This window comes from Camelus dromedarius, chromosome 6 (genome assembly GCF_036321535.1).
Source record: "Camelus dromedarius isolate mCamDro1 chromosome 6, mCamDro1.pat, whole genome shotgun sequence".
In the NCBI taxonomy this organism is placed as follows: Eukaryota; Metazoa; Chordata; class Mammalia; order Artiodactyla; family Camelidae; genus Camelus; species Camelus dromedarius.
Window position 1 is genome coordinate 13283888 of NC_087441.1, and position 121896 is coordinate 13405783.

The following is a 121896-nucleotide window of genomic DNA, read 5'->3' on the forward strand; positions in this document are numbered from 1 at the left end:
ACATTCTTTATAGACATTGACTTCCTGTTTCTTCCATTACATTTGCTTCACGTATTCTTCATTACTTTTTTTTTTACAGTTTTGCCAGGTTGGACAGTACCACTGAAGAGAATGTGTGAATGTTTTCATTAGTGAAAAATAATAACTCCCGGGCAGCAGTTCCAAGGTCTAAAAAATAAAGCTAAAACAATACTATATTCCAAATTTATATCAAGCCTTCCTCCCTTTGGGACTCTGCTGCAGAAATTACACTGCATGTCCCGTTCCCAGGGTAATTCTCTTATTGACAATGTGGGTAAAGAAGTAAACAAAAAGAGCCATGCTCATTTCAAGCCACTGAGAAACACAGGCCAAAAGAAAACTAAAATCAATCAAACTTTGCCAAGTGGAAAAGAACAAACCAGCAGGGACTGAAGTTCTATATTCAGCTTTTAAAAGAGCATTGCGAACAATAGAGAACAAACACCGGGTAATCACTCAAAAGATTTACAAACAACGCTACAGAATAATGCAAACCGAGTGGATTCTACGGGGCGTATGTTTACTCTTGAAGGAGAAGCTGGACGCCCAGAACTTCATTAATGAAATGCTGTGTGTGCGCGCTCATTCGCAGCCGACTCTCACCCAGAGAGCCATCGGGTCGTCAGTAATAGTCTCTGATCTTCCCTGTAAAACCTTTTCAAAACACTGTCAGCAAGCACTTTGATTCCCATTTAACAGAAAGGGAGGTAAAGGCAGAAAGAGGTCAATTCCTCGGATCAACAAAGTGGCCGTTACGCTGCCGCAGGCACAGCTAAGAGGAGGAGGCACCAATGTCTGGTTGTTTCTTGGGGTCATCAGGCACCGAAAAATTTCCATCTATATTCCCCAGAAAATCGGTGGCTATCATTTCATGTTCTAACCCAAATTTTCCTTGTTTCTCAAGAACTCTTTCCTGTACTCTCTCCTTGTCTTTCTCCGTACTCTGTCTCCATTTCCAAACTGCCTTCCATGGTTCAAATTATTAGGATTAGCTCTAGGGGACTATCCAAAAGGCTTTTCTTCTGCTGGGATTTTGGTGAATACGCAAGTCTTGAGATAAGCAACCATCTGCTAGAACTCAGTAATGTTCTTTATGGAATAGCGGTTTCCCTGGTGAGGCAGCTTACAGAAGTGGGGAGAGGGTGCAGAGAAGGGATCTCCAGAATGCCTTCCCACGAGGGGTGCTAAAAGTGGTTTGTGAGGGTGCCAAGTCAGGGGAAGGAACGGTGCTCATGTGTTGGTTCTGTTAATTAGCACCATTTGAAGATAATTATGACGAGACCACACAGGGAGAGTGTGATGTTTCAAGTGGAGTAGACCATTAAGTAAACAGGAGTTCTGAACTGTATTTTCTGGGTGGTTGTGAAAATTTTTTCCAAAAGATGGACAGAAGGATGCTGACGGCGGTAGTTCTTTGGAGTAACCAAAAGGAAAAGCTCAAGCAACACTACAGCACCACACCCTGATCACTCCCAAATCGTCCCAAGTGCACTCGACTGATTGCAATATTTGTTAATGAAACAAGAACTTTAATTACCGTCTCCGCTCAAGAGAGATACGTGGCTGGTACCTCCCAAATCTCAGTCCATTGGGAGCCACTGCCCTTGGAAGACCAAGCAGGACCCAGCAGAGACCTGGCCACTGTGTTGGGATGGTCCCTCCCGTCTCTCCACCCACACTCACCTTCTTGTTTCTCTTGCTCCCTGTGTTTTCGTCACCAGCTCTTGACTTACATCAGTCCTATTTCAATCCTTGTTTCCTCCGAATTCTGACCTTTGTGGTATTTCTAATTCTCTTGCTTTCCTCCCTTCCTCTCAGTTGCAGACAAAACCTTGACTCTATTTCCTAACTCCTTGCCACCTCCACCTGGGACCTGGGATCCTAGGTGACGCGCAGACCCTGCCTTAGATGGACCTCAGCCAGCTCTCTGCTGCCCCCACCTGGTCCACAGCAGCATAGCAGATGATAATCTGACAAACTGGCCCTTAAATTCAAGGCCACTGCACCTGTTTTCTGACACCCACTCGAATATTGCTAATTTTGTTTCACCATAGCCTGACTTAATATATGGGTTCCAAGCAATTCTTAATCTTTAATTACCAAGTTATGTGAGTGAGTAAATGAGCCACTTTAGGGGAAGCGTTTTATTTTTTTAAGGTAAGTGCAGCACGGTAGTAGCATGATGAACATTCTGAGAAGTCCAACCTAAAGTGATGACTTTTAACAAATCACTAGGACACACTATATAAATGTAGTTATTTTTTAAATGACCATAGAATATGAAAATGAATATATGTATGTATATGCATGACTGGGACATTTTGCTGTACACCAGAAATTGACACATTGTAACTGACTGTACTTCAATTTAGAAAAAAATGGCCATTTATGTAACATTAATTTTTTCTTTCCTTCTATTTCAAATTTCAAACAACTGGATTCAAAATGGGCAGAAGACGACCTGAATAGACATTTTTCCAAAGAGGAAATGCAGAAGTCCAACAGGCACATGAAAATACGCTCAGCATCACTAACCAGCAGAGAAATGCAAATCAAAACCACAGTAAGATATCACCTCACACCTCTCAGGATGACAATCATCAAAAAGGAACACAAATAACAAATGCTGGTGAGGATGTGGAGAAAAGGGAACCCTCATAAACTACTGGTGGGAATGTAAATTGGTGTAGCCACTGTGGAAAACAGTATGGAGGTTTCTCAAAAAACTACAATTGACACATCAACAGATGACTGGATAAAGAAGATGTAGTAAAAATATATATGATGGAATACTACTCAGCCATGAAAAGAATGAAATCTTGCCATTTGCAGCAACATGGATGGACCTGAAAGGCATTACGCTAAGTGAAATAAGCCAGATAGAGAAAGACAAATAGTGTTTAACACCACTTATATGTCGAATCTAAAAAATACAAAACTAGTGAATATAACAAAAAAGCAGCAGATTCACAGATATAAAGAACAAAGTGTTGGTTACCAGTAGGGAGCAGGAAGAGGGGAGGGGAAATATAGGAGTAGGGGAATAATAGGTACAAACTACTATGTGTAAAATAAATAAGACAAAAGAATATATTGTGGAATAGAGCAAATATTTTATAACTATAAATGGAGTATAACCTTTAAAAATTGTTAATCACTACATTGTACACCTGTAACTTATATAATATTATACATTAATGCTAATTCAATTTTTTTTAATGGGACTAGCAGTGGGAAAATGATTTATTTTTTATACATCACCAAAGCACTTTAAAGCCTGGCTCAGAGGATAGTGATCTAAAAATACATCAATCCATTTTTTCTTCTTTAGAAAACACAGGATTTCTTAACGGAAATCTAATGCAGTCTTACTAGTGTTCTCTTGTACGCGAGCTTGCAGTAACGTCTGAAAAGTACATAGTGGGACTGGTAAGGCTGATGATCCTAGGTAGGTTGGAACTGCAACTTAGGTCCAACAGAAAATCATGTATTATCTTTTATAATAGACAAAAACCATGTGGTTATAATTAATGTCCAAATTAAATACGTTGGAGATAGATAGGTTTTAAAATGGCAAAAAGTAACATGGAATGTTTATGGTTTATTCTGACAGACTCAAGGTTGAGATACACAGTGTTAGAGAGAGAACCCAGCGGCCCAGCACTGCATGATGGGAGCAGAGCTGCCTAAGCTACTTTGAAAAAGAGTAACATTAATACCATGCATTTTAATTAGTTGTGGGAAAACTGAACAAACAGATAAAGAGAAATGTGCAATATAAAAGGTATGCTTTTAAAAACAAAGTCTAACAGTCAGCAGGCTGAAGGGCTCAAACAATGTAGCAGCTAAATATATAAAGCAAAAGCTATTCAGGAGTGCGAGAATTTAATTAAAAGGCAATTGTAGTGGAAGGTGTCAATATATCTCTTTTAGAAGTGAATGGATATTACACTCCATTGTCTACATTTGATAGTGATGTAGAGCTTCTGACAATTCAACTACATAATATTTTTTGTCTACCCATCAACCATTTATAAAATCTTAGCCCAAAGAATTTGCTAAGAAACTTTCTGAAAAAGTATAGGTTTACAGGACAAATAATCTGATAATAATCCAATAAAATTGGAATAAAAAGATAAAATCTTTACTTGAAAATTAGGATTTTATATATATATCTATCTAACTAACCTTTAGAACTGAAGAAATAAAAGGTGATAACCAAACTATTTTGGAGGCAATGAAAAAGATGCTTCAGACCAAAACCTATGGATCACAAAAAAAACTGACTTAAATGAAGTTTTGTTTTTATATATCACCTATACAATGATACATTTTACATATTATAAATTTATGTAATTATAATGCTATCTATATAATTATCTAGATGTAGATAATTATACCTTTATAATTATATGAATAATACCTACTTTACATAGATCTAATTATAGTTATATATATGATTTATATAATACATAATTATACATATTATAAAACAATAAATATATCATTATAGTATACATATATAGTACATACAATATAATATTATCATATATTATGTATACATATATTATATATATAATTTAATACTCATTTTAAGAAATCAGAAATGACCAAAATAAATCCAAAAAAATTAAGAGAAATTAGAACCTGCTGCTAAAGACAGACCAAAAAAATAAAAAATAAAAAGAATAAGTAAATCTGAAGTTGTTTCTTTGAAAAGACCAAAAAAATAGATAAACTTATAAATCTGATACAAAAAAAAAAGAAGAAAGAATTAAAATATGCAACACTAAGAATGAGAAAACAGTGTTTGAGAGAATTTCACATGCAAACAATATGAAAAGATGAGTAGGTGAAGTGTCACAGTGTGGGAAAGGTTTAGGGAGCCGCCTTTGAGAAGAAGTCTACCATCTAACGGGATCACAGCTGAGTCCTATTTGACACTTAAAGGAATAACTAATTACGAGAAAACCTTCATTCCCTCAGCACCCTGGTAGGCTCCCCCCTCCTCCTGGGCCGGAGGCATGGAGCTGGGGTCTGGCGGGACCAGAGCCAGCAACGCCCTTCCTACATTCGCACCTTTACCTAGTGAGGCCAAAGCAACAGCTAAACCTGAAGCCAGGCCCATGTGAGGAGAAGCCCAGAAACCTGCCCTGACTGGTTTCTGGAAAGTCCAGCGAGTTGGTGGAGGAGAGCGGTTAAGACAGCAGGTGCTGGAGCCAGGCCTGCGACCGGCTCCCTGCTCCCGGCTCCCAGCGCTGAGGAGTTAGTCAGCCACTCTAAGCCTCCATTTTCTCAGCTATAAAATGGGACTAGGAGCCGCACCTCCTCCAGGGCTTACCGGGTAGAGATGAGCAGTAGGTGCCTGGGAAGGCTCACCACCAGACCAAGCACAGGGAGACGCTCAGACAGTGTTACCCATTGTTGTTATTTCAATTAGGCCAAGAAAACTACAAGAAGGATCAAAGAGAACAAAAAAACAAACAGAGAACAAAGGGCAAAAAGAGCTGCCATCAAATGCAAGGACCCCCAACTCTGCTCACCCACTTGTTCTGGGAATTCCCAGGCCTCCTCTTCAAGAACTTTCTTCTGCACTCCCTGAGGGCGCAGCTGCACCATAGCTTCCCCTCCTCTCTACTCCACTTCCTCTGATTCCTTAACACATTCCTCTGAGGTCTATTCTGAGACCCTCTGGATCCCCAATCCAATTCACTTGCTACATACTATCTTACTACATTTTTTTCTGTGAAAAAGGAAAAAAAGAAGGCCCATTTCCTCAACTCCTTCCTCTCCACTTCAGGACATACCTTCTTCACCCAGACTTGCCTCCTGTTTTTCTCACCTGTTAGAGAAAGATACATTCATTCATTCAACAAACATTTCATCAAGCTCCTACTGTGTGCCAGGAACAAGGGAAATCGTGGTGACTGAGCAGAAGAGGCCTCTTCCCCAAAGAAGCTGGTACACTAGTGAAGAGAGGCAGGCAATGAACCGATAAAAAAAAAAAAAAAAACAAGGAAACATCAGGTGGTGATAAATACAACGGAGACACGGAGATGTAGGTATCGGAATGGACACCAGCCACTTTGGATTAGGTGGTCAGGGAAGACCTCCATGAATTTAAAGTGAGATCTGAGTGATGCAAAGGAGCCAGCCCAGTAAGTGTCTGAGTAAAGTGCTCTGCGGGAAGATGGAACGGCTGGAGCAAAGGCCCAAGCAGGAACACCCTTTGGCAGAGCTGAGAAAATGCAAGAAATACACTGTCAACCCTTAGTACCTGTGAGGGATTGGTACCAGGATCCCCGTGGATACCAAAATCCTCAGATGCTCAAGTCCCTTGTATATGATGGTGCAGTGTTTGCACACAACCTACGCACATCCTCCCTGCTATGTAAATAGTTGCAAGTGGAAGGCATATTCAAGCTTTGCTCTTTGGAATTTTCCAAAATTTAAAATATATATACATATATATATATACATAAATATTTTTGATATGCAGTTGGTTGAATCCACAAGTGCAGAACACTTGGTTATGGAGAACTGATTGTAAAAGGCAGCGGGGAAAACGGGAGGAATTATAGCTAGAGAGGCAGACAGGAGCCAGTTCATGGGGGGCTTTGGAGGTCCAGGGAAAGAGCCTAGATTTTATTCCAAGTGCAAAGCGAGGCCATTTTCCCTCCCTCTAAGGCTAAGTTTCCCCCATGCACTGATTGCATAGCCTGGATCTAAGGTACCTCCAACAAGCCCTCTTTTATATCTGCCATTTCTTCCCTCTCTCATGTGCCCCTCCCCTCAACTTTGAACATGCTTGAAGATCTCCCATTAATTAAAAGAAATAAACTTCCCTCGATTCTACTTCTCACTCCAACCGGTCCCAGTTATATCTGTTTTCACTAAACTTTTTAAAAAGCATCCTAATGATGGCAAACACATACACTGCTTATGACATGCCCAGCTGTGTTCTGAGAGCCTTCTTTATTAACCCATTTAATCCTCACAGCCACCTTATCAGGTGGTTATATCACTACCCCCATTTTACAGATGAAGAAACTGAGGCACGGGTAGTTAATAACTTGCCCAAGTTCACCCAGCTAACAAGTAGCCATCACAAGATTCCAGCTTAAGCATTCAAGTGCCAGAGTCTTCACTCTTAGTCTGGACTTGGTGCTCCTGGGGCTTCCTCTTTGGAATCAGACTTTTGTCTCCTCAGGTTCCTCAAGTAATTTTTTCAAGGGTGTCATTGTCCCTTCTTCCTCCACCTTCCTAAATTTCTCAGTCAATTTCATATTGTTGAATCCCTTCTCCATGGTGGGAGGGGCTCACTCCTCCCATGGTACCTCTGCAGCTCACCTTTAACCCTCCTCTTCCCTTCCCAAGACACTAGCTCATTTCCAGCAATCTGCACCCGTACCCAGATCTCAGTACAAGAGCTTCCTTGCTGGTCCTCCAGGTTTCCCAGCTCCCAAACAGCCTCCCCACCACTGCTGTGAATGTCTCTGAAGCCCAGCTGTCGCCAACACCGTGCTCAGATATCTGCTCTGGTTCCACATTTCGAAGTGCCAGACCAAGGAGAAGACTGCACTGGGCCAGGTCAGTGGAGATTGGATGGAGGGACAAGTGGCCTAGGGACTGTGGGCCCTTTGGTCATACTCATCTGTTGGGAACCCAATTGCTACTTCTACAGGAGGAGGGGAATATGCAGCTTTCTTCATAGAAGTAGTTGAGATTATTAATCAATAAATTCTCTTTAAAGTATGACTTTGGCCAAAGGGAGCATTTGTCTCTCCCTCCAGACCAGCTATGCAACTTCTTTTCCTCACTTCTAACAGCTGAACAAGAGGGACAGTATTTTGGATCCCCAGGGAATGGGAATTTATTTTTCCCCTGCTATCTCTAAATCTAAGATTTAATTTTTTTTCAATGTAGTTTTTCTTCCCACGACAGCTTTAAATCAATTTCAGAATGCCAGTTACTTATGGCAGACACATTTCAACAATTTTCTATGAAGAGCCCAAAGAAAGACACTGAAATTAGCCAATTTCTTCTGATTACTATAGTTGTACTAATGGAATTTTTTTCCCAATAATTTCTTAGTTTTTCAGTGCCATTCTTTAGACCCTGACAAAGTACAATGTAATTTTTAAGTGATACAAGAAAATATAGAAGGAAATAACTGTCCAGGAGATTTAGGGGAATTGAAATAAAATAACTTAAATGATTTGAGAAGCAGAATGCTGCAAAATCCTTGTCTCTGTCTCTTTGGAGTAATCTTTTGGGATAATGTCTCTATGTCCCTAAAAGATGATATGGCTAAGAATGAAATTATTTCTGAATATGCCATTCTGTTTTTGGAAAATGTGATAAAACACTTTATGTTAGTAGTCTGAGGTGATTTAGAAATCATTTTATTTTCGAAGTATTTGAAACCTTTTAAGTCTTGGCACAGGAAAAGGGAGGGAAGAACTATTTTTAAAAAGGAGAAAAAGAAGGCTGCATGGAATGGTGGGAAGAGTGGTGCTGGCCTTGGGAGATGACCGTGGGACCGCTCATCCCCCTCTCTGGGACCAGCCGGCCGTGACCTCCCCCGCCCCCTCACCTTCAGTTAGGACATCAAGGCACAGGATTTGTATCCGCCCAAATCAAAGTTCACCCTGAAAATAAAAGAAACTGTCAACGTTTCCTGCCACTACTAAGCTCAAAGTGGCCCAAGAGAGGAGGAGGGAGAGGAGAGGAGAAAGGAGAGGGGAGAGGAGCGCGCAGAAGAGAGGGGAGGCCACGTGGACGGCAGTCAAAACCCGCTGCCCCGACCACGGAAGAGCTGCGCATGCTCCGTGGGGTCCGGCAGCTTCCAAGTTCAGAGCTCAATTCTCTAACCGCATTGTCTCTTTAAAACAAAATCTCTCTGAGGCCAAGTTTAATGATGAAATTAATAATGATTTATGTGTCATGACAGACACTTCTAAAAAACAAACCACTTAAAAAATCAGTGGACTGGAAGGCGCTTGGTTTCAAGTCCAATTCCCTGTTACCCTGCTATTTCTCTGACCCAACCCACCTCATTTTCTTGTTTAATGGAGGAGGCTCCCAGCCAGGAAAATAAGAGCATGAAAGCGACCATGCAGGACACAGCTGGGAGCAAAGAAGAATATTAATTCTGCTAATTCTAAACTACACCCCCCGCCCCGAAACACACACACACACAAAGAGAATTTGGGGTGTTAACAAAACTTGCTCTGATTTTTATCATTGCTATTTCTGTTCATAATAATAATAATGGTATCACAACAAAAACATATTTTAAGGACTACAAGTTTTTGGCAGTTCGATTTGGCATGTTTTCTACCTATTCTACAACTGAAGGCGGTAATTTGGAAAATACTTACTACTTTGTAGATTCAAAATCATTTATAAAATGATTATGAATGTTATCTCTTTTCCTCCTAAGACCATTTTAAAGACAACTCTTCGTCTTTCTTTCCTATTTCGTTCTCCATTTCAAAGAGGGAGTTTTGTTAGACGTGCTGAAGAAAAGAAAGGGTCGAAGGCAGGAAAAACCAGGCATCAGTGTTCTCTTAACTTTCAGCAACACCACCAACTGGTCCCCCGTGTGAAAAGGCGAAAATAAAACTTTACACACAGGATAGGGAGATTTGGCTGATTGTTTTTCAGACTTTCAGAAAACGGTGCAGTTTGGGTTAAGAAAAAAATTTTACTGTTTTTGTCAGGCAGGTGCTGTGTGTATGAACTTGTTTGGGTGCTCAGTTGTTGACCTTTATCAGATGGGCTGGAGAGCTGGGATTTTGGCAGGTCACGCCATCAAAGATAAATCTGTGCCTGGTATTTTTCTGCCTAAGGAAAAATTACCTTCTTGTGTTATCTAAGGCGTCATTCTCATCATAACCTGATATATTTTTAATAGTTATTGCTTTGGTCATAGTTTTTAATATGCTATTGGGTTTAATAGTAGATCACTTAGCAACTTAGTCAATATCAGTGTTGCATAAGTTCTCAAAGTTAATTAACTTGAAACTATGGTAATGGCATCCTTGTTTATTTGCTCCCCCAGAAGGCTGACCTTCTCTTAGTAATCCATAAAAGCAGTGTTCACTTCCATCTGGTGGTAATACAAGTTTTCAGCATGTCCTACAATCCAAATGTGGTTTTCTCCACGGGTTCTGTATTTCCTCACTTCTAAGTCACCATTTCAATCTTTTTTTCTTTACTTCAAATTATGGTTACCTTTATGCACCAGTCAAGAGTGTGATGTAACTGGCATGGCATCAAACCAGAGGGCAGAGGGGAAGCTGCTAAAACACATCCAGGATCCTTCCTAGAAGGACATCCTTGGAGAACAAGGTCTGAGGCAGACAGAGCCAAAGCAACCACCACAAAGAGAAGCCCACAGCAAGCAACAGGGCTTCAGTGAAACACTAACGTGCTCCAGGTTCTCTTTTGAGTTAATTCCCTTCACTTTTAGGTTGCTTATTCTTTCATAGTCTAGTTTTGTCACACTCTGGAAGAATCAATGCTTTATTTTACACCAGAGCCAATATAATATGTGTAATCAGCATTTCCACTGTGCGTTGCTCTCCTGTGGTTCTCTGATTGTCCCCTGTGTAAGGCTTTTTTCTCCAACAAGATTGTCATCTCCTCAAATAGAAGACTGTACTTTTTTGAGCCACTGTAGCACCTCTCACATTTTGGGGGACATGGCGAAAGCCCTAACAGGAAATGAATGGAACTGAACAAAGGAGAACAAACTAATTGTCATGACAGTGCTTAATAACCCAAAGAAACAGCATTAATGCTTCAACTGTTACAGGCAATTAATCTGAAAAAAACAATTGAAACCAAGGGCACCAACCGTTTGGAGGAAACTAAGTCTGAGTCTGTGCTAGTCAGTTCTTACTAAAGGTATTGAGCCGAGTGCTGACGTTGACACTATGGCCCAGAAATCTCATGTCGTCACCGCAGAAGAAAAGACCTTGGGAAAAAAAAAAGTGGTGCGTAGAGAAATATGAAAGAGATGCTGAAGTATCCGACCCACACGAAGATCTACAGGCCCTTGTTAACTAATTAACTAGTTAATTTCTAAACTAGCTCCTTCTTGTAGTGGAGACACAATTTCAGACACCTTATGTCCCAGGCACTCTACAAAACGCTCAACTTCCATTGCCACATGTGATTAAATAATCACCAAAAAGGAAACTGAGATCAAGTAAGTGAGAGAATGTCTCCAAGAGCATCCAGCCAAATCCCACCTTACTAGTAGAATCACCCAAACCATCTATTTAATAATGAGACTCATGACACTCAGGTAGTTTAAGAGACTTGTCCAAGATTACAGCAGGTTTGGGGCTGACCCATTCCTAGAACCACGTCTCCTGAGTCATACTTTAGGCATGATTTCCATTATAGAATAAACAATGACTTAATTTACTAGCTGCACGAAAGTTTAACAAGAATTTTCCAGAGAAGCATGGAACACTCCACATTTTTTTCTTATAAACAAAATCCTTCGTTTTCCAAATAACATGCTAAAAACTTTTAAAACTATTTTTTGCAACTAATTTTGAGAAGAAACTGAGAAGTGGTAGAGTTGGTACTCATTTCTCTCTGCTTCCTGGACCCAGGGGTTGAGGGCTCCTTCATGGAAGAGGAAGCAGAATCTCCAAGCATTTCCTTATGGTCCATCTCCTCTGGTTGTTACCGCTCACTCACCTGTGGTCTTCTCTGCTTTTCATGTCATGACCCATGGATTTGCTGATGCAGAAGTGAAAGGTGAGGCGGTAGAGAGAACTGGCAGCAGGAATCCTGGCCAATATGGCACAGACGTCAGGCTTGGATCAAGACCCAGAGAGACCTGGGTTTGAAGCTTGGTTCTTTCATTTCTCAACTGTTGATTGACAGCAAGTTATTTAACCACTGTTTCCTCCCTGTTTACAACGGTCCTTATTCCCCAAGGTTGGTATGAAGATGGAATGAAAATCGGTTCTCAATAAGTATTAACCACAGTTATCATTTCTCAGAACTGGAAGTAAAGCTGTGTCATTGCCCATTAACTGTATGCTGGCACCTAAAGAAGTGGAGAAAGACATGGTGAAATTTGGGTTCTGTGGTAGGTGGAAGACAAAGTTGATAATTACCCTGTACACACCAGTATGGCCACACTGGTTGTTCCAATAACAAAATAACTCCACGCCAATTGTTTATGAGCCACTAACTTGAGTCCCTGGAGTGCCCTTTGTGCCACCTCAGCTTCCTTGGCCCCTCCCCTAGGAATGCCTCCTCCCATCTCATTTCACCCAACAACTAAAGGGTTAGCACCTGGCAGGCTGGGAGGTGGGTGGTAGGGGAGAAACCCAGGACCTGCTCACGTGCTCCTGGGCAGCATCCCTTCTGATTGATTGATGCCCATCATTATTTTGAATATTTGTTTGCATTTGAATAAATATTTGGTTGTATTCAGTTTTTTTTTTAATTGAAGTATAGTCAGTTACAGTGTGTTAATTTCTGGTATACAGCCTAATGTTTCAATCATACATATACACATACATATATTCATTTTCACTTTTTTTTGTTTAGGTTACTACAAGATATTGAATGTAGTTCCCTGTGCTATACAGAAGAAATTTGTTTTTATGCATTTTTATATATAGTAGTTAATATTTGCAAATCTCCAACTCCCAATTTATCCCTTCCCACCCCCTTTCCCCTGGTAACCATAAGATTGTTTACTATGTCTGTGAGTCTGTTTTGTAGATGAGTTCATTTTTATTTTCTCTTTTTTTAGATTCCACACACATATGAGTGATATTGTATGGTATTTTTCTTTCTCTTTCTGGCTAATTCACTTAGGATAACGTTCTTCGGGTCCATCCATGTTGCTGCAAATGGCATCATTTCATTCTTCTTTATGGCTGAGTAGTACTCCATTGTATAAATATACCACATCTTCTTTATCCAGTCATCTGTCCATGGACATTTAGGTTGTTTCCATGTCTTGGCTATTGTATATAGTGCTGCTAGGTGGCATTCAGTCTTAAGCACCTAAATGAAAGCCATTCCTATGGGACTGAGGTAAGCATGTTTCAACCTTTGTGCTAATTAGAAAAAAGCATTTCTTCCTCCCATTGGAGGCAACCCCTCACCAGGAGACCCACTTGAGGAGCAGGCTGGACTTGAGCTTTTCATCTGGACACCCTGCTGAAGGCATGGTCTTATTATACAGCTGCTCTCCACTTTCCACCTTAATCCCCTGAATACATACTTCAAAATTGAAACACTATGTTGCAAAATCTTGTCAGGAAGTCCAACAAAGTTGTGGTCTTTCCCATGATAGCTATATGGGTGCTTTATAACAATATCAATTATCCCACTAGTTTAATTATTTTATTACTTTTTACTCTTCCCACCCCGTCCATTTTACTTAGTGCCTACTGCTCTAGCTCTTATAAAGTCATCCTAGAATTGGCCAATTTGGGCTTTACTTAGAATCAAATGGGTGGCTTTTATACAAAATACTGATTTCTGGGCCCAAACCCAAATCAATTAAACCAGACTGTCAGGGGTAGAGCCTGAGCATCAGGATATATTTTAAAGCTTCTCAGGATTTTCTGATGCACAGCCAAGAATTAAAACCACTGTCCTGGGAGTGGGTTATAACTCAAGTGGTAAAGCACATGCTTAGCATACACAAGGTCCTGGGTTCAATCCCCAGTACCGCCTCTAAAAATAAATAAATAAATAAACCTAATTACCTCCCTCTAAACAATAAATAAATAAGTAAAAAAAAAAAAACCACTGTCCTACAAACACTAGAGAGATAGAAATGAAGCCAAGTACTGGGGCTTGCCTATGTGTGTGTGAGATCCCTTTCAGTTGTACCGACACTTACTATGAGTGAAACATACACATACGCATGTTTTTAAAATTACAACAGGAAAAAGAACATCCAGCATACAGGCCATTTAACCAAAGAACTGGAACATTTCCGAAATATGTAAAGACTATTTTTTGTTCCCCATTTTAGCCCCTTTTCTTCTCCCAGGCCAAGTAATCAGATTTTTGCTTCTGTGTTTCCTTTCTTTTTCACTACCTTTTTCCCATCAGGCATATGTACTTCTAAATGAAATATTGCTTGCTTCTGCCTATTTTCAAATGCCTATGACAGGATTCCTACTGAGTACATCCCTTTGAGACTTCCTCCTTTTAGCTCAAATTTGTGTTTTGATCACCTTTACATATTGTTTCATTTAATCCTCACAACAATCCCATAAATGAGGTTTTTGAAGATGAGGAAACGGAGGCTTGAAAGGGCAAATAGCTTGACCAGAACCACATTCTAACAGCAGCAGAAAACAGATTCAGAACATAGATCTGTTCATCTCAAAGCTTAGCCACTGAACCACACTGACTAACCATTGTCCTGAACTTGCCACAAAACCAAAAGGATTATGAGAAATAAAGTCACTGGATAACAAAGTTGAAAGTTTAAGAACAACACTGTCTCATCATGCCCAAGCTAGGCTGTGTTCACAGACGTTGCCCGAGCAAGTCATCAAGGCCCAGGCAGAGTTACTGGGAATTACACGGTGTGCAGAACTGATGTTCATTCTGATTTCTTTGAAACTATTGAACTCCCAAGTGCTAAACTTATGACTGTACAGACACATCTATCATAAAATGGACACACTGCATATGGAGAAATGCTTGTAATTCTCTTATTCTTTGTACCATTGTAAATAAAGATGTCTTTCCCACAAGAAAGTGTTAATGGTAATGTGTTATTTTCAAGACAAATTATGCTTAATAGTTCCTTATGTTTCTATACCTGTTGCCACCTTAACTTGGCTTAAACGATCAGTCACAATCTGCTGTGAATTTTAGGGGTAAACATTATGAGCTGATGTGTATATCACACACATTCTTTTCCCATTCTTTCTCTTTTTTAACTTAGTTGAGATTCACACTACAAACCTTCAGACTGTTCTTTTGAGTAGAAAGAGCTTGGTAAGGTTGGAGTGCTGGCAAGGAAGACATGTGCCTTGATGACTTACTCCTATCAAGGGTGCAATCCACAGACCTTTCCACCAACTAGAGAGCGGACCCTGCTTTCAGAGGCTGGCTCACAGAGTCCTGTAAACCAACTCGAATACCAGTTTACTCCTCAGTCATGAGAACTCAATGGTAAAAAGGGCTGAAACACTTGCATCATCGGGCAAACCAAATGGGAAACCATTTTATGAGTGGAAGTTTGCGGGGTAAGCAATGGACTCAGAAAAGGGGAGAGCTGTTGACTGATTCTATGTAGGAAAGACTTTCCTCTGGGACTGAATGGGTCTGGGGTTCTAGTCACCCTCTCTGCAGGTCAATGCATTGCCATTGCCTTGGCATTTCTTGGTGCAGGCTTCTGGGGTTTCCCTTTAGCCAGCCCCAGGCTGGTTGTCTTCAGGAACACCTTTTCTAGTAGACCCATGCACATACGTACTATAGTGTTTAATACCTGGATTTCGATCCGGACTTGGCTGCTTTCCTAGCTCTGTGATCTTAGTTAGACAAATGCTCTAAGGCTGGGTTTCCTTATCTGTAAATTGAGGATAATATTCCTGCTTCTCAGGATTGTGTGAGGATTAAATGAGATAATAACGTTAATGTACTTAGAACAGTGCCCACCACATAGTAGGTGCTTAATATATGATATCTACTATTATTTAAATAAAAATGTGAAGAGCACATATTATTTATAAATATATTTAATACTGGCAACTGAATTTTGCATAGAAGGGCGAACAATGGAAGGGCATTGACACATTGAAATGAACAGTCCTTCAAATAGTGCTTTGCTCATACTTGGGATCAGCTATTCTTATTAAATAGGAAGTATTAATAAGCACAATTTTAATAAAATTAGCAAACAACAGCATTGATTATGCTTGTGTATAAGTGAGGGTTATGAAATATTTCTTAAATTCAGAGTTCAGAAATACAGAAGGTAAAAAGGATTTCAGAATCAATGAGACCTTTTGTGGGTCATTTCATCTGCATAAAAGGAAATATTTAGAGAAACCAAAACGGTCAAACTAACCTGAAGCCCAATTTTATTGACAACAGTTTAAGTTACCTTTAGCATATTTCATTACACTGGAATCAGGACCATCAGCAAATATGTACGGAGTGCCTACCACACTCAAGCCACTGCAGTGTGGGCTGCATTCATGGTTAACTGATATGGAAAGTTACTAAGTATACAATAAGGGTACCTGTATTGGATGATTAAAATCTAACTGGGGAGACAGAATGTAGCATAAAAATAAATCAGTAAAACAAAAAAAAGAGACCAAAAATTAGCCTCCAAAATTTTCCAATGGTTTTGGGAATGTGCCTAGATTACTCTAATATTGAAAAATATTTTAAAACATAAAGCTTAAGATTAGGGGGGAAAGTAAGTAATTCTCTAATCATCATAAATTTTTTGTCAATAATCTCACAAAAGAAAGATCTTAGATTGGTATGGAAACATCAGTATTCAACCATTTTTCCATGCATAACCAGAACTTTTATCTGGTTTAATTTCAGTGAGCCATTCTTTAAAGTCACATACATATTGGCCTATGTGTAACACATGTTTTATTCACTCTAAATTCCTGCTTATTTTTTCTGGGGCTTTTTCAGGTTCGAGGTAAATTTGGAAAGAAAAAAATTACATGATGTTTAAACTCAGGGATTGAAAAACTAGTACAAAAATTTGATTAGTGATGCAGGAAATTTCACCCAACACATTTCATAAAGAATAAAACTTTAAATGCATGTGGTAGAACCACTCTAGTAAACCATGTCAGTGCAGTGATACTATCTAACAATCAAACTTAAAAATCATTTCCCACCAAAAAGGATTAGTTTTGCTTAAAAGATTACACAGATTGTAAACATCTGTGGGACATAATTGCTATTGCTAACCAAAATATTTAACTTCACAACAGATTGCTAAGTGGTTTCAATGTAATATAATGGATAAAATTCTATTTTTAAAGGGTCGTATCTCCAGAAGTTGTCCAATTTGACTACTATCCCTTTTTCCATGCTACAGTGGATCGTAAAATTTCAAATTCATCTATTTTTTACTATGTATTTTCAAAATAATTTTCAATTCCCATATAACATGAAACTTATTTACAGTCATAAATCTAAAATCTGAGTTTTTAAGAAGAAAGATATATGGTAACCTTACCTGAATAGACAAAGAAAAATTAAAACAAATAACCAAAATGTGCTCCCTTTAAATAAAAAATAGACTAATTTAATATAGTAGAAGAGATCGTTTGGCTACCATTTCTAGATCATTTAAAAACCCTCCTAACGTGAAGGAGTGTCATCATAATCTAGGAGATCTGACAATCCAGGAACCATGTATCAAGTCCTTGAAGACAACAATCATTGTGTCCACATATAGCTCCCATCCATATCTTGACATCACTTTATAAGAAACACATGCTTTCTACTTTATATGACTGTAACCCATTATGTGGGACCTTGGTCTGATTACATCTTTTCCTAGCATGTATAATATTAGATTATCTGAAGTAAATTTAATCAAGTGGAAAAATTAAAACTTACCTTCTTTGAGAGCTAGAGAATATAATTCCTAATTAAATGGATTGGTATCAGATTCTGAAGATACTGGAAGCTACACATTCATTTACCTGACTGATCAGAACCTTAGACCCACCAAAATGAGATCTACTAACCAAATATTTTTTTGAATGAAGCTAACAAATACAGCTTGTTTAGACTTTGACAGTATGTCTGCGAGAGTCATTTTTGCTTTCAGATAAATCTGTTTAATGAAAGAAGCACAGAACAACTGTCTCAAAAACTATCAGTAATTCTTCCAAAAGATGACAAATATTCACAGTACAGGGAAATGCTGAGCACCGCTGGTGTTCGTGGTAGATACATCACAAGTTACTGAAAAAGTGATGTAGCAAGTAACAAGCTTGCATTCCAAGACTTAGAGCTAAAAATCTGTATTTAGAAAAGAGATTCTGCAAAATACTAATTATAATAAATAACGGGTTAATATATATAACATATAAAGATCTCTCAAAAATCTAAATGGAACATGTGAACAGAAAAACTAGCAAAAGATTTATAAAAGACAAAATACTAAAGGCCAACGAACACAATTTTTTTGAAGTTCAACCCCACAGGTAATCAGAGAATTGCAAATTTTTAAAACTGTGTACGACCAGTTTTGAAATAATATATATGGTGTGATGATGTGGGAAACAGGTACTCTGGGACAGAGCTGGAGGCAGAATCAGCTGTTACAGTCTTCCCAGAGAGCAATTTGACTTCAGTTCAAAATCTCAAAACGTTTAAGAAAAAGAAAAGCTTTTCTATTGTCTCATCTATAGTTCAGAATAAAATAACTGAAAAAAAAATCCCACTCATAAAAAAATCATATATATATATATTTTATATATTTTTATATATATATAAAGAACCTTAAAGGATTCAATATGTTATAGACTCAGAAACTTAATACTATAAATGTAATCCAAAATTAGTCACTACTTTAAGGCTTTCTAGAAGAATAAACACAAAAGAACAGCCTAGACGGAATAGAAAGAATTACGGAGAAGAGACGTTAACCTGCAAGTTATTGTTAAGCATTATGATAAAAACTAAGATTGATTCAGTAATAAATAGTTCATTAATATAACCAAATCACAAGTTTAAAACAGCACTGTTACGAGATGAACTGGTTCCCTCCCACCCAAATTCATATCTACTCAGTACCTCAGAATGTGACTGTATTTGGAGATAAGGTCGTTAAATAAGTAATGAGATTAAAATGAATTAATTGGGGGGGACCCTAATCTGAGATGACTGATAATCCTTGTAGGAAGAGGAAATTTGGACACAGACACACAGGGAAGATGATACAAGACTCAGGGAAGCCAAGGAGAGAGGCCTCAGTGGAGATTAAATTTGTTGACGAAGTGGTCTGGAACTACTAGCCTCCAAAATTGTGAGAAAAATTAATTTCTGTTGTTTAAGCCACCCAGTCTGTGATATTTGTCACAGCAGCCCTAGTAAACTAGAATATAAGACCCAAGTATATTGAATAATTTAGTATATGGTGAAGATGGTATTTCAACTCAGTGGGGAAAAGGTCAATTCAATAAATTATTTTGGAATGATATATTTGGAAAAATGAATTATTTTGAGTTAATCATTTGTATCTAACTATAAAGTTTAAACCAAAAAAACCCAGGTTGGTCTTAATTTTTAATGAAAAAAATTATTCTAGCAATAGAAGAAAAATAAGTATAACCTTGAAGGATGGGAGAGCTCTTCTAAGCAGAATCCATGTAAGAAAATATTGATAAGTTTGATCTATCATACCACCTCTCTCATATACCAAACTCCAGTTCACGTATGGGTCTGTTTATTGGTTTTCTAATTTGTTAAATTCTAGATAGCAAAGATACAGTAAGTACCCTAAACTTAAAAGTATAAATGAAGGAAAATAATCACTACATATACAGTAGACAAAGAGTTTTTTAAATATAAAAATTTCTTGCTAATCAACGAGAAACAAATATCACAGTCAAAAAATTAATCAATTGACAAAAGAAGAAATAAAAGTGGCCAAAGGAAGTGAAAAAAAGATTCAATTTCACAGTACTAACAAAACTACAACTTAATGAATGAGATATAATTTGTACTCATCAAACTAGCAAAGACTTTTTAAAAATAACGAGAATCTTTCCTTTTCTATTTAGCACTTAAAAAAAAAAAGATATTGTCCCCTACCCAAAGTTCAATATACAGTCACCAAATTTTCTGCAAAAAAAATTAAAGTTTGATTTTGACATTTAAGTCCTTGCGATATCTGGCGTTGAATTTTGTATATGGTATGATGCAGGAATCTAGTTTGCAATTTCATCTTTCCCCATTATATTTTACCATTTTTATCCAGTAAAATAATCCCTCCTTGCCCCAATAATCTAGCATGTCACTTTGATTATTTGCCAAACTTCAGCTTATAGGCTCTCAAACACATTCTGCTGGTCAATTTGTTTATTTCTATGTCAAGACCACACTGCCTTTTTATGATAGGTTCAAAATAAGTCCTAATGTCTGATAGAGCAGGACCCTCTCTTTACTTTTCTTCTTTAAAACATTCTAGCCACTCTTAGCTCTTTACTTTTCCACAAAAAATTTAGTAATTAATTTATTAAGTATCATGAAAAAACGTGTTTGGATTCTTATTGGACTTTCATTGAAATAATAGGTCAATTTGAGAATTGACATCCTCAAAATATTGGCTTCTAATGGTTGAATATGATATAACTCTACTTACTTAAATCTTCTTTAATATCTCTTGATAATGTTTTATGATTCTTCCTCCAAGAAGCCTTTCAACATTTTATACTAGTCTCAGGTTCTCGATATCTCTAACGTTAGAACCGTTTTTTCTGTAATTTTTGCTAGCACATAGAAGTGATACTGACTTTTGTATATAATTTTATATCTAGCCATCTTGCTGACCTCTCCTATTATTTTTAATAATTTTTCTGAAGGTTAAGATTTTCTGTGTAAATAAGAATATAATTTGAAAATGATAGATTTATTTCTTTTTTCCAATCCTTATGCCTGAATTTAGTTCTCACAATGTTTGCTTCATGTATTTTGAGGCAGTTTAATTGGGTGTACACATATTTAGAATTTACTGTATTGTCTTGGTGAGTTCTAATTTTATGTATTCTTTCTATATTACTGATAATGATTTACCTAAAAGCAAGTTTTATCTGATGTTAATACAGCAATAGCAGCTTTCCTTTGGTTAATATTTGACTTACTCCATCCTTTTATTTTCTGGTTTTTGTGTCTTTATGCTTCAGGTATGGTCATAGGAAAAACTAAGTCTGGATATTTATAATCTAACTTGATAGCTCCTTTGAGTGGCAAATTTAATCCATTTGTAGTTATTGCAACTAGTGATAAATTTGTATACCTATCATATTATTTTACTTTCAGTCTGATTCTGCTTTCTGTTTCTTTTAAATTCTTTCTTATTCCCCTCCCGCAACAATTTAAGAATTGAGCATAATCTCACATCCCTTATCTTTCTCCTACATCCTCAACAACTCCCTTAAGCCTGGATAATTATGAATAAAGTTTCCCTTTTTGTATTCTTTGGTATTGGTTATATCTTTAAGTCAACCAACCTTACCAAGGTGTTTGATCGTCTTTATCTCACACATCTCTTGTCTGTGTGTAGGTGAAGATTCTTGGGTACCAGAAAATAACAATCATTTCTTGCCCCACCAAACACCCCCTCATGTCAGTGTTTTATCCTCAGCCCCCTACAGACAGGCAGCAATAAGACAAGGCAGTCCTTAGATTACAGCCCACCACCTCCTCTTTCCCTTGACTGCTCCCTCACAGCCTGGACTTTACTTCTGAGGATATACACCCCAGGAGGCTGAGCCACAGCCGTGGAGCAGGCACTGAATGTTCCAGACAAAAGCAGAAGTCTGAAATCTCATCTTTTATTTTCTCATCCCACAGCCACACCTGTCTCAGCCACCTCCTCTAACAAACACACACATGCACACACCAGTTCAAATCAATCCTCACAGTTTTTTTCCTGAATCCTAATGTTTTCCTTTTGTAATTTCTCCAGATGCAAAAGATGAGAACCAGTGGTCTCTGCTAATTCAGCATCTTATACGAATTCAAATTTTAGAAAATTTTATGTACAGAAATGTCCACCACAGGATCTTTATAACATTGAAACAGGTTTTTTTTTAATCCATAGTAAAGTTTTAAATAAATAGATTTGATGTATCCATAAGGTAGAACACAATGTAGCCATTAAATTATTTTGTAGAAAAAACATCATGTGGGAAAACAATCTTAATAGCTGATAAATGAAAAAAATTCATTTATAAAACAAGCTTGCAATGTGATTTGATGTCTCTTTTTACAAACACACACACACACACACACACACACACACACACATATTCACATACAAACAGATATTGTAGAGTGCATGTAAATACTGGCAAACCAGAAAAGATCTGTAGTTCAGTTGATAGGATTTTACCAATGTCAATTTCCTTATTTTAATAATGGTTATATGAGATGTTATCGTTGGGGAAAACTAGGTGAAGTTTACATGAGGACGCTCTGTATTTCTGTAACTTCTTGTGAGTGTAAACTTATTTTAAAATTGGAAGTTTTTTAAAGCATGCCCTGTAACAGACCGGGGGGTGGGGGTGGGGGGGGCAGGGTTCCTGCTTAGCAGCCATTTCTCCTTCCTGAGAGCACTTGATTTTCCTTTAGAAAATAAAAGTGTAAATATTCCCCCACTGTGCACAGTCTTGATGGAGCTTAATCCAAGAGGCTTTCAAATTGCCAAGCCAAATGCCTCCCCAGGATCCATCACAGATGACTTCAGCAAGAAAATTCCTCTCGTAGCCAAGGCCTAGAGACACAGTCTGAGCTGGTCTGATCAGACTCTCACTCCAGAGATTTTTCATCTTGACCAGAGTGATGCGACTGAGGAAAGTGTTTGGAGGTTCTTCGTTCCCAAGTGCCCAAATAGCTCTTGCTGCCCTGGTCTTCCAAGGGCTTGTTGCTCTCTGATCTACGTGGCACCCATCCAATATAATCTCTTTTTGTTTGAGTTTACTGAAGCCAGTAAACAAAGAGCTATAACTAAGTAAATGGTGTCTTATCTATGCCCATTTTAAATAGAGTTAAGTAAACTTGTCCTCCTGTGAACTCCCTTCAAATTAGGGACAATTGGTCACAGATTCTCATTTCTTCAAATAAAAGCTCTAATTAAAATCTTTCCCAGCTTTGCCAAAATTTAACAGCAGATCCTCCCCATTTGTGTCTCTCAGGTCTCCAGATTGATATTTTCACTGAGCACTTTTGTCTACCAGATCAATTTTTTGGCTAGACAGTCTTAAGATCATTGGCTTCACCTCAGGAAAATTCTCTGTTGAAACTAAAAGACTTGTGCTCACAATCCTCTGGAACATTGTTTAGAGAAGGGAAATCAATAAATTCATCACAGGTAAGACTAGAGACTTTGGAATCAAATCAAGCTGACTGAAAGGAAGCTTGCCTTCCCTGTGTGCTGGTGTTCTCGGCTTGTACAGCCCACATGACCTCTTTGAACTTCTATTTTTCTCCTTTGAAATTGAAAGATAATATCATTATTCTGCGGATTATTCGGAGTATTAAGTAAGAGTTTCTGAAATGTGCCCAAAAGTGTATCATACTGGAAGCAGACACTCATTAAACTTTTGGCTGCTCATCAAACAACTCAAGAAAGAAGAAGAAAAAGAACAAGAGAAAAAGGAAAAGGAAGAATGAAAAGGGGAGGAAATGGTGCTCCTTCCTCGTCCATGAAGACAAAAGACTTTAGAATGCTTGACTTAAGTTTTCATATGACTTTATACATCTTCTCTTTGTATCTTCACAACAGACTCATGAAGAAGACTCAGCAGACGACTTTCCTGCTGAGGAAGAAATACAATGGAGCAAGACAACCTTGGCCTTTCAGAAATTCGTTTTTTACAGTATCTGCCAAGGAGAAAGAGGCATTGTGCTGAGTTAAGGGCAGAGCCAGGCCCACAACCAATGTTCTGACCCAGCCTCTATGATTTCCTCTGCTTGGTCCACATTTCCTAGAACATTTACAGGTGACGCCTACAACTCTCTTGTTCAGAAATATTTCGCTCCCATGCCAAAAATCAAGATATGACTATCACTGGTATTATAACCTGAACCATGTCTTTGGCTACGTGCGCAAAAGGAAAAGTTTTATATGTGCCTAAAAGTAATAGATCTGACATTTTTCCCTAGACGAATCATAATATTAAGACAGCTCTCTGCAAAACAGCTCAGATTGTGTTACTTAATGGACCGCAGTGTTGTTCAACAGACACTTGATTGTGGGACAGTGTCGGGCCAGGACAAAACAGTGTGCATACTGTGTGATGTATCCTCAAGCACTGCACCAGCGACAGAATCAACACAGGCTTTTAACAGTACAGCAGTATCGGATCAGGACCAAAATCTGACTTCTTAGTTCCCTGTTAGAAAAGAGATGGCCTCATAAAAGCTTCTCTCTCCGTGTTTTGTATTTTGTGATTTCAATAATATCCCACTTAGAAAAAAAATAATAATAATAATATCCCACTTAGGGCAGAGAAAGCAAAAACTTCTGGCAAACGCATCATCGCAATAAATTATAACAGTGAAAGGAGAGGTTTACATTCTACCATGGAATAAAAGCTGGCTCTCATCGCAATTTCAATCATACAATTAAGAGCCTGCAGTGAACTTATCAAAATGCTTAATTTGTAGATGGAAGTACAGTTCAAGGTAGATCCATAAAATGTTGGGCTTGAAAAAAACGTTAGAAATTATTACCTCAACCACCAGCCTCTTCCTCCATTTTTAGATCATGAATCTGAAGATCAGAGAGGTTAAGTAACTTTCCACACTACCAAAGACACACCAAGTAAGACGGTGGAAAGATGTCAAGATTTGGAATCTGGAATATGAATTGTGTGTCTCCACATCAGGCCACTTCTAACACCTTCCTTGTGTCATTCAATAATCTATATATAAGCTGGAATCATTAATATTTTGGTACTTTGGGGGAAAACAGTCCAACTGTTTTCTCATAGTAAAGTGATATAATGATAAAAATAACAAAAATAATACCTATATCTTAGGTTGTAATAAGAATTAGCCAAAATGCCATTTGTATTAAAAAGCATTTTGTGAACAGTGCAAATGGAATGAAGGTAAGCATACCAGTGACCACAGAATACATTAGAAAAGTTAGTCAAAGTCTTTCTCCCATGAAAAGCACTGGATCCAAATTTTTTACAGGCAAATTTTATAAAACTCTCAAGGAACAGATCTATAAATATAAACAGGCATCTCCTAGACCAGAAGTCAGGATACTACAGCACAGTTTTCTCTGTCACCTGCTTTTGTAAATAAAGTTTTATTAAAACAGACACCCAATCATTAGCACATAGGCGCTGGTTGCTTTACAGCTGCAAAGGCAGAGTTGTGGAGTTGTGAGAGGTCTGAAATACTTACTCTGTGACCCTTTACAAGAAAATTTTCCTACAGGAAGGAAATCCAAACAGCCAATGAGCATATGTGGTGGCCATAAAAATGCACCCCTCAGATCTTCTGGGGAGCATAACTGACAGGCTTCCTGGCTGCTGTGTTCACACCAAGGCCGTGATCCCCACAGGCTGCCGCAAGGCAGGGACCAAGCAGGGCAGGGCTGCTTGGCACAGGACTCCTGCAAGGCACAGGCAGAGGACTCCTGTGACAGGTGACTTTGGCTCAAGGGCTCCACAGAGGCCAGGGGGAAGCGTCCTTAGAACCACACTGTGGTCTGAGTCTGCCTCCCCGGCCCTTCTCCTCCCCTGCTCTCCTCTGGACCTGCATGGTGCTCTGACAGCTTCCACCACCCTCTCTGCTCTCTACCCTTTTCCCTTCACAGGCATCTTCCCTCATAAACCTCTTGCACATCTAATCTAGTCTTGGTTTCTGCCTCTCAGAGGACAGAAACTGGCCTAATGTAAAAACTGCTACCTTCCTTCTTATGGGTGAGTTGTATTTTATTACATACAAATGCTGCATCTCTTTATCCATTCATCTATTGATGTGCACTTACGATGCTTCCATATCTTGGCGATTGTAAGTAATATTGCTGATAATAGCGGGGTGTGTGTGTATCTTTTTTAATTAATTCTTATTTTGTGGTTGGTTTTATTCCTTTGATAACTATGTAAGTTTAAAAAGCTAAAGCTCTAAACATTCTTAGAAACAATGAACAGTACATATACGTGAAGTTTAAAAATATGTGCAGTATATTGTGTATATGTATTTACATGCAACACATTGATATGTGCAGTCAAACTGTAACAATTCTACCTAATAAAACTGAAAAATGAAAAAAAAATTTAGAAATTGCTACCTTGCCTATTCTTGCATTAGGGATATGCAAAATAAAATGACCACATATCATTTTCACTCAATCAGTTTCTAAATTTGACACTATCAGTTGTTGGTGACTAAGGAGAAACTGATTTTCTCATAATCTACTGAAAGTAAACTGGTTCAGCCATGTACAAAGGCAATTTGGGAAGAAAGTGCACATTTTAACCCAGCAATACTGCATCCTCCATAATCATCCTAGAGAAATATGTGAAATATGTCCAATGACACGTCTATAGGTGTTTCATTGCAACACTGTTCATAATTGTGAAAAACTGAGACTCTCCAACAGTACGATTAAATTAAGTTATGGAGTATCTATGTTCTGAAATCTCATGCAGGATATCATGGGTGAGAGATAGATCCGTATGTATTGAAAGATCTCTAACACATCCTGTTAGTGCTAAAAGCAAGATATAAAGTAATAGATACCATGTAACACCATTTATATTTAAAACACATCCCCAAACCTCTCTCTCCATCTCTCTCTCCCCATCCCCCATTCACATACATATATTTATAAATTGAGCATCTGTGATTGGGTAGAGGAATGAAATTAGGAGTGGCGAAGGAAATTTTAGCTTCACCTGATTTTTTGTTAATATTCACAAGGAGAACTTAATCATATATTATTTTCATAGGAAAAATATATACATATTTTCAACTCAAGTCATAACAATTCTTCTTCTTTTCTTTCTCCCTATAGGCTGCCAGACAAAATCTGAGGCCCTTTAAATTCTGCACATAACAGCATGTATTACATAGGTAGGATCTAGAAACTTCTCCAAAGGTCAAGGTTGCAAAGAAATCACATTATCTGAGGGTTCTGTTTCAACAGAAAAGCACTGCATGGTTATCAGGGAAGAATCCACAAAACACTACTTCCAGTGAACTTTCTAATAGATAAGAGAGAACTCACAATAGATGGATAGATTGATAGGTAGACGGATGGACAGACAAGAAGAAAGACACACACACACTCAATAATTATCTAGATGTATCAAAATACACATCATACTATTGCTTGTAATTTGCAGCCAATGTGACCCAGACTAAGCACCAGAAAGAAAAAGCTGCTGCGTTTTCGGAGCTGGTTTTACAAAGGGAGCTGACAGGTCACAAAGAGCCGTAAGAACCAAGCTGTCTTCCATGAATGTGGTAAATACTTCTCTCCTCGAGACTCCTAACTAGATAAAGCATTCTGCGAAGACCAAGCCTGGACCCAGAGAACCTCACCCAGGCCAAATGCCAGTTCTTTTTCCACTCAAACAGCCTGACTTTCATAGGACTCATTTACCGAAAATGAGATAATTTATTTATCTGCCCATTGTTATCCATCTGCTCTTAACATCTCTCCAGTGAAACCTTTTAATGCTCCATGAGCTGGACATCAACTCCTAATCGCAGCCAGAGAGCCAGAGCGCAGCTTTTGGCTTCCTCTTTGAAAACAACAATAACTCTTAATAGCTAAGTTCTTGTCACCCTTCTTCCATATTAGACCATGGAGAAAACGGTGGAGCGGGCTTTAGTAATCATGTAAACAACAGTGTTTTCTTAGCACTTAGGGTCTTATGGCTGTCGATAGCAAACTAAGAGACCACTGGTTGTTATAACTGATTCCAGGAGTTGGGGACTTGGGGTTCTGTAGGAGCCTTGTGGAGGGTCTCTAAGGACCAGCGGGTTACTGGCCATCTAGAAGTGAAGCTGGCCCACCGTCTTGTCCCTTTACCCACTCCTGCCCTGTCTACAGTCAGAAAATGGCTGCATGGATCCTTAAGTGTAAGTGTCCTTGGCCTAAGGCCAATCACAATATAGAGAAAGAACACCAGCAGGAAGACATTATAGCCCAGGCCTGGCACCTCATACCAAAGCAAGGCTCACACCTGCCTCCAGCACCATAGGCTTAATCTAACTGTGCCTCTGGATTCCAGGGGTTCACCTGTCTCTACCAGCAGGACTTGGCATCCCTCCCTTTGCTGTGCAGACACAATCTTCTTTGTGCATCACTTTGTTTATTTAACATAATAATGACTAACATCTCCTGAGTCCCTATTCTATGCCAGGCTCTTTCCACCCCTGTTCTTATTTAATCCTCACAATCACCCCATGAGACAGGCATTACTTTTTGTCCCGTTTTACTGCTGAGGACAAGAGTGATACCTTGCCCAAGGTCATACCGCTTAGCAGTGGTGAATCAGGACTCAGGGCCGGATCTCTCTGGTTGCAAAGCCCAAGCTCTCGGTCACTAAGTAGTGAGGTCCCCAATGTCTTAGTGCCACAAGCTGGTCATCAAATGACATTTAAGACTGTTTTTAACAAGCCCAATTACACGGAAACCTAAGCATATTTTTAAGTCAGTTTATGTTCGTTCATACATTTATTCATCCAAGAAACATTTACTAAAGTTCTGCTATGTCTCATCTCAGCTGCAACAAAGATTCAAGTATCAGGAAGATACTGTATCTCAGGAGCTCGTAGTCTAGCAGAGGAGACAAACAAACAAATAACCAAAATACAGAGAGATAGAAGCAAAACAATGGAAAAACACCAACAATTCCCCTCTTCCCCACAAAATTTCCCGATTTCTCACCCTTAATTAGATTACCTATTCTTTGATAATTTTCAGAACTACATATTTGCAGCACACAAAGAATTTTTAATTATAATATCTCCTTCACATAAAATTATCAGATTTGTTAAAGAACCAACAACTTACCAATTCTTTGCCCAAAATGTGATTCTGATAGCTAATGTGTTTCTATTTGTTCTTAATTTTTTATAATTTTTGTTTACACAATACTAGTATGAATTTAAATCTCCCAAAGAGTATTATTACCTTCAAAAATTGTTACAGAAAAAATATTTGCAAAAGACATATCTGATAAAGTACTGTTATACAAAGAACTCTTAAAAAATCAATAATAAGACAACAAATAAACCAATTAAAAATGGGCAAAAGGTCTGAACAAACACCTCACCAAAGAAGGTATACAGATGGCCAATAAGCATATAAAAAGATGCTCAACATCATATGTCATTAGGAGATTGTAAATTCAGACAACAGTGAGACACCACTACATACTTATTAGAATGGCCAAAATCTGGAACACTGATACCACCAAATGCTGACAAGGATTTGGAGCAACAAGAAATCTCATTCATTGCTGATGGGAATGCAAAATGATACGACCCCTTTGGAAGACAGTTTGGCAGTTTCTTACAAAACTGAACATAATTTCACCATATGATCTGACAATCATGCTTCTTGGTATTTAGCCAGATGAGTTGAAAACATATGTCCACACAAAAACTTAGACATGGATGTTGACAGTATAACTGCCAAAACTTGGAAGCCACTAAGATGTCCTACAAGTAGGCGAATCGATAAATAAACTGTGGTACATCCAGACAATGGCATCCAGAACTAAAAAGAAATGAGCTGTCAAGCCACCAAAAGACATGGAAGAAACTTAAATGCATATTACTAAGTGAAAGAAGCCAATCTGAAAAGGCTGCATACTGTATGGTTCCCACCATATGACATTCTGGAAAAAGCAAAACTATGGAGACAGTAAAAATTATCAGTGGTTTTCAGATGTTGAGGAGAGGAAGGGGAGGGATAAATAAGCTGACATAGAGGATTTTTAGGGCAGTGAAACTACCCTGTATGATCCTATACTGATGGATTAATGTTATTACACATTTGTCAAAACCCATAAGATGGACAACGCCAAGAGTTGTAAAGCTATGGACTCTGGGTGGTGCGTAAATGCTGGTTCATCAGTTGTAACAAATGTACCTCTCTGGTGTAGGATTTTGATAGCAGTGAGCCATGGATGTGGCGAGGAGAGGGTACGTGGGAAATCTCTGTTACCTTTCATTTAGGTTTGCTATAAACCTAAAACTGCTCTTAAAAATAAATTATTTTTTTAATGTTCATTCAAAATTGATTTTATTTTATTTATTCCATTCCTAGTCATGGATTAAATATATCTTCCCCGAAGATTTATAATCCTCTCCAATGTCCAGATCACTCAAATCATTTCCTCTAAATGCAATGCATAAAAAGGGGGTCGGGAAGGGAAACTGAGTCACTGAGACACAGCAGGGTTCAGGACACGTACCGAAAGTGGCCATGTAGAAAGAGTAAGTCACACGTCACATCTACTCGGCAGCCACAGTGCAGACAGGCTCTCACCCATTCAAACACAATAACATTCAATACTGTTAGTCAACTTCTTAGAGGTCTCTTAAAATAACCCGAGTCCTTCCTCCACTCTTCTTACTAACCACATGTTTTGGAAAAACACCATTAGGGTGCAACTGGCACTGACATTTTCCAAATAAAACATTTATTTCTGAAAATATAAATTGTCTTATTTTTCTGTTGTAAATATTGGTTTTGTTGGCAAATGGAAATGTGAGTAGCAATTATTGTGGTGAGGCAGTTGGAGTGCCTGTGGGGCTTTTTTCGTATTTTCAGAGGCCCAAGGCCACAGTGATGGCTTTCCCATCAGGCTGGAGTCCTGGCAACTCCCTGGGTGCCTTCTGATGGACTTCTTGGCAACAGGACATGAGCCCATGATGCAGATGTGCTGCTTTGAGCTCTCTGAAAACTCTTCTCTTTCCCTACAACTGTCCATTTGCCACTGGGATTATAAAATCAGTGCCATGTATTTATAACGACAGGTTTCTTATAAGGTTATGTTTCACAGTATTATGCAGACATTACAGGGGATGTTTCAATCATCTATTGCTGCAGAGCAAACCACCACCCAAAAATATTACAACAGTGGCTTAAGTGGCTTAAAACAATACTAATTTATTATTTCTCATGATCCTGTGGGTTCTGTTCACAACTGGAGTCCCCCAGTTGGTCGCATTTGGCTGAAAAACTGGCTCAGGGTTAAGTTTAACCAAAACACTTGGTTGGCTGGGCCTCTCCATGTGGTCTTAGGATCTTCCTCCAAGACTAGCTGGGTCTGGTCTTTCTTGCAGGGAATCTGGGTTCCAAGAGGGCAAGCCCCAATATGCAAGTGCTTATCGAACCTCTGCTTACATCACACCTGCTAATGTCTCATTGTTCAAAGCAAGTCACACAGCCAAGCCCAGAGGCATTGTGGACTGGGGAATGATTGCTCAGGGCATCAATACCAGGAGGCGTGATTCATTGGCGGCCATCCATGTACCAGTCTGCCCAGAGGGAGGGAAAAACATCAGTCTTTGATTATAGTGATTTAATCTAGGAGCAAAGGCATTAAATATGAAAATTGAGCATAGTAAAGGTTTAATATTAATAATAATATAACTAATATGTATGTTGACAGTTATGATAAATTAGGCATTGGACTAAGCATTTCATGTCTACTACTTAATTTTACCCTCCTAGCAACTGTAGAAGATTGGCACCATTGTGAATCCTAATTTTATAGAGGAGAGAACCAATGCCCAGGTGTGGAAGCCAAGAGTAAAAGGCAGGGTTCAGATGAGAGTCCAGTGAGTAACAACTCCAAAGTCCATGCTCTTAATCCCTATGCTATCAGACGTCTAAACAAACGGTATAGAGGTCCCCACTACAGCAACAGTAGCATGGCTTTAAAAATTAACCTTTAACATTAAATCGAAGTCAACCATCCTAATTTTCCTAACCAGTGAGTTGGAGTGAGCTCCTGCCGACACAAAGATCTCTGCTGAGCAGACATCTTTCTTCCTTGTCCACTCACCTAGACTTCAAGTCACTGGCTAATTCATAAGGGCAGATAAAATTGCCACTCTCACTTAGGACAGGGTACAGTCTGGCCAGGCACCCACCTTCAGGGCCTGGCAATGGGTTCGTCCGTGGAGGAGACAGAAAAGTACCAGAGGAACAGCACTGGTCAGACCACCCAGTGCCTGTTGGCGTGATCTGACTCTAATCACGTAACCTCCCTTAGCTTGTTTCTTCAGCTTTAAAGTGAAGCTAATATCGGTGCCTGCCTCAGATAGTTTAGGGGAAGATTGAATTAGATAAAGCTTACAAAGAGTTTAACTGTGGTCTCTGGTACATAAATAAAAGGTAACTGTTATTAATAAGATTAAGTGTGTTTCAGAACTTCTTTGGAAGCTGCTCTTTCCTTGCAACACATCACATATTCTGAGAGAGACATCCGAGGGGCTTTATTATCTCTGGGAAGGACCTTCTAAGGACTATCAGCAGCACCATGCAGATTATACGTTAGCTTGCTTATAAGAAATTATCAAAGAAAAGTTTTAAATAAGCTACTTGACTAAGCTGGGAGAAAAAAAAAAGCAACGTGATTCTCAATAGTATGTGAATCATGTCCCCCGAAGTCATATGTTACATAGCCTGCTGGTTTAGATGTCGGCTCAACCTCTGTCCTGAGAGTAATAAAAATCACATTGCATGGGTGAAGAATCACATTGAAATATGCTCTTTTTAATCTAATATTTTACTTAATTTTATGAATTTTTTGCTAAAAGAGGAAAAATTCAAAAACAAATACTGGATTAAAGAGTTAAATGTTTAAAGAGGCATAAACACTTTTTTCATGTTTCAGAAGCTTAGCATCCCTCACACTGATACAGCTACAGACAACCCAAGTCCCATATATGTGACCAGCTGTTGTGTTAAGTTTACAAAATGGAGGTGCCTAGGGAAGGCTTTTATGTTACATAGCATCGCTTCCACTTAAACAGTGCCACAAGCAAAAGGAAACCAGGAACGCTATAGATATGACATTACAATAATGCCTTGCAAATAATCTTCACAATTCCCAATTGCTTTGCAGATATCAACACCCTGTAAAGAGCAAAGTGTGTCCCAGAAAGCCTTCGGATGAAATGGGCAGTTTAAGTGCCCATTAGAAAGTCTCTTTCTAAAAGATGAAAATTTCAGCCTTCCAAATAACGTCTGTTTTGAGTACTTTTTCACTTAGACTCACCTTGAACAAATGAAAGCAACGGAGACATTCTGGCACAGTAAGAGAAGCAAGAGCTATAAGTTGGCCAGAACTGAATGCAAATTCCCCATTCGTCCACTGGCTGCTTTAAGGACCTTGGGCGAACCCCTCCGAATCACTTTAACACTTTCTCCCTCATCTGTAAAAAAAAGAGAATCATATTCCTCCTTCAAGGATTGTTGTGAGGATTATAAGAATTACTGTAGATGAAAATGCTTGCCACACTATTTGGCACAGAAAAGGCGTTTATTAAGTGTTTATTTGTTCTGTCTTCTCAATAGGCTTTTTTTTTTTAACCAGTGACCTTCAAACCTACACTGCATTAGAAAAAAAGTCCTTATTGAAAGCCTCAGTCATTGGCAAATGTAAGCTTTTACCTAAAAGCTCTACATTAAGGGATTAAATTCTTTACAAATCTTAACAGTGAAATTAGCAATCACCTTCCAAACATGGGGCAGGTGCACTAATCATACACTTCACCTTCAATACATATCATAATGCTCTCAGAATGAATCATTAGGTTCTACACCTACGTGCATAACCAGGAACTTAATTAAAACCAACTACTATTTTTTAGGAGTACAACAGTTGATCCACAAGTGCATTTGCCATCAAGACTGCCTTGTGAGCTTAATCCATCCTCCACCAAAAATTACAATCACTTTCTTTCTCCTTTTTTTTCAGGTAAGTGTCGACTGGGTCATTAGTACACAGAGCTATCGCAATACACTCATTTACAAAAGGAAAATTGTTGCCTAAGGACTAGAACCCGCTCCCCTGAATCTCTATCCACTGGACACTGTGTCGTATTAGTAAGTCCCTCCTGTGAGCAGCCTTAAATCCTTTTTGTGACTTCAGGAACACGGGTGAGAAAGGTATAGAGTAGATATTGCGGATTGGCACATGACACCCATTTTCCCCTTCCTGTAGTGTGGTTTTTTTTAAACTGTCAGTTGCCATCCATTAGTTGGTCATGAAATCAACTTAGTGGGTCAAGACCAGCATCTCTTAGTAGAGTGGAATAGCTTAGACTAGCTTAGAATTGCACAGCCTAGAATAGACGCCTTCAGGGGTCACCATGCTGCCACGTGAATCTTTCATTTCACTTAGACAGGAGTCTGACAGCGTGTATGTGTGAGTCAAATGAATTTTATCATAGATTATGTCCAAAAGTTTGTAAAACACTGTTCTGGTATGCCTTTCTATTCCTCTGACATTGGGAAGCTCAGTACTCTGTTTTCTGGAATCTCTCCAGAAAAGATTCCAGGTATGATTTGGGTTTGGCTAGTCAGATGCCCCAGTGCAAGATTTGGAAGATGGCAGTGGTCACACCTCTACTGCCACAGCTATTTCTGCTAGCAAGCATGTCACGGACACTTTGGGTCTCCTGTGGCATCATTAGCAGCGACCCCAGCATGCAGTCACATCACCTAAGGCTCAAGGCATCCACTTCCTGGCCCAAATGGCAGCAGCGGACATGAGGTTCTGAGTTAGCAGCAGCAGCGGAGGCACCCTGAAAGGGTGGCTTCCAGAGCTTGGTCGTATCGAAGAGATTCTGAAACCACTGGCTTTCGGGCTGTAGCAGTAGCAGCAGCCTTCTTGGTGGCTTAGTTCTGTGATGGGCCTTTGGGAATTGCCACGGAAATTTCAACCTCAAGTCTATTATTTCTTCAGCCTTCGCATGATTCTGTAAGCCACTCACTACCTTACAACAAATCCCTTCTTGCTTCAGCTACTTGGAATCACATCTATTCTGTACCCTGTTGAAACTGACAGGAAATGGAAAAAATTAATATATATTTTTTTAATATTCAACATTATAGTGGAATCAAGTTGTGAATCCCCATAGAGGATCCTGGAAAGAAGGAGAAAATCAAGGGTCCTCTATTACCAAGTGATCAATACACCAAGAGTGAGTGATTGATAAAAATCACGATAGAAATACCAAAACGGCTTGGTATCTTTGTAACTAATTGCAAAGAGAATGAATACATCTGTCTTAGGTCAGGTTTGCTAGAAAGACCCTGAGATGGGAATTGGGAATTGCACATTTAGAACAAAACCTGTAAGAAAAGAAGAAAGCAGGACTGGGCAGAGGAAGCAGTCGCTTTGTGACACAGTTGCAACAAAGACCTTAGCTGATCTTGCTGGGAGGGCAGGGGGTAGTTCAAATCTGTGATGACCCTACATAACAGTCCTGCCTGAGGGAAGAAGACGAGGTGCAGTCCCACACTGACCAGTCACTGGATTCAAGCTGCCCTTGGAAAGGGTCTGTGACCCAGGATGGAGTAGCTCCCTTCAGCCAAGGGCAAGTCCTGGCAAGGGACTCAGTTGTAGGTTGTCAGGAGCCAACAGTTCTGGGCAACTGGAGAATGCCTGCTTCAGTCCTGAAGATGGGACCTGGGTGGTGAACCCCAGCATCTGCTCAGAACCCAGGAAATTTTAGCATGTCCTGCAGTTTCCCAAATGTCTTGTGAAGACATTCAGCCCAGTCCATACAGAAAAATAGGAAAGGTGGGTTCTCGGTATATAAATGACTTTCAGCATGACTGTAACAATAAAAATCTATTTTTCTCTTAGCAATACGTCCAGCTAAGCATGTTTTACAAATAGAACTTTGTGAGCCAGAGAGCACGAGTGTAAGCTTTGTCCCCTACCTTCTGTTTCCAGAACCAACGGTGGATACCATTGCTCCACTTTTGTTTATAGGCCACCTTGAGTAGTAGCATTTTTAATGCCATCCTCCACCCTGCTTTCTGCTAGGTCAAGAAGTAACCACAAGGCACTTTTATGAAAAGGAAAACTCATGGGACCAGGGCTCGGGAAACGTAAGGCCTAGTCGCATCGCTCTCTCCCTCCCATTTCCATAAGTTTGCTTTCTATGTCCATGAGTCTATAAGCTCTTAACATTATTAGTCATCTGCCTGCTTTAAAATTACTCATACAAATCATCATGCATTGGGAACCCATCCAATCTGCATACAGTTTATGTTTGGGTGCATAAAGAGAGGAAGAGCCAGCCCACTTCAATATTCAAACTCTATTCCATTAGCTGATTCACTCAGACGTTTAACGAATGTTCACTGAGCATCAGCTATGGGCCAAACACCAGGCACACAACAAACAAGCCTGCAGGAGGCCGCACGGCTGAAAGTGAATACGGTGGACTTGGAAGTAAGAACAGCCTCGCTTCCAATTCCAGCTTAGGTGGCTGTAACCTTCATTTCGTTGAGTCTTGTGTTTCTTTGTCCATAAAAGGAGATATAACCACAAGGGATTGTAATAAATAAGTGCTGGTAGAGTTACGCACAAGACACCAGGGAAACCCATAGGTGGGTGGCCAACCCAGCCTCCGGATATCGGGGAGAACTTTCTGGTGGGGGTAACATCCAAACATCTCGAGACCCTAAGAATAAGCAGGAATCAGTCAAGCGAGGGAAGAAAAGACAGACAGTCCAAAAAGTCAGCAGTTGCAAAGCCCTGGAGGAGAGAGAGAACTGGAGAAACTGCAAACATTGTTTTCTAGACAGTCTGGTGTTCATAGAGACAAAGGGGAGGAAGAGAGCCTGTGTGCCACGCCAGCAAGGCTGGCCTCTAGCCACAGAGCAGTGGGAAGCATTGACGGCCCAAGGCACAGAGTCATGGGATCGTATTTGTATTTTTAAGGGATCACTTTGACTACAATGGAGAAGGGAGGGGTCAATCTCTAGTACCAGGAACACTAAAGCAGAGACTGAGGGAGTTAGAGATAATGGGGTGTAAATGACTGCGGGGATAATGAGGAAGGAGAGACTGGGAGAGGTGAGGGAGGAGGTGGGGGGTGGAACAGACAGGACATAACCGCATTCACTGAGCTCTTATGACACCCGTATTCCAAGCTATGCCCCTTATACACGTCAGCTCATTGAATCGTTGCAAGGACTCTATGAGGAAAATACTCTTGTTATTCCTATTACAGTCTTGAAGCACTTTAGGGTTCCAAGAAGTTAATCAAGCAGCCCAAGCCACTCAGGAGAGCCTGTATTTGAAGCCCAGCCTATTCTGTTCAAATCCTATGTGTGTCCACACCACACCCTACTGCATACATTGGTGTGGAGATCAGGACAAAGTTCCTATGTAGAGAGATGAAAGCTGGCATCATCATCACACAGAAGACACCTAAAGCCATGAGACTAGGTGGAACTGGTTAGCGATATTTACAAAAATGATATTAACTAACATGCATTGAGTATCCCCTCTGCAGGATATTTTCTAACACCTTTCCATTGTTTAATCCTTACAGCAATTTTCAGGCAGTGTTACTAGTTCCCTAGGGCTGCACTAACAAAGTTCCACAAACTGAGTGGCTGAAACAAGAGAAATTCACCGTCTCACAGTTCTGGAGGCCAGAAGTGTGAAATCAAGGTGTTGGCAGGGTTGGTTCCTTCTGAGGGTTGGGAGGAAGAACCTGTTCCATGCCTCCCTCCTAGCTTCTGGTGTTTTGCTGGCAATCTTTGGCATTCCTCAGCTTGCAGCTACATCACCCAATCTTTGCCTTCATCTTCACATGGTGTTCTCCTTGTATGTGTCTTTCTCTGTGTCCAGATTTACCCATTTTATAAGCACACCAGTCCTGTTGGAATAAGGCCCACCCTGATAACTTCCTCATAACTTGATCCACTGCAAAGACTCTATTTCCAGATGAGATCACATTCACAGCTACTGAGAGTTAGGACTTTAACATCTTTGGTGGGGGGGGGCACAAGTCAACCCATAACAGGTAGATATTTTACAGATGAGGAAACTGAGGCACAGAGAGATAAGTAACTTGTCTAAGGTCAAAGGCTAATGCACTGGAGAGTGGATAAAGTGTGGGAAAAGGAGACTAGGGCAGACCCCAATGGAACACTTACAGCCAAGAGACAGACACGAGACCTCACTTCTATGACCCCAGCAGACAACCAGAAAAGGGAGCCTGATCCAAGGGAAGCCAATGCGCAGGCTTGTCACTGGCCTACAGTGTGCAAAAGTGCTGCCCCAAGGGGCACCTCGCACTGAAGACCGACTGACTGAATCAATCAAGTTCTCCCTCCGCAAGGGAAACACAGAGCGAGAGCAGTTCATGGTGGGAGCAGAAATGAAGAGATGTACAGAAAACACAGACAGAGGGAAGCCCAGAATAAGCAGAAGTAGCTGCTAAAGGTGGAGAGAAGAGTGGAGGAATGATGACCGTCTTGGCAGAAGCAGAAGCAGAGGCAGGGAGCTGAGTCATCATGCCGTCAAAGGACACCAGCATCCGTGAGACAGGCAGGAGGACCCAGCCATGACAGCCACGTGGTGCTCTGAAGTTGGCACTCCAGTTCTTGGACTCTCAACTTGTTCCAATTTATGGGATATGTGGCTGTTCTTCATTGAGTTCCAACTGTGAGGTCAAGACTCCCACCCACACTTATCCTAACATAATCTTTTCGTTTCAATTTTCTTTCTTATAACCTTAAAACAATCTAACTCAACCACCCAGAGAGGCAGGAGAAAAAGGAGTAGAATGTCACAGGATGGGAGTTAATGCAAGAGGACATTTCGAGAAGGAAGTGGTCAATTGTATTAAATGTTACAGAAAGATCAAGTAAGACAAGGACTTTAAAAGGAACAGAGATTTGCTAACAAAGATGTGAGAGCTGGGTGAGTGGAGACAGAAGCCATGTTGCCATGGATGATGGCATGGATGGGACATAAGACCAGAAAGACAGCAATGTAAGCCACACTTTCTAGTGGTTCAACTGTGACAAAAGAGAGAGAAATAAGGCTGTAAGTTGTGGAGCAGAAGGAGTGATATTTTTTAAGATGAAAGAGATTTGGACATATTTAAATGTTGATGGAAATAAGCCATGAATGAAGGTGAAGTTGAAAACATATGAGAGAGGAAAACAACTAACAGGACTAAGTTGCTGTGGATGCCAGTGGCAAGGCAGAGGGAATAACCTGAGACAGGAGGAGGGAAGGAGGGAAGGAGGGAAGGAAGGGTGTGCACACACATCGGGCTATGTCAGGATCTGATATTAAAGGTGTTTCCTGTAATGGCTTCTATTTTCTGGGTGAAATAGGAGACGAGATTATCTGCTGACAGTGAAGAAGGAAGAGACGAGGCAAAAGCCTTGAGGGAAAGAATAATATCTGCAACCATCATTTCAGAAAATGGCAACGAGCTCTAACCAGGAAGATGGCATGAGATTACCAGTTAGTAAAAGAGCTCAAGTGAGATCAAAGGCCATGGATTTGGCATACCACTTAGCTGTGCTTTTATGTGATTTCCTCCAGTCTCATTCAGTGGGGCAGGAAAAACAGCAAAAACACTGGTAGTTGAGATTAATTCCAAGTCGAGGACAGAAGGGCAAGGGAACAAGGAGTTCAAGGTATTTGGAAAAGAATGATTGAGGAAATGCACCATAATATCTAGGCTGGCTCCAGATAGAGTGAAGACTGGCAAGTCTAGGAGGGAGGAAATATGAGGACCAAGGGATCTCAAAGAACAGCTATTTGGGAGCAAGAGATAGAGTTCTGGGATGGTAAGAGGGTATGGAGAATTTAAGATTTCAGAGATGGAGAAGTTCTAGGTGATTCTGGTCCTGCATTTGACCATATGTAATAGATGTATGTTGTGTCTGTCCAACTTCTCTTTCTTTGGGGAACTTTTCCTCTGTTGTTACATGTGGTTCTGGTTGAACAGATTATCCTGGAGCTTCACCCTACTCCATCCTCACTGCAGGGGTTGGCATGGGATGCAAGCCACTGAATTCGTCCTTCTGGCTACAGCGATTGGCCCAGGGTGGGTATATGACCAAGAAGAGATGATCAGATTCTTCTCTGAGATTTCTTCCATGGATGTCAGAGGCAGAGAATCTCTCTTTTTCTCATCTCAGTCTCTCAGCTGTGAAGACCTTGTATCTGCGTGTGACTGTCTTTCTTGGCAGCACAGAAAAACCCTCCTCCAAAAGCAGAAAGTGAGTCCAACAGACAAAGACAGCAAATCAAGCAGAGACAAAAGCTAGGTAAAAGCGAACAGAATCCAGATGACAATGCTGACTCCCTGCATCCAGCCATGCTGTGAAGTTAAGTCTCCCCCTGAATCGTTCAACTGAGCTGCCCCAAATCTCTTTGCTTAAGGCAGTCTACACTGGATTACTGGAAATTTCAATCTAGGGTGTGAGTGGCCAAAACAAAGAGAGGTAAAGGTATGAGAGCTGAAAAGGCCAAGAAACTAAAGATAAAATGTTGCACGGGTTTGCTTTACGGGCATTAAAGTCATGTAAGATAAAGGCAGTACTTGATGGGAGTGGAGAAGACATCTTTGAGCCATTTCAACAGTCTTAAGTAGGAAGAATAGACAGGATGTTAGCAGGTAACTGCAATGAGGACCAGAAGAAAGTTATGTATCAGTTAGCAGGAGCCTCAAAAGAACGATGGCTTTTACACAAAGGCGAAGCAACAACAGTATGGAGGCTGCAGAGGGGAAAGAGAAGCACACAGACCCCACTTGATGAGAAGACACTGAGTGGGGTGCGCAATAATACAGATAAGACCGCTCCTGCATAAACTGGGCAGAGCCTTCCCCATCAAAGGTTTTGTGACCATGCAGTGCTTCCCCAGTGAAAATGACAACTTCAGCCCACGACCCTTGACCTTGAATCACTCACTGTTCATCTGTAAGACAGACTATAAGGTAAGATAGACTATAAGGTAAGACAGACTATAAGGTAAAACTGGAAATTTAGATGGATCAGGTTTCGATTTGTTTTCCTAACTGAGACACTTTAGGCATACATTTAAGTATCTCGGACAATGACCAGAATAATAACCTCAGTAGCAATGATCACTCAAGTGATTTGGTAGAAGAGTTTATGTTAAATATTTTAGAACTCTATCTAGAAAAATCACATTAAGTGAATGCATTTTATTGGCCAACATAAAATATACATGGATACAATAGAACAAAATCTCACACAAAAATGTGAAGCTGGCCTGCCAACTCTGGAAGGAAGGCCACAGAAGGGAAACTGACAGCCAACCGGCACTTCAACAAGGAGGGAAATGGCTTTATGAAGGGATTTTCAATTTGTCCAAATGACTAATGATTAATGAGCACAGGGACACATACACATAGACAGAATTTATTTTTCATATCCCAATCTTTCCACCAGAAACTCCTAAAGATTATATTCAAACATTTTAAATATTTCAACATGTATTAAAGATGGTTGTATACATGCTTGAGTCATAGATTAGAAACATTATATAAATATATATTTGGATAAGTGGAATGTAATTTTGTATAATAAAGAGAAAGTACAGGACTAATCACTATGGACCATTTTAATCTCTTACATGAGTCTGGAAATATTCATGATAAGTCAAAATGGAAAAATAATATGACAGTTTATGTTTTTAAAGTGATGCTGTCATTAAGTACCTTTGAAGAGTGTCGAAAACAAATTCACAGAGAAAATTAAGTGAAATTCATCAAAGATTGTATTTGGAAAATGAAAACAGAGAGTGTATCCAAAATCAATCTGCCCCACCCCTGGGCCCGCCCTCCCATCAATGACTGCTTTCTGTGGCCTGGGGGGAGCAGTCACTCAGCAACTCTATCCCCCAGAGACCCAAACAATGATGTCGCCTCCCTCACTCCAGGTGAACATAGGTCCAGAGCAGCAGCCACTGCATCTTTGGAGCATGTGGAGGGATCTCCAGAGACCACCGACCTTCCCTTGGGAGAACACACGGCTGCCTCCCCTGCCTGTTGCAGATCCAGTTCACGTCTTCAGTCAGGCCTGTGCAGTAGCAAAATGTTCCTTCGCATCAACCCTGCGCGCGATGGAGAAAGCCAGGCAGAGATGACCACCCCCAGCAGAGAGGCTTGGTCACATTTCTTCCGTGTTGTCTGCCATTCAAACTGTAAATGTCAAACTCACTTCCATTCTTCTAGAGTTTTCGTTTTCTCTTAATGTAATCTATTTTTCCTTCTCCTTTAATCAGACACTGCTGCTTTTTTAAGGGGCTATAAGAAATTTTCATATGGTAGAAATAAGACAATCACCCAAAAGAGAAACATGTTTTTCTTGGGAATTTAAGAATATGGTTTCCTGAAAAATATTTGTGAAATAGAAATTTAAAAGGAAGGAAGAAAATGATAGAAATTCATTATAAAATCACGATCCTGAAAAGATATCCCTGCTGTCAGTACATTTGACATATTGGTGAAAAAACGGTAGGATTTCTTCATCTTATGGGTATTTCACATGAAAGTTACATTTTTAAAGTACTGAGCTCAGCTCTGTGCACACATTGAAGATCACCACCAAATACGATCTGGTAACAACATTTAAAACGGGTACTTTTTTTTCAACAGGACCTCAGACCTATGTATGTTTCATCCAGATAATTAGGTGTATTGCTTTCTAACGTCATGCAGGTCACGCTCATGAATCTCAGTCACTTTTGACTTCAATTCTTGCTTGTACAGATGTTTTCCTTCCTTTGTGATGCAGGCAATTTCCACCAGAATCACCGGACTTCAGGAGAGAAGGGAGGTCTGTGAAGGAGCAGAGAAGGCCTAGCCTTTGATACAGAGCCAACATGCTGCTCACTCTGGTTCTGTCACTAACTGACTGCAATTGTAGGCAGGGAACCAAGACCACCTCTCTGAGCCCCAGGGAGACTGCAAGATGAAACCATTCAAGTTTCTCCACACTGTTATTGCGAGAATTAAATTGGGTAGTCGAGCCCCTGACTCATAATGGATACCCCACAATGTTAATTCCCTACCATCATTTCCCATTCTGGGTATGCAATCTGGTGGAATTCACCTGGGTCCCAAAGTGCTAGCAAATAAAATAATTGGTGTTTTTAATGCCAAACATTTACCTAAGTTTGGCATCTCTGAGATCCTTACTCTGTCATCAAAGTATACAATATTCACACACTGATGAGATTTCAAAGGTTTGGGGAATTTATGAAATTGAGGATTGTGTCCTATCTCATAGCTCCATCTCCCTCAAGAGACACGGTGTTCAATGAAGAAGTTGTAAGTGGCCTTGTGGGTGCCTGTCTTGCCTTGAAGTCACATCTTTGAGGCAGGCACAGGAGACAAAGTGATGCTGATGTGAGTGGATCAGTCTTTCAAGACATTTGATGACTTCATAGTCAGGAAGAGCGAGACCCGTCATGTTCAAGCCCAGCATCTGAGAAACCACCTCCCTGAAGTCCATCAGCTGCAAGATCAAACAGAACCACAGTAACTGAGACAACAAATGTTCCAGTGCCGCTAGACCAGACACAACCTCAAAGCCTGTGGAAAACAGGTTTGCCTGAACTAGGCAAGTTACTTACTTTCATTACTCTCGGATTAATTCCCTCATTTATTTAAAAAAAAAAAAGACGGCTATAAAAGAGAATGAAATAATGCCATTTGCAGCAACAGGAATGAACCTAGAGATTATCATACTAAGTGAAGTAAGCCAGAAAGAGAAAGACAAACACCATATGATATCACTTATATGTGGAATCCAAAAAAAAGACACAAAAGAACTTATTTATAAAACAAACTCAGACATGGAAAACAAACTTACAGTTACCAAAGGGGAAAGGGGTCGGGAGAGGGATAAATTTAGGAGTTTGGGATTAAAGATACAAACCACTATATACAAAATAGATAAACCACAACATCCTACTGTATAGTACAGGCAACTATATTAAATAGGTTGTTATCACCTATAATGAAAAAGAATATATATACATACATATATATATAAAACTGAATCACTATGCTGTATACCAGAAACTAATACAACACTAAATCTTAAATAAAAAATAAAATAAATAACATGTATTTGAAAATAAAAAAAGGTTACCCTACTAAATTACCTCTAAAATCCTTGCAGACACCAACCGTCATTAATTCCATAACCACTTTTCTGATAAGCCAGTTAATGTGGTATCAGCTACGGAGTCAAGAAGCCCAGTTAAGCAACTATGAATGAGACTCCGACCTTGGTAAGACTCCATTTTCTCACTTCCAGGGTGAATAACTGACCACATACCTACCTCCCAGGGCTGTTCTGAAATTTGGATCAAATGAAACGGTGACCATGTGTGTTCCGCATACTAGGAAATGCTTTACAAACCGTGTGGTTGTGTCTGTTGGGCGACAGTGCTTACGCGCTGGAATGTTAACTGGTCAATTAACCTCTCAAACTAAAGGAAGAACAGATGGCAGAAAAGTATGAGCCAATGAAAACGGAGGACTTCTAAATGATCAAATCACATCACACAGACTGCCACCTCACAACCCGTAACACTGGACGCTCTGGGACAATTATTTGTCCATAACAAAGGGGAAAGTGGGAATTCTGGGGCTCAAGAAAATGGTTGAAATGTGCCTTGCTCCCCTTCAGATTCTTCTAGAGTTGCTGTGATTCTAAACAAAAGCAGAAGCTGATCAATGAGAGACAGCTGGGCAACCCCTGCTAGAGGTACCTTCCATTTTAGAAAAGGTGTGATCCAATCCGAAGACAGAGGTTTCATCCATTCCAAACATTCCCACCATGTGCTGATTCACTCCCTGACCTCCTTCCTAGGCTGAGTCCAATTCAGGAAACACAACACTCTCTGAAGCCCAGCCTCCCTGATGAAAAAGCTTTCCTCAAACTTTTCCACCCTTTTGAATGTGGGCAAAGCTCTTAACTGCTCAGAGGTTCCCTCTGAGACCACTCACTCTGAGAGCTTGGCCTTCCTCAGCTCTGCCTGACACATGAGCCAAAGCAGAGGCAGCCAAAGAGAAAAAAATATCCTAGGATCAGAGTCCACTCTATGCCCTCGTGAGCTTCAGAAAGAGAAGGAGATGAAAGCCAAAAGCAGAGGTCAGGCTGCCCAGCACATGTTTCTTTCTGCCTGACCTCCTGATGGGCTCACCAGATAAAACTCCTCCTTGCAACCAGCGGGCGCATGAGGACTGTTTTATGGTTTACATCTGGGCTTGGTTGGCCATCAGGTCTGGGTGCCACTGTTTAGGCTCTGGGACTGTTTCCTGCAACTGATCTCTGCTAGAGATAAAATCTCCCCCCCTGAGGCTGAAGCCCTGGACAATGTTAGAAGATCTGGGATAACACAAACTTCAGAGGCCATCGGCGAACGTAATAAAAAACCTCTCCACAACCAGAACCTGGCTTCTCACAGACTTTCTGTGGCTTTGACAAGAAAGTGTTTTTCTTTGCTATAGTTGGTGCCATGAAAATGTGAATTTTTTTCTTAGTAGAGTAAATCATAACGGTTCTTTTAATGCCAAAAAGATGCTAGAGGGCAGAGACATGCTGAATTGATACGGAAAGCTTTATAAAATACTTATGAAGAAATGTATGGATAATTCTCAAGTTTTGAATCATCCTCTTTTCTAAATAGAAAGGTTTCACCACCAGATTTCTACCCACCTGCTTTTCTCTCTTTTCTGCTTCTTCCAGAGACTTTTTTAGTGTCTTCATTTCACTGGTTACCACTTCCAGCATGTTCCTGGACCTCTCGTTACTCTCCTTAGCCTCATGCTCTGTCGTATCCAATTCCGATTGGACAGTTAGAAGCTTCTTCTCAGCTTTCTCCTTCATCTTTTCCAGTTTGTCTCTGGACTTACTTAGGTCTTCAATGGCTTTGGTCTGTTCCAAAGTTTTAATCTAACAAGTCAAAGAGAAGGCTGATAATTTCTTCTGCATGTGTTGAGGAAAGTTGTATAAACAAGACAAATCAGAAGTCAGTGAGATTCATTTAACAACTTTTCTATGAATAAAGAATGGAGTCCAACCCAGTTATACAGACTCTGCGAAGGATATATGCTGGATGAACGTGTCTGAAGACAGTTATAGTTTATAAACGACATATGAGAGTACCATTGTTTGGAAAATCAATGAGATGAAACGGTAGATAGCGTGATTCAGGGGTAAAATATTAAAATAAAGTCCCTTGCTACTCACACACAGACTCTTAATGAGTGCCATAGGTCAAGCAATTTGTACTTTTTACCCCTGCCAAGGGGTCATTCCTGGTACTAGAAACATTAGAAAGAGCAAAACGTCTCCCCTTTTGGTGATTTACCACAGGGAAGCCCCACCTAAAATCTCCTCAGCAAGTCATCACTGCTGTGCGAGAAATCAGCAACTTTTCAGAAGAAACATCTTCTGCCTTTAACACTGAGTATGGGAGGTGGGAGGTGGGAGGTGGCCACAGCATTCACTGCAGACAAGAGAGAAGGGTGGTAGCTATATCTAAGAAGCTGCCCCAGGATCTTAAGGCCAAAACAGCATCCTGAAGTATGAGGCACATTTTCTTTATTAGCTTAATATTTTAAATTGCATCAGATCCACTTACAAAAAGCATTTGAGTAAAAGGAATGAAATTTTGATACTATAACACAGATGCACCTTGACGACATCATAAGTGAATAGGCCAGACAAGAGGACAAATATTGTATAATTCCATTTATGTGAGGTATCTATTGGCTAATTCACAGAGAGAGAATACAGAGCAGAGGGTACCAGGCACTGAGGGGTGGGGAGTTCTTGTTTAATGGGCACAGAGTCTCAGTTTAGGATGATGAAAAAGTTCTGGAAATGGATAGTGATAATGGTTGCACACCACTGTGAATGTACTCAATGCTGCTGAATTGCACACTTAAAAGTGGTTAAAATGGTAAAAATTTTATGTTGTCTATATTAGCCACAATTAAAAACAAAGAATTTGAGGTCATTTTGCATAATTAGACACAAAATTTTTAAACTGACCATTAAAAGTAAACGTGAATGAGCTACCACTTAACCACTGGGATGTCTAGAATCAAAAAGACAGGTGATAACAAGTCTTGGTGAGGATGTGGAGAAATTGGAGCCCTCAAATACTGCTGGTGAGAATGAAAAATGGAGTAACTGCTGTGAAAAACAATTTTCCAGTTTTCAAATTGTTTAACACAGAGTTAACATACGATCCAGCAATTCCACTCCTAGGCACATACAGCCAAGAAGACTAAAAACTTACGCCCACACAAAACCTACACACACATGTACACAGCAGAACTATTCATAATCATCAAAAGGTGAAAACAATCTATGTATCCATCAACTGATGAGGAGATAAACAAAATGTGGTACATCCATTCAATGGAGTATTATTCAGCAACAAAAAGGAATGAAGTACTGATACATGTTACAACATGGATGCACCTTGAAAACATTATGCTAAGGAAAAGAGGTCAGTCACAAAAGATCACTTATTGCCTAATTCCATTTATAAGAAAGGTCCAGAAAAGGCCACAGGCTGATGGGACCAAAGAGTGGGAAGTAACTGCTAAGGGGTACAGGGTTTCTTTTTCAGGTGATGAAAATGTTCTGAAATTAGATAGTGGTAATGTTCATACAACTCTGTGAATATACTATAAAACCACTGAACTGTACATTTTTAAAAGGGTGAGTTTTATGGGGTGTGAATTATATCTTGCTAAAGCTGTTCTTGGAAAGTACATTTACAAAGAAGACTTTAAAATGCATCCAAAGAAATTACTTTGAAATAAATAAAGAAGTACACATGGGATGTACAAAGAACAAAGACCAGAAGAGTTCTGAATTTAGTTCTGAGCGTCCTAACGGTTCAGACAAGCCCACAGGCATATTCTCAAAGAGAAAGCATAATTCTGTGTTTTAATTTTGTTGAAAATCACTTAAAGGTCACATATGAAAGTAATAAAAATAAAAGATGCCAAATAATAATGAGTGTTTGCTATCTTCTCCCTTCCCCTTTCATCACATCCCCTCTTTCCTAAGAAGGAAGGATTCTTTCTTGCTGCATCTACTCCCATCCTGTGGTCCCCAGGACAGAATCTGGGTGATGGGGAGAGTGTTGGGAAGAAGCATGATAGACTAAATTGACCTACAGGATAAAGAGCTGAGAGAGAAGTGGGAAGAAAGAATGTAGGTTAACTAGGCTGCAGGAAGTACTTTTCCAAGAAACTTGGGATGGTGAAAGGACTAGTGAGGAGATATAGGTGTCCTGTAGTAAGGAAATAAGAGAGAAAGAGAAATGGAAAAAGATGTCTTAAAATATTGCCACTCCTGATGAATGAAATCCTTCTTTCTTTCTTTCTTTCTTTCTTTCTTTCTTTCTTTCTTTCTTTCTTTCTTTCTTTCTTTCTTTTCTTTCTTTTCTTTCTTTTCTTTCTTTTCTTTCTTTTCTTTCTTTCGTAACAATAATAAACCAACAATTATCATTTAGTTGCTAGGCTGCTGATTATTTATTGATGAAGGATTTTGAGATTGTTGTGATTTACCTAGACTACATTTGGAGGCTACCGTCAGAGATTAAAATCTTGACCGCATCTCAGGGTTAGAGTGCATCTTCACAGAGCCAGACTTCCAGAATTATGGTGCAAGGAGCACAAGCTGACCTGACCTAAACTCTAAAGGACCCTCCAACACTGCCGGAAAGTCAGAGGAATGCTAGGAACTATTCTAAGACTGGAATTATGACATGACGTGGAGGAAAAGGGGACTGCTGGGGATATGGACGTCCAGCTGGAAAATCAGATTTATGCTGTCTGTGTGACTTCACTCAACCGGGGAAGCTTGAGTCAAGTACTACCAAAACTAGAAACATGTTTTTACCTACTATCACCCACACAGCTTCTTAACAAACGAAATTCCTGTCCAGGCAGAGAGGAAGTTGATGGCAGACACACTGGGACAAGTTCAAAACTTCTGAACTGGTTCCACTCAGGAGAGAGGAAATCCCATGGGGAACTGACAGCTGCTGTGGGACATGCAATCGAGAAGATGTAAGAACAACTGCTGTAACTTAGGAAACGGGCAGGAAGTAAAATGCCAGCTGGGGGAAGGGACTCTTAGTCAGCTTTTCAGTCAATGAACTGAACATCTACTGCACTAGCAGAACACTAGAGACAAGGAAGTGGGACCCACGAAGAACAGGTCTGCCGGGGCTGACCTTGGAGATCATTCACGGATTCCAAGTTATCACAACCCATATTTGAATATGGACTGTATACTACACACCAGTATGTTAGAGTATTCTCTCAACGTTGATTCCTGAGTGTAACAACTGTACTGTGGTCACACAGAATTCTCTTGTTCTTAAGAGATAACTGGTAAGTGTTTAGGGGTGGAGTGTCATGATATCTGCAACTTACTCTCAAACAGTTCCTCCCTCTGTCTCTCTTCTCTCTCTCATTAGGCAAAATATAGCAGTCAGTAAAATGTTCACAATCTACATGAAAAATAAAAGGATGCCTGTTACACTATTCTTGCAACTGTCCTATAGATTTGAAATTTTTCAACATAAGAAGTTGGGAAGGGGGCTTTCCCATGCATGATCAATATATGTATAATGTATCCTATCAGTAAAAAAAAATGTGGACTATATATGTACATCCATTTGTAAATTATATGGACAACAGCTCCAAACAATATATTCTGTAGATTATCAAACATTCTACAAATAGGGGACATTAAATGGGCAAAATCAGTATCAACTTTAAAACAAAGTTGCCTCCCTTTAAAACATAAAGATCCCCTTCACATGCCAACCACCTCAGTGCTGCAGAGAAAATATGGGGCAAAGTGAGAAGCTTCTGGGATTGCTATGTTGAATTAAAAACCTCATTAACAGGAGAAGATACAACCAGACTTTCTGCTCAGATTGGAAAAACACTTACAGTGGGCCATCTACCAAAGGAGATGGAACACAGCTTGGAGAGTTAGAAGCACATAAATCAAGTTCTAATGAGAGGAATTTACAGCCAAGAATTTCTGAAAAATATGAGACCTAATCACAATCCTGAGGGCTGCCCGAATTCTTGCTGTCAGGGAAGAAGTGATCGACTCCAAGCCAAGCCACCAGAAGAGAACTGGGAGCCAGCAGTGGGAAGAAGGGCTCAGCCTCTAAGTCAAACACAGAAAGCAAGATGATTGGGGCAGGCGGTGGGGAGAAGGGGGGTGGGTAGGACTAATCTGTTTGTTCATCCAACTAAGGGAGCTTCTCAAATCAAGCCCAGAGTTCACCAGAGAACTGTGCCCCTGATTTTTTTCCAATGGGACAGAGATGGTCATAAACAAGACCAATGTGCCGCCCAGACCCCAGTAAGGACACATAAGGTTCCGCGTGTACTTTATTTCTGGTGAACACCGTATCTAGCGTCCTTGAGGGAAAGAATTTCAAATCTTGTGAACAGTTCTCTCTCTGGTTATAAAGACCAAAGGCCCCGAAAGAGAAGATAATTAAATTTAAAATCTGATGTGTTGAATCCACCAGAGGATCGAAACTCTCCAGCTGGAGGGTTTTCAGGAGACTGCATTGAAAATACGACCCTGCAGGAGCCAGGCACTGGCTCTCAAAAGTGGGTGGGACAGCAGAGAGGGAGAGTGACCCAATGGCCTGCAAAGATGCTACACCCCTCCTCAAGGAGCCACAAAGATTGAACCAGAGGAAACCGCAGCAGAAATCAAAGGAAGATGTTCAGCTCTGCAGTCTGAGCACACCTCTGCCACTCCACACCCCAGGAGCTTCTTTCCTACAGGTTCTGCTTGATGCTTACATTCAGCGTAGGGAGACTTCAGGGCAATTCAAGGTCAATGGATCTACATAGTCAGAGCTGAGTTCAAGATGGTAGATTGGGAGAAAAAATATAAAGAAGGGCTTCACTGGCTGGATTGGAGAAAGTTCTGGAGTGTGGGAGGAGCACGGGCAGCAGCTATCTTGTGTGGGAGATCAAGAGAATTAGAAAGCAAAAGAGATCTTTGCTGCTGGCTAAAGAATGCTACCTCCTTTTGGTGTTTCCTTGAGAGACTACAATGAAGATAACCATGGCTTCCTACTAGTTTTTGGTGGTCTGGCTACTGATTTTTGACCACAGCTCCCTACTTAGATTGGGCCATGTGGTGCAGGATGAAAGCTCTCCACCAAATATCTATTATTCCTTTCTTTAACATGTCCCAGAATAAAGACCTATTTCTCAGGCTGACTTCATCTAAGTGAGATCCAGGGACTAAGTTCCGGCCAATGGAGACATAAGAAGTGTTGTATTGTTCCTGGAAAATGACATACAGGGTGTCCTTCCACCTTGCCTCCTGCCTGGCAGCTGGAATGAATCCAGAGCCCCAGCAGCTAGCGTGCACCAAGAGGCGGCTCTGAGGAGGAAAGTTAGTGCTAGGACGGGAAAGCAGAAGGACCGAACGAGCCAGGATCGGTGATGACCTGGAGCCATCCTGCTAAACACGGAACATCTACTTCCATGCTTCTTTACAGTGAGAAAGAAAGAAACATCTCTCCTGACCAAGCCACTGTTATCACGGTGTGTTTCAATCCATTTAGCAGCAACTCATCATAACCAATGCTGGCTATGAAGCAACACAAAGAACTGGAATTCTGCCACCATGATTTCAGTGCCTGCATTTGCATTTGTGCATAAGGCTATGGTTGTGCCAATTAGTAGTATGATTTTAATGATCTTAGGTTAATGAGGAAAGAGCAAAGGTAGAGTTAATACATAATGTGTTCATGCCAAGTGGAGGCCAAATTATGTCACGGTGTACGTACTAAGTATCTGGAATAGCAAAATAAAGCGCATGGTAGAATAATTGCTCTGTCCTTGGACAACATAAACTGTAGGCATGCCAAACTCAAAAGGACATGTACCATGAGGGATCAGTACTGCACATTCTTATTAATGGTGGTTTTAGTAAAATAGCAAAATCTTGCATATTGAATTAATATTGCTAATTTTTTAATTCTATTTTTATACTTTGTTTTGAGTTCTAAATTGGTATGGATTTTATAATGGTAAAGATATAGTGAGATCAAGAAATTTCTATACAGTGTTAAGTTTGTACATATATATAAGCAATATTATAATAAAATAATTTTGACTCAACAGAGGGAAGGGAAATCTATGAAAGAATATTTTTCTTTCAGAAAGAAAAATGCCATATGACATCATTTATATGAAGAACCTAAAAGATAATAACAATAATAATAAGGACACAAATGAACTAATTGTTATTTTGATTTCTTGAATATGTGTAAGCACATTTGACTGTTCTTTATGATTGGATTACCACATTCTGCTGATTCTTATTTTGTAGTTGACTTTATTCCTTTGATAACTATGTAAGTTTAAAAGTTAAAGATCTAATCTGTTCTTAGAAACAATAATCAGTACACATATGAGTATACTGTGTATATGTATTTACATGCCATATAATGTGTATGTGCAGTCAAACTACAATTCTACATAATAAAACTGGAAAAACAAAAAACAAAAAAGAAAGGAATGGAGTTTTCGTCATCTTAAAAACCATTTTAAGATGCATTCTTCCCATTATGCCATGGATAAGAGGTAATCAATAAACATTTATAAAGGGAAAAAAAAGAATATTTTTCTTTCAAAAAGGGATTTCCACAGTACTTATGTTTGCCTGCCAAATTAAAATTTAATAGTTCATCTGGATCTATTTTTCCCTGGTTTAGAATTCAGGGGAAATTTACTACATGGATCTTAAAGAGGAAGACGTGTATAACCTGGTAGTCCAGTTCTTCAGCCACATTTTGCAACAAACATAAAAATGCACACAAAAACTCACACACAAATGTTCATAACAGCCTTATTCACCATAGACAAAAAAGCATAAACAATCCAAATGCCCATTAAATATTGAATAGATAAATGAAATGTGGTATATCCATACAATGAAATATTATTCAACCATTAAAAAAGAACTGTGTTGGTTTACTTTATGTGTCAACTTGGCTGGGCCACAGTGACCAGATATTTGGTCAAACATGATTATGAATTTTCTGCAAGGGCATTGGCAAGAGATTAACATTTAAATTAGTGGATTTTGAGTAAAGCAGACTGCCCTTCTATCATGTGGGTGAGCTTAAGCCAATCAGTTGAAGACTTGAATAGAACAAAAGAATGACATCCCCTGAGCTGGAGAGAACTCTGCCGGCAGACAGCCTCTGGACCTGAATGGCAACATTGGCTCTTTCTGGGTCTCCAGCCTGCTGACCCATCCTGCAGGTTTTGAACTTGCCAGCTTCCATAATTATGTGGGTCAAGTCCTTAAAAGTGTGTATGTGTGTATTCACATCCAATTAGTTCTGTTTCTCTGGAGGACTCTAACTAATATAGGAATGAAGTACTGATCACAAAATGAGTGGATCTTGAAAACACAGCAATTGAAAAGAAGCCAGAGGCAAAAGACCACATATGGTATGATTCCATTTATATGAAATGTCCAGAATGGGCAAATCCATCAAGACAGGAAGTAGGTGAGTGGTTTACAGAGGTTGGGGAAAGAATTAATATGGAAAATTTGTGGGGGAGGGTGGGTAGAAATAATGGACATGTTCTAGAATTCAGGAATGGGGATAGCCATCCAACCTTGTCAATATACTAAAAACTATTGAGCTGTGTATTTTAAAATTATTTTATGGCATGTGAATTGTATCTCAATTTTTTAATTAAAAAACATAGAAATGTAGTCCAGATTATTATTTTGTACTGACCCTCTATAAATGGTGAAATTAATTCTTAACTTAGTAGACGAAGGAGGTTGAACTATGCCCCTGCCCTTAAAAAATATGCCCACCCAGAACCTCAGAATGTGATCTTATTTGGAGTAAGAGCCTTTGCAGGTATAATTAAGGTAAGAATCTTAAGATGTGATCAACATGGATTAGGGTGGACCCTAGATCCAATGATGGGCATTTGGATAAGACACAGAAAAAGAGAGATATACAGAAGGGGAAGTCCCATCAAAATGGATACAGAGATCAGAATTATGCAGCTGCAAACCAAGGAGTGCAGGCAGAAACCGAAGCCAGGAAGAAGCATGGAATGGTTCTCCCTCAGATACTCCAGAAAGAACCAGCCCTATCAACACCTTGATTTCAGACTTCCAGCTTCCAGAATTGTGAGAGAATAGATTTCTGCTGTAGTAAGCCACTTCATTTGTGGTAATTAGTTACAGCAGCCCTAGGAAACTAATACAAGAAGGCCATTTCTGCTAATGTTCAGAAATGTTGCTTTATGAATAGCAAAATTAATTCAGGGACAAGCATAGGTAGTGTACAAAGATGGAGAGCTGATACCATCAGTCTGCCTCGTACATTAATATCCTATAACTCAAATAAAGCAAGACAAAGATATTTTGGAGGTAAAATCTTAATAAATCCATGAAGTGAGCATTTACTGTATTAGTAAGTTAGAGAGCTCTCTATTCCCTACCAGAAGGCAGACTTCGCATTCTATTTAAATGTTTAGAGGCCTGGGGGGGAGGGTATAGCTCAGTGGCAGAGCACTGTGCTTAGCATGCACAAGGTCCTGGGTCCAATTCCTGGTACCTCCTTTAAGAAATAAATAAGTAAACCTAATTACCTCCTTTCACCCCACCCAAAAAAAACCTTTTTTTAATATGTTTAGCACCCTGTATAATCCCTGATTCGTCAAATCCAGTCTCTTCTATACCTTGGCTGTGAAGTGTGTGGATCTCTTTATGCAAAATAAAACAACAAAGTAAACACACAAGCTAACGTCATTCACTTTCCTGTCTCCCCTCTCCTTTCCGTCTAGCCATCCCAGAGGAGCAGGACACCAGCTTTGTTTCCACTTCTCGTTCACTCCTCAGCCTACGGAAACTTGGCTTTCTCTCCGAGCCCTCACTCACTACCACCATGATCTGTGCATGCTTGAGCCCGGATGTCCCAAAGCCAAACGCAGCCATAGTCCTTCGGTCTCTGTCTCACTGCTGTCCTTGATACTGCCGCTCAGAGCCTCATTCTTTTCAGTCTCTCTCCTGACAATGTCACTTATCTTTTTGAAATTCTCTAGTGGCTCCCCAGGACCCAGAGGATAAGTCCAAGCATCTCAGCACGCCCCACGAGGCCCTGCGTGATCTGGCCCCGTCCTCTGCCCAGCTCCCTCTCCCACAGCTGACTCCCAGAAATCATCACAGGGTCAGCAGCAGCCACCCAGAGCTTCCATTCACCTGCTTGTTGCATTTAGTCACCACTCACGCTCCTTCTGCTCTCCGCCTCGTCTGTATTTCAGCAATTCCTGTTCCACCTCCACAATGTTTACATATCCAGATATCACCTACATGAACCACTTCCTTCTTTAACTCAACCAGCTTTTTAACATAAAGAAATTTCATTAATTTAAAGGGCACTTTACAGGATTTCAATAGAATGTGACATGAAGGGGAAATAACAATAAAACAAACACTGTGTAATGAAAACAAAACAGCACTAGCGGGTACTATCGCTAGTACCCGGCAATGAGCTCAAGACTTACTCTTTGTTTAAAACGTAGACCAGCAAGTGTCCTAGAGGTCTAAGGACGTAATGACCTCCAATTCAGATTTTCTCCTCAATGGTGAAAGAATTCAAAGAAAAATTAAAGGCAACCCACTTTTCACTTCAGGACTGAACATTATATATAATACCTTGTCGCACACCGCCTAGAAACATCGTGTGTACACCAGGGGCACGTGCCCCACACTTGAAAACGCTGCTCCACACCACTGATGCTGGAATCGGAGACTCGTAAGCCAGCCTCTAGGACTAGAACCACGCGTTGCATAATCACATCACCCAAAGAGCAAAACTTGATTATGAGAATCAGGCTTGCTTGTGAAAAGGTAAAATGGAAAGACCACTTGTAAATAATTAAAACTAAAATTAATTTGGGCAAAAAATGACGCAGACCTAAGTCATGGAGACCAAACGGGAACAGACACCACAGACACAGGACGTGACTTCCACCAGCTGCGGCCCGGCCTCTGCTTTCTGCTGCAGGTCCCTCTCACCCCAGCACCGCTTCTGGCCCACAGGGCTGCCTACGGCTGCTGTCATTACACTTAGCCTGGGTCCCGGCTTAGGTGATCTGCCCCACAGCCTCTGATGGAGGGTCACTGTGTCCCTCACTTGAGGGGGCCACCCCCACCTGCTCCCACGACATCTCCAGCGCGCATCTTTAGCTACTTTCTGTATCCCCCGTGGGCACCAGTGGAACTTCAGGCCTCAGGGAGTGAGATGGAGGCCTCAGCACCTTCTGCAGCTCCTCCCAGTCGGGATGGGAGCTGTGGGCTAATGGCAGGGATTCCCCACCACCACTGCCCACCACACGCACACCCCAAAAGTCAGTCTCAAGGCGTGAGGGGGTGTCAAGGATACCTACCTAGGATATTTTCTCCCCAGCCACAGCACCCCATCAAATGCTTTCCTTAGCTTCCCCTTTGCCTTGTATTCAAATATGCCCTCTCCCCGTGGCCACGTCTGCCCTCCCCTTCTCTTAGGGAAATAAGCATCAATTTAGTGGCCTCGTCCTGATGCCAGAAGGGCTTCGGGGGCAAAAGAACCAATGACCAGGAAGGGAAAATCAAGTGGGAAATGTGCCCAGAATATTGTCCTGCTGCACAGATTCAAGTGCTGGTGGCTTCGTTCCAGATTCCTTTTCCCAACTTGTCTGTTTCCAGATGTGGAGACATTCCAGAAGTCCACCTCAGAGCGCAAAGACATCACTGCCCTCAGGGTTCATGACGTGCGGGTCTGCCAGGGATGACATGTGCCTGTGAAGTTACATGCTGCTGCCAGTGGCATTTAAATATTTTTATTACATCCCCAGTTTTAATGTCATTGTTTTTTGCATTCACTAGAGAATCACCTCGAATCCAGGACCACATCGCCCCAGCCTGCCTGCTCTCTTCACTACTTCGTGTAACACACCCCACAGCCCAACACACACCCTGTCGCCACCTGACTTCTCAGCGAACCCTTGTTCATTTTCTCTAAGCAAATTCCCACGTGACAATCCCTACCTGATCCCTAATATCACGGTCACCCACACTTTGAAGAAATGTTTTTATTTTCTGTACGTCACATCACCCTGTTTGGCTGACTTCTCACCCAGCAATTACGGCTTCACTTCACATATTGAAGAGACACGAAATGGATCTACTCTGCCAATTTGGGTAATCTTTGCATTTTTCTCACAACTCTAGAAAACCAGAGGAAGTTTTCAGCTTTTTTTTTTTTTCATAAGGCTGTCATTCTTTTGCATAAACTTTTCCAGAAACTCGCAAACCACAACAAGGAAATAGAGCTGAGCACTTGCCTTAAGCTCATTGGTGTCGGCCAGTTTGGCTTTGAGCTCAGTATTCAATCCTCGACACACACTCAGCTCCTGCTGCATCCTCTCCACCTTCTTCTGCAACTTCCTGATGGTGAGATTGGCCTCGTCCCTCTCCACGGCCAAGGCCGAACGCCCCTGCTTCTCCTCCTCCAGCTGGGCTATTTTCTGCCGGAGGAGGTTCATGTGCAGCTCTTTGCTCTCCAGTCTTTCTTTCTGAGTCTTTAGCTGGTTTGATACAAACAGGGATTTTTTTTTAATAGTAATAATAATTGAACAGTTAGTAAATATAAATGAATTGCGCAGATAATGTTGATCTTTATCTCCACTTCAATCTCTAAACCATCAAATGAGGTTACTGGGTTCCTTTTCCTGACTGCATTTTTTCATCCCTCTTTTTCCAAGAATTAACTTGGTAGCTGCAAAGTATGAGACAAAAGAGCCACAGAAAATGTGCAAAGGCTTTCAACATCTGATTTCTTCCAACATTATGTTCATCAGAGTAAGAATGCAAAATTACTTTTAAAACTATTAAATGGGCTTATCGAGAGCAGAACATAATCCTCTTCAACAGCCCATGACAACTATACTTGCACTGGTCTTTTCAGAGAGAAGATAAAGTGCAAATTAGTAGTGAAAACCCAGACTAATTTCAATCCCTTAAAACCGGGCTGAGGAGCACCAAACATGGGAGTTGATAGAGTTTTAAAGTAAGTTATACCAATGAGATTTTTACGATGCTTTGCTTATATACTGAAAACCTTAGAAGCAGAAGCCATCAGGAAGGTGTTAGTTCATTGGTGACTTTATTACACGCTGGACCTACACCATCCACAAACCAGCCGGAACAGGGGCTGCAAACAACACTTACCATCGTCAGTCCAACTTGAGGAAGGAAATAATAATGGTTTTGAGAAAACCATTATGGGCCCTACGAGGAGAAAAAAAATCCCCCTGGGCTTCACATGTCACAATGAACGAGTGGAATATTAAGTACAGGAACGTCTTTCATCTGTTACAAACACTGGGAACCGGAATCATGTAGAATTATGGAGTGTTCGAGCTGAAGACCGGCACATTTTCCCTAATTACATACTCGGCGTTTGTAAAGTGTTCCAAGGTGTGAAGGACTTACTGAGATGTGGGCTTAAGCATCTTGACTAACGGTGACAGGAGTGCCCACCCCCTGCATCCTCTTTTAACAAGTCCCTTTTAGTATTTCCCTGCCTAAACTCCCTCCCCTTAGCTTCCTCATGTCAAACTCCACTCTGTTGCAAATTTACCCTGGCAAGTCCCGCACACTGGTCATTTTCATGACACAGTACTTAAGAAGGAATGGTGTTGTATGCTGTACATCAGAAACTGACACATTATAACTGACTATACTTCAGTTAAAAAAACAAAGAAGGAATGGTGTTGGACACTGAGAAAAAAACATCAATTATCTGAAGAAAAGTTTAGAAAAAATTGTCGCTCAATTTGATGTCTTGGATGGTAACAGAGGTTGTCTGCTTTCTTTTATAAAATATTCCTGAAGATACAGTAAATGGAGAAGAGGTCAAATGGGAATAAAGCATCTTCTATGAACCAAGAGTTCAAAACAGTTCTTTATTAAAAATTAACAACCTCCTGAGGTAGGTATCACTCCCCCCTTAAATATGAGCAAACAAAGACAGAGACGTCTATCATTTGCCCAGTGTCACACAGCTTGGTGGAGCTAAACTGAGAACCCGGATGTGACTCATTACATAGCCTATGCACTATAATTCTACCATTGAATTTTCTCCTAAGAACTATTATAAGAAAACATCTGTGTTTTCCTTTTTCTTTCCCCAATGCCAATAATTATATAACTAATAATTACGTTTTTATCCTTTTCATCCATTCATTCATTTATTTAGTCTAAACTGTTTCTAACTCTTCCTTTGAGGGGAAAGTAAGCCCTTCTCCTCTCTCTCCTTTCTAGTGCAGGAGAGCTTATACAAAGGCAAGACTGCTAGATGCTCCCCAGCTCTCCTCTTGTCCAACAGTAACAGACACAGTGACTTTTGGCCAGGCAAACGCTACCCAGAGTAAGAAAGACGGGAGTTGCAAGCCTCCCTTGCAGCTAGGTGTAGCCATCAGAACATATTCTGGCCATGAGATAGAAGCACAAGTTCACACAGAAAATTCTGGGAGCTTCTGTTAAAAGACAGCTTATGCATGCTCTTTTTGCCTCCCTCTTCTTCATCCTTCCTTCTTTAAGCTTCTGCCTGGAACACAGCTTCTAGGCTCCAAGGTGAGCCATGAAGATAAGGACCACCCCAGGGATAGGAAATTAGTGAGCTGAAATGAGCCTTGTTCCTTAAGAACTTTACAGAGCAGAGCCACACTCACCCTAAGCTGCTTACCTCCAGAAATTTATGTGAGGAAAACAATACCCTAAAAACCACACTTCTACACGTTTAAGCCACTGTTACTTTAGGTCTCTATTACTCAGAGTCAAACACAACCTTAGACGATACACTTACTTTCCTCTCAGACTTGAAATAGAGGCTCAGATTTGACATACATATTTGTAATTACATGTTTCCTAGCCTCATTGGTAAATATAGTGGGGGTAAATTATTTTCCAATATTTCAGTTTCTCAGAAATTCCTTCTGTCAACACTAGCAATATCCCCTACCTTTCTCTGTAAGTTGTGGGCCATAGTCTTGTTTTCAATGACTGCATTGCTCTCGAGGCGGACCAGCTGCTCTGTACGAGCTAAAACTACATCCAGACGCATGTCGAAGCCAAGTTCAGCAGCCATCTGGTCCAACTTCATCTTCTCTGAAAGTTGATCCAGAAATTTAAGATACTAAACCCAAGAACAAAAATGAAAATGGGACACAAAAGTAAAGTTAGGAGGTGATCTCACAGAATTCTTCTCTTTCTCCCAAACTTACAGGTGGCTGTCATTAAACCCAGTACAGAGCCCAGCCCCTGACTCCAATGTTTGGTGATGAATTCCTGAATAACCTGGAAGATCCACGTCTTGCTCCTTATCCAATTCTCTTGACTCTCCTGGTCAGTGACCTTGACATTCAGTCTAATATTAAACAGTTTTCTGACAAATGTGGCATGTTCCTGCCTGTCTGCATCTCCCTGCTTTGGCTAAATGCTACTGCCACCATACCCCTCCCAGCCCCTGGGATCCATACATCCACATACCTTCCATGGCAATTTTTCCCACCAAAGTGGGCCCTGGCCTCCAAGGTGGAAACTGGCAATTTTATCAATTGCCACCTTACTCTTCCGGGTTCTACAAATCATTCCAAAATCAGAGCTCTCCATACAAACAAGCTTGGACAATAGTTTTCCCTTTTTAACTTAAAGTGCTTTAGAAAATGTCTTTAAAAGTTTTTAATGTATCAAAGTTAAAGGAACAACCTTCTAAAATAGGGCTGTTATCAGGGAAGTCAAGGTTCATATTTTAAAAGGTTAAAGTTACAAAACTATGCCAGGATTCTCCTCCACCTGATTTCTGTGGCTTATCTGGCCAAGCCATTCTTAGAGTCATGCTTACTAAGTGACTGATGGATGAATAAATCAAGCAATGAGCTTTCTATATCATAATTTCATGAACTGGGTTCTATCTTTGAAATTTTCTTCTCATTGCAATAACTCCTCATCCATCAGGCATTTTCAGGCAATTATATGTTTAGTTAAGTATTTCCTGATGACTGAAGCATGCCAGCTTAAAGCCCAGAACTCTATACTTCAGTCTTCAAGATGGAATGACTTGCAAGTGTGTATTTTCCAATTTTGTTGAACAGCATACATACAGCTTGATCTCTTCTGTGTAAGTCACAGCCATTACCGAGGTCACTACTGTGCTGTGGGACCGCAGGCTGCTTTTGTCCCTACATCATCCGTTTGTCACCCCTTAACGCTGGATCAGCCCTCCTCGTGGAAAATTTCATTTCTAATCTATGTGAATGAAAGTGAAATAACTGCTACTGTTTGTATTTGAAACTAAAACAGAGTTGGTACCTTTTATGTGAAGGTATAAACGGCATTTTTTCTATTTCTACATGTGACCCTTCCACTTAGCAGGCAAAGGATTAAGACAGGACCAAGCCAAGACCCCACAGAGGAAGGGCCTTTCAAGGATCTCAGCTAAGCCTCAGAGAGTGAAGGCTGCTGGAAGGATTACTGTGCATCATTTGAAGCATAGTTTAGTGTGAATATACTCTGTTCTATATTGTGTAAACCCCAATCCCCTGTATTTAAATTTAAGCTCTGTACAACTTTGCTTTTCATTCTTACATGCCTGCTACCTTCCTAGGCGGTAAGGATACCACTGCTGTTTCATGGGCGGTTCCCTGTGGAAGATTCACCAGGGACTGGATCAGTTTACATCATTTGCTTTCATAACTGAGAGCTGTTTTGGCGTAACTTCAATTAAAATTAATGACTCATCATAATGAAAGAGGGAAGAGATCCCAGTCTACCTAAAAGTCTTGTCTTTGACACATTCCTTCTATCATTTAAATAATATTTATTGATTTCTGCTGTAAACTCTGGAGAAACCCAGAAAAAAAAAAAAAAAAAAAAAGACTTCCCCTGGCCTTGAGAAGTTTGGAGTTGACTGGAAAAGATGAGTTAAAACATGGATACGATAAGGGTGGTTATTGCCAGACAGAGCCAGGAACATGTCACATTAAGGATGAGGCCTCCGAGGAAAGACTTCCAGAGCAAGAGATGCTGGAGCTGAGCCATGAAGGGAGAGCTATTCCCGGGTGAAGAAGGTGAGGACATTTTCTCAGACAGAACGGCCATGTGCAACATGGGTTGCCAAGGGGGCCTCCTTTCTTTGGCCAGGAGACTGCTTTTTTACAGATTTGAGCATGGATGTCTTTGGACTCAGTGACCGCACACCCGACTTGCGCCCAGCTGGTCCCAGGAGGCTTCCGACTTTGCCACCATTGACTGGTTGCAGGGACTGCGGGTGAGGGGGAGCCTGGAGCTGGGGACTGGCCAGGTCACTCGGCCTGCTCGGCCACGGAAAGGAATCAGGACCTGATCCTGATACTGGGCCCTTAACCTTACTCCCCAAACCTTCAGAGTCTTATATATAATAGATATTCAATAAATACCTGTTGAATTTAATTGAATTAATTTGAATCAAAGAAGCTCCAAACAATAGGAAGAAATCACCAAACAATATCCATTGTTCCTTGAAATTTACTCCTGACTCAGAACTTAACCAGTCTACCGAAGTACTGTAAAATTCAGAATATTTGCTGGTAAAATATACAGCAACAGATGTTTCCACCCATGGACATGCCCTCGGGTTATTACTTTTTGCTTCTCAAAATTCAAGCTGTCTCGCAAAACATCTCCCGAAACCAGCTCTCCCTCCAGGTGTGTCAGCTGACCCTGAAGAGTCTCCAACTTGTTTTCTGCTTTCTGGGCTCTCTGTAGAGCTTTCTGGTGAAACCCAGACTCATCTCCCAACTGTTCAACAAGCTCAGATATTTGGGCTTCAAGCTGGGAGACCATCTGGAAACAAAGAAACAGAACAAGGATAAGCCTGGTTTTAGATGCAACAAAGTGTTAAAATCCAGTGCTTAGCCCAAGCAACGGAACTATTAATAACACTAACTTCTAGATTCTTTGTAAAAATTAAACAACAACAAAAAAAAAACAAACAGGTATTTGATAGCTGTATTTGCCTCTGCTTGAAATAAATCTACATTCATTGTCTAATAAAATATTTTTGATTGGTATTTTTAATTTTTATATAATTCCTTAAACAGATTACTCAAGAACTGTTTATGGATAACATTTACTTATCCTGAATACTACTATTAATTTAGGAGCTTCAAAGCTTAGTTGGAAAAAACAAGTTTATACAGCACAGCACAGGGAACTATATTCAATATTTTATAGTAACTTATGGTGAAAAAGAATATGAAAACAAATATATGTATAATGAATGCATGTATGACTGAAGCATTATGCTATACACCAGAAATTGAGACAACATTGTAAACCGACTATACTTCAATAAAAATATTTTTTAGAAAAAAAGGTTATTGGAAAAAGAATTCAGACAAAAAGTACTCTGAAAACCTATAAAAGTGTCATTTTCCAGAGACACTGTTCCACCACGTGGAGCAGATTAAGATTATACAGTGAATTAATCTTGCTGAGTAACTGTGAGACATTATTGGGAAGTCAAGTGCAGAAAGGTATTTTTTCAAGCTTTTTAGAAGCTGTCTATTGACTACTGGTTACTTATGCGCTAAACTTCAGTGGTTCTGCATCTGTCCTGCAGAGTCATGGAGTAAGGTCATCACTGTAGCATTTGAAAGGTCAAAATTCCTTTAATATGGTGACTCTAAATCGGGTCAGTAGTGGAGTACAAGAAGGCAGGGGAATCTGATTACCACCTCCTCGTCTAGAGCATAAAACCACTGCTTCTCCATTAAAGGCCCCAAGACTTCACGCCCCCTACCTTGCCCTGGACTTCCATCCTGTCCAGGCGTTTCTCTTTGTCCTGACCTTCCCTTAAACCAAGAACATAAATCTACTGAAAACCTCAGGCACACCTGGAGAATATTCATACTAAGTCTATTAAATCCACTTTTCAGAAAATGTTGAATTCAATAAAAACACCAAATCTGAGGTGATCAATTTGTTTGGTTTTGATTGTTTTGGAAGAAGAAAGGGGGACAGTAGTAGATGTTTACATGATACTCAGTACCATTCTCACAGAAAGTGAAATATCCTGACAGTTCCAGACTTACAGTCTTAAATTGAAAAAAATTTCTGTTTGCCTATCTACAAACAACCAAGCTTAAAGGCAAGAAGACATTCAAGCTGCCTTCAAACATTTTGAAAGGCTATTACATGGAAGAATATGGATTTGTTCTGAGCTGCCCTCAGAGCTCAAATTGAGGACCAACAGGTATAAATCAAAGAATCATATTTTGATGTAACAAACAATTTCCCCCAGACCCCATAATTTCAAAGTAAAGCAAACTCACTGTAAAAGGTTCATTAAGGACAAAACAAATGTAAATAAGAGAAAATTAATCCCCATGATCGCACCATCCAAAGGCAACAACTACAAATATTTAAAAACAATTTATTTTTATGCATTGCTAAAATATGATAATAGTAAAAATGCAATTCTGTACTTCTGTTTTTACCTCGTATTTTAAGCATCTTCTCACATCAGGTAGTGGATGGCCAGTTGCTAGAAGTGGCTAGAAGTTAGCCAACCACTTGTCAAGAATGTTACGGGGTAGACTGAAGTGCTACAGTCAGGAAGGGGAAACTCCTTGATCTCTGAAACTCTCCAATTTCATGCTTCAAGGTCCCAGGGCTATAATTCAATTAGTTCTATACTTCTGAGGGTGCTTAAAATCAGATATTTGATGGCAAGCTGCTCAGTATCATATCTAAGGAATTACATTTCCTAAGGAAATTGCAAATTTCATTATAGACTATGAGACCCTAAGAACTCTCACTTCGTATTTCCTACTGTAGTACTAATACTAGATCTGACCTTAATGATGCATTAAGGACAACATACAAAGAAACCTACGAAACAGGAGCTATCAGACAACAGCCTTGAGATACTGTCTCCTAGGGGGCTGTCTCATGATACCATGTTACACAAGGGAATGACACACGTTTCTGTGCAACTGGAAACGTGGTTTTACATTGGACTCCAAGTGGAAAGTAAGTCTTTCTACCTGAAGATTCTTGAACACTTTCCCTATCTCACGGTTGATCTGGCTAAAAGAATGACACCAAAGAGAAAACAGACGCAGAAAATCTCAACTGGAGAAATGGAAAACTGTGTGATCACTGAGCCACAGTTGGAATGCTGCAGATCTTACCAGAGGAGAGCAAGGTCTTCCATGGAAACCAATCAGTCAAGACCTTGGGCAATTGCAGCAAGCTAGACTAAGCGAGTGACAATGACCCTGAAGGAAGAAGCAGGCATCTGATGTAGACCAGACTGTGGGACGGGGACTGATTTCAAGTCCTCACGCTACCACTTCCCAACGTGTTAACTGAAGCAAGGAATTAACCTCTCTGAAACTCAGACTTTGCTATGACGATTAGCTGAGCTAAAATTAGATAATTTGAGTAGCACAGTATTTCATGCCCAACTGAAGCTCAACACATTGCATCTACTTTTATCATCAGTATTGTTCCTCCAGGATGTGGGTTCAGGCAATCCTACGCTTTTGCCATGAAGCGTTAAAGGAGCCCTTCAGGAATCGTCCTATATCATGTTTCTAAACTCTTTCCAGCCAATACAGTGTGTTTTTCAACTAGAAGTCTTTCTGGGAAGGACAAACAAGGAACAAGTGTATAGAATCAGAGGCGAGAGGATCCCTCCTGCATCCTCATCCTGTGTGGACCCGAGAGGGTTTCATGGAACTTGCAGAATCAGTAGAGTATAACTTGTAAAAACACCAGCATGGCTGAACTGTACAGAATCTACCCAACTGCCCTGCTAAGATTCTGGCATCCGGAGAGGAGCAAACAGGGGTGAACTTTCCCACATGCTATGCACCACAGAACTTAGCTTCATAAGCTTATCTAGGTCTCTGTGCATATGATGCCACCAAGATATTTCAGAGCTAAATTTACATAAATTTACTCAAATAAATTAACAGTCCAGACTGACTCAGTTCTTAGGAACATCAAATACCAGAGCCTGGGTGAATATATGTGTCCTGCCAAAATGTAAAATTGTGTTGTGTGTTTTTCATGCCAAGAAATCTAAAGAATCAGTAGGATTTTCTTTCCTTTTTTTCCCTCCGTTTTCTTAGTATCATCTGTAAACATATCCCTGATGTTTTGCGGGAGAAAATGTGCCGGGAATTTCAACCCTAGAGATGCACAGGGCAGGGGGCTGGGGAGGGGGGAGACTGTCATGAACAATACATACCTCATTTTAAAACAACAGCAACAAAAAAAAGGCACTGAAATAACCTATATTTCAAAAACAAGCAGCTTGGATTTTGGCAGTGAAGTCATAATGCCCTAAAAGAATTAACTGACTTCCCAAGGACAAGTAGCTTGATTTTACCAGAGAGGCACATTTGCCCTAAGATTAAACCCAGTGGAAACCCAAGAGCTCTAAACTGAAGAAAGAAGCACTTGGGTCACTTAAGGGTCAGTGCCTTTTGGACATAAACAGCTCTTTTCTGATTATTCAAGCTAGAGTTTTCATAAGTGAAAACTTATGTATCCTGATGATACATAAAATCAATCATCAGGAACCAATCAAATTATCCTTCCTTCTTGTCAATACGCACGGCCAACACTACAGACTGGCTCACTCTACACCCCACCCCCCCACCACTGTGTATGTCAACTTTTGTTGTGGTTTGAACTGGGTCCCCCAGTGCCTCAGAATGTGACCTTATTGGGAAACAGAATCTTTACAGAGATAGTCAGGTGAGGTCATGAGGATGGGCCCTAATCCAGTATGACCGGTGTCCTTATTAAAAGGGGAATTATGGACAGAAAGACACACACAAATGGGAGGAAAATGATGTGAAGACACAGAGAGAGTGTGACCCATAAGCAAGGAATGCCTGAGGCAACCAGAAGCCAGGTGAGAGGCCTGAGACAGATTCTGCCTCCCAGCACTCAGAAGACACCAGTCCTGCCTCCCAGCACTCAGAAGACACCAGTCCTGCTAACACCTTGACTTTGGACTTAGAACGTCCAGGATCGTGAGACACGTCTCTGTTGTCTAAGCCACCCAGGTAGTAGTACCTTGTCACGGCCATCCTAGGAAACTACAGAGGCTGGGAGAGCTCAAATCTCCATCTGCGCATGTCCCCCGATGCCCTTGTAGCCAGGGCTGATGGTGCAACATAACGGCGGACAATTAAATGTCAGTGGAAGTCAACTTGAAGCCTCTGGGTAAATGTCTGGCTTACGATTTTGGAGGATTAAGAGCAGAGTAGGAGGATGAGATCAGAAGAGGGAGTAAGGGAGTTGTGGAAACCTCTCAGGTCCTTTATGGCATCAGGTTGGGTCCCCACAGCTCCTACACGGAATTAAAACAAAACTCCAGTGGAGGAAAGATAGCCCTGTGTGTGCTCTAAAGCAGAAGGGAAGATAAATGTTTGTGAGCTTGCACTAATTTGTCTATAATGAAGAGGATGACATGGAAATCACTCATGGTCCTGTCCTCTCTGCACAAATCAATTCTCATCAGTGATCGGGCAATCAGGAAACATCTAAAAGTAAGAAAAAAAATTTACCTCAAAATTCTAAACTAAAATGTGAAAATGTCACAGCTTTCTGTCATCAGAAATCATTATTTCAAAAATACCTGTAACAAGTGTCCTGAAATTTTAAGGCTACATAATATCAAAATACTCACTTAGATAATTCCTAGGAATCCAACAGTAGAACATTCCTCTAAGAGAGTGGTTTTCCACTAGGGGTGATTTCACGCCCCCCCCCACCCAGAGACATCTGGAAATGTCCAGAGACATCCTTGGTTGTCATAAATCGGGGGGAGGAGGAGGCACTGTTTGTATCTAGTGGGTAGAAGCCGGAGATGCTGTTACATCTGACAATGCACAGAACAGCCTTCACAACCACGGACTGCCCAGCCCAAAATGTCAACAGCCAAGAAACCCTGCCCTAAGATATAGTAAGGCCTTTTAAGAAGAAAATTAGATTTTGCTGTCATCAGAAAAAGCAAGGAACAAGTAGAAATGACTTACTGAAAAAGTGTGGGTGGTGTCCTGAGTTCTACCAAGAATTGCAAATACAGGAGAGTGACAATGAACAGCAAAGAGGTAAACAAGGAAAGCAAAACGTTCAGGAGGTAGGAATCACCACGCAGTGGAGAATTTGCCAGGCCCAGGGCACGTGGGTATTGCTCAACTGTTGTGTGTTTATCCATGGCAGCTGGCAGGAGGATGCAGCCTTCTCAACAAACAGATTCATCAATTTGTAAAGCTCCCATTCTTCAGAAACATTTCTAAGACAATATATGAAATCCATTTTCTCCTGATTTTACTTGAAGATGAGTCACACAAAACGCCAGCTATACGCTTGATTTCAAGCTTTTAAATAGTGAGAGCAGCTATTGAAAAAAATTACAGGGTAGGAAAGGCAGACAAAGGCACTAAAAAGACTGAATCATTCTCATTTTTATGGGGAGAGGGGGGAGGAATATCCAGCTTAACCAATTTACATCATTTTCCTTTAGAAAATAAACATATACATCATGCTGACAATTTTATGCCATGTTTCACATGCTGGAATTAAAATAGTCTTAGGAAAACATTTGGAAAAATAGAAGAGGGAAGCAATAAAATGAAATGGCAAAGCTCCATTAGCTATTGAAGTATGTCTATCACTGTTCAAGGTAAATCACTTAGTGAAGTTTTTCTCAGTCTAAATAATTTCCTTCCCCAATTCAGTACCTATACATGTACTGAATCACAAGATAAACTGAGTCCGTCTCAGACCCACACATGTTACAGGGGGGAACATTTTATACCCACAAAGAGAATCCTACACTTGGACAAAGGAGTCACCAGGGCTGCTCCTGGAGCACCTGTGAAATTTGCAGTTTCTAAAAGGAATTAAACACGTGTTATCATTAGAGGAAATTTACAACTGCAACCGTGAACTGTGAGTTAGTGATCACTGAGTTTTTTAGGAACATTAAAAGATGGAAAAGTGCCTTTTTTTCTCCTTTTGAGCAGAAAATGAACTCAAGAGAAAAAATAATTCCTAATGGAATGATACACAGAATTTATTTACTTTAAAACCCCAATAATTAGGACTTCAGTAATCTGGATTTGATGATAGTTTAAATAGAGTCTGGGCTGAAGCTGAATCAGCTAAGCAAAGCTTTATAAAAAAAATGAGAATTACTAATAACACAGGATAAAATTAAGCTTCAATCATATGTGCAATTTAAACCATTTTCCTCCACTGGTTAAATAGGTCCCCTAAAAGAATGTTCCAGGTACCAACACATTAGGAAAAGGAGAAAAGAAAGGAGGAGGAGAGAGGAGGAGGAGCCAGGGCAGCAACAGTTAATATTTATTGTTGCTATCTGCCAGTGTATTAAGGACTTCATAACAATTCTTTTTCATTTAATGATCACGACAAACAATAACCTTAAGCGGCAGATCCTGTTACAGGTCCAGGAACTCTTATCTGCAATTCCAAAATCCAAATGAATCTGAAAGCTGACGGTTTTTTTCCAAAACTCATTTGCTGGCAAAGCTTGACCGGACCAGATTTGGCAGCAAACCCTGACCTGAAGTGACCAGGGCTATTCATAGTCTTGATAGATCCCACGCAGTGGAGTTGCTCACAGCTTTTGCTGCAGAAGATGAATGTGATTAATTATGGGGTGCTGCGCTGGACCCCACTGATGAGGAATGTGTAAGAGTGCTTTCTGTTAGCTCTCTGGGTACTATTTTACCTTCCTAAACCCTGAAAAATTCTGAATTCAAAGCCACAGCAGGCCCCAAGGGTTTCAGATAAGGGGTGTGGACCCTGGGCTGTCCCTGTCCAGCGGGCAAGGAAACAAAATCTCAGAGGCCGTCATCTCGGGAAGCTGCCCAAGGTCACATCTGGAGCGAGTGTGTGTGCGGCGGGGACAGGACTCAGCACCGGCAGCTCTGACTCCAGGGCCCGCAAAGCAGTGAGCTGTAGGGCTTAGGAAGTACAACATAAAACTGAAAGTAGTAAAGCCATATTTAATGCTACTTGTAACCAAAAGAACTCACTCACTCAGTATGCAACATGAAGGCACGGGCTGTCCTTAAGTGGCTGCGAAGCAGCCAGCGCCCACTCACCCGTTTCCCGCTCTCTTCCCGGCTGCCCATCTCTCGAATCCTCTCCAAAAGGACGTCCTCCGTGGGCCTCACTGTGCCCCAGCTGCCCCCCAGGAGGGCTGCAATCTTCTCCTTAAATGAGGCGTACTGGCTCTGCGAGGCTGCTGCTGCTTCCAAACTGGCCTTCAAACTCTTCTCCATCTGGAAAGAGCTTGTCTTCAAGAGACTCAGCTCCTGCTTTGAGGCATTCCAGACCCGCTGGCCAGCAAGCAGCCGTTCTTGGAAGATCTTAACTTCCCTCTCAAGGGCTTCTTTTGCCTCCACAGCACTGAGCAAGTCCTGAAACAATTAACGGAAAGTGAAGACAATCACATTAGCAGCCAATGAGGGGCAGCTGCATCCGCTTCTCATTTACCTGGCTTGCTAACGATTTCAAGGAGTTAGGGTTAAATGCTCATTCCATGTTTAATTCGAGGTGCCCTATCCTCTCTTCATAAAGTTATTCCATTGTAAAGCTATGTTAGGTGAATTTAGGTGTCTGAGAAAGAGAAGGGATACAAAACCAGGGCTAGGAAAAAAAGGGGGGGAACTCATATATAAGCCTTTTCTATGTGGACCTCTGGGAAGTGTTCATAAAAACAAATTGTTGGCTCACACACTAACAGATTCGATCCACATACAGAGTATGTTTGCAGAGCTATGCGTTCTCAAGTTAGGTATACATGGAAATTGATTTTCAGTAAACACTAAACCCTCAGAGTCCTAATTAGTCGCTGAAAGTTATTTGAATAAAGATGCCTCCCCTTAAAACCATTTTAAATAACAGAGTAGGATGATCATAAAACACCATTGCATAAAGGAGAGCAAGATCTTCTTTTCAATATTCATTGACTGTGTATCCCCTTGATTCATAAAGACAAAACTAATGCTGATAGAATCTGAAGAAAGGAAACAGAAAGGAGTAGTCATTTGGTGAGTGGTAGGATTAAAAGCAGAGGGACGTATAGTATCATACTGAGAAGAATAATTTTAAAGAATATGATAGGTATGATTAGGTTTGTAAAAATAATAAAGGCATAGAGAAAGTTACTGGTGGACCTACTTCTATTTATCATATCCAGAATGGTCCAAAGAGGACTAAAAAGGATATCTTTAAAATTCATTTTAACGAAAAAAAAAAAAACACTTGTTGACAAGTTCCAAAATAAATGAATTCACATCAAATATGATTAAGCAGTTGGTTAACCAACACTACTATAGTATTGCAGTCTCATTAAATAGCAAACACATTTTTGGTTTATATTTAAAATAGTATATTAGGGGCAAAAATAATGAAAAAGAAACACAGTATCTTCGAATAACAGATTCCACATCTAAACTGACCAGTGACATTTCAGGCTGCTGGTTAAAATGCAATCATCCCTTAAGCATTAGACCTGGACTTTAAAAGCAATTTGTCTCCACCAACAGTTTGAAGGCAGGAAGAATGTTATTTGAAATGTCACTTCCTACTTTTTATTTTAAAAGAAGAGAAAAAAAGAGAAAGAGCATCTTACTGTTTAAATTTCTGGTGATTTTTCAGAATCATGGAAGTCTTGGGCATCAATTTGAGTGAAAAGTCACCGAGCGGATACAGGCAGTCAGAGAAGCTGCCCCTTTCAGAGATGTTAATAACTGAACTAATGACAGAACCTATTTTGTGAAATGCTTTGCTTTTCCGGGTCCTGGCAAACAGCTCCGCTTCCCACTCCCTTTCCAAATCAGTCCTCTTTGCCGAGAATCCCCACTACTATTGCTAATTAAATTATATAGAGAGTCGAGGACAGTATCACAAATACAATATTTTAACACTGCAGATTTCTTTTCAGATAGCAATACTATAGCTGCTCAATTAGAGTAATGAGCATCAGCGCTGCTGATAATAAATTGGGCACATATTTCACGTAGAAACGACAATCTAAGGTGTGGCTGGAAAACTGCAGTCCTAAATTCAATGACGCAGGCATGAAAATTAATCCTAACCCCCTTAGAGTTCTAAAACCCTATATGAAATTATATATTAACTTTTATATTGAAAGAAAGCCCCTAATGCAAAAGAGGGGAGTTTCCATGAACAAGGGAGAGAGATTTTCAATCAAGAATTTACAAAAGGTCCTAAAAATACACACATAAAAATATATATCAGACACTTGAGCCCTATGGACTTACTGTCAGTTTGGAATAAACTAATTGGTTGGCAGCTTATACCAGGAAACCAATAAACACAATTAAAATATTTTAGCTATGAGGAATTTTTTCCACCCCAATATTAGACTGCTGTCTCACTGCCTTAGAGACAAGGGCCAAAACCATCCTCTTTAACAAATCCAAAGCACCAGCGCTTATGTCTCATAAAAATCAGAAAATTCTTCTGTAGTCATAGAATATAGTGGCGGCAGGCCAGATTTTTTTTTTCCTGAACACATTTCAGCCTAGTAAACTATATGCTGTTTCTCGTATGAAATGAAGGACTCAGGAGCCAGTGACAAGGCCTTAGGGACCTGCTTCCCCACTGTTCTGATTAAGTGCTTCAGGATTCAGGGGCACAGGGCTGATCTTCTAGAAACAGATGTCCTCAGATTGCAAATACAATTACCCATAGAGCTATCAGGAGACGGCGGCCAGAGCGGAGTCTGGTTGCATGGCTACCTCAAGGATACACTGCAGATCTGTGACATTGGTGTCACTGGCCAGGACCTGGGGACTGCTGTCAGACCACGCTGACACCCAGAACAAGAAACCAGTAGCCCTCTCAGAGCGAAATCAGGGCTAACCTCCACAGAGGAATCCCATTTGCAAACGAGGACAGACCCTATAGGGACAGTAACAGGGATCACTTTTAAAAGATTTCTTTAAATTAACAAATCTTTAGATTCAGTCCTACTAATGCAACAAATGTATCACAGCCCCTACACAACTACTTTCAACAAGAACATCTGTAAATAATATGATCAAGGCATTTGATTTATTGTCCCAATTCCATGCATTAAGTAATGAAACTATTCAAAGGTTTGTGTTTTTAAAACCCAATTAATTCCTATTATGATGCTGCTAACCATCCTATGGATTTGGTTTTGCGTGAGATCAAACTGCCCCTCAAAACTAAAATGACTAATTATCGTCAGGGTGGAAAACCTCCGGCTTGAACTTCATACATCCAACCCTAGACAAATTTTGTAAAATTAAAAATTAGTTGGTTACTTCTACCTACTGCAGTTAACATAAACAAATAAACTCAGAAATTCCCCCAACCGTGCCCTCTCATACATTGCTGGTATAACTTTGGTATAAATATCTTTAAAAATGTAATATGTACTATGTCCTTTGGCCCTGAAATTCCATGATCTATTGGAGTGGAAGCTGCAGAGTAACATTTTACTTCAAAATGAGGAAGACCTTTCCTAAATTCGAGCTGTTGCAATGGCATCATCAACTTTGGAAAATAATAAGAATTCAGCTTAAGTTTGAAATTCTCATTATTGACAAACTCAATACAAGTTAACAATGAATTTAGCTGTCCATGAGGCCAGTGTGTTCCTGGGCTTCACTTCAGTACTGCAAAACACTCTGCCCTGAATTGGTCAGACTGTGCCTGGAGGACCATGGACAGTTCCCAGCTGAAATTTTAAGAGGGACATTGTTAAAATGGAATGGGTTCCGCATCACATTCTAGGACAAGACCCATAATAAAAAATATTTATGTAATCATGTTATTTTTAATTCTGTTTTAATTTATTTCAAATGTGTTGAATGAACCTAAAGACAAAACATTGAAGACTTAATTATAATTACAGAAATATTACAAACCTTGACAATGTAAATACAATAATATAATAAAAACTAGAAAGTGGAAAGAAGGAAGTAGAAAGTAGGAGGCATTAAATTCATCATATTTTATGGCAGAACATCTAAAACTACTATCTCAGGTTGTTGAATGAAGAATAGAAATGTATTGCTTTAAATTCTAAATGGTAATTATCAGAAGTTAAAACAAGAATGTAAAGTGAGGCTAGAAGTGGGAAGAGAGAGAGTTTAAAATTTCACTTTGGAGTCATTAATATTTTTAGTTTTTTTAAAATATGAGCAGGTATTATTTTAGTGTTTATTTTCATTTTAATTCCTAACCATTTTAGAATCCTCTTTCTAGCTTATTAGCACCAACATATTGCCCACCAGCCTCTCAGCACCTGTACTGGGATGCCTCAGGCCAGACAGCTAGATGGGCAGGAACACAGCACTACCCACTAATTGGCTGGCTTCCCCAGGGCCCAGTGATCCTCTTGCTCACCTACCAGACAGCCCAGAACCAGGTCCCACCTACCAGTGCACCTGCACTAGCCCTGGCACCCTCCAGGGCCTGTAGCCAGCTGACAGGACTTGGCTGCAGCTACCAGCAGCCACCTCAGCCAGCCACCCAAGGAACCAGCCCCATCAGCCAGCAGGCAGACACCAGACTCAGGACCATTGTGACCCAGCCCACATACCAAGGAGCTAACACCAGCTCTGGGATACTTTGGCCCACTTAGCCAGCCCAAATTCCTAGAAATATATGATCTTTCAATACTGAATCAGGAAGAAATGGAAAATACGAATAGACTGATCATTAGTAATAAAATTAAATCAGTAATTTTAAAACTTCTGACAAACATAAGTCTAGGACCAAACAGCTTCATAGGTGAATTCTACCAAACATTTACAGAAGAGTTAACACCTACCCTTCTCAAATTATTCCAAAAACTTACAAAGGAAGAAACATTTCCAAACTCATTCTATGAGGTCAGCATTATCCTGATATCAAAACCAGACACAGATTATCACAAAAGAAGAAAATTACAGGCCAGTATCTCTGATAAACATAGATGCAAAAATCCTCAACAGAATATTAGCAAACCGATTTCAATAATACTTTAAAAGAATATACACCATAACCGGGTGGGAATTATCCCAGAGATGCAACTATGGTTCAATATCTGCAAATCAATCAATGCGATACATTCCATTAATATATTGAAGAATAAAAATCATATGATCATCTCAATAGATGTAGAAAATGATTTTGACAAAATTCAACATCTATTTAAGATTTAACAAAAAACTCTCCAAAAAGTGGGTATACAGTGGAACATACCTCAACATAATAAAGGCCACATACGACAAGCCCATAGCTAATGTCATAGTCAATGGTGAAAAGCTAAAAGCATTTCCTCTAAGATCAGGAACATGATAAGGATGCCCACTCTGCCAGTTGTACTCAACATAGTATTGGAAGGTTTAGCCACAGCAATCAAACAAGAAAAATAAATTAAAATAATCAAATTGGAAAGGAAGGAGCAAGACTGTCACTGCAAATGACATATTACTATATATAGAAAATCCTAAAGATGCCACCACTAGAACTCATAGATGAATCTGGTAAAGTCGCAGGATACAAAATTAATACACAGAAATCTGTTGCATTTCTATACACAAACAGCAAACTATCAGGAAGAGAAATCAAGAAAATTATCCCATTTACAACCACATAAAAATAATTAAATAACTAGGAATAAATCTAAGAAGGTAAAAGAAAAAAAAAGTCTTCTGTATTCAGAAGACTATAAGACACTGATGAAAGAAATTGAAGATGACTCACAGATGGAAAGATATACCATGCTCATGGATTGAAAGAATTAATATTGTTAAAATGAACATACTGCCCAAGGCAATCTACAAATTCAATGCAATGATACGTTTCATAGAACTAGAACAAATAATTCTAAAATTTGTACAGAAACACAAAAGAGCCCAAATAGCCAAAACATTCTTGAGAAAGAAGAACAAAGCTGGAGTGTAGGGGGATGAGGGAAGAGAAATAGGTGAAGGAGATTAAGAGGTACAAACTTCCAGACAAAATAAATGAGAGGGGGAGGATATAGCTCAGTGGTAGAGTACATGCTTAATTAGCATGCAGAAGGTCTGAGTCCAATCCCCAGTACCTCCATTAAAATTAATTAATTAACTAATTAAATAATTAAATCCTAATTACCTTGCCCTCAAAAAAATAAAATAAAATAAAGTAAAACAAAATAAATGAGTCACAGATACGAAATGGACAGTGTGGGGAATATACTCAATAATTGTGTATTGTATTTTTATCATGACAGATGTAATTAGATTTTATCCTGATGATCATTTTCAAATGTACAGAAATATCAAATCATTATGTTGCATTACAGGAACTAACACTGTGTTGTAGGACAAATATACTTCAAAGCAAACAGACAAACTCATAGAAAAAGAGATCAGATTTGTGGTAACTAGGGATGTGAGAGAGGGGGAGGGGGAATTAGATGAGAGCAATCAAAAGATACAAACTCCCACTTAAAAGACAAATAACTACTAGGAATGTAATAGATAACATACATATAATTAACACTACTGTATGTTATATATGAAAGTTGTTAAGAGAGTAAATCCTGAGTTCTCATCACAAGGAAAATGATTTCTATTTAATTTTGTATTTACATGAGATGACGGATGTTCACTAAACTTATTGTGATAATCATTTCATGATATATGTAAGTCAAACCACTATGCTATGTACATCTTAAATTTATACAGTGCTGTATGGCATTTATATCTCAAAAAAACTGGAAGTAAAAAGAACCAGGATGAGGACATGAATTATAGGCATTCTGACTCTGACTTGCTACAATGAAGAAGTGTCAAACAATTAGAACTGCACAGAGGACGTGGCCCTCCTTGTACAGCAGTGAGTTCCCTGCCTCTGGAGGGGCTCAAGGGAAGGCTGGACACCAGCGAGACAGGGACATTTTAAAGGTGATTCTTAGAACCTGAAAATGAATATATGTATGTATATGCACGACTGGGACATTGTGCTGAACCCTAGAAACTGATACATTAGAATTGACTGTACTTCAATAAAAAATAATAATAATAAAGATGATTCTTACTGCACATCGAGTTATATGATCTAGATTCTAGAAGACTCTCAGTTCCCTTCCAATATTGTGACTCTATGATTGTAAAGAAATCTTTAATCTTTCTTTAGTAATTTATCCTGTCTAACAATTTCTCACTTCCAGGAACTCTTCCCATATGCCTGTACTCTTAAAATAACCATAAGTTTATTTTAATCCCTAGGTAAAAGTAAATAACTAGAAAAGGGAAATTAAAACACTGAGCATCAATTATGCCCTGGGCTGTCTTGAGTGCTTTACATATATTACAGCATTTGATTCTAAAAATAATTTTAAGTGGTAAAGCCTTAAATTATGTTCCCATTTTATACACAAGAAACTGAAGTTCAGAGAGGTAAAGTCATATGGCTCAGATCACACAGCCAAATGATTCTGGAGCCTAGATAAAAACCCAAGAGCCTCACCTCTTAGCCACTCTGCTTGTTGTGTCTCTTTTATACTCGACCCTCTTTAACACACACTGCTGCAGGACAACAAACCAAGAAAGCTGAAAGGGCATCCTTCCAAACCAGGCCTACTGACTCCAGAACCAATATTCTTTCCTAGCTTCAATTCTGGCCACTAGAATTAAAGAAAATGTGAGCCATGTGAAGGAAAAGAAGCTGTCTGAAATCCATTATGTAAGTTTAATTTCTGTTTCACTGATTGAAACTTCTAGTCTATAGGAAATATGTGTGGGGCTAATGTAGATAAAGTGACTATTATTCGGATTATTTCGAGACAACAAAAAGAAAAGGTGCCAATCCTTGATAGTTGTTTTAACACATACTGCAATATTAACTATTACATTTTTTCAATTAATATATTTTCCATTTGAATAATGAATCACCTGGATTTTTATTTGGGAAATTTTCATAACTTAATTTAAATAAAATTATGAGGAAAATAAGAAAAACTAAGTTTGGTAGAAACAGCACCCCAGCCCTGCAGATACTTCTACCTCTGCAATCAGTCATTCTGGACTTTACTAAGACGGTAAGTTTCCTATCTCAAAAACAGAGTTTTAGAAAGCATTATAAAGACTCTTCCTGAGACCATTAATGTGTCAGTAAAACCACTTGACAGTGTTTTTCAGTCGTAAATCTTTGGAATCATAATCCCATGAATGAGTACCTTGTTAAAGACCTCAAGTTTTATATTGCCCATATTTTTTAAATAATTTTTATTACTTTGGCAGGAACTTGATCCCAATGTGAACGTGTTTCGCAAGTCTGAACAACATTGCATCATCGGTCATTTGAAAGTAAAGACACTTACATAAGAAGAGGAATAAGTTCTGTATCTTTAATGTGCTCTTACGATACATTTTAATCTCCAATTGCCTATCTCCAGAAATGCATCTTTATAGACAAACATTAAGTTCTTCATAGTTTTCAAGGCTTGATGATTCAACAACTACTATTTGTAATCAAATTAAAGTCATTCATTCACTGAGGAAATTTGCATAGGTACTTATTTTTATTGTTCCACTGACAAATAATTTTTGGCAGCAGACACATACGTAGGAAGTATCTATGAATATACATGTAAAGGGGATTATTGATAAAAGCACAATAACATAATGACCAGGGTTCAAATCACTTTGCCACTTAATAGCTGTGCAAACGTGAGCAAAGTACATAAACTCTGAGCACTTGACTATGCTAATGGTAAGTGACTGATAAATGGTGACTATTATACTATGATTGCTGACAGTACTAATGTAAAAAGCCTGAGAGCCTTAAACTTCACTAAGAAGGTTTATTGGTAGGTAAAATATTGAAAGTGTAATTTTGAAATAATTTTTTATATATTGTAAAACAAAGCAAATGAGTAAATATTGTTAGGATTCAAAAGATACTAATAAAAATAAAAAGATATTAAGAAAACTCTAGAATATTACTTTTAATTAAAAATATCAGTATAATTTATTACTAAAAAAGTATTTCTAGCTCTGTCCACTGAAAGCAATGACACCTCAAAGCAAGGAGCACACCAAAAGCCTGAATCTTGGTTTCTAAGCACCATTCCCCCAGGAAAAGGAATCGAAGCTCCATAGAAAATAGGCTGATTTTAGTTCTATGGTCTGAAAATTCTAAGTGAGCCTAAGATACCATCTTCCATCAGAAAGGAAAAAAGCACTGAAAGACTAAAGGAGTCAGGTTATGAAGTCACAGAGATCATGTCACAGGGACTCCAACTGGCCAAACGCAGTGGATCTGGAGCACCAAAAGAAGAATAATTGATCGTAACACAGTAAGTAAATAAAAATTCATGTGTCCATAGAATTGAAAATAAAAGGAAAGTAAACCCCCCCCAAAAAAGCTTTCCTTTACAGAAGAATGCCACCTAATGAGTAGAAGGAATAATAAAATTAGACTATTACCACTTTGCCACCTCTGATGTAAGTTAATCCAGGCAAGGATCAATGGATGACAACACCGTTAGGTAAACTCACTGGGGAACAGAAATAACCTGCCACTTATCACCCTACAGATACCTTACTTGACTGCAAAAGAAAAAAAATGTACCTTTTCACTAAAGAGATGAGGAATCAAACTTACTTCCAGCAACAATGGAAAAATCTAACATTATTTGTCTCTAACGCAATGCAATAAGAAGTATCTAACTTTACCTTCGAAATAACCTTGCAGAAAAGATTTGACCTGAACCCAATGTAGTCTCTAGACACAACTTTAAGTGTACAGGGTGCAGAGAAAGAAGTGACATAACACCTTGAAGGAACAACCAGACCACTGCTCTGGACTCTCCAAGAAGTCAACACTGTTTTTTTTAAACCTATAAAAGGCTAAAAATAACCCAAAAATGCAATGAATGAACCTAGACTGGAACCCAATTTGGAAAAGAAAACAACTATAAAAGACATTCTTGTAGCAAATGATGAAATTTGAATATGAATATGAATATGAGATGGTTATTGATTATTGCTATATAACAAATTACCCCCAAATTTAGTGGCTTAATACAACAAACATCATTATTTCTTCTCTTCTATGGGTCAGAAATCTAGGCCTGACTTAGCTGTGTGTTTCTTATTTAAAGTCTCTCGTAAGGTTATTGTCAAGCTGTTGATCAGGAATACCCTCATCTCAGGATCCAACTGAAGGAGGATTCACTTCCAAGCTCACTCACATGGTAGCTGATAGACCTTGGTTCCTGGGCTCACAGACTTTGCAACTGGCTGAGTGCCCCCACCACATGACAGCTGGCTTCCCTCAAAAGAAGAAGTTCAAAAGAGAGAGCTCAAGAGAGTTGTCTAAGAGGAAAGCCAAAGTGTTTTCATAACATAATCTCAAAAGTGACATCCCATCACTTCTGACATATTCTGCCGCTTTGTCCAGCCCACAAGGGGAGGGGAATTAAACTTCACCTCTCAAGGGGCACAAAGAACCTGTGGGCTTGAAAACCTCCACAGATGATACTGTAGCATTATTATTGACTTTTAGATAATGGTATTGTGGTTAGATAGGATAATGTCCTTCTTCTTAAGATACATATGCTGCAGTAGTCAGAAACAATACACATGAAGTCCACGACATATTTTCAAGTGATTCTGCAAATCCATGTGTGTGTGTGTAAAGTAATGAAGCAAATATAGCAAAATGTTAATAAATGCTGCACTGGATGGGAAATAAGTGGGTGTTCACTGTATTCCTTCATCCTTTCTATATGTTCAAAGTTTCTCCTAGGAAATGGTTGGAGAAAAATAATTGAGGATCGCTATGGAGTGAATTGTGTCCCCTCAAAATTCGTATGTTAAAGCCCTAACATCCAATGTGATGGTGGTGTCTGGAGATGAGGCCTTTGAGAGGTAATTAGGTTTGGATGAGATCTTGAGGGTGGGGCCCTCATGTTGGGATCTGCGCCCTTGTAAAAGACACCAGAGATCTTGCTCACTCTCCCTGCCATATGAAGACACGGCAAGAGGGTGGTCATCTGCAAGCCTGGAAGAGGACTCTCACCAGGAAACCTTCATCTTGGACTTCCCAGCCCCCAGAACTCTGAGAAATAACTGTGTGTTGTTTAAGCCACCAATGTATGGCATTCTGTTACAGCAGCCGGAGCAGACTAAGACAAAGGTTTTAAAATGATTGAACTGACTTGATAACAGAGATAAAATCTTTGCTCCTTTCACAAAGTTAATGTGTCAGAAGAAGAAATCCAGTGGTAAGAAGGGTTTTTTGATACAGGGAATTGGGGGGAAATTAAAATTATTATGATTATTACTGTGAATCATGTTCACGTGTCAACTTCCCATCTCACCTCACTTGGCAGTGACATCACTGTAAATTGGAAAGCCAAAGAGTTCCCACAAAGACAGTCCTTTCCACTGCATCCCGGTGATTCCAGAACCCCTTTCACAGCCTGTGGGACGCCACCAAACCTTCACCCCTCACAGAGCCTCTCTTTTTCAGCATTAGTCATTTCCTAATTTCAAACTCCTATGTATTTTATTAACCGATTGCACCAGCTCACTTCTGCTTTTGGAAATCAATCATTGTTATTTCTCCCATAATTAGTTTCTTTGATACAAAAATTTTTAAACATAATTAAAGGGTTATGTAGTATTCTTAAAAATACAGTATTAATTCTCATGCTCAAACAGGTTCTAGCTAATTTTAAAACATCAAGCAATTCATTGTATAAATAAAAGTTCAGAATTGAGTCACTACCCCATGGCAATATCTCTCAAAGTTACAATACCCATATCTTTGACCCAGCAAGCCTACTTCTAGGATTTTCTCTTGGTGATATATTCTCACATATGAGAAATGATATAAGATTATTCATAGCATCTTTGTGTATAATAGTATGCAGTATCTTAACATTTTTGAAAGTAAATAAAAAGAGGAACATAGAGTGTGCAGAGCATGTTGCCATTTGTGTTAAAAGTGAATAAAAAGAATAAATATATGCCTTTATGTATATAGACTATTTCTAGAATGGTATATAAGAAATTGTTAACAGAAGTTGTCTCTGAGGAGAGCAAGCTGGGTGGCTGGGAGGAAGGCCAGGCGGAGACTTTTCATTATATTCCCCTGTGTCCATTTAGAATTTTGTATCTAAATGGATGCATGACTGCTTTGTTCCCAAAGAAATAATTTAAAAATTTTTTAATTTACAGTTTAACCAAATAAGACATTATCTACAAACTTTTTACTTTTAAGTGTCTTGTATTTTTCTTTTTTCTAATCAGAAAAAAAACTGTATACAGTGGCCTGGTTAGATCACTGAGTCCCAGGCTGCCCCCTAGCCCTCCTGCTGAAAGGAGCCTTTTGAAACTGTGGTCAATAACACCAGTGTGCTCATCCACACCTGGTTTTCCATTTCTGCTTCATAAACATGATCAGAGATGCGCACACACACTCACGCACCGTACCTGGTTCAGCTTGTCTTTCTCTTCCAGGCAGGAGGCAGCCTTTTTCTGTCCTCTGTTTACTTCTGAAGCCAGCCTCATGATTGTTTCTCTGCTAGCTTTTGCTTCCATCTCATGGACATTTACAGTCTCTTCAAGAGTTACAATTTGTCCTTTCATGAATGCATTTTCCTTGCCCAGCTCTCCAAGCTGAAGAGAAAGCAATGACAGCTGTCCCATAAAAATTAATAATTTCAGACCACTTTTTCTAAGCAACACCGATCTGTGTGCCCGATGGTTCTATTCTCACATGGAAACAATGGAAGTGCTATCCCTCCGTCCACTGAAAAGGTAACATTTTCAAAGGCAGCCTCTAAACTCTGTTGTGATGTGCAGACCGGGTGGTCAAATCAAAATCCATCAAAAGGTAGCTACACGGCAACAACGGTGAGAGTTTAGCCAAAAGCTTCCAGACAGAACAAGCATCAGCAAGCCCCTGGCTGCTAAATACTTAACAGAGCTACAGCAGACCCGGAAGGAAGGGAGTCCCAGTCAGCCCCCGTCCACGGGCACCGCAAGGCGTTACCTGGCACGGGGTGGGGGTGGAGGGGGGAATACAGCAAAGAAGGCAGAACTCTCTTTTTTAAAAAGAAAATCCTTCTAATTAAGGTAAGCATAGGAAAATCCTGAATAACATGCTCAAACAATGGTTCTCACTGGGACCAGCAGGGCTTTTCACTCTTCGTGTTGTGCATTTGCATGGTTCGCTGGAGAATTCATAAAAATGTGCAAGATTTATAAGGAGGAAAAATAAAGCCAACCAGGCTGCTCAGCCCAAAGGAACCAGGCATGCAGACAGCTCACTCTCTAAGGCCGCAAGGATGCCTGTGGGAGGACCTGAAACTCCACATGGCAGGGTCAGTGTTTGTGTTAGGACCGTCTGGGCAAGTGGCACACCTTTCAGTCTCAGCAATCTGCCAACACGGTGCCCTGCTCCTGACTCAGGGCTGTCCCCTCTCCCTTGAACGCTTTTCTTCATATCTGCACGCTCAGTCTCCAGCTCAGTCTCCAGCATCCTCTAAAAGCCCTCGTCTCAGAGGGGCTCTCCTCGGCCAGTCCACCCAAACTAGCATCCCATGCCTCCAACCTGCTTCACTCTCTTTCCCCACATCTGATTGGTTTTCCCTCATTGCACCTTTTACTACACGGGATAACACTGGATAGTTATTTGTTTATTTCCTCATCATCTCTATCCACAATAATGAAAGCTCTAGGAGGGCACAGATTTAGGCTTGTCTCATTCACTGCTGCATCCCCAGTGCCTAGAACAGTGTCCAGCGCATAGTCATCACTCACTAAATATTTGGGGAATGGATGGAGGAATGTCAAATAAGTTCTTAGGAAGCCCCTCTTTTCCACCATGTTTCCTTAGAGTGTGTGTGTACATCAGGGCGGTAAAAGTGAGGGAATGGCTGTGAAACTGGAGTGGTTTTTTTTCCCCTTCTCAGCGTATTGCTCAAGATAACAGCCTTTTTGCTCTTGACCAAGGTTTGTTTTTTTTTAAAAGATGGGGACCTAACTCGGGTGACTGGGTTGCTAAAGCTTTAGGGTCCTACCATCTGTTTAAAAATATAGTTTATATTATTATTCAGGTATAGTGAGGTCAACAGATCAGGAGAACTGAAAAGACAGTTTGTTACTCACAGTTCCCAAGAGGGGGCACACCATGCCATGCAGGGCCACGCAGGGAGCACCAGGGCCGGTCAGGAGACAGAGGGAGCTAGGGGGAAACATGTTCTCCACAGGAAGGAGTGGGTGAGGCAGGGTAAGCAGGCTTACGACCGGCTAGTTTGAACAACTTCAGTGGGGTCTGGAGGGTAGGTGCTGTCTCCAGTCGCCTGGCACCTGGCCCTGGGGCGATGGCCCAGAGTGTAAGGGCCTGATAGAAGTGGTTGGGGCGTGGGCTCTGAACTGTTCATCTACATTTGAAAGCTGTGCACCCAGGAGAGTCATTTGCTAGGAACTGGCTCGCCCTGGGACCCAGTCTCTCCTGGGCCGGCAAGGCCCCAAGTACCAAAGCACTAGAATTAGGGAAAATAAGGAGGCATGGTTAACACAGCATCAGCAGCCAGGTTAGCACCTGGAGACTGTCTCTCATGTGGGAAAGGGTCTCTGGAAGAAAGAGCTCTTAATTTCGCTTTCTTTTCCCCACCATTTGGCTTTAAAGATAATCCCCCGAACCACAGTGCAAGGTGGACTTCAACAGCCAGGCTCCTGGTCACGTGTTAGCAACAGGGAGGACCAGGAGCTGCGTCCAGTGCCTCTAGGGCATCAGGCAGACCCCAGGAGGTCTGGGCAGCCAAAACCTATCAGTGAGCTAACATGGGGTCATTCTGCAGCTTTCGCAGGAGGCTTACTAACGAACCACTGAGGGGCGGCCTCTAAGAATGGCTGCATGGGCCAGATACTCTAAAACTCCTAGAGGGAAACATGGGCAGAACACTCTGACATAAATCTCAGTAATATTTTTTTCAATCCATCTCCTAGAGTAATGGAAATAAGAGCAAAAATAAGCAAAGAGGACCTAATTAAACTTAAAAGCTTTTGCATAGCAAAGGAAACCACCAACAAAATGAAAAGACAACCTACAAAATGGGAGAAAATATTTGTAAACCATGCAATCGACAAGGGCTTAATTTCCAAAATATACTAACAGCTCATACAACTTAATATCAAACAAACAACCCAGTCAAAAAATGGGCAGAAGACCTAAATAGACATTTCTCCAAAGACATACAGATGGCCAACAGGCACATGAAAAGATGCTCAACATTGCTAATTATTAGAGAAATGCAAATCAAAACTACAATGAGGTATCACCTCATGCCGGTCAGAATGTCCATCATTAAAAAGTCTACAAATAATAAATGCTGGAGAGGGTGTAGAGAAAAGGGAACCCTCCTACACTGTTGGTGGGAATGTAAATTGGTGCGGCCACTGAGGAGGACAGCATGGAAGTATCTTAAAAAACTAAAAATATATAAAACGTATGTATAACTGAATCACTTTGCTGTACATCTGAAACTAACACAACATTGTAAATCAACTGTATTTCAATTTTAAAAAACAGTAAGACGTTAAAAAACAGTAAGACGTTAAAAAAAAAAAAAAAAGAATGGCTGCATGGAAATCTGTGGGCAAGCAAGGATACGAAAGGTTTATAAACGAGCAAAGATGCCGTTTCCATCCAAATACCTCCAGGTGCCCTAATGAACCACCACAGGCCAAGTGAATTATTCAATTGATACAATTAATTTCCACCTTAATTTTTTTTATGTCTGAAGATATTCATATATTGTTGCAGTGTTGTTTTTTTTTTATAATAGTGAAAAAGTGAAAGATGAAGAGGAAACTGTTTCAGCCAGAGAGGAAGGATGATTGTCTATGGTACATCCACCTTTAAGGAACTTTACAATCACAAAAGAAAAAAAAAAAAAAAGTTCTGAAGAAGAGATAATAAATTGAAAGTTATTTATAATACGTTAAAGTTCTTTTTAATTCCCCTCCCACTGAAAATGAGGGTAGGGGAATGAAAAAGCCAGTAATGTTACATTAAAGCTGGATTTCAATTTTTTGGCTTTAGCATAAAGTTAAAAAATACTTTCGAACTAAATCTTAACCTTAGATTCAATGAGCATCCCAAAAATGACACACAGCTGGTTTTGTTCTTTTGGTGTGTGTGTTTCTGTCTTACAACTAAAACAAAACAAAATCTTCCTAAAACACATCATTAAAATGAATAATTAATTGTATTTGACTAGCTAAATATATTTTAGACAAAGCAATCAATCCCTTCTGGAGAATAATTAATCTCAAATAATGAGAGAGAGAACCTTGGACTTGAGGCTCAGAGAGGTGATATGGTTTTTCCCAGGTCACACAGACAATTAATGCTATACTAGGGCTCGGCTCCTGTCCTGTTCTGCTACCCCCAGACTCAACCACAGCTCTTCCTTCATGGCACACGTCATAATGACCACTAAATTTATAGTCTTTTTAATCTGCATGTAAACACCTTTAGAATTAAATCTTCATCTGATGCCTTTTCATTCTTCTTCTCTGGATCTAAGTAGTCACGAAGTTGAGCCAGAAATTCCTCGTGTCTCCTGCAATTCTCCAAGGCTTGATTCTTATTCTCTGCGTTTTCCTTCAAACATTGTCTATCAGGCAAATAACAGATAAGTCAAGTTTTAACACCAAAGAAGATGCCATTCATCCAAGTTCAGAACTCAAGCTCTCTGCTGAGAAATAACCAATCATCGTGTTCAACACAACACAGTTTCCCCAGACACACAGCACATTATTGTCTGCAAGCCCTGTTAAGCAGAGAGAGAAGTGGAAGCAACTCTGGGGCACCTACACCTTGCAGAAGCAAAGGAAGATCTCCATGGCATCTGAGCAAGGGAGACAGATTATCTGCCTCCTCTTAGGATCTGCAGAAGTGCAGGTAGTCCTCTAGACCACACTAGACCCACACAGTCATGAGTCTCTGCTGGAACTTCGTGGGGAAGAAAGAGAGTGATGCGATGTTGGTTCTAGAAACCAGGCTTTGTTTTATTTTCAAGCACTCTACAATGTTCTATCAGGGTTACTTGGGGGCATTCTCTGGTTCATGGCCAAGCATAACTATAATAAAAAATGTATCAGAAGCAGGGGATGTTCCCCTCAACAGAAAAGAGAGGTGTTCAATTATCAGCCAAGATCACTATTAGTTTTCCCACATCTAGAATTTTTAAAGGGTATTGGAATGGGCCAATCAAGGAAAATCAGTCAATTTGTGCTTAACTATGCCACTTTATTTCAAATCTCACATAGGTTTGCTGAAATAGCAGGGTCTATTTCTAATGCTTTAAATGTTAGAGACTAAGAGATCACCAAAAAATAGACATGTTACAAAGGCAAATTAGAATCATTTCAATAATTTGGCATCATTTTTAGTACCCTAGATAATAAACATGATTATTGCTTTCCCTTTTTACCATGGTGAGTGTTTACTGCAAATTCTTTCACACTATTCAGAGATTAACAAAGCATGTAATTGCATATACTCAAAAGCATATCATATTTCTATTTAGAAAAATGTATAACAATAAAAGACCAACATCAATATATCTCTAAGTTCTTATTTTCAGCATGTGAAAGGTAATGTTTATTCAGTCTCCCTGACTCATGAAAGACACAGTTAATGCTATGGCTCTGATTGACTTATGTATATGACTCTATACATTTACTCCAAGATTTCAATCTACTCCTCTATTCCAGGAATTTCTAAACTATTTCCACTCCTATTTGCATTTCCCTTTGATCCAACCCAGTTCCAGGCATCTATCATAAGGACATAATCACATAAATGTGAAAATATGAATGTGCATGGATATTCATTGCACCTTGGTTTATAATAATATTTTGAGTGGAGCTAAACTAAGTGCCTAAAGGAAATTGCAAAAAGAACTGGTTAAGTAAGTTATGATATTTCAGGCAATGGAATATCACTGGCCATTAAAAATGATATAATGAAAGACTTTTTAAAATATCTACAACATATGATTCAAGAAAAATGGTTCATTACATGATGTCATTTATGTGCAATTGTCTAAAAATCTGTTGAACAAAATGTTAACTATAGCTTTCCTGGAATCATAAGGTTTTTAGTAATTTTAATTTCTCTTTGGCACTTTACTATACTTACTGTATTTTTGAAAGCTTTCTTACAATGAGTGTATATCACTTCATTACTCATTTGCTTAATAAATATTTATTGAGCACTTACGATGCATCAGGCTCTATTAAAGGTGCTAAAGATACAGTAGTAACCAAAACAGATAAACACCCTTGCCCGCATGGGGCTTATGTTCTAGTTGGGAAAATGGACAATAATCAAAATATGAATGTGTATAAATATATATTATATTATAAAAGGACTGGAGAGGAAAATATTAAGCAGGAAAGGGAGTAAGAAATATCTGGGGGGGAGCAGGGTAAAATTTTAAATATAATCACTCATGTAAGCCCTCACTGAGAAGGTGACTTCTGAGTGAAGACCAAAAGGAAGCAGAGAGGCAGCCATGCGCTATCTGGGCAAGAGCATTCCAGGCAAAGGGATGAGCAAGTGCAAAAGTCCTGAGGTAGAATCACACCTGGTATGTTTCATTCGAGAGACAACAAAGAAGCCAGAGGGCTGGAACAGAAAGAATACGGGAGAGACTGGAGGCAAACCTGGTCAGGATGAGCCTTTTAGGTCATAAGAAATACTTTGTCTTTACCCTGAGTGAGGAGAGAAGTTATTGGAGGACTCTGAGCAGAGGACTCATGATCTACCATTTGTGTTTTTACAGAATCACTCTGGCTGCAGGGGGCATGGGCAGAGCAAGGAAGCACTTAGGAGGCTACTGCAATAATCCAGGTGAGAGATGATAGTTGGCTAAGACCAGGTTAGTGGCAACGAGGGTGGCAACAGGAAGTGGTCAAAACTTAGATTTATTTTGACAGTAGAGACAAATGATGGGTTTACTGAAGTATCAGAGAAAGAGAAGTAAGGATGATCTAAGTTCAACTAGAAGAATGGAATTGCCATTAAGTGAGATGAGGGAAAGTGCAGGAGGATTTTATGGAAATATCAGAAGCTTTTTTGGACACGTTAAGTTTGAGATGCCTGTTGGACATCAACATGGAGATGTTCAGTAAGTCATAAGACATGTGGGTCTTGAGTTCTGGGGAGGGATCCAGGCTAAATCTAGAAATGTGGGAGTCACAAGCATTTAGATCATACTTTAAGCCCTGAGACAGGATGAGGGCACTGAGAGATTGAATTTAGACGGACGAGAGAAGAGAGAAGAGAGTTAAGGACTGAGCCCTGGGGTGCTCCAACATCTGGAAGTCAAGGAGATTGGGAGGATAAAGCAAGAGACAATGAAAGAGCAGCTAGAAAGGTAGGATCAAAAGCAGGCATGTGCAGTGCTCTGAAAGCTAAAAGAAGAAAGTGGTTCAGGGAGACAGACCAACTCTGACTGATGGACTGGAAGGTCAAATAAGATAAGACTGATCATTTAATTTGCAATGTGCGGTCACTAGTCACTAATGAGTGTCTTCAGTGGAGGAGATCTGAAAGAGGAGAGAAACTGGAGACAGGGAGTATATACAAATATTTTTAAGGACTTTTGTTGTAAACGGAAGGTGAGACAGAGGACAAGAGCTGGAAGTATTGGGTTTTTGAATTTATTTTTTTTAAGATGAAGTTAGTAAAATAAAGATCAAGTATTTTATTAATAAAGTGACAAGTTATTATACATAGAATTTTAAAGTGTATTTTAAGAACAGCTAGCTCCCAATTTTATCTTAATAATCACCTTTTGCCAGAAGTAAGTATAGAAACCTAGATTTCATGAGTTCTCACATAAACTGGTGATATAACCTTATTAGAGTGTTCAGGGTGGTCTGGGGTGGTCTGGACTTCTGGGGTATTTTCAGAACTACCTTCTGAATAAACTCCTCCCTCTGTGCACCAACCACTCCACACCTCCAGTTAAACCTCTGCTTAGGAGAAATCTCCCAAATTTTACATGTAAGAATTTGCAGCCCTAATCAATAGGGCATAAACATGCTTAGGACAACGCCATGTTTGTTAAGACTCTTTGTGACATTTAGAAATAAATTTGAGAAAAATTTTCAAGACTCCAAAGATACATAAGGTCAATGATTTTTTTTCCAAGTTGAGTTTCAGGACCCCCATATTGCAAAATGCCAGTGCCTCCAGTGGCATATCCTGCTATCAGAAGCTAGTGTTTTAACACTGACTCAATTAGAAATACATTGAAATATCCTTACTGTAATTTCTCGTCTAGTGCTACAACTTTCTTCTTTAACTCCTGGTTCTCCTTGATGGCAGAGTGAGCGGTAATTTCTGTTCTAATTTTAGCAGTGGAGAGCGCCGCTGATTCCTCTTCCAGCTCCTGAACTCTGTCTCTCAAAGAGGTGAGGAGAGATGATTTTCTGGCATTGTTTTCCTTGTAGTTCTCCATTTCAGCTTTCAACTCTTGACAGGAAACTTCTTTAGAAAGCATTTTGGATCGCAGGTCCCGAAGCTAACGTGGAAAAGAAGTAAAATGAGGGAAAGGACTTCAATGTGTAAGTTTGAATTATCTTTGGAAAAAACCCAAAACCATAATTTAAAATTTCAATCTTTTATTCATGACTTAATCCAACTTTCCTTTCTTTTTTTTTTTTTTTTTCATATTTGTTTCCGTGTTACCAGACGGGAAATTTTATGCCTCAATAGTGGACTTCACATTCTGTCTTCAGAAAATAATTGAGCAATGTCTTGGGGTGATTTAAGCTCACTCAGGAGACATGTGTGGTGTATTTTGCAAAAAGCAATAAAATATTTTGTGATGGGAACTCATTTTCTAACTCTGTATTGCTGCTGACAATGAAACATGGAACCTACCAGCTACGCTATTTGTAACTTCACGGCCACAGCCGTTTCCCAAGTAAACATAGACTATTCGATATATCACTGTATTTCTCCCTCTTGCCTTCTAGATCCTTATTATGGGTGAGAAAGGGGAATAATATTTGTATTTCTAGAAAAAATATAGGAGAAAAGGAAAATCATTACAGGATTTACACAAAAGAAACATTTTAACGTCTATGAACTCTTTGGCATCAAAATGCTGAACACAGTATGAGCCTTATTAAGGTATCAGGTCCACCCCATTAGAAAACTTTATGAATGCATGTACTCCTTTGGAACTGTGAGTATTCGTGTATGCAGTTATTCACACACACACATGATCAACTCATTTCAGCAGGATCCTGGTAGCCCAGTAGGACTGCTAGTTACCTCCCAGGCAAGTCTAGGACTCCTTGGAGCCACAAGGTTATGATCACAATGAGTCTCAGAGAGAACCTCCCAGAAACTCCACAGTAGACCTGATCCAACTCAGAGGGTAGATGGATCTTAGTTGTCTTCCTAGAATGTTCCCAAACAGAACCACCACAAGAAAGGGAGTCAGAATTCCATCCCCAGAGCTGCAGACTGCAAGCAATCCACGTTAAAGATACTCCCAGAGATGCTAAAAGTCCTCCAAAGCCCATGCAACCCAAACCCAAAGTCCCCAGGTGTCCTCAGGGCTCTTGAAGATGTGGAGCTCCTCTGAGATCCAGAACCCACCCATGTCACCTTGCTCAGCAGCATGGCAAATGCACAGCCTTCCAGCAATTCTCCATAACTAGGGGGTAGGTGCACACTAAGAGAAGAAGCATAAACTTTGCCAAAAAGTTTGAGTCTGTGTCCCTTGGTCCTATTTCTACTCCCGTCTTTCCCCTGCTTCACACTGTAAGACGCTAACAAAGCCCATTTGTGAGTATGAAGATGCACACTCTTACCTGAGACTGAGCAGCTTCGAATTTGACCAACGTTGCTGCAAGCTCACTTCGTGCAGTCTCGGCCACATTCCGATAGTGGTTTAATTGCTCCCGAGTGGCCGGGACTTCCAAGAGATGATCATAAGTTTCCTGACAGGGTTCCCGAAAGACAAAACAGAAAGAGGAGAGTTAAACAATCTTTTCCATGCAGCTGTGCAAAGCAAGATTAAGAACAGAAGCATTCTTTCCAGTCCAGATATGTCTTAAATGCTGCCCAGAGAAGGATTTGGTTCAGATCATTTCATTCTCATTCTCAAAATTCTAAGGGAGACAGGGGGCAGCCAGGGAATGAATGACAGCTTCCCCCAGGATGGTGGTAGGGTTTGGCATTTACTAGTTGGCCTTTGCTATCTTGGACAGTTTCCTTCTGCCCAACTCCAGTGCTATGTGACCTCTGACCAGAACAGATAGAGTCAACAAAGAACCAGCAGAAGAAGGTTAACCAGGAGGCAGTTCATCATTCTGTTTCCAGACTACAAAGATTATCAACTCATCTCTGGTCCGTAGAGTAAAGGGTATCATGTGTTTATCAGAGAGATCATGTGATTTAAATGTGAAGGGCTGTCTCCCTCATAATTATTCACTATGCCATGTACTCTCAGTCTCATAGCCTATCATGGGGTCTTGATAGTGACTTAGATGGATGCTTGAGACCAGAGACAGTGGTGGTACCTGAAGAGCCCTTGCTCCATCCACAAGGGAACAGCTCTCAGCGCCACTGATGGCTACCAGTGCAGAAATACGAATCAGAGCATGGCCTCATTACTCCGATTTTTCAAGACAGGTCATATATCCAGACTTTTCGAAGTAAAAATTCCTAGTTTTTGCAGCTAGGCAACCAATTTAAATGTTTTAAAAAAACACCCTGTGATCCAAATAAACACAACCTTAGCGCAGACTCATGGGTTTGGGCTGTGGGTTGCAGTCTGCAATTTCTGGTTCTGTTTCTGTCCTGCTCTTGCCGTAACACCTGCTTCCTTCAAGAATTATTCCTGAGTTTGGACAGATACCCACCTCTATTGGAGTTTCCAGGGCCAGTGGTCTCTGTGAAGAACATACGAGAAAGTCATTCATTTCTGAAGGAATATGAAAGAGGTCACTTAAACGAGCGTTTCCCTGAGATATCTAGTGGCCTTGGGGGACACACCAGTAAAACCTGTTTATGACTGCCCGGTTACCGAACCGCCAGAGACTACCGTTTGGAAATACTCATGGATGCAAAAGTCATCTTAAAGCGCGGGACGTTACAATGAGCGTTGTCATGACTAGTGTGTCTCAATCCACAGAATGCCAAACAAAACCTTCAGTGCTCTTAGTAACAGCCAGTGTCTGCCAATAACAACATATCCAAGAAGAGGGCAGGGATGTACTGCTGGGGAGAAAGCATAAACCGTTTCACTGCATCTAATAAGAGAACCACATCCTGTTCAGCCTCTCTCAGTATTCAGAAGGAACTTCTCCACCCTAACCACCACAGCAGTATTTTCCAGCGTAGGCCATGTGAGGACCTAGGTCACTTACAAGAGGTTTGAACTATAATACGTATGGCCCACCGTTTTATAAAATTCCTTAGGGAAATAAGTTTCTTCAATGGATGTGATTATTTCTTTCAATGACTAACATGATTTTTTTTTTGGAAGGGACGTGGTCACACCATACTTTTATATCTCCTTATGAAAACATATAGTGTCCATTGGACATAATATTAAGAGCCTCTGAGGCAGTTCAGAAATGGGCCTTCCTTTGAGGAGGTTAAAACATAAAGCAGAACACTACCACAGGCATTAGGATCTTCAAATGGTGATGGACGAAAGAAACGACACATTAAGATAATATTAGCTCTGACCCTGAAGCAGGGCCTATGTGAGGAAGACTCTTGATTACTGAGTTTAGAAGACACTTGCGAGGGTCTAAATCACCCCTCAAAGTCCAGCCAACTCAAGATTATTCATCAGCAAGTGTTTACTGAAAGCCTATCCTGGCTCAGGCACTGAGCTTACAGTCTAGTAAGAAAAAGGACATTTGGGGAGGAGGGTATAGCTCAGATGTAGTGCACACGCTTAGCACGCATGAGGTCCTGAGGTCAAGCCCCAGGACCTCCATTAAAAAGAAAGAAAGAAGATTAAAGACTATTTATCAAAGAACTGCACTGATGACTGCGTCATGACAGACTGAAATAAGTGCAAAGTAAGAAAGAAGCGGACAACAAATGAAACTGACTTAAAATTAGGGTAACAGGAAGGAAGGATTTCCCTAAAGAAGTGATGATTAAATAGAAATTAAATAAGCAAGAGGTATTGAAAGAGGAGCAGCCCACATCTTTCAAATATCCAAAAGTCCAAGCAAGGGTCCTGCGGCAGGAGGATGCCCTGTGTGATCCAGGATCTGAGAGGAGGCAGTGAGGATGGGGGATCAGAGCAGGCAGAGAACAGAGGCAGCAGGGCTGCAAAGGCAGTCCTGAGCTCACTGATACACTGTCGTACCGAATAGGGCTTCTTTTTCAGACTATTTCTCCTTGGGTATTCTTACTCATTCATTGTACCATATGAAATTTAGAATCAGCTGATCAAATTCCAAAAAAAAAATCTTGTTGGTATTTTCATTGAGAGCATGTTAAATTTATAAATAAACTTAAAGAGAATTAACATCTTTTAAATGATGAGTTTTCCAAATAAAATCCTATTTTACCATTTGCTCAGGAATTCTCCTATGTCTTCTATGTAGCTATGATGGTTAATTTTATCTGTCAACTTGACTGGGTCACAGGGTGTCCAGGTATTTGGTTTGAACATGATTCTGGGTGCATCTGTGAGGATTTTCTGGATGAGATTAACATTTGAATCCGCAGATGCCCTCCCCAATGTGGATGGGTGTCATCCAATCCACTGAAGGCCTGTATAGAACAAAAAGGCTGAGTAAGGGAGAATTTGTTCTCTCTGCCTGTCTTTGAGCTGGGACATCAATCTCCCCCTGCCTTTGTATTCAGACTCTGACTGGGAACTTACACCATTAGCTCTCCTGGGACTCCAGCTTGCTGACTGCAGATCTCAGCCTCCACTGTCACTCAAGCCAATTTCTTATCATAAATCAATTTCTCTATATATATTTTTTAATATATTTATTTATTTATCCTATTGGTCCTTTTTCTCTGGAGGACCCCAACTGAGCCCCAGAGACACATCTGTGCTGCAAGGTGCTCTGGAAGATACCATGGAAATCCCACTCCTTCAAGACACGCTGAGGTAGCTTGAAATGAGAAGAAATGAGACACAATAGCATGAGAGGATTACAAGCAAAAGGAAAAACATGAAAGCTGAAAGAAGAACACATGAAAAAAAGGAAGAAAAATTAGAACTATACTACATTTTATAAACCAAAAATAAAATCGGTCAAAAGCACACCAAAAGTTGCTCGACCTCCCTAATAATCAGGGAAGTAAGAATTCAAACAAAGACACACCATTTTTGGCACATCAGCTTGGAAAAAATAAAAGGTTGCTCTTATCAAGTGTTAGGAAGTTTTTTCATACGTAGCTTGCAAGAGTACACAATGGTTAAGCCCTTGAATGCCCTTCCAATTAGGTTATCTCTGTTAAAAATTTAAATGTAAATCCATCTGACCCAGCAGCGCTACCTATCTCTTCCTGGAAAATACTCACACACGTGCATGACGATATGTCTAAAGATAGTCATTATACCATTATTGGTAATAGCAGAAAAGAGAGGGATGAAACAATATAAATTCCCATCAACAAGGCAATTATTCAAAAAGGCACCCCCATATTGTGAATACCATGCAACAAGTAGCAGGAAATTGTGCTGAATGTTTCGGCATAAGAGTATCTCCAAGATATACCACTGAACAAAAGCAAGAAAGCATAGATCCATAGTCTGATACCGTTTTTCATAAAAGCACATGGTAGGGAGGGTGTAGCTCAGTAGCAGAGCACATGCTTAGCATGCATGAGTTCTTGGGTTCCATCCTCAGTACCGCCTCTAAATATAAATAAATAAATAAATAAATAAATAAATAAATAAATAAATAAATAAGCTTAATACCTTCCCTTCAAAAAACAACAACAAGAACAACAACAACAACAAAAACATGGAGGGAAAATACTATGTCTTTCCTATAAATATATTTTGTGAAGAAAAAGAGAAAACGGTCTGAAAGAACACACATCACCTTCATTAACAGTCCTCACCTCTGGGGCTGACAACAGTTCTGGAGCTGGGGAGGGAAATGGTTTTGTTTTTATCAAGAATGATATATTTATGCATTATTTGTATAATTAAATATAATTTAAAGAAAACTACTGGAAAGGAATGTCAACTGTGGTTACCTTTTAGTTATGGGACCACATTTCATTTTCTTCTTTGCTATATGTTTTTATATTTTCCAAGTCCTTTACAGGGATGATACGTTAATTTCATAATCAGAGTAAATATCTCCTCCAACTACTTAAATGCAAAAAAAGGAATAAGGATGAGAACAGACAAAAATCAAAAATCTTGCCGTGCGGTATCTTTATGGAAAACACAAGGACAAAGAAATGGCCCTAGTAGCATAGGGATTTGAGTATGTTTAAGAGAAGACACTTCAGGATTTTGCTCTTTTAATTAAGCCCCCCTGAAGTTAGCAAAATTTTTGGAAAAATCTTTAACTTTTTCTATAAATATTAAACAATCTTCACTTAAAAAAAACTAATTTTCTCCTATTCAAAATGGCAAGATTAAAAACTCATCCATTTGTCCCCACATGCGGACACTTTTAAGTTATTAGGTCTCTCTCAGCCAACCTATGAAGCAATTTTACATTAATTTTAGAAAGCCAACTACGTATGATTTGATTCTGCTACTGATATTATGATAATGATTGAAATTGCCTCATAGGGTGGCTCATAGGCTTTTCAGAATAAAGGATGGTTTCAAAGCTCAAAGGCATAAAGAAGAGATAAGCTTAGTCATAATTTAGTACACAATGTGCCCAATTACCTGACCTGGGGACAATGTCTTGGGCCAGTCTTGCTTCTATGGTACTTCGTTGTCTTAATTTCCCATGGACAAAAAAAGAGAGAGAGAAGAAAATCACTGCCTACCTCTGACAAAAGCGCATAAATCCACTCCTATCTCTCTGCCCCATAACCAGTCCCCTTTCTTTGTTCCAGCATTATTCCACACTGCAGCGCACAACTGTGTCACCGAGGCCCCAGATAGAATGTTTCCTTTAGTCCCTCTCCCCTTCCCTCTCTCTCTCCCTCTCTTCAAGCCTCCAGTGCTGCCCCAGTAAACGATCTCTCCTAAGACTCTCTCCCCTACTCTCCAACTTCTTCCCACCAAGTCCAGTTGCTTCCCTAATTTACACTGCATAGTAAGTTAAGTCTTGCAAATTGTATTTCTCCGACCAATGCTCCACTCAATTTAGACCACTCATCAGTTCTCCTCCGGATTTTGAAGCACTTTCTTGGCCCTCCTGCTTTTCTTTCTTATATCTGCATTTGGTTTCCGGGGCTCACTAGCGCCCTTGGGGGACAGTGTGATGGGCGTGGAATTCAGGAAATAAATCTGAGTGTCTACATCTTAGCGGTTGTGGGAAGAATTTTGAAAGAAGACATTTCTGCATTAAATCAAGTTTTGTAAAAAAAACTGTCTATTACTTTTACATTGTTCTCACTCCTTTTTCCCTTGGGTGTCACTTAAAAACCCTTCTAAGACAATATCCCTATTGAGAAGAATACAGCATCCCAAAATGTTCTTCATACTATGGCTCTGCTAAAAGAAACTGGGTCGGGGGGAGGTATAGCTCAATGGTAGAGCACATGCTTAGCATGCACAAGGTCCTGGGTTCAATTCCCAGTACCTCCATCACAGATTAAAAAATTTATTAAAGAAATAAAAGGACTGCAGTCCTTCACCTTCATGGATGAAAGTTAGTTTGGCATCTAAGTTTTTTAGAAAAAACTTAGATGCCAAACCTTTTGAGGGTTTGCTTTAAGTACTAATCCTGATGTAACGCTAATATTTATTAGATATGTATCTTCTATACACACACACACACACACACACACACACACACACACATATATGATCAAAACTAATAGTCACTGAATCAGGAACTATTCCCATTCAGTCTTCACAACAGCCCTGCGAGTAGGGACTGTTCTTAACCCCTTACCTGAAAATGAAGCAATTAAGCTCTAAAAAGGAAATTCTTTTGCCAAATAGCAAACAACTGGTAGTAGATCTGGAAGCAATGATGGCTTTTCTGTGCTATATAATTTAAAAGTTAAGATTAAAGTATGTTTAATGGGAGATTCCTCAAAAGACTAAAAATAGACTTACAATACGATCCAGCAATCCCACTCTTGGGCATATATCTGGAGGGAACTCTAATTCAGAATGATACATGCACCCCAGTGTTCATAGCATCACTATTTACAATAGCTAAGACATGGAAACCACCTGAATGTACATCAACAGATGACTGGATAAACAAGTTATGGTATATTTATATAATGGAATACCACTCAGCCATAAAAAAAAAGAATAAAATAATGCCATTTGCAGCAACATGTACGGACCTCGAGAATGTCATTCTAAGTGAAGTAAGCCAGAAAGAGAAAGAAAAATATCATATGATATCACTTATATGTGGAATCTGAAAAAAAAGACAAACGAACTTATTTACAAAACAGAAACAGACTCACAGTCATGGAAAACAAACTTATGGTTATCAGCGGGGGAAGGGACTGGGAAGGGATAAGTTGGAGTTCAAGATTTGCAGATACTAACTACTATATATAAAATAGATAAACAATAAGTTCATCCTGTATACCACAGGGAACTATATTCAATATCTTGTAGTAACTTACGGTGAAAAAGAATATGAAAACAAATATATGCATGTTCATGTATGACTGAAGCATTATTCGGTACACCAGAAATTGACACAACATTGTAAACTGACTATACTTCAATAAATATATATATACACAAATAAAAAATTAAAAAACAAAGTATGTTTAATGAATGGGCATATAAAATGTCCCTGACACTGCGGGAGGCAATTGGACACCTAACCCATGACCCATAATTCTACTCCTAAAAGTCTATGTGAATGTTCATGGTTCATAGTGTCCATCAATACAGGAACTGGTCAACAATAATACACCCGTAATATGGGAGCCTAGAAAAGAGTTAACTGAACCTAATCTATTTAGAGCAGCATGGATAGACCTCAAAAATATACTGTTTTTCAAATAAAGTAAGTTAGAGAACAACACTAGTAGTATGATACCATTTACGTTTTAAAAATACATGTTAAACAAGGTGACATATTTTCTTTAGGTATAAGTATGAATACAAAATATTTTTTAGCTGTCTGGAGGATACTTGCTAAACTTATTTAATAATTACCTCTGGAAATGGGGGAAGGGGAGCAGGACTAGAGGTGATTGACAAAGGGAACTATAGCTTCATTTGCAACGTTCTAATTTTTAAAGGAAAAGTGACTCTAGTTGTAACAATAAAATCAATTTCTTAATTAATTAATAAAAGACAACTGAAAACATGTTTCAGGAGTCCAATGTTCTAGAATTTTCAACATCCTAATCTTCAGACTTAAGAAAATGAATACTAAGTGAATTCCTTTCTGGCTGAGACCCTGAACTTGAACCTCAGTGTGTGCAAGGCAGCAGAAGTAGAAAGAATCACTGAGCTTCCAGCAATACTTGGAATGCTTTTGTTGTGCAACAGCAAGGTTTTGACTACATTTGGGAAAGGAAGTTCACCGCAAAACTGAATGGAACAACACAACAGAACAGCCAAAAGAATATCTTCGAGGATTAAAACAAGAGTTCAATGATTTTTAAGCTTTTTGTTAACTGTAAAAAGATCTCCAAATAACAAAAGACAAGCCAGACAGAGAAAAGAACCTAAATACCACCTATGTTGCACTAAATCCCTTCTTTCTCCTCCAAGGTGACCCTTAGCTCTGCCCAAAGAAAACTCAATAAAAATGATGCTCCTTTATCATTTCTAGTAGCCTGTCTTCTGTTAGAAGGAACCCATGACGTCCAGCTTACACACTCCTGGCAAAGCCTCCCCAGAGGACCATTTTGTAAAAAATGAGAAGACGGTGGGAAATGTTAGCAATATGTAATCTCTCCAGGTTTCATTTTGGAAAGAAATCAAATAATTTTTAACCTTCCAATAAGAATCCTGGCAAGGCAACAAAGCAAAATCCCCAATTAAGTTTTTAGAATTAATTTTTCTCTCCCTTGTGTCCAGAATAAATTAGGTTAAAGGTGGATTTCAAATTCTAAACTGCAGTGCTTAGCAACTCTCATTACTCATTAAGAGGTAGGATGTCCTCAGCACACTCTAGAGGACAGACTGAAGTGGGCAGACTCCTGTTTGGGAAGCCCTTCCTTTCTAAAGATAGAACCCATAATCTCACCCTCTTTTCTCCCCAAGACCTGCATTACATCATTCCTAATTAAGAGCTCAGGAGGAAGCAGCTGGGGAAGATCAAAAGAGGGGTCAGAGGTCAACAAGAAAATCAGCTAACGGACAGTGTATTCATCTTAAATAGTAATCCTCTCACTCATCTCATATTCACTTCCAAAGATCTAAATAGATATTTCTCCAAAGAAGACATACAGATGGCCAACAGACTCATGAAAAGATGCTCAACATCACTAAATATCAGGGAAATGCAAATCAAAACTACAATGAGGTATCACCTCACACCAGTCAGAATGGCCAGACTTAAAAAGTCCACAAACGATCAATGCTGGAGAGGGCAGGAGAAAAGGGAACCCTCCTATACTGTTGGTGGGAATGTAAATTGGTGCAGCCATTATGGAAAACAGTATGGAGATTCCTTAGAAAACTAAAAATAGACTTCCTATATGATCCACCAATCTCACTCCTGGGCACATATCCAGAGGGATCTCTAATTTGAAAAAGATACATACACCCCAATGTTCATAGCAGCACTATTTACAATAGCCAAGACATGGAAGCAACCTAAATGTCCATCGACTGATAACTGGATAAAGAAGTTTGTGGTGTATACACAATGGAATACTACTCAGCCATAAAAAAGAATGAAAGAATGTAATTTGCAGCAACATGGATGGACCTGAAGATCGTCATACTAAGTGAAATAAGTCAGACAGAGAAAGACAAATATGTGATATCAGTTATATGTAGAATCTAAAAAAAAAAAAGAATGACACAAATGAACTTATTTACAAAACAGAAAGAAACTCACAGGCATACAAAACAAACTTATGGTTACCAAAGGGGAAACGGGGGGAGGGGAGGGGTAATTTAGGAGTTTGGGATCAGCAGATACAAACTACTATATACAAAACAGATAAACAGCAAGTTCCTACTGTATAGCACAGGGGACTACATTCAACATCTTGCAATAACCTACGATGAAAAAGAATATATATACATATAACTGAACCTCTAAGCTTTACACCAGAAACTAACACAACATTGTAAATCAACTCTGCTTTAATGAACAAAATAAAAAGGTCTTCCCAATCCATTTTTCCCTCTGCCTAATTTTCTGAAGGATATGACCAATCAAAATTCCCACCTGACCACACCTCTGTCTCTCCACTATCCTCTCATAGAAACCTGTGCCTCTCCTCCACAGCACTTACACAAGCGTAAGGAATGCATGACATGTGTAATTACGTGTTTACTGTCTCCCTCCCTCAAAAGACTATGATGTCCACTGAGTCCTACTTAGCATCTACTCAGAACCTCACAATGTAAACACTCAATAATTATCTGCAGAATAAGTGAATGGATGGGTGGGTGGATGCTCCCTTGATTAATTAATCCTAGCCCTCCCATCTGTTTCATTCCACAGTCTCAACCTGCTCTCATCTGCTATACCAAGTACCATCTGGAGCTGGCTGACTACTACTGCGCCCCGCTCCCCCACCGGCCCCGGCCCCAGCAATGATGTTTAGGAAACATACAGATTCTCCCCCTAAGACCCACTGCAGCCTGTCCATCCCCAGAGCATTAGCAAACTGGAAATCATGGATGGGTCACATAACCATAAGCTCTGACAGGAGGAAAACTGTCTTGCCTTTGACTCTGTGCATGTTCTGGAACATACTTCCCAATCACCGAATAGCTTCTTCTATACCACGGCAGGATCTTAAAAGCTCGTTTCTACCCCACTGATGTTTCCTGTAATCGTTACAGTTTACCAAAGGTCTAGATCTTACAGGATGACTTTAACTTCTATGCAAAGTTTCAAGTTTATTTCTTATCCAACGTCAAAACAGGAAAAACCAAAAAGGAAGTAAACAAATGGCAGCAAAGATGGAAACAGGGAACGAATAAGAGGAAGCGCGCGTCCTGTACGAGCCGCTGATGCCGCGCACTTGTTAGGCGCGGACCAGTTTGACTTGGCTTTCACACAGATCAACGTGAGTCACACTATCTACTGGGACCACAAGGTAAAGCTAACGAGTTGCTCAGTAACAGCACACCTGTTCACTACAGGAAATCACGACAAATTTTAAAACTCACAGAACAATCCAACGGCATAACGCCAAGCCTTTGCTCAGTAAAAGTACTTCTACAGCAGAGTTCATACAATGGATTCTAAATAGGCGCCTCTCTTCGGTTTCTGACTTTTCAGGGATAATTTGAAGTAGAGCATAGAATGAATGAACGTAACTTCTTCAGCCAATCCTCTAAATGTCATTTGACAGCATTAATTTAGTTAATATCAGAAACACATTCCTGAGACCTCTTGTATTAAGACTGCATTCCTCATCATCTGTATCCAGCTTGCCTCTGAGACCAGTGAAATATGTCCTGTTAGGTGAGTGTTGAGGCCTCAGAGATCTAACTCCAACTTACCAAGCTCTCAAATGTCATATAGTCTAAGCTGATGTAATCATGTTAAGGCATGTCAACATTAGGAGTGAAAACAGCTCGGCCAAAGCTCCATCCAGAAATAAATGCAGACTGACTGCAACTGCCTCCTCTCTCTCCTCCCTTCCTTTCCTCTCCCGATCTGACCTTCTCACTGCCAGAGTAGACGTGATGAAATGTACACCTGAGCAGGTCCCTCCCTACCTCCAAAAGCTGCCCACCTTAAACACGGTAAGGGATAATCTCTTGAAAGTATGCAAATCACCTCTCAGTCAGCCAAATGCCCATCACCAGTGTTTCTACCCCAGCGCTCAATATCTAGCCTAACCTTCAGTCACACGGGAAAATTTATATTTGTCTAAATATGCCATGTACCTTTCATAACAGTTCCATGCCTGGGTCCTTCCACCTTCTTCCCAGTCTCTTTCTCCACTTGACAAAAGCCTGGGCCCAATTCAAGAGTTCGAATTGGCTTCCCTGTGAAGCCTTCCTCGGATGCCCAGGCAGAATTTTTTACCCCAAATACCACTCCTGCCCTCATCCTCATCTTGTTCTATCTGTTTTGGTTAATAATTCGCTGATCACTCAATCAGTGAAAAAAGATGAATCTCACCCACATTCTTACCAAACGGAAACAATACTGAGAAATTTCCACGCATTTCTTTATCGTAGTTTTCCTATACATATATTGTGCACTTTTAAACAAACATAATTGGAGTCACACTATAACTGTAATTTTGTATCCTATTCACTAAATATTAACATTTCCCCAAGCATTCTTTATGAGACTGACATGCTGCCCACTATGCTAAGAAGGTGTTCCAAGACTTCTTTTAAAAAGTTAAGAGATGTACAATATTCCATCATAAAGCTGTAATTTAACTTTAGTTCTTTTTCCTATCTGTCACTACTATAAATCTGTTAGAATTTCTCATTGTGTCCTTAGGATAAATTCCTGGAAGGGAATCAACTGGGTCAAAGTGAATAAAAATTTCAAGGATTTTGATACATACTGCACAAGAAGTTAGCAGTAATTTACATTCCCACCAATACTTTATTATGAGTTATGATACTAAGGGTCACTACTTAATCAGTCCCTTCTCAATATTTCTCTATCACTTTAAAGACGCCTGCATTTGTAGGGGAGAGGGTGCAGCTCAGTAGTAGAGTATGTGTTTAGCATGCACAAGGTCCTGGGTTCAATCGCCAGTACCTCCATTAAAAAAATAATCATTAATAATAAATAATAAATAAATAAACCTTATTACTCCCCCAAAAGATACCTGCATTTTAATATTTATTACATCAATAATAACACAGTGACAATAGTTATCTTTTTTTAAGGATCTGATATACATAAACACTGCACTAACACGATTACACTCAATCCTTACAGCAATTCTTACTCCTTCTCGCTCAGCCATACTCAACTGATAGCAAGTGATAGAACCTTACTTCAAACCCACAACCTCAACCTGTCATTCTAAGTGAAGTAAGCCAGAAAGAGAAAGAAAAATACCATATGAGATCGCTCATATGTGGAATCTAAAAAACAAAAACAAACAAACAAAAACAAAGCGTAAATAAAGGACAGAAATAGACTCACAGACAGAGAATACAGACTTGTGGTTACCAGGGGGGTGGAGGGTGGGAAGGGATAGACTGGGATTTCAAAATTGTAGAATAGACTACACTGTACAGCACAGGGAAATATACACAAAATGTTATGATAACTCACAGAGAAAAAAATGTGACAATGAGTGTGTATACGTCCATGAATAACTGAAAAATTGTGCTGAACACTGGAATTTGACACAACATTGTAAAATGATTATAAATCAATAAAAAATGTTAAAAAAAAAAAAACCCACAACCTACCTGCTCCTAAATCCACACTTCTACCAGGAGGTCTATGAATGTTTTTGCTTATGCAACCTATCAGTATGAACTTATGGAATAAGATTGAATATTAATCTATGTATAAATGATATACAACTATACATATTAGGCATATTACACCAAATGTACACAAAAATGTACATTCAGGTGAAATTAAAATCATAATGCAAATATTTTCTTTCTGAAACTCTCATAAATCATTTTGCGCACCTCCTGCAACCACAAGCCCACTCTGGGGAGCAGAGCCCTCACCTTCTACACTAATTTTGGGTCTGCGACTAGAATGTAAGCCCCATGAGGGCCGGCCCTATGTCTGTTTCTCAGCAATGTATCTCCAGTGTCTACACTGCCTGGTGCACTCATGAAATGCATGCTGAATATTAACGGATGAGTAAGTGATGCAGCTACAAGGCTGTGGGTTTGAGAGCAGAACCTAGAAATCAACTATATTTGTATCCCGAGCACCAAGCACATGTTCTAGCATATGATGGACACCTCCGTAAATGTCTGTTGAGTGAATATATACATTCACTGTTTGTTGAATAAATGATGAATGGATGGAAGATGGATGGATGACAGACGGACAGATGGATGAGTAGATGGACAAACAGAATGGAGAGGCTTCTTCCCCTGTGTTCACATCACTAGGATTAGCATAGCAAAGATCAAAATACCTAGCTGAACCTATTTATTGAATTTCAATACTTTCCTATTGCTAAACAAGGGTCCCGTTGGAGCAGGTAGAGGTGGAATTTTACTCACCTCTTGTAAAAACAGAAAATAACAGGCTTTATATTTTTTAAATCAGCCCTGGCTAAAGATCAACCTAGAACAGAGAGATGAGCATCAGAAGAAGCTGGGAGGGAGAGGAGAGAGTTGACCACGGTGCGCTGGGGAGGAAAGGCTATGAATTATTCATCTACATCTTGTTAAATAAGGATAAAAGTTTAAAACACCTAAAAAATACTTACCTTGAAGGAACCAAAATTACAACTCTTAATCTTTGTCCCTTCCTATCTAATTTGTAATTTTTCTGTATCTTGTTATGAAAATATCTTGGCTAATAAGTTTGCAATTGTTTCTTTAACTCATCCTGTCTTTAGAAGCTTATTGTCACTCCCTGTGTAACAGCTGATCTTAATCTCAAAGTTTTACATGCTAGATGTACGTTATGGGAAATTACATTAATCCACACTCTTTAACGTCAGTATCTTTATTCTGTAACCTCGCTGATACATGTCACTCACATTTGCTTGTTAATCAGAAAACATTAAGATGTTTAGTCTCGTCTTTTCCTTTAGTTGTGACTGTAATGTAAAAAAATCATTTCTAAAATTAGCATAAATGTGGGATTTTTCTCTGAAGCGCTTTAAACAGCTATTAGCGTCTCTCTGCTTATTTCCATTCCTGACGTGGATATTATTACCTCACCAGAATGCAAACTCCATGATGGCATTATTACTATTTATAGCCACCAGGCAGTAAATATGTATTATGCTAGGTCTGTATTAAGCACAGATTCAAATACAATGTCAATTAATCAAGAGTGCAGCCATGTGAAGCTGTTACTACTGTCCATATTGTAAAAAAAGGAAATTTAGGTTCAAAGATGATAAGGTATTTGATCCAAATCTCACTTCTGAGGTTTCTGGCTCTTCTCTTCTCCTCCCATTTTCTCCTCTTCCCTCTCTTCCCCAACCCTCCCCTCCTCCCCTCTCCTCCCTCAACTCCATCCTCTCACTCTGGCTCACTCTACCAGCCACTGTGACCTGTTTTCAGTCCTTAAGTCAATGTTCCCTGAGCCTAAATCTAAACACTCTCATTCATGTCACCCAATGCCTATCCTTCATGTTATCATCAAATCAACTATTATTTATTTATATGATTATTTACTTAATATCTATGCCCCCCCCACTAGACTCTGAGGTCCACAGAGGCAGGAAAATGCCTGTTTTGTTCACCACTGTATCCCCACTGACTTGGTATCAGTAAAGATCATAGAATGAATGAAGGAGTGAATGAAGTGGAATGGCCAGAATTCAAACCAAAGTCTATCTGACTCCAAAGCCCCTATTGTTGGTTACTATGTTATTGTCATACACACACACACACATGTAATCATTTCTCCCTAAATTGTACTCTTTTCTGACTTTCATTCAATATTGCTGTCTGCAAGGCAAGTCTGGCTGTTGTAATAAAGAGTTGCATTTCCATAACTAATACTAAGTTCACAAAGTTTAACTTTAATAAATTCATAAACCTCTTTCCAACCACATTTTGGAAGATCCCTTCTACAACTTCATAAATGTTGTACAGGTCAGGTCTAGTCAATTTGGAAGCTTATATTTTCATTTAATACAAAACTCTTTTTTTTTAATCTGTTCACATTACCAAGATAACTTCGTAGTTGAGAAATTCACAGGCAAGTTAATTAATTTCAGGTCCTATTGTAAGTGACTAGCAATTTTTCAGCACTTTATTGGATCTAGCTCTGTGGGAGGTATTGGGTGTGTCTGTCAAGGCTCATAATGAATGCAGATTTGGGAACGTTGTCACATATGGAATAGCTTCTGTGAGTGAACAGTGGAAACAAAAATCTGTTGACAACTAGATGGGACGTTTTCTTCATTGGTATCATGAATATACATGTATATATTCACATATGAATGATTCTAAAACTCTTCCCAAATGGGATTTTTTCCACTCCGTCTATTGTAAAACACTTGATAAATTATTTTAAAGTGAAAATATTTCCTAAATGCAATAAGTTAGTGCCTACGCTGAATGGTGTGTTTCAAACGTCACTAAGTTGTCCATTCAATTGGTTCCTCAGGAATATTTCTCTTAGAATGGAACTGAAATATAGTTTAACCCATCTTCCAAAAGAACAATTCTCTAACGCCATAAAATTGTCATAGGGAGACTTAAGTCTTGTTGGACTTCATTTCAATACTCATCATTTTAGGTCAACCCACAGGAGAAGGAGCAAGCAATTTTAAGATAAATTTTTCTGCAGCGTTATTTAAAACAGCCAAGACATGGAAACAACCTAAATGTCCATCAATGGATGAATGGATAAGGATGAAAATGTGACATATTTATATCTGTCTATATCTATACAATGGAATACTACCCAGCCATTTAAAAAAAAGAAGAAAATCCTGCCATTTGCAGCAACACAAATGGACCTTGAGTCATTATGATAAGTGAAATAAGTCAGACAGAGAAAGACAAATACCATATGATCTCATATGTGGAAACCAAAACGAACAAAAACTCATAGAAAAAAGAGATTAGCTTTACAGTTACCAGAGGAGGGTGGGGGGTGTGAGGGGTAGGACAGTTGAGTGAAGATAGCCAAAAGGCACAAACTTCCAGTTATAAGATATATAAGTCCTGGGGATGTCATGTACACCACAAGGACTACAGTTAAATCTGCTTGCTATATGATATATTTGAAACTCCTAGAAGTTCTCATCACAAAGAAAAAACTTTTTTGTTTTCTTTCTTTTTTTTTTTTTTTGTATCTACAAGAGATGATGGATGTTAATTTAACTACAATTATTGTGGTAATTACTTCACAATATATTTATCTCAAGTCATTATGCTGTACCCCTTATACGTACACAGTGCTGTAGGTCAATCATATCCCAATATAACTGGAGACAAAAATTTCTCTTACTTACCTCTTAGTAACATATCTTCTGTTGCTTATCAATGCTTTCTATACAATGTTTCTACACACAGTTTCATCTCCCTACTAGGCCACATTATAACTTTTGTGGGTCACATGTACTTTTACCTTCATGGTCTCTTTCCTCCATAAAGCTATTAAAATTATATTTTATAACTGATTGGTATAAAGAGGAACATATCAAAATATTATGTATTAAAATATTTTTTTCAACTTAAAAGCTTTTTTTCCCTCTCTCTCTTGATTTTAGAAGAAATTAAAACATTCTCATGGGTCCCTTAAAATATGGTGGTCCCCAGTGGCACTGATGGATCGATCAGCCGTGCCTCTCTAGCAAAGCAGGCAGTAAATACAACACACTCTCCCCAGTTTTCTGCTGTTCATTATTAACCTTTGTGCTGTGTGTGAAGCACCCACAGGCCTGGCTGCACTGTCCTTTGTGGTGGACCACAAACCCATTTGTTCTAACAAACTCCTCTAGCATGGAAGGATGCAATGAAGTTATCCTGTGTATTAGTCAGGGTTCCCCAGAGAAACAGAGCCAATAGAATGTGTACATATACAGAGAGAGAGAGAGAGAGAGAGAGATTTATTTTAAGGAATTGGCTCACATGATTGCGGGCACTGACAAGTCTGAAATCTGCACCGTAAGCTGCCAGGCTGGAGATCCAGGGAAGAGCTGATGTTGTTGCTTGAGTCCAAAGACAGTTTGGAAGCAGAATTCCCTCTTTCTTGTGGTCTTTTTTTCTCAGGCCTTCAACTGACTGGGCAAGGCCCGCCCACATTATGGAGGGTAATCTGTCTTACTCAAATCTACTGATCTAATTTTAATCTCACCTAAAGAATACCTTCAACAGTGAAATAGAGATTGGTATTTGGCCATATATCTTAGCTTTTATATGTATATTCATGTATGACTAAAGCATTGTGCTGTATACCAGAAACTGACACAACATTATAAACTGACTACACCTCAATAAAAATAAAATACCTTAGCCTAGCCAAAATAACACATAAAAGTAACCATAACACTCTGTATTTTCAAAAAAGTATGATTTTGAGGTTGATACCAGGCTATTACACAAGGTTACAAAAAGAGAGAGAGACTCACAGACACAGAAAATAAACATGGCTACTGGGGGGAAGAGGGTGGGGAGGGATAAACTGGATAAAACTGTAGATACTAACTACTATATATTAAATAGATAAATAAGGCCCTATTTATAACACAGGGAACTATATTCAATACCTTGTAATAGCCTATAATGAAAAACAATATGAAAAGGACTATATATATGTATAACTGAATCACTATGCTGTACACCAGAAACTAGCACAACATTGTAAATCGACTATACTTCAAAAAAATTTTTTAAAAAACTCATGCAAATATCGTTGCCAGACTAGAGAAGAAATAAATTGTCTTGAGGGCATGACGATGTAAAACAAAGCTGCATCACCTGAATCTTGAACAAATCTAGCTTTGTAAACTTGAATAAATCTAAATATTTTAATTTTGCTTATAAGTAAATGCCAGCCTGCCCATTTGCCTTTAGGAACAGAAATGTAAACATGCTTCTTCACCCAAGTGGCATGGTTTTAAAATCACAGATTAGAAATGGCCTTAAAATATGTATTAATTACTATCAGAAAGAAACATTTAACAATCAACATGGCCAAAACCATAATCACTGGTTTTGGCAGCTATTCCCTAAAATTCTAACTGTTGATTCTAAATAAATCCAGAGAAAAGTGTGGCTCAAATACATGGGAAAAGAAGAATTGGAGAAAGACATGACCAGGGCTTAGATGTTGCCAGCCCTCTTAGGACATAACACCTGCAATGAGTGATGGGGGATAGAAGGAAGAATGAAAACGCCAGCTAATGCCCTTGCTCCCAGGATGTGGTCTTGGAGGGGAAGCCTCTCATAGCAGCCCCAAAGACAGTGCAGCTCCTGGGCACAGAACCAGTGGCGATGACTGAGTGTTGTACCAGTTAGGCTTGAGGGTAGCCCCACCTCCAGCATCCACTTCTCAGGCATATCCTGGTGTCCCGTCTTCCCAAGTAAGGCAAAAAGGTAGGTGCAAATAAGACAACGAACTTAGAGGGACCTGGGATGGGAATAAAGAGCGGAGAGCATGGGTGGACCTTCAGGAACAGGGCAAAGCCAAGGACCTCAGCAGAGATGGCTGCCAGAGTCCACGAGGGAAGTTGGGACCAAACAGACAGAGGATGGTGTTCAGCCCAGTGCTCCCCGCCCACCACCGCTCCCCAAGATACTCATAACCAACTCCACCTGCAAAAACTTAGTTTACCTAAGGGGAAAGGGAGTGAGGGAAACTATTGTAATAAATTTCCTTGAATTGACAAAATGGTATTTTTCTTCTAAGGAGAGGAAATAATGTCTTCTGAGCTAAGTTGAGCTTGTTATAAAATGTTACAAAATTTTTACCCACCTAAGTTGTATCGTTTCTAAGCCTTATACTCACTATATATGTATTCGTACTTCAGTCACTCACCAGAGAGCTCCCCATCGTAGCTCAAAACCTGAAGACAATCAAAACATCAGCGAAAAGCAACAGAAGCAAGTCAGCTAAGCACAGCTTCAGAGTCTGTAAATTAGAGTGGCAGAAAGAGTATTTCTCTAGGTAAGTATCTTCCCTGAGGGACAGCTTAAGACACTTCAGCCTTTAAGGATATATGTCATGAGAAACTTTCATATGAAGAAAGTTTGTGAGATTAAAGACAATGTCCATTATGTTCCACCGTAATAGCACTTCATATTTGTTTGTAAGGCCTCTGCCCTAAATGGGCAGTGCTGGGTGTGAGTTTTGAGCGCATGAGTGGTTCTGCTAACTTAGCACAGGCTGACTATTAGTCAGCTCAGCCTGCTATGGCAAAGTCCCCCAGACGAGTGGCTTCGACAACAGACAGCTTCCTCACAGTTCTGGAGGCTGGGAAGTCCAAAATCAGGGTGCCAGCCTAGTCAGTTCCTGGTGGGAACGCTCTTCCTGGCTTGCAGATGGCCACCTTCTCGCTGTGTCCTCACATGGCAGGCAGAGTTCTAGTCTTTCCTCATCTAATATGGACACTAATCCCATCATGGGGGGGCCCACCTCTGTGACCTCATCTAAACCTAAGTGCCTCCCAAAGGCCCCACTTCCTGCTACATTGAGGGGTCAGGACTTCAACATATGAATTTGGGGAGGACACAAACATCCCACCCACCACAGACTGCAGGCTGAAAAGCAGGAAGTAGGAGCAGGTGGGTCCAAAGCTCAGGCAGCGGAGGGGCGCCGAGGACGAAGGCAGCCAGTCCACGTTCTGTTCATCAGTTAATCAGCCTGATTTCTTCCCACTTCCTAATCCATATCCACATCTGCCAATTCCAAGCATGGAACCTTCCCGAGGTCTCTGAGAAATACGTTCTACCTCCACTGCTACCTTCTCCTGTGCCATTTATTTACCACCACGATGCCACTGCCTTTGTATTTTCCAGGATGGTTAAAAAAAGTTTTTTTTTAATCTGGTGTTATTCCCAGCAGCATTAGAGAATGATTCTGTTTTCTATTTTTTTCTTCTCTTTGAATCGGGTTTAGAGAAGCAGAGGACACGTATGTACGCAGGTACTCAGTCCACTATCTTGATCAAAAAGCCATAATCAGCAGTAATATTCCCATTTTCACAAAGAGGGCACTGAGGCCTAGAAGGATTAATTAAGTCATGTTCACAAGGTCTCACGTTTAGCACATGGTAGGGCTGGCTTATACCACACCTTCTAACTTACTGTTTTATATATAATTCTGTTCTAAGCCTCCTCAAATTATTTTGGAAGTTATGATTTATTTATTAATATTTCCTAGAAGATGTAGGGTGGAAATTAACCTTACAACATACAGAAACCAGACAGAGAGGGTGAAGAATGAGCTCAAGACAACAAAATCAGCTCATTTCAGTCAATAAGAGCCAGGTCAGCAGGGAGGGTACAGCTCAGTGGTAGAGCGCATTCCTAGTATACATGAGGTCCTGGGTTCAATCCCCAGTACCTCCATTAAAATAAATATTTAAATAAACCTAATTATCACACACACACACACACACAGAGTTAAAAAAAAAAAAAAGAGCCAAGTCTCTTGACTCCCTGGTTAATATTCTTTTTAGGCCAACAAATGTTTGCTCAATAAATGAATAAATCGATGAGCAAATGATTTTCTTATGAGGTGCCTATACTAGGAAGAAATAGATGAGTTCCCTCCATAGCCTCTCAGTTCCCTTGGTCTGCTTCCCCTCAACCATTACATGGTAAACTTCAATGTTAATTTAAAAATTCCTTCTTACGCCCTCCCTGGAAAGCCTCTTATTTCTCTGGACTTCCTTTATTCATAATTTCATGAACCATCTAGATGGTGACATGCCCCAAATATAAGACGATCCCCAGCCAAAACCTGTCTTTTGGGCTCAGGATCTCCTTAGCTAACTGTTTCCTGGATGTGACATGGATACTGGACAGGCCCTCACACCCAACATGCGTAAAACTGAACTCATGCTATTTTGCACCAACCTGTCCTTTCTCGTCTCAGTGAAATGGCACCAAATATCCACCTGGTTCCTCAAACCACAAACCTTTGCAATCTCTCCCTCCTCACAGTTTCAATGCAACTCTCTTGTTGATTCTCACACCTAAATAACTATTCACTCTCAGGCCTCTTGTCCACCATCCAAGTCGAGGTTACCATAATGGCCTGCCCAGTCTCCTCAACGTCAAATTTACTGCCTCATCCCCCGCCACCCAGCCTCTAATCCGTTTATAGGCAGAGTGATCTTTTCAAAATGTAGAACTGTCCATTATATCCCAAGACTTGAAATTCTCCAGGGATTCCCCCTTGCCCTCGGGACAAAATCCAAACTCCTATAAAGTCCTACAGAATCAGCCCCTGCCTACCCTACCAACTCCAATCCCCACTGACGTCCTCGCCTCACCGTCTCCTCCAGCCACCCCAGCCACACTGGCTTCTCCAGTTGCCTGAACGGACTTCACTTCTTCCCATCCCACCGCCTTCACCCATGCTTGGTGCCGTGGAGGAAACTCATCCAACACTCCCAGCACCTACCCTTTGCCTGGCGAACACCTACTCACCTTCCAAAGCTCAGCTGAAACTTTACTTCCTGGGGGATGATGGCCCCAACCACCAAGTCCAGGGGACACTTCTACTCCTTATCGGCCATGACCTCCCTTTGGCATTTGCCACAAAAAGCACACCCTCCCTGAACTCTCCTGACTCACCCCTGATACCACCACTCTCCTAAGCACCTCTCCTTTCTCTGACTTATCTGACCTTCCCTTCTCAGTCCCTCCAGCAGCTCCTCCACCTCCACCCACTCCTTAGCCTGGTATTCTCTGAGGTTCTCTCTCCATCATTCGAGACACCCTCAGTGGTCTACTTGATGCCCTCCAGAGATTTCAACCACTTGTAGTAACTGATGGCTCTGCAACCTGCATCTCTAGCTAAAGATTCACATTTCCATCTGTCACTGAACATCACCCACATCCTGCTGGCACTTCAAAGTCAACATCGTCCCCCTACCACCACCCTAGTAACTTCAGCGAAGCCTCCCCTACCCGCACCTCTCCCCATCCCTCCCCTTGTCTAGTAGAGCACCCTGTGTAACGAACGGCTTGTTTGTCTTCCTTTCTAGACCCTATTCTGAGACCATAACTTTATTCCAGCCACAATGCCTCCTTCCTTTTTCGAATTTTTATTTATTACTTAATTTACTATTTAATAACTATACCGTAAGCTCAATACTTAGAAACAGCATCTTCTACTTAGTAACCCGATTTGCAGCAGGCACAGAATTTTTTTAAGTTTTATTTCAATCTTATAGAAAAGTTGCAAGAATAATCAATGATCTGCTTCACTTAGATTCACCAATGGTGAGAACAGTTTGTCACATTTGATTTATTCCTTTCTCTCTGCACATTACAGTCATGATTGCTGGATCATCTGAGTGATTTGCAGACATCACAGCCTTTCACCCCTGAACACATCAGCACGTATCTCCTAAAAATAAGGACATTCCATTGCATACAACTGTCAAATTCAAGAAATTTTAAAAAGATACCACATTATTCACCGATTATCTCACTAACGTTCCTTAGAGCGACTATAAGTGTGTTGCTTGTATTGTCAGGTATTTTTAGTCAGTTTAATTTGCTTCTCAGCCTTTCTTTGCCTTTCATAACATCGATAATAAGATGAACTGACATGAGGCTCCTGACATGATGCACTGAGAAGAACAGAGCATCTCTCATATAGAATCACTATAAATGCCAAAAGTGACTTGAATCTAAGGATGAGGAAACATGAGACATACCCAAATGAAGGCACATGCTACAAACTGGACTCTTTTTAAACACACTGCCCTCATTCCCCCTAAGGGAGTTGCCCTTGTTATATCTGAAAACACTGCATCGCAGCATCACCGTCCACTCAGCGTAGTTGTCATCTCGGGGGAGAGTCCATCAGACCACTCTACCCAAAGCAGACCCACCTCCACCACAGGCAGTCTTGATGCTGCTACCCTGCTTTACTATTTTTCAAAGCATTTAGCACACTTTGAAATTACCTTGTTTATCCATTTGTTTCCTTTTACTATCTATTCCCCCACTAAAATATAACATTTAGGAGAGTGGGACCTCAACTAAAACAGAGCCTGCTTTAGAATAAACCCTTACTTTTTTAACTGCTGAAGGAAAGAATTTCCATATCTTTGGTGCCTAAGACTCGACAAGCCTTTGCTGAATGGGTGACTCACCCAACATATGACTCACTAAGCAAATTTTTTATTTTTTCGCTTACTCCAGACACTCACAAAATTTCACCATCAAGGCTTCCTTTTTGGATACTCCACTCTCCCCGTTTCATTCACCCTCAAGTAGAAAAGACTTAGGGAAATGTGCTAATTATAGTCAGGTCTTGACATCATTCCCCTTATTACTGACATTGAGATTAGATGACGATGACCTAAAAATGCTGAAAAATACATTTCTGTACAAAGCTAACAGGGAAGACTGAGGAGGGAGAGCATAAGGGTAAATCGAGTCAACCAAAAGGGAGTTATTTCAATTACTCAGAGAGAGAATTCATACATTTCCTTTGATTAGCAATACTTAAAATATTTTATTCAAGTACTATCTAAACATGTAGAGATAGAAGCCATAATCAATAGTTGGTGCTGATATGAGTAAGAGAAAGAGTGCAGTGTTACTGGTCCACTTCAGCAATGCCTTTGAACTTCTCTGCCTGAGATCAAAGCACCAATTTCAAAGGAAAAAAAAATTTGGAAGCAAAACAAAGCGAAAAGAAACCTTGGGTAAGAAACCTAGCATAAACAATTCCTAGTACAGCAAATGTTACTCCTTTTTTCAATTAAATGTTTTTAATTGTCCTTGAACACAGAAAAATGTCTTTATAATTAGTCCACTTAATTCAAGTTCAAACCAAGGAGCACTCACTATTGTTCCGAATGCACTACCCATTACATTTGGTAACACTGAGTAAATAAACACACAACTTTTTTAAACTATGAAAGGAAAAATTTGCTCTTTGTCTGGTGTTCAAAAAGTTCTTTTTTCCTACCTGTTCTTTGAATGCTTTCTCTCATGCTGCATTCTAAAGCCAGGTGGTAAACAAAAGAATCATTAGATACCAAGAGAAACCAAGTGTTGTAGTTAAAACAGACAAAGTTGGATAGATAAATGAATTAACTGGTTCTCATTAGCTTTTTAAATTTTTTATTCTGAAATAATTTTAGACTTAGAGAAATGTTGCAAAATTAGAACAGAGAGATTCTGTATACCCTTTACCCAGCTTCCCCTAATGTTAATTACTTATATAACTGAGGTATACTAAAGCCAGGGAATTAACATTAGTACAATGATATTCACCAGACTACAGATCTTATTCAAATTTCACCAGTTTTCTAGTAATGTCCTTTTCCTGGTCCCAGAGCCAATCCAGACTCCCACATTGCGTCTAACTGTCACATCTCCTTAGTCTCTGTCAATCACAGCCTTGACACTTTTGAAGAGTACTGGCCAGATACTGTGTAGAAAATCCTTCAAGGTGGGTTTGTCTAATGTTTTCTCAGGATCAAATTATCATTTTTTTTGATAGTATAAAGCTCTTTTTTGTTAAACAAAGGAAAACATTTAATTATTTACCTAGTTCAATCCCTAGCAATAGAGTAAACTTTGTAGGATTTTGTCCAATTGATTGCTTCATAGTCTAAAGAAAGGTATTTGTTTCCTTGGACAAAGGGAAAAACTCACCCTATTAACTTTCACAGCCATATCCCAAATAATTCATATACTTTTCTTCTTCATAATGACTTAAGCAAGTTTGTAATTTTAGCTTTTTAAATGGTTCCCTTGCTAAATTTTTGTTTGGTGGATCTCTCGGACACTATGTTAAAAATGTTCTACTATTGTCATTGATTTGTCTAGTTCTTCTTATAGATTTTTGCTTCTGTTAATTTTTGTTTTATATATTTTGAAGCCATTATTAGATGCATAGAACACTTAGAACTGTTACTACTTCCTGATGAATAAAATTTTTCATCGCTATGTGCTACTGATACAATTTTTTTATCATTATAATGAACTCTAGTAATTTTTTTTTTTTGCCTTAAAAGTATTTTGTATAATATATCTAACAAGCTTTCTTTGGCTTATTATTTGCCTAGTAAATCTTTTCATACACTTTGCTTTCAACTTTTCCATATATTTTTCCCCATATACTTTTGTTTACACATGTCTTTCATAAAAGCATACACCTGAATATTTTTTAAAAATTCAATTTGACATTTTTGTCAGTTAATGAAGCATTTAATCCATTTATATTTATTATAATTACTAATATATTTGTATTTCTTTTCATCATCATTTTGTCTTTTTTCTTAGCTTTCTCTATTTCTTTTCCTCTCAGTTCTTACCTTTTGGGAAAGCTTTAGGTTTTTTTCTTTATACCTAGACTAGGGAAGCCTCTGACGTAAATTCATATGAAGATATGTGATTAGACTCAGATCTTTTCTTAAATTTGAGTTTGATTAAGAGGAGGAAAAATAACAACAACCAAAGAAAGAGCAAACCAGAAGAGAGAGGAAATTGTTCTTTAAAAAGCGGAAATGGATACCACCTCACACTAGGATGGCTACAAGAAAGAAAGGAAAAGAGAAATGAAAAGAAAAGAAAGGACAGGATGTGGAGAAACTGGAACATTTGTGCATTGCTAATGAGAATGTAAAATGGGGCAGCCACAATGGAAAATAGTACAGCAGTTCCTCAAAAAATTAAAAATTGAATTACCGTATAATCCAGCAATTGCAATTCTTATATCCCAAAGAATTGAAAGCAAGATCCTAAAGAGACATTTGTGCACTCATGATCATAGTAGCATTATTCACAATAAAACAACACAAGTGTCTGTGGACTGATGAATGGGAAAACAAAAACATGGTATATACATACAATGGAATATCATCCAGCCTTAAAAAGGGAGGAAGTTCTAACATGTGCTACAACATGTATGAATCTTAGAGGACATTATGCTAAATGAAACAAGTCAGTCACAGAAGAACAAATACTGTATGATTCCACTTACATGCGGTAACCAGAGTAGTCAAATTTAGATACAGAAAACAGAATGGTGGTTGCCAGGAGCTGAGGAGAGGAGGGAATGCAAAGTTACTGCTTAGTGGGTACGGAGTTTCAGTTTTGCAACATCAAGAGTTCTAGAAAGAGATGGTGGTGATGGCTGCACTATAATGTGACTGTACTTAATGCCACCGAACTGTACACTTAAATATGGTTAAGGTGGTAAAATTTCATGTGATGTGTATTTTACCACAATTTTTAAAAGGTTGAAATGGTGGGGAAATAAAAAAAAACTGACGTGACTTTCCCCATAATTATACAGGACCAGCTCTAAGTCCTGCGCTTTAAGGAACAGTAGCTGTTGATAGACTGTGTTGCTATTTACATTTGCTTCTCATTAACAACCCCGTCCAACAGCTATTCTCATTAACCCATGCTTTACAGAGAGGAAAGAATCTTGCTCAATTCCTTAACAGTGGTATATACGGGAGCCATAACTTTAGTTTATGTCTCCCAAAAATGTGAAAACACGGACATAGCAAAGTAGCTCCACAGGCTTGTGGCCTCGGAGTCCAAATCCAAGTACTTTTTACCAAATGACTGCTGGAGATTTTTGCTGACTGGTGATACTACTTTACATCATTTGGTAACATTTTTCAGCTTCCATATCTGATTTCAAACGCAAGGCAAAGTTACACTGTTCTGCTCAAAGTGACATTTGCAAATTTCCCCCAAGCATGTTTCCGTCCTCTGTGCTTGAGCAGTTACACTTCGGTTCACATAATATTGCTCTTAGGATTCATCACATTTTCTGGCTTAGTAAAGCTCTGCTGATGATTTAATTAGGGGTAAACTCAACTTGAGAAAAATGCAACATTAAATTTGGTGCATGGAGAATACCAATGAATCAGTCATGTTATGTGTTACTGTAGACTCCTTGATTCTTCACTGAGAGCAGGGACTGCGTCAAATTCATTTTTGTATTCTTAGTCCCTCACACAGACCCTCAATAACTGACTGTTAAAGTGGTGGAGGAGGTATTGATGGAGGTGTCAGGGATGGTCACAGCACTGTGTGGTAGTGGTATTGCTGATGCAAGGCACATTCCAAAAGTTATGAAGAATAAAAGCAGCTAACATTAAGAAGTATTTATTCTGTCACTCTATTAAGTGCTTTACATATATTAACTGTGAAATACCCAAACTACAGTGATAAGTAGTATGATCCCATGTTTCAGATGAAGAAACTAAAGTTCTGAGATGTCTTGCCCAGATAATAAGTGGTTTAGTCAGGACTGCTTGGACCCCAAAGCTAATACCTTCAGTCCCGCAGTATTAGACTTCATCACACAACTGCATACTATCCCCGCATTTTATTTTCATCTGTTTTTCAATGCATAATGGTGTGGCAGGAAAAGTACTGAACTCTCAAAAGAAAGATTCTTAAATTCCTGCTCCATTATTTGCTACTTGAGCAAGCTATTTCATCATCTATATAATGGGAAATTCCAGCCTTGCCTGAGTTATAAGATCGTCTCAGATGAAGTATTTTGGAAACTCAAAAATTGTAATAAATGCTGGCCTTTTGCTTCTACTTTTGTTCTCAATAAAATTTAGGTCTTTCGGGTCAATTAAAAGCTTGAGCTTGGTGGGTTTTTTTCTATTTTATTGGTGGTAAAATTTAGCCTAAAAATCTCAATATGAATCAGTAAGATTACTTAACACAATCAGGTATTATCAAAACTTATTTATTTTTCCACCTTTATAGTAGAAAACTGGCAGATGCCACCAGTTAGGAACATCAACACTAGTGGGGCAAGCTGACACTGTGCACCTTCTGCTGTGACGCACTGAGACTCATCAGTTATACTGTATTCCTGCCAAAAGTCTTCTCGTGAAAAGCAATCAGATAAACCTATTCTACAGGACAAATGACGTAGATTCTGTAAAGATATCATATCATTGAAGACCAAGAAAGGCCGAGGAACTGTTCCGAGGTTTACACAGACTAAAGACACACCACTAAATAAAACGTGTGATCCTGAAATGAAAAAAAATTGCAGCAAATGGGGATTATTAGGACAATTGGCAAAATTTTAGCAGATAGTGTGCATTAGATAATACTATCACAACACTGTTAAACACCCTGAATTTGATCACTGTGTTCTGGTCAGAGAATGCCCTCGTTTTCAGGACATACACACGAGAGTATTTAGGGATGAAGGGCGAGGAGGTCTGTAATTTATTTTCGATTTGTTTCCCAACCAAACATAAATAATATAAAAATTCTACATACTTAAGCATAGACTAATATTCTTAACTCACACAGGACACCAGATAGGGATAATATTTGCAAACGTCAAACGGAAGAAAAATTAATTGCATTTGTACAAGACGGTACTAATTTTACACATAAATACGAGGATTGAGAAAAATCTAAATATAGGGCAGATATAAGGCACTCTTGGGTCAGATGTAAGGCAATCATCAAAGCTGCTGAATATTAGAATAATTCCCATAGCCTGCTGGAGAATCCACCCCTTGTTTTGAATCGAAGAGTGTGCCCCGGGGATTTCTGTGGTCGGCATGGCTGGGCTAAGGACACCTCTTAGGTTAGCAGTTCCGCTGAACAGAATTCCTCCGTGTCTCTGGCAACCACCCCGACATACTCTATGCCTGGTGGTGCCAGGTCCAGAAGCGAATACTCGACTCAAGCTGAGCCTGAGAGTCCCCAGTGCCTGAGTGCCTCCTGGGAGTAAGAGTAAATGCACGCAACCACAGCTTAATTGTTGTTTCTGGAGTGATTAGCAACGAAAAGGCCAGCGACGTTGCTCAACACTGGTTATTCCTACTACCTCAGAGTTTGACAAAAACTGCTCTGAAACACGTCTTAGTAGCTAAATAGTGTTAAGCTCAACGTTAAGCAAGATTTGCTCCGGGGGCTGGGAGTTCAGAAGGCGCTACAGAAGCCAGACACGCTGTCTTTAAATTTTAACCCGTTTAAATGGCCAAGAGAAGCAAACTGGTACAATCTCAAATCCGGCCGCACTTCACAAATTCACGACTTGCCCCCTCAACTTCCTAAAGCTAAGCGGCCGCCGGCAATTCCAGTCCCCTTCTAAGGCGGGGACATTCCGCCTACGACCTACCCACGCGACCGAGAGGAAAATTTGCCCATCGGGAGCGCCTCGCGCCACGCGGGCCGAGCATCCCCAGTGCGCTCGCGCGGCGCAGAGGGGCCGTGGCGCCAGCCCCGCGCGCGCCCCGCGGGCTGGGACCTGGGACCGTACCTCGGGCGCGGGCGACGAGGCGCCCAAGGCGGCGGGGCTGGGCGGCTGCAGGTGCCGGGGGCCGGAAGAGCTCATGGCGGCCGGAGCCCCGCGGCGCGCTCGGACCCGCGGGCGGCGGGGAGCGAGGCGGGCGCGGGAGCCGGCGGGTGCGCGCCGCGCGTCTCCTCGGGCAACCGGCAAACACCGCGGCGAGGCGGCGGGGCCCGGACGCTGGCGGCCCCCGCGGGGCCGGGAGGCTGGGCGGGGCTGCGAGCCATCGGGGCCTCCGAGACGAGACCGGGGCCGCCGGGCAGACCCGGATCTTCCCGAGGGCGTTCCCGCCAGGCCGAGGCCCGGCTGAGCGGCGGACACCGGCCACAGGGACTGGGGACAGCGGGGTTGGTGGTTGGGCTTCACCGAGGGACTCCACCGGGAGCGCAATTCTGGGTCTCGTCCTCAGGTCAGGACAAGTGACAACGAGGGGGTCAGTGCTAACGGTGCTGGCGGCGCGCGCTGTCGGAGCGTGCTTACCCA

At 39.9% G+C, this 121896-nt stretch overlaps 1 protein-coding gene across 1 annotated transcript; it reads right to left on the bottom strand.

Annotated features, from left to right (window-relative positions):
• Window positions 1-41022: 41022 nt before the first annotated feature.
• Window positions 41023-121464, bottom strand: CCDC170 (coiled-coil domain containing 170). The gene is made up of 12 exons (XM_031456557.2): window positions 121384-121464; window positions 92944-92973; window positions 91891-92019; window positions 90331-90587; window positions 86522-86666; window positions 82471-82656; window positions 70093-70410; window positions 62576-62776; window positions 59916-60089; window positions 57235-57477; window positions 45503-45739; window positions 41023-43288 (listed from the first exon to the last, which is right to left on the bottom strand). The coding sequence occupies exons 1-12, from the start codon at window positions 121456-121458 to the stop codon at window positions 43088-43090; spliced, it is 2196 nt and encodes a 731-aa protein (XP_031312417.2). The 5' UTR covers window positions 121459-121464; the 3' UTR covers window positions 41023-43087.
• Between the last annotated feature and the right edge of the window lie 432 nt (window positions 121465-121896).

What these genes read in the sequence shown, in the direction of transcription:
- CCDC170 (XM_031456557.2), bottom strand. Translation starts at nt 121,458, where the DNA reads ATGAGCTCTTCCGGCCCCCGGCACCTGCAGCCGCCCAGCCCCGCCGCC. An exon ending in AGAAAGACAAGCTGAACCAG is followed by an intron (nt 70,411 to 82,470) that starts GTACGGTGCGTG and finishes TAATTGTTTCAG; the next exon opens with GACTTGCTCAGTGCTGTGGA. An exon ending in CCCACAACTTACAGAGAAAG is followed by an intron (nt 57,478 to 59,915) that starts GTAGGGGATATT and finishes GTATCAAACCAG; the next exon opens with CTAAAGACTCAGAAAGAAAG.